At 52.0% G+C, this 102,873-nt stretch overlaps 2 protein-coding genes and 1 long non-coding RNA gene across 12 annotated transcripts; all 3 read left to right on the top strand.

The window, feature by feature from the left end:
* Positions 1–5,070: 5,070 nt before the first annotated feature.
* On the top strand, positions 5,071–6,955 carry LOC132328380 (uncharacterized). Its single transcript, XR_009486764.1, has 2 exons — positions 5,071–5,390; positions 6,293–6,955. It is a non-coding gene; the product is annotated as an uncharacterized LOC132328380 (long non-coding RNA).
* Positions 6,956–16,525: 9,570 nt separating this feature from the next.
* On the top strand, positions 16,526–63,130 carry FRMD6 (FERM domain containing 6). 8 transcript variants are annotated; one of them, XM_059850667.1, is made up of 16 exons: positions 16,526–16,753; positions 16,979–17,051; positions 40,179–40,297; positions 47,602–47,786; positions 48,740–48,830; positions 48,955–49,088; positions 49,665–49,741; positions 51,583–51,769; positions 53,722–53,877; positions 54,424–54,489; positions 54,578–54,646; positions 55,349–55,523; positions 57,082–57,417; positions 58,484–58,609; positions 59,954–60,045; positions 60,476–63,130. In XM_059850667.1, exons 4-16 carry the CDS (start codon positions 47,688–47,690, stop codon positions 60,758–60,760), a joined length of 1,893 nt encoding a protein of 630 aa, XP_059706650.1. In that variant the 5' UTR covers positions 16,526–16,753; positions 16,979–17,051; positions 40,179–40,297; positions 47,602–47,687; the 3' UTR covers positions 60,761–63,130. The 8 variants fall into 8 exon arrangements, with proteins under 8 accessions (XP_059706650.1, XP_059706652.1, XP_059706654.1 ...); XM_059850669.1 differs by lacking the exon at positions 40,179–40,297; XM_059850671.1 differs by lacking the exon at positions 16,526–16,753 and having other exon boundaries at positions 16,819–17,051; positions 48,955–49,034.
* A 7,847-nt stretch (positions 63,131–70,977) lies between these two features.
* On the top strand, positions 70,978–99,658 carry GNG2 (G protein subunit gamma 2). Of its 3 annotated transcripts, none has more exons than XM_059850660.1 (4): positions 70,978–71,236; positions 93,944–94,011; positions 95,210–95,325; positions 96,306–99,658. In XM_059850660.1, exons 3-4 carry the CDS (start codon positions 95,239–95,241, stop codon positions 96,432–96,434), a joined length of 216 nt encoding a protein of 71 aa, XP_059706643.1. In that variant the 5' UTR covers positions 70,978–71,236; positions 93,944–94,011; positions 95,210–95,238; the 3' UTR covers positions 96,435–99,658. The 3 variants fall into 3 exon arrangements, with proteins under 3 accessions (XP_059706643.1, XP_059706644.1, XP_059706645.1); XM_059850661.1 differs by lacking the exon at positions 70,978–71,236 and adding an exon at positions 86,672–86,829; XM_059850662.1 differs by lacking the exon at positions 70,978–71,236 and adding an exon at positions 93,525–93,545.
* The last annotated feature ends 3,215 nt before the right edge of the window (positions 99,659–102,873 follow it).

Below are 102,873 nucleotides of genomic sequence, written 5' to 3'. Positions count from 1 at the left end.
TGCCATGCTGTGATTTGGGAAAAGCTCACTGGGAGCTGCTCCATCATTCCATGGCACACCAGGAATGTGTCCCAGGGAGCTGGGCTCAAAGCCACGGCCGTGCCAAACTCTCCTGAGCAGATGTGGGGTTTGATAAAGGAGCTGGGTGATGATTGCTCCACCCCCACGGCGTGTGTGCAGATCATTAGGTGGTTATTAATTCCTCATTAAATGCCAGGCCTGAGAAAGTGTGAGGGAGAACTCACTCCACGTGGCTCAGCCCCACCTTGATGGGCAAGAGGGTTTGGATGGCTCTGCCCACCCACAAGGGATGGTCCTGCTCCAGGGCATCCATCACTTCTTGGCAAGACTGTCCTTGAGGAGATTCCTGCCCTGTCACTGTGCCAAACAGGATGTGATGAATCCCAGATTATCCCCACATCCTCAGCCATTGTCCCATTATTCCCAGCTGACTTTGGAAGCTGTGAGAAGGCACAGTGACAGTGGGGACAGCTGGAGGGTGACACCAAAGCATGGCCACCACAGCCTCAGCAAAGCCCAAACCCCGTGGTGTCAGTGGTAAGCCTGTTTGGGCTTTTTTTTTTCCCTCCAAAAAGGGCTTGACTATGGTAAATAGTATAGTAAATAATAATAATATAATATAATATAATATAATATAATATAATATAATATAATATAATATAATATTTAGAAATAATAATAAATAATTAATAATAATACTATACTATAGTACAGTAAATAGTAAATAGTAAAGTCAATAAATAATAAAGTCAATAAATAATATCCCCAAGGAATGTTGGGCAGACACATGCTCCAGTTTTTCTCTCCAGCTCTCCTTGAGCAGGTGAGGGGTCCATAAGCAGAGAATTAATTGCACAAGTCACAAAACATTTTGGTTCCTCAGAGCAAACCAGGGCTCAGCAAGGAAAACTCGCCAGAGATTCCTTTCCCAGAACACTTCTGGGAAAATGAAGTTCCAGGGCTGGAGCTGGGCTGCGAGATGAGCATGGGGGGTATTATCTAAAGCATATTTTGGGGGATGCCCTCATGAAGGATTGCTTTGAGGTCACACCTCTTGGAGGGTTTATTCCAGCATGGACAGGGGGTCTGGTGGCCCTTTGGATGAGCCCCTGGTGAGGTGTTTTCCATGGGCTCATGATGAGCAAATCAGGGCTCAGCAAAGAAAACCTGTCAGAGATTCCTTTCCCAGAACACTTCTGCAGGGCTGGAGCTGGGCTGCGAGATGAGCACTGGGGTACCTAAAGCATATTTTGGGGGATTCCCTCATTTAGGATTGCTTTGAGGTCACACCCGTTGATGGGCTTATTCCCTCATTTAGGATTGCTTGGAGGTCACACCTCTTGGAGGGTTTATTCCAGCATGGACAGGGGGTCTGGTGGCCCTTTGGATGAGCCCCTGATGAGGTGTTTTCCATGGGCTCATGATGAGCAAATCAGGGCTCAGCAAGGAAAACTTGCCAGAGATTCCTTTCCCAGAACACTTCTGCAGGGCTGGAGCTGGGCTGCGAGATGAGCACGGGGGTACCTAAAGCATATTTTGGGGGATTCCCTCATTTAGGATTGCTTTGAGGTCACACCCATTGATGGACTTATTCCCTCATTTAGGATTGCTTTGAGGTCACCCTTCTTGGAGGGTTTATTCCAGCATGGACAGGGGGTCTGGTGGCCCTTTGGATGAGCCCCTGGGGAGGTGTTTTCCATGGGCTCATGATAAGCAAACCAGGGCTCAGCAAGGAAAACTCGCCAGAGATTCCTTTCCCAGAACACTTCTGGGAAAATGAAGTTCCAGGGCTGGAGCTGGGCTGCGAGATGAGCACGGGGGTACCTAAAGCATATTTTGGGGGATGCCCTCATTTAGGATTGCTTTGAGGTCACACCTCTTGGAGGGTTTATTCCGGCATGGACAGGGGGTCTGGTGGCCCTTTGGATGAGCCCCTGATGAGGTGTTTTCCATGGGCTCATGATGAGCAAATCAGGGCTCAGCAAGGAAAACCTGTCAGAGATTCCTTTCCCAGAACACTTCTGCAGGGCTGGAGCTGGGCTGCGAGATGAGCACTGGGGTACCTAAACCATATTTTGGGGGATGCCCTCATTTAGGATTGCTTTGAGGTCACACCTCTTGGAGGGTTTATTCCGGCATGGACAGGGGGTCTGGTGGCCCTCTGGAGCCCCCGGGGAGGTGTTTTCCATGGAGGAGAGCCCGGTCCGGCTGTGCGGGAGCAGAGGAGGCTGCGGGGAGCGGCGCTCGGGGCGGAGCGGCCGCCGGGACAGGCAGAGCCGGCGGAGCCGCTTCCCACGCCCGGCCCGGAGACTCCCTCCCGGAGACAGCGCTCAGGGGCCGCCCTGGCTCCTCTCTGCTTTGGGTTTGGGGTGCACCTTGGCCAGGATGAGCTCTGTGCGCCCCATTCCGTACCTGAGTCCGGACAAGCCCCTCCTGCCCCATCCCGGGCAGCGCTGGGATCTTTGGGATCATTCCCTGCCCGGGTTTGTGTGCCGTGTCTGCCTTTGCAGCTCCCCTCCAGCTCTTGTGCCACCCCTCTCTCCTTCCCTCTCCTTCCCCCTCGCTCTCCTGCCCAATTTAAAGGCAAAAGAGAATCCCCGAGCAGCCCAGTCCCTCCTTCCCAAACGCTCAGGGTCCTTCCCTCTTTGGCAGCACCTGGTGCGTGGTGCCTGCTCCAAAGGAGGAGAAAGGGACAAAGAGAGGTGGCACTGCCACTTCAGGATGCTGGTGGCAGTATCATCAGAGCCCCGGGACTGACCCAGAGGCAGTGGATGGTGTCTCTCCAGCTCTGGCTGGTGTCAGGGAGTTGTGGCTAACACGGCTCTCCCCAGTGTCCCAGCCTCTCTCCCTCCACGTGGACAAAATCAGTTCGTTTTCTTCCAAAAAGGAAAAAAAAAAAAAAAAAAAAAGGCAAAGCAAACACCTCAGCCTTTGTTCAGGGAGACAAGGGCTGCAGCCTGCTCAGATGGAATTTATTTTGTGCTCAGTAATTCAATCCATTCGGGCTCAGGATGTGGCCAGGAGAGTTGAGCCAAAAAATGCAAGTTTGAAGCAACTAAATTTTATGCTGTGTATACAGCGAGGTTTGGGCTTGGCTGACAAGCAGTTTCCATGGGGGTTTTTGCAATTCCTGTTGTAGCAACGAGCTCCTTGTGCAATGGAAGGGCTGGGGGTTGTGGCTGGAGAGGGGCAGCAGGGGAACTGGGACAGCTGGGATGGGGGACAGGGCTTATCACAGGATGATTGATACTGGCCCAGCTGAGTGACCCTCACTGGGGACAGCGTGCTTGGCATGGCTGAGAACATCCCTGTGGTTGGATGCTTTCCTCCAAATCCATTCCCCCAGCATCCAAATGCCTCCAGTGCCATGCAAAGCTTCTCCCAGTGCTGGAATGCGGCTGCTGAGCTGTGCTTTCCCTCCCCGAGGTGTCCCTCTCCCTGCTATTAACATTTTTCAGCTGGAAAAGCTGTGCAATGCTGAGCTGTGGCCCAACAGCTGGGCTGCAGATGTGGGGAAAGCCAGCCTGCAGCATCTGTGTGTGTGTCCCTGTCCCCTCCAGCCCTGTCTGCCCTCGGTGCACATCCCTGAGCACCTCCATGAAGCTGCACTCTGCCACTGAAAATCCTGAAATCAAATCCACACAACACCCCAAGGCTCTCAGGAATAACTCCTTGTTTTCCCCTTGACCATGGGATTATTATTTCAGCTGGCCAGCCCTGCTCATCCCTCAGCTGTGATTTTGACAGGAAAAATTTGGTGTGGGAGCTCTTGGTGGGAACTCAGCACTCCAAGCCTGGAAGAGCATCAGGACTTGGGCAAAGTCTCAAGCTGCACCAAGGGAAATACAGGTTGGATATCAGGAAAAGTGTTTTACAGAAAAGATGAAGAAGTTCTGGAATGTTCTGCCCAGGGAGGTGGTGCAGTCCCCATCCCTGGGTGTGTTTAACAAAGCCTGCATGTGGCACTGGGTGCCAGGGTTCAGTTGAGCTGTTGGGGCTGGACTGGACTCCATGATCCTGAAGGTCTCTCCCAACCCAGGGATTCTGTGAATTCTGTGAATTCTGTGATTCTGTGAAAGCAAACCTCTGCAGGGAAGTTTTCCTGTTAGATGGCATCAAGTGACATTTTTTTGCTCGGGGATCATTCCCACAAAAGTGCTGTTCTTTCAGGAAGCTCATCCCAGGGGCCAGTAGAGGCCAAGGAAGTTCTGGGATTTATCCCTAATCCAGTGGTGGGCTGGAGGGGATTCTTCTCCAGATTTGCTTGTTGCTGCAATCAGGGCCAGTTTATAAAATATTGTCAGTTTATCAGGCTAGTCCTGAAATGTGCCCACAGCCACCCACAGGGCTGGGAGCTGCTCTCCAAATCCTTCCTTCCTTCTTTCTCTCAGGCTTTGCACTTCTGCCTGCAGACCATGCACTGCCCTGCTGAAGTTGGTTATAGATTAAATGAATCCTGGAATTGTTTAGGTTGGAAAAGACCTTTAATTCTCCCAGCCCACCCTGTCCCATGAGAGTCACTCAGAGATGGATATTTCATTTCACTTGTCCAGCTCAGAGGCTTCCTGATGGGGCTTTTGAGAGTTCAGGAACCTGGTGGATTTTTATCCCATGAACTTCTCCAATGCTCTCACAAACCATTGGCACTCCTGGTGTTCTGTGAGCTCAGCAAGTTAAATAGGGGCAATTTGGGGGTTCCCCTTCTTTTGGGGGCTCTCACCTGCATCATTTGATGCCTGTTTGATTCTGCATCAGCTCTAACTGGACACAGCTCCTAATTCCCAAGGCCACCAAGATTCCACAGCCTCCTGTTGCCTTATCCTGGAATTCCAAGTCACCTTGGGCAAACAGAGGGCTCCTTCCCTGTGAGGGTGGGCAGAGCCTGGCACAGGGTGCCCAGAGCAGCTAGGGCTGCTCCTGGATCCCTGGAAGTGTCCAAGGCCAGGCTGGAGCAGCCTGGGACAGTGGGAGATGTCTCTGCCATGGCAGGAGAGGAATGGGATGAACTTTAAGGTCCCTTCCAACTCAAAGCATTCTGTGATTCCATGATTCTATCATGCCCCATCCCTTCTCTGGTCTTGCACCACTGCTGGGCCCCACAGCTTGTCCCCAAAAACTCTTTGCATCCCCACAGGTTGGAATTGGAGTGGGTTTTGTCCTGGAACTCCCATCTCCATGCCTGCCTCTTGCTCTTCCTCTTCCTCCACTGTCTCTTCCAGCAGAGACTTGAGAAGATCTCCTGAAGAGCTTGGAATATCCTGGAGCTGCAGGAGATCTGTGCATTCCTGGAAGACTTTCATCCATCCAGCACCACCTGGAGGGTGTCCATGCCTCACCAGTGCCAGGACACCACGGAGGTGACACATGAGGTGAGTAGGGGCCTTCTGGTGACCACCACCACTTTTGGGACAGCACCTCCACGCCCATGACAGGGCTGCACACCCCAGGGGGACTTGTGGACCCCCCAGAGCTGCTGAGGAGCAGATCTCCACAGGCTGGCCCATAAACTGTTAACACATTAATTAAAAGAAGAAAAAGGAGTTGGTCCCATTAAGCTCCCCATCTGTTTTAATTATCCACTGGAGCTCACAGAAAGCTTTGTACACACTGTAATTGCATAATTAAAACGAACTGTTGGGAGATAGATGGCACTGAGATGACTGGGGAGAGAAAAGCAGCCCTTGCTCCTGCTCTGCTGTTGCTGAAGAGCATTGTAATTAGAAAGAAACATTTAAAAAAAACCCTTTTTGGGCTGAGCTTAGCATTGCACAGCCCCAGCTGACTTTTGAGAGCTTCCCAGGGGTGTTTGTGTCATCTCCACCCCGAGCAGAAGCAGCAGCAGCATCCAACCCCACTTTGCTGATAGCTGGGATGAAAATTCGTGCTGCTCCCCAAATTCCAAATTTCCAGCTCAAATCAGCACCTGGCTGCAGACACAACCCAACCTCTCCTGCCTTGTGCCCGTGGGTGAGGATCTCAGCAGAGTTTGTTTGGCAGCTCCCAAAACCAGGCTAGTCCAAAGGGATCCCATCCAAAACCCAGCTGGTTGCTCTCAGGCATGGAGCAGGTGGCCTTGTGCTCATGACAGAAGTTTTAAAAATCAAAATATTAGTCTTCAGAAGGGAAAACAACAAGCGTAACAAACTTCCTGTGAAGCAGTGGGAATTCTTCACATTTTTTTGAGGGGGAGGTTGTCTGTGGGTTGGGGTTTTTTTTTAATTCTTGTGGTATTGAACTGATGCTCTCATGTCTTCTGGCTTGTTTTTCCCAGCTTGCTGCTTTTCCACGTTCCCTGCAAGCTTAATCTTTGGATTAATACTTTTTATTTTTCTTGACATTCAACTTCTGATCCGCGCCGAGAAAACACGATGAGGTCACGCGAGTCCTGAAAACTGGAAAAAGTCCTTCTGGTTCAAAGCCCTCCTGGGACAAGCCTCTGACAAGGAGGAGATCCAAAACACAACTGTTCCCGTAGAAAATATGACTTTGGATCAGGCCAGGAACAAGCTCATGACAAGGAAAACACTGGAATGGAATTAGATCAGAGCTCTGTAGCCAGCCAGAACCTCCCAACCTTTAAATGTCAGCTCAGAGACACATGGATAACTTGCAAGGGTCTTCTGGAGCCAAGGTAAACTTGGGATAATCTCCCAGCACGCCCTTGGAGCAGCCCCGGTACCACCTCCTCCTTGGCATGGTCCTGATGGATGGGATCTGTCACATCCTATCTCCCAGGGGCTGGGATTTTGTTACAAAGTGATTTTTTCTGGCAGAGAAAATGATTCCATCAAAACCGAGGTGTTCTGTGGGAATATGGCTGACCCTCCTCACCAGGGCATGTTTTGATTTCTCCTTTAGGGACAAACTTCCCATGACAAGACAGGTTATCTTTTTTTTTAATCAGAGCTGGAATAAAAGGCCAGGATTCACCCCAGTTTCTCTTTGGAGTTTTGTTTCCTGGCAGATTCCAAGGTGTTTTTGACACGAGTTTGCAAACATGGAGCACGCTCCCAGCAATCCTGGCAGGGTGCAGCTCCAGACATCCAACAGCAATCCAAGGCATGGAGAAAAACCCTCCACCTGCAACAGTTCATTTGTGGGCTCCTCTCATAGACATGGGCCCAAGCAAACCCTTTTTTTGCAAGTGATGCTTTTCCCTGTTTTTTCCTCTCCCAGAGTTTTTTTCCTGGGATGAAAACTGGTTGCTCAGATCTGCAAAAATAAAATGTGGAGAAGGGAATGGTTACAGATCCCTGTGGATGTGGCACTTGGGGTGGGCTTGGCAGTGCTGGTTAAAGGCTGGGTCTGATGACTTTAGAGGGCTTTTCCACCCTTAACTCCTTCAAGTTTCATCGTGGATCCCCAGCAGGAGATGCCAGGATTTCTATCCATACAAACATCACAAATTAAAGCAATGAAATGGGGTCATGGCAGCAACTGGAGCAACACACTCCAGGATGGGGTCCTGAAGCACCCAGAGGATGGAAAAGCACTTGGTTGGCATTTTCTTGGAAAAGCACTTCTGAATCCCAGTGGCATTCCCAGGCTGGGATTCCTTACCCACGTGTCCTCTGGAAAACTCCCTGGCCTGGGATTGGGAAGCAAATCTCATGGATGGCTTAGCTGAGATGTGTTTTGCCACAGGCCTAATGCTCTGGAAAATTAGAGTGCAGGTTTCATCTTCTCTCCTTTCTTCTCTCAAGTGTACTCTGGAATTAATTGAGCTCAGTGTTGGAGTGAAATAATTGCAGAACAAGCAGAAAAAGGGCTTTTTAGTCCAAAACTCTTTTTGAAGCATTTTGAGTGCACAATTTGCCAAACCATGGCTCGGTTTTGTTGGCTGTTGTAATGGGAACTCTGTCTTGGGTGTCTCCTAGCACGGATGTGATCCATGGTGCCTTTCTCTGGAGAGCAAAATTCACCCCAAATCTTGACTGCTCAGGGGTCAAAATAGTGAAGCATCTTTTGGGAAATCTCTTCCATCTGGAGAAGGTGTTATTGGGAAGGGCCATCACCAAAACTGCTCCCCTGAATACATGAATAGATGAATATATGAATATAAATTGCCCCAGTTCCCACTGAAGTAAAGGAGTCAATAATGCAGAAAGAGGAATAAAATCAGACTAATGAGGGTGGATCAACATCAGAGAATCCCAGAATGGTTTGAGTCAGAAGAGACCTTAAATCCCATCCTGTTCCACTCCCTGCCATGGGCAGGACACCTTCCACCATCCCAGAGTGCGCCTAATCCCATCCAGCCTGGCCTTGGACACTGCCAGGGATCCAGGGGCAGCCCCAGCTGCTCTGGGCACCTGTGCCAGGGCCTCCCCACCCTCCCAGGGAAGGATTTTAATGAGGCCCTCAGGATTCTTGCAGGGTTTATTAATTGGGGTGTTGTTTTTTCAATTAACACGAGGGAGCAAAAGGAGCCTGGAGAGATGAAGAAATGGGAAAGATTTGGATGCTTTTGCTGTGGTGGCCAAGCCAAGAAGCTGAGATGGTTCTGGTGTAGAGGGTCCAAACCAACTGTGCTCTACAGTTCCTCCCCACCCCCCCAAAAAAAAAAAAAGAAAAAGAAAGAAAAAAAAAAAAAGAAACAAATAAAAGAGCCAGGTTTTGGAGGGATTTTTATTCCACTATTTTTACAAAATCTCTGAAAAACTCTTTGTCTGGACCCACCCAGAGCTGCATGTGGGACCAGCGCCGAGGTTCTGCTCCTGGCGTCAGCTCCCCGTCCCTTTTGTGCAGCAATTTTTCTTCCCACTGAGGTCACTGCTGAACAGAAAGCCCTGGTTGTTTGGAAGCAGAAAGTTTCCTGTAGAAAAACATCCAAATGAAACATTTCAGCGCTGGGAAACCTTCCCTCCCACCCGCTCTGGCTTTGCTTGGTTCTCCCCACGGAAAATCCCTCGTGTCGCAAACCCAGGGCTCGTCCCTGTCCCCCTGCTCTGTCTGGGATGCACACAGCACAAAGGCACTTCCCACTGCTTGTCCCTCCTGCCAAGCACGGACACAGAGTATGTTCAGTCACTGGTCAGCTTCCTGGGAAGCCCAGGGAAGTGGTTTTTGCTGGAAGTGGAGGTGACACCTTGATTTTCCTTGACCGGCTGAAAGCAGGTGCCTGCCACGCTCAGCAGGTGTTACAGAGGGAGTCAGAGACACCAGGCTGGAATTAGCTCAGGTAGCACTGCACTGAAATTGCCCATCCTCATGGAATTTTGCAGGGGAGGCAATTCCCAGCCCATCTGTTTGCTGGGTGATGAGGAGCAGAAACAGTGATGTCGTGACATGGCTCTACTCGGGCTCCAGAGGTGCTGGGGACATTCCAACATTAAATTCCTGCAAGACACGCAGAGCTGTGTGCTCCTCACCCTCAGGACACTTTTTCCTGAGCCTCTCTCTGGACACCTCCTCACTCTGGAGCCCGTTGCAGGAGCATGAGGAGTTGATTTCCCACCTCCATGGTGCTTTGGAGCCATTCTCCCTGGGCTGCCCTCCCAAGTCACTGCCCAGTCTGGTGCAATCCTGAACTGGTCTGGCTCCTTTCCCTGCTGGGACAGTCCCAGTTGGTGGCAGGATTTCTCCTGGGTGTAGGTGTTAGGTTGCCAACATGGACCTCCTGGTTTCCCTCTCTCCAAACGCCTGAGCTGCGGGCAGGACAAACCTCCAGTGCTCCAGATCAACCCCTGGTGTTCCCAAACCTGAGGAGGCTTTCCTGCCCCACACTTGGGCACTGCTGCTCCACACCTCATTCTCCTGACTTGCCTCCTTCTCCTTTTCCATATCATCCACAAAAAAGCAAAGGGAGAGACACAATCACAAAACCATGGAATGTGTTGGGTTGGAAGGGACCTTAAATCCCATCTTATCCCACCCCTGCCGTGAGCCTGGACACCTTCCACCATCCCAGGCTGCTCGAAACCCCATCCAACCTGGCCTTGGACACTTCCAGGGATCCAGAGGCAGCCCCATCTTCTCTGGGCACCCTATGCCAGGGCCTCACCAATGTCTCCTAGATTGAAAACAACCAGGATGATCAGTGCACATGTGGGATCCCACCTGGGCAATCCCAAACAGTGCAGGTTGTTCCTGGTGAGCTCCTGGCAGCGTTGGGGCTCTCAGGCTTGGAAGCAGCTCTAGGACAGCGAGGGAAAACACAGCACTGATGATGCTTTCCATGAAAATGGCAACTTCAATCCCAAAGGGCAGCTCCAGCCCCCAGTGTGGCCCTGCCCAGCCACAGGATGGGGTTTAGTGTTGGATTTAGTTCTAGGTTTACACTGGACTCAATGATCTTACAGGTTTTTTCTTAATGATTCCATGATTCTATGAAACAAAACTGGGGATCTCATCCCTCCTGAAAATGTTCATCTGTGTCCCCTGGCATGTGTCACTTCTGTCAAATACATGCCAGGATGTCACAGGGAAACCTTGAAATCAGACAGAAAATGTAGGGAAAAAATACCTTGGAATGATCTCTATGATTGCATTTCCATCAGCCTCCCATACCAGCTGCAACACAAAGGACAGGAAAAGTAATAAACTGTTTAAAAAGTCATATTTCAAGTTAACTACCCTTTTCTGATGCTCCAGAACAGCCTGTGCTGGGCTGAGCCAGAATCTTGGAAGAAAAATGAAGGGTTGTTCTTGCTTGGTCTGAACTGGTTCGTTGAGTCATGCTCTTAGTTAATCCCTGGCATCGGCACAGCACAAAATTCTGCTGGAGGGGAAAAACTCACTCAGGGAAAGTTCAGGCCGTTCGTGCTGCTCCGAGCGGGGCGAGCAGACAAAGCCCTCTTGTTTCACAGGCGGGGGAGAGGAGAGAGGAAGAGGGAGGCGAGGAAGGGCGAGGGGTGGTGGGATGGAGCTGGAGAAGAGGCGGATTTGGGATGCCTGCCCACGGCGTGCTGCTCGCCCAGCCCCAGCCAGCCGGGACGCATTTTTCCAATGCTTGAGTTGTGTAAGGAAGAGGCATTCCCTGTGCCAGAGGGGTGCGTGCCTCAGAGGGGCAGGACGAGGCAAAGCACAGGCTTGGTGGAGTGGGAAGAGCAGGATTTGGGGAGGAATTTGGGGAGGAATGTCAGGTCACTGGAGTAGAGCCGGCTGATGGTGCTGGGAAAAGGTGGGATGGGAAGAACAGGGTTTGGGGAGGAATATCAAGTCCTTGGAGAAGAGCCCATTGGTGGTGCAGGGAAGAGGTGGGATGGGAAGAGAAGGGTTTGTAAAGGAACATCAGGGCCCTGGAGAAGATATCATTGGTGGCATGGGGAAAAGGTGGGATGGGAAGAGCAGGGTTTGTGGAGGAATGTCAGGTCCTTGGAGAAGATACTGTTGTGGCATGGGGAGAAGGTGGGATGGGAAGAGCAGGGTTTGGGGAGGAATGTCAGATCCTTGGAGAAGAACCTGTTTGTTGGTGGTGCAGGAAAAAGGTGGGATGGGAAGAACAGGATTTGGGAAGGAACATCAGGGCCCTGGAGAAGATACTGTTGGTGGCATGAGGAGAGGCGCCTGAGGCACCAGAGTGGTGGGCAAGCTTTTCCAGGCAGAGAAAGCTTTCCCAAGCAGGTCCCTCCATTTGTACAGCAGCTCTGATGCAGGCAGAGTTTGGAATGTCCCTCCAGAGCTGACACAAAGCAATCCCCTTGGCAAACAGTGTGGTGACACTTTGTGCAAAGCTCTGCTCACCTTGAGAGTCCCTTCCACCCCACCCCATGCCAGGAGAGGCAGTGGGAGAGGAATGAAGGACCTTTTTCCACCACACACCTCCAGGCTGAGCCAAGCTCTGAGCCCACAGGAGGTCTCAGCAGGTTGGGGCTGTGACAGGACACATGGCACAGCTTCAGGCACGCCACCACCTCCTCCTCACCTCCACTGCTGTCATCAAAGGGTGGCAGCCAGGTGAACGCCTCTTGCTCTTGCTGGCTGACTTCCAGAGCTCAATTAGAAATGCAAAACTGGTTAATTAGGGATGCCTCAGAGCTGGCCACCAAGCCAGACGCTGGTGGGTCTCCAGGGGAGATCTCTGAGCTCGTGCTCTGGAGGATCACAGCAGCCATCAGCCAAATGTGATCTAATAAGCAAATAAATAATCTGCAAATCAACTGCAGCTCTGACAAGTTCCTGCATTTGCAGTGCCCTGGAACTGCTCAGGGCAGTCAGGTTGGGTAATTCCTCCTGCCTCAAAGTCAAGCTGGTGTTTTGCTCCTCTATGAGGAGCAGACCTGCAAAAGCTGTGGGAGGAAGGGCAGTGGCTCTGGGGGCACAGCATCGGGCCAGAGGTTCTCCTGCTCACCCCGTGGAGTGAAATAATTGAATAATGAGTGAATAATTGCTGTCCCTCAGCCCCTCGTGCTCCTGGATAAGGGATGTTAATGCCCAGCTCTTGTTTTCTGTCCAGCATCCCATGGGATGAATGCATGGGTGAACTCTTGCCTGGGCAGGGGATATATTATTATTCCATGTATTATTATATTCTGTAGAATATTATCTAGCCCATAAAATCATGTCACTGCATCTTTTATTCTCTTTGCATCTGTGTTGTCCCTCTCATCTCAATGTCACCCACCATCTACATCTGCAGCGACTTCCAGATCAGACTGGAGACAGAATGAATCATAACAGTCACTTTGCATTGGCTCACTCCTAGAATATTCCTAACCTTAAATCCTTATCCAGCTTAAAGCAAGGTTTCCACATTTCAAAGGGGTGTTCTTTTTTAATCCCACCACACTTCCCAGGTAAGTCTCTGTTGGGAAATGAGGCTGTTGTGCAGCTGCAGGAGCCCAAATTGTGTTCACACTTGAGTTTGGATTAAACAGAGGATAGAGAAAGGAAAAAACAGAGGGGAAGCTCTTCTCTTGGAAAATGGAAAATCAATTCCAAGATGAGGGAAGATGACCATAAGTCCATCAGGGCTGCACAAGGACAGCTTTGATTCTTCCTGTGAGGATGGTGAGACCCTGGCACAGAGTGCCCAGAGCAGCTGTGGCTGCCCCTGGATCCCTGGAAGTGTCCAAGGCCAGGTTGGACAGGGCTTGGAGCAGCCTGGGATAGTGGAAGGTGTCCCTGCCCATGGAAAGGGGGTGGGATGAGATGATTTTTAAGGTCCCTTCCAACCCAAACCATTCTGGGATTCTGTGACATGTCACTTAAGGCTCAGATTGTTGAAGTCCTGTATGGGGGAGAACATCACCAAATAATCCCCTTTTGGAGGGTAATCCATCTGCAGAGCCAGCTGGGCAGCTTTTAAAAAAATTCACCTTTAATAAATTTATTTTCTTTAAGTTTGTAGTTTAGACTACAGCAGCAGTGCTCTGCCTCATGGAGTGGGTTTTTTTTTTTTTTGGAGGACAGCTGCCTCGTGGGATCTTCCTGCCAGTCTTTAATCCTTTAATGTGAGCTTTATGGATATTCTATGGAGCTTAGGTTTTAACAGCAAGTTGAGTAGCCCCTCCCTGCCTTTATTAAGGCAACATTACACCTGGCCCTGCTGGTGCTGCAGGTAGAATCCATGGTGGGATCCTTTTTCCCTGCCCACCAGAGCTTAAATTCTTGTTTGTGCCCACCAGAGCTTAAATTCTTGTTCGTGCCAATTTTCTCTCTTTTTTTTTCCATCAGCTGCTGGCTGTGTCCAACAGTCCAGCTGCACAAATCCACACTAAAAGGGGGAAACACCATCCAGCACCTCCCACCTGCAAGGCATTGGGTTTCTTGGGGCTTTTTTGCACAGGTAAAAACGAGATTCTGATGTTCTTCACAGCAAGGAGTGACACAGAGCTGGTTCCTCTGGTTATGTGTCTGCTTTCCTGGGCTTTCCCTGAACTGAAAATTCCATCCTGCTGCATTTCAATGCTCACCTATGGAGCAAGTTGCTGGCAGGCTGTGCTGGTGTTTGCAAGGATTTCCAGGCTTCAGCTTCCTCCTGCTCTTCCCAGAGTCTGCCCAGGCTGTTCCTTGGCTTTTGGGGCTATTTGTCAGGAAAAAGGGTTTAAGGAGCTCCTGACACCTGTCCTTCCACAGGGCCCCTCTCCTTGCCAAGGAGCTGGAGCAGAGCAAGGATGGCTTGTAAAATATTTTGGGTTCTGACCTTTAGAGCAGGGTCAGCATGAAACAGCCACGATTCCCATGAACTGTGGGACAGGAGACCCTGCTAGGGCCACCAAATCCCCCTGGGAGGGTCACAAAGGCCACCACCCCGACCAACAGAGCTATGCAGGGAGATCAGCCAGCCCTGAGAGAAACTCTTGCCGTGGGGTGGCTTAATTACATCCTCACTGGAGCAGCTGAGGGCCCTTTGATGTGGGGACGTGGCGCAGGTATCTCGAGAGGAGATGTCTCCACATCAGCCGCCGTCTAGACTCCTGTGCACAGCTGGGAGGGGGTGACTCAGCCCATCTGCATCCCCCCCTTCCCAGGTGACTCCGAGTGACAACGGAATGGCAGCCCTGGACGGAGGCCACCACGCTCCCAGGAACCCGTCAGTGCTCTGGGCACGGCGTGAGCTGCTCCACACAGGCAGGGCTGGCAGTTTGTTCTGCCTCCTACGGCTGCTCCATGAATGCTTCCACAGACTCCCAAATCCGCTGCATGGGATTTTTTTCCTATTTTTCAAGTTATCTGTTTGCATCATAAGAGTTCAAGGCCATGTTAAGTGCTCCAGATCAGGTTGGAAAGGGCTTGGAGCAGCCTGGGGTAGTGGAAGGTGTCCTGCCCTTGGCAGGAGGAAGGAAGGGATGGTTTTGAGGTCCCTTCCAACCCAAACCATCCTGGGATTCCATGATCTTATGCAATGACCAGCAATACCACCCCAGTACTGGCCATTTGCTCCCCAGTTCCCCAGGCTGGACATGGTCCCACCAGCCAGGGACAAGTCCTGTCCAAGTCCTGCACAATTTGGGGTGAAACCATGACTTAACTGGAGCATGTGTGTCACTAAAATAGCTCCTAGCAGGGAGTTAAGCTAATTAAAGTCCATTTAGGGGAAGGAGCTGCCTTTCCTGTGGCAGGAGACAGCAGCTTCATGGGCTCTAATAAAGCCAGGGAGGAAAGCAGGGATGTGGTCATGGATACGGGGATGCTGCTCGTTGAGAACCTTCAGGGAAGGAACCACTTTGTTCAATTACCTGGAAATGTAGGAACATTCCCAGACTCACAGCAGGGAGGTGTGAGCTGATGGCACCTCTACACCATCAGCTGAAGGGTCAGCACAGCTCTTCCAGATGTGAGCAGGGATGAATCCCACCAGCACTGGTGAGTTCCAACACAGGGACATGAAGGAAAATACAAAATAAATACATATGTTTCATTCTTTATTCTCCCTGTTAGGCCTTAAATGGTTTTGTGTCTTCCATGACCTGGGAGAATGGTCCTGCATCCTTGGGCACCTCTGTTTTGGCTGTCCCAGCTCCCTAAACCACCCTCACAGAGAAGAATTTCTTCCCAGTATCCAATCTGTTAGTGGGAAGTGCTTCCTCCTTATTGTGTCCCTCCATCCCTTGTCCCCAGTCCCTCTCCAGCTCTCCTGGAGCCCTTTAGGCCCTGGAAGGGATCTCTGGAGCCTTCTCCCCTCCAGGTGAACACCCCCTGGTCTCTCAGCCTTTCCTTTTGGAGAGAGAACACACTTCCCAAATCCAGAAGAGAGGCAGATTGGAGTCCCTCTAAGGCCAGCTCCTGTGCCAGCAGCACCTTCCCTACTTGGTGTTTTTCCCACTTTTGATCTCAAGAGACGAATGGAAACATCTGACAAGCAAATGACACCGTTCCCTCCCAGCCCTACCCCACCATGGAACCGCTCCCTTGCAGGTCCTGCGCCCATGACCTCTGGGACAGGGCCATGTCCAGGGGCTGAGCAGAGATTTCATCCCCCACTCTTGGTGGGTTACAGGTCTGGTGTCCCTCAAGCCACGTGTTTTCTGCAATCCAACCTTGCAGAAATTCTGGCTTTCCATGATGGGGAAAGGGCTCCCCTTTCCCCCATCCTGCCCTTGGAAGGTTGGCTTAACCCAGCTCTGGATTTGTGTCTCCCACCATTCACCGCTCGCCCGATAAAGATCCATGTGAAATTTATCTTGCCATCTTTCATTAAAATAAATCAATTAAGCAACGCTGAGGAGCCTCTGATCCAGGCCAGCTCGGTCAGTTGGTGAATCCCTGTTTCCAAAGCATCTTCCCTCTCTGCTTACCCTCACATCAAAGCAAGCCAGGGACCAGCCCTGTCCTTGGAGCAAAGCCTGTCAAGAGATTGGGGAAACAGCTGATTTAATGCCAAGGAAATTAGTAACCAAATCAGTTCTTAGCCAAACGGCTCCTCTTCTTGATCTTGGGAAAACTGGTGTTTAAATTCTCGATCTCATGGTTTTAGACTCAGGAAATGTGATTACACATCTGTCATTATTTTACTCTTCTGTGTTGATGGCTCATATTAAACAAACCACATTCCTGCATTGCTTAGTAATCTCTGCTGTTCCCTCTCCTTGCCGAGGAGACAAGTCCCAGCTTGACATCCCCATCCCTGTTGATCACAGCTCTGCTGTGAACCAACCGGCAGAGCCCTCCTGGCTCCAGCCGCAGGAGCGTTTGCACCTCCGACCTCTTTTCTCCAAATTCCCACAACTTCACAGCCCCCTTTTCTCCTAAGCAACATCTGGGTGAGGAGCAGGACATCCACACCCTGCTGAGATCCATGTGTTTCTCGGAAAGGTGGTCCAGCCTTCCCCTGTCTTCCACCGAGCAGGTAAGAACATGCGCTTTGGGCTTGGACACCAGTCAAAAAGGGTTGGTCCTTCCAAGCAGAGCACAATTCCCAGGGATCCCGGTGCCTCACCAGCCCAGGAGGACGTGGAGAGCCCCACGGCTCCCGCGGGATGGGCTCCCAGCGGCCACGCAGGAGGAACCTTCCCTGAGAAACGCCACCTCTGCAGGGACACTGAGCTTTTCTCTTGGTGGCCTTATCTTCCAGCTGTGCTGAGACAACGCCGAGCTCGCCATGGAGCTGCTGGAGGAACCTGACTCATAGATGTTCCCAGCACCAGGTAGGAAAGCGAGGGCCTGTTTCAGTGGTGTTGGGGATGGAAGGGAGTGGTGGGGCAGGCGGTGACCTGGTACTGGTGGGGACACTGGAGGTGTGGGGCTGTGGTGTTGACTGAGAGGTGCCTATCCAGGTGTTTCCCATGGCTTGTGAAATCCTTCCCACCTGCTGGAAACTCAGCAGAGGATCTCAGTGTCAGAAAGTTTTGCCTTCTCCTGCTGAGGACACTGTTGGCCAAGCATTGGCAGCCATGCTCCTTGTGGCCATGTTTTGCCTTTATCATGGCATTTTCTGGCACAAGAGCTGTGCCAGGAATGGTGAAGATGCCTGGGAATTCTTGCGGAGGATGGTATGGTCTCGGGAAAACCCCGAGCTCCCAGTGCAATGCTGTTTGCTTGGATCTTGGATTTTCCCTTGGTTTTGTTGGTGTGATTTCCATCTTTTTCCTGCACCAAGCCCCAGATTTGTCCCATCCTGGGAGCTGCCAGAGGTGGAAGGGTTGGAGCGGATGGGATGTGCTCCTTGTCAGCAAACCCACCGTGTTTGTGCCTGACTGATTCCCGTGGGAGAAGCGAGGCTGGTGTGGCATCGCCCTGTTCCTGTCACAGACAAATCCACTGGGTTAAAAACAGCTCCTTTTGTTCTCTGCCATGTGACACAGCGAGTTTTCCTCCACCAACCCCTACAGGACGAGAGGGGAAGGTCCCGGTGAAGTGGGATTGAAGTGAAATGGTGGTGGGAGTGGGAGGGCAAGGCTGGGTGTGGGCAGGGCACCACTCCTTGCTGTAGGAGGCTGGATGAGGTCCTGGGGTCACCTCTGCTCCCATCCTGTGCCCCGCAGCTGGAAGGTGCTGGGAGATCCCATTCCCTTGGCACAGGGCACCCAGAGCTCCATTTTCCACAGCACCTGAGGGTCTTGACTTAGGGTCTTGGTGCCTGTTGCTTCCAAGCTTCCATAACCTGAGCAATGAGCTGAGATTGCTGAATTCCAAGCTGCCTGTGGCCTTTGGGGTTTTATATGTGTGTAAGGCAGGTGTTCCTCGGGTGTTTTTGTCAGGGATCTCCTCTGGATTCCATTGGGTCACACACTCTGGGGACAAGGGCTCGGTAGAACTTTATGTTTCGTGGCTGATCTTTCCTTATATGAAATCATCTGCAAGACTGATGTTGGCACAGATACTGTCAAACTCTTGGAGTGAGTCCAGAGGAGGCCATGAAGGTGCTCCAAGGCTCTGGAGCCAGGCTGGGAGAGCTAGGGGTGTCCAGCTGGACAAGAGAAGGCTCCAGGGAGAGCTCAGAGCCCCTTGCAGGGCCTAAAGGGGATCCAGGAGAGCTGGAGAGGGACTGGGGACAAGGGATGGAGGGACAGGACCCAGGGAATGGCTTCCCACTGCCAGAGGGCAGGGATAGATAGATGGGATATTGGAAAGGAATTCCTGGCTTTGAGGGTGGGGAGGACCTGGCACACGGTGCCCAGAGCAGCTGTGGCTGCCCCTGGATCCCTGGAAGTGCCCAAGACCAGGTTGGACAGAGCTTGGAGCAGCCTGGGGTAGTGGAAGTGTCCCTGCCCATGACAGGGGATGGAACAAGGTGGTCTTTAATGCCTCTTCCAAGCCAAACCATTCCATGACTCTGTGAAACTCCTCTGAGCCTGGTGGAACACGGGACCTGGCCCTCTTGGCAAGCAGAGCAGCTTGGGAGGAGTGTTTGTAGAATTGCTCTTTTTAAACAATTAAGAGCTTCTCCAGCTCATTTCCTTCAATGCCCTCACAGAGCAAATCAGCTTAATTAGCAGTCTAAGTGAATAATTAATTTTCTCACAGGTTTTTTTGATAGCTTCTTTAAAGCAAGAGGGTTTGAGCAGCTCCTGGCATGACCACGGCTCAGTCCTTTAGCTGGTGCCTGCAGACCCCAAGGCCCATTAATTCCATCATGGGCAGTGGAAATGGCCAAAAAAATGGCACAAGAAGGGACCAGTGGCATGGAGGAGTTTTCCACATAGTTTTCCACACCCAGCATCCCATGAAGATGGATGCACTTATCCATGTCCTAGCAAAGCACTGAGGTGTGACCCTAAAACCTGCTGCCCAGCCAGCTGATAGAGAGAAGTTTGAGGCTCCAAAGCCATAAAAATCAGGTTTATTTTCAGCTTTGCCTCCTCTTTTAATGACAGGAGGGTCTGCTGTTGTTTAGACCTGAGTGGAGAGACTTTAATTACTACTTTGGTGCCAAGGATGTAAATACGGACTCGGGGAAGCAGAGAGGGTTATTAAAAAGAAAAGACTGTAATTGCTGGGCCCCTCCCTCTCCATCAGATTTTCCTCTCGCTCCGGTTTGGAGAGGACCGGCTGATCCAGTCGTGCTGTCTCTGGCCAGGGGTTGCAGGCTCTCCCTGAGGAAGGGGAACATCCAGCAGCACCCACCCAAGTCAGGATGGAATCACCTTTAACCAGGCAGAAAAGCTCTGTAGAATCCCTGGGTTTTAGCATGGCGACACAGAGATGTTTGCAGTGTGAGGAGCGGGGCAGGCGTTTGGGGTTGGTTTTCCCTAGGGAGATCTTTTTGCCATGGAAGAAACTCCCAGCCCAGCTGTAAACAGCCTCTCTCTCTCTCGAATGCAAGCACTCCCATGGCTTTTTATTTTTTTTTTTAACTCCTATCTTTGATTTCATTTAATAATGGATGAATTATCAGAAATATGTGCTGGCAGGCAGCCCAGGTTTTGTCAGGAGGCAAACGACTTCAGTAACGCGTCGGTTGAAAATATTTTGAAAAAGAAAAAAGGGAGCGAGAACAAATAAAATTAAAAAAAAAAAAGAAAGACAGTCTATGCAAAAGCCTCTGGGGGTGGGAAAAAACCTAAGCTGACTGCAGAATCTTTTTCTCTCCCTTTTCCTTCATGCCTGTGCTGAGGGTAGGATTGTCTCACTGAACTTATCTCTCCAAGAGCACACTGTTACTTCTGTGGGGTAGAGGGGGAAATATCAAGGCTCTGATGGAGGAGCCTCATCTCCTCCAAAAATTTTGGGACAGCCTCTTGGAATTGGGGGTGCAGAGATGTGATGCCCTTGCCCACATCTCAGGCCATGCTCCCACATCCCCCATGCCTTGCCGGATCCACGGCCATGCCTGTCCCCGGGGCGGCTCTGTGGGGAGCAGGCAGTGGGTGCCAAGGGGAACTTTTGCCCCAGGGCTGGAGCGTGTGGGGTGAAGCAATCCCAGGCAGTCATCGGGCAGGAACAGGGCGAAGCCGGGGCGAGCAGGAGCCGGGGGAAGGCAGCACCTCCCCGGCGGCCTGCTCCAACACGCCGGGCCCGCATGGCCTCCCCGCCGGGCCCGGCTCCTTCCGTCCCCTCAGAGCCATCCCTGCACGGCCTCCCCGCCGGGCCCGGCTCCTTCCGTCCCCTCAGAGCCATCCCTGCACGGCCTCCCCGCAGGGCCCGGCTCCTTCCATCCCCTCAGAGCCATCCCTGCACGGCCTCCCCGCGAGGCCCAGCTCCCTCCATCCCCTCAGAGCCATCCCTGCACGGCCTCCCCGCTGGGCCCGGCACCTTCCATCCCCTCAGAGCCATCCCTGCACAGCCTCCTCGTGGGGCCCGGCTCCTTCCATCCCCTCAGAGCCATCCCTGTACGGCCTCCCCGTGGGGCCCGGCTCCTTCCGTCCCCTCAGAGCCATCCCTGCACGGCCTCCCCGCCGGGCCCGGCTCCTTCTATCCCCTCAGAGCCATCCCTGCACGGCCTCCCCGCCAGGCCTGGCTCCTTCCATCCCCTCAGAGCCATCCCTGCACGGCCTCCCTGCGGGACCCAGCTCCTTCCATCCTCTCAGAGCCATCCCTGCACGGCCTCCCCACCGAGCCCGGCTCCTTCCATCCCCTCAGAGCCATCCCTGCACGGCCTCCTCGTGGGGCCCGGCTCCTTCCATCCCCTCAGAGCCATCCCTGCATGGCCTCCTCGTGGGGCCCGGCTCCTTCCATCCCCTCAGAGCCATCCCTGCACGGCCTCCCCGCCAGGCCTGGCTCCTTCCATCCCCTCAGAGCCATCCCTGCACGGCCTCCCCACAGGGCCCGGCTCCTTCCATCCCCTCAGAGCCATCCCTGCATGGCCTCCCTGCGGGACCCAGCTCCTTCCATCCTCTCAGAGCCATCCCTGCACGGCCTCCCCGGCAGGCCTGGCTCCTTCCATCCTCTCAGAGCCATCCCTGCACGGCCTCCCCGGCAGGCCCAGCTCCTTCCATCCCCTCAGAGCCATCCCTACACGGGCTGGGCAGAGAATGGAGGGAGGGAAACGCTGAGGAGAAGGATTTGGGGGTGTTGGGGGGTGAGGAGTTCAGTGTGAGGCGCCCATGTGGGTTGGGAGCCCAAAATGCAGCTGGGTGCTGGGCTGAGCCCACAGCGGGGGCAGCAGGGAAAGGGGGGATCCTCGTCCTCTGTCTGGTGCACTCAGGTGAGACCCCACCTGCAGAGCTGCCTCTGGTGTCCCCAGCATCAGAAAGATGTGGGACTGCTGGAACACGTCTAGGGAAAGTTATGGGGTTGTTCCAAGGGTTGGAGCCCCTCTGCTCTGGAGCCATCCTGGGAATGTTCACCTGGAGAGGAGAAGGCTCCCAGGAGAGCTCAGAGCCCCTTGCAGGGCCTAAAGGGGCTCCAGGAGAGCTGGAGAGGGACTGGAGACAAGGGATGGAGGGACAGGACCCAGGGAATGACTTCATTGAGATCAGGGTCAGATGGGATATTGGAAAGGAATTCTTCTCTTTGATGATGGGAAGGTCCTGGCACAGAGAAGCTGTGGCTGCCCTGGATCCCTGGAAGTGTCCAAGGCCAGGCTGGACAGGACTTGGAGCAACCTGGGATAGTGGAAGGTGTCCCTGCCCATGGCAGGAGGTGGAATGAGAAGATCTTTCTCATCTTGGAAGGTGCCTTCCAAGCCAAAGCATCCTGGGATTCTATGACTCCATGTTCCCTTTGGTCATCCTGCTGGCTCTGGGCATTTTTGATGGCTTTGGGATTCATGTTTGGGATCCCAAATCTGGTGACACCATCACCTCCTCCCACAGCCACAGCTGCTTTAGCTGTGTGGAGGGGGATTTCCTACCCGTCCTGATTTTGAGGTGGAAATGGAGAGACAGGGAATTGCATCCTAAAGCCTGACTCCATTTCAGCTGCTTGCTCCAGCTGGTGAATTTAGCTTTGTTTCCCTCTAGAGAGTGATTTCTCCAAAGAAAGCAAAGCCCACATCAAGAAGGTCCCCACAGGATGCTCGGCCCTGGCAGGTTTGGGATCAGTCCCTGTGTCCTGGCAGCGTGGCTGAGGCAGGAGATGCTCCTGAGCCAGATTCCATCCCACTCCTCTGCCTGAGTCAGAGTGAGTCAGCCCTCTGGATTGCTCTCCTGCTGCCCCGAGCCAACCCAGCATATTTATTAGTTAATTAGTTTGCATTTCCTCCTCCTCTCTTCCCTTCCCTTCACAGCAAGCCCTCTCCCCCATCTTTCCTGCAAAGCAAACTTTGGGGACCTCCATCCCATAAATATCCCCATCACCCACCCCCAAAAACATCACTCTTTCTGCAGAGAGGCCCAGCTCCTGGTCCCCTGTTGGGTTAAGTTATTTTCTGACCCAGAGATGGGGCAACTGAGAGGCATTTTAAAAACTTTATTTTTAGTTTCATGTGAAGGGTGAGACAATACAGATTTTTATATATATATATATATATATTTCATACTATTACAATCAGAAGCCAACCATTTCTTAATTACAATGCATTATAAACATTTCTTGGCCTATCAGCTTATTTCCCACAGTCCCCTGTCCATGCACTGGGTGACAGGGGGGACCCACACTGCTCCCAGCAGAAGATCCAGGGTCCATCCCAGCTTTTTTCCCTACTAAGATGCAATTTTAGCCCTAAAATGTAAGGATTGAAGTTATTTTTCCAGCCATTGTCCCTGGCAGAGGAGCTGCACCCACAGGAAGGGTGCAGGCTGTTATTGTGACATCCCAGTGAGTTATTAGCAGAGGGGGAAGTGTGCTGAGGATTGCAGGGAACAGGAGGAATTCTTGCTGGTTTGCAAACTGTCCCCAGGGCTGGTTTTGTTCCATATCCGTGCTCTTCACAGACTCCTGGAACCCCAGGGTGGTCTGGGTGGGAAGGGATCCCATGGGCAGGGATGTCACCCACCAGATCAGGATCATCCATCTCTGCTTTTATCCCTTAGGGAAGTGTCTGAGCTGGGTCCCACAGCCTGGCTGAGCCCTACACAGCTTTGTCCTCACCAAGAAAAGCTGGAATTCAGCTGGAAACCTGGGATTTAACTGAAATCCTGATAAAAACCAGGGCTGGCTAAAAAACGTACAACCACTCCAGTTGGGGAGAGGAGGAGAGGGAGGAGAGGGTCTGTCCCCCCACTGGGAAAGGGATGGGAATGGATACAGGAATGAATGAGGAAATGGAGATGGGAAAAGGGATTTGGGATAGGAACAGATGTAGGGATTGGAATAGAGATGGGAAAAGGAATAGGGATGGAAATGGGAATGAGGATAGGGATGGGAATAGGGACAGAGACAAACATAAAGATGGGGATGAACATGGAGAAGGGATGGGAATGGTGACAGAAATGGGGATGGGAACAAGGATAAGGATGGGAACAAGGATAAAGAATGAGCATAGGGATGGGAACAGGATAAAGATGGGGACAGGAATGGGGACAGGAACAAGCGTAGGACTGGGAATCTGATGGGAATGGGGACAAGGATGGGGATGGAGAAAGGGAAGGAACAGAAAGGGAAAGGGAGAAGCCTCATTCCCACCAGCCAGCCCAGGCAATAAGCAGCTCCCCTGCCCTCGGCTGCCCTGCCTGGGTGGGGAGGGTTTTTCCAGCACTGAGGGTTTGCAGGTGAGGCACCAGAAAGCAGACAGGGAGGAGCAGGGAATTTTTATCCCCACAAACTCAGTGCTGCCATTTCACTTGGAAAACCCATGGATTATCCTGCTGTTTCCTAGCAGCCTTTGTTCTTCCTCACCCTGTTTCCCACAAGAGATGGGGAGACCTGGAAGAGCTGGGCAGTGTTGGGTTTGATAGGAATCAGGTCCAGCTCTATCTCATCTCTGCCGGAGAAAAAAAACCTCTCATTTTCTTTGGCTTTGCTGATTAAAGTTTAATTACCTTGAATGCAAATGATTCATCAAAGGAACACAGATTTTTTTTTTGTGAGAAGTTCATGTGTAGCCTGGGAAGGAAAGTGTTTATTGAGGTGTTCTCTGAGCAGGGTCTGCTCAGTGTCTGGAAAAGCTTTTGGGCAGAAACAGGGAAAAAATTACTTTTGCTCTGTTCCCAACTCGTTTTCCCTTCCCTGAAAGATCTCCCTGAGCACTTGACAGCATCACACAGCCCACTGCACAAGTGACTTATATTTTCCTGCTCTCCAGGTCTGCAAATCCATCTCTGGGAATTGCCCAGATAGGGGAAAAATGGGGCCTTTGCTGGTTTTCCATGTTCTTTGTGTGAGTTCATTCTCTGGGAGATCTGATTGCAAAACCAGTCCTGGAGTCAGGGAGACAGAATTCCAGGCAGGTGTTCCCACTGCATTTGGGGAGCCTCTTCTTTTCTTTTGGTGTGTGTAGTTCCTTTATTTTGCTTATCTTTCCTTGAGATGCCTCTGTAAGCCCAGAGCAAGACTTGCTGGGCAGCCAGCAGAGTTAGCAGGGCTGACAGGAGCTATCTGACCCCCCAAAATTAAAGGGAATGACAGTGTGGAAACACAGCTTGGACTGTAAGTAGCTTGTGCTATGAAAAATCACCTCAGCTTTGTATCCTGATGGATTTAAAGCAGGTAAATGGCTCAGGAGGGGTTGCCACCACCATGGTTTTTATTTACAACCCCAAGGGAGCTGATCCTGCTGGGATGGGGCTGTGGAGGGGAAAGGACCTCTCTGCACAATTCCCCCCCATGAAAGCCCCTGGAAATAGAAAACAAAATGATGCTGTGTTTCTTGCCCTTCCCAAAATAACCCCAAATCCTGTGGTACACTGTGGGTGGAGCCTGTGCTGCTTATCCAGCTTCTTCCCAGTCTCCTGCAGATGTCTGCAGGAATGAGGTGCTCAGGGGCAGCCAAATTCCCCAAAAAACCCCAACCTGGGGAATGGGGCCCATGGATGCTGCAACTCAAGGATGCTGGAGAGCCTCGGGGTGAGGGGCAGCCATCCCCCCAGGAATCAGACATTCCCGAGAGCAGATAAAAGGGATTGGGGCTGGCTGCCTGCCCATGGAAAATCCCAGCCCAATCTTCTCACCTGGAGCTGTTTGCAGACTCTTCTCCCCCATTAGCATAAGCAAAGCTCCCTCCGTGCATGCTGCCTTCCATCCCGCTCAGCCGCCGCTCCAGTTGGGATTTGAGGCTGTTTTTAATGTCATTCCCTCCTCCCCTGTGGCACCTGGAGCAGGACCAGCCTGGCATGTTCCGTCCATGGGCAGACAGACACGTCCCAGTGGCCTTTCATCAGCTGGGCAGCAGCACCCCAACCCTGCCCCGCAGCCCTTGCACCCATCCCGTGGGTCAGCCAGGGAAATTCCCCAGCCAGGCATTCCCTGAGCTGCCCACTCCTGCTGGGGGCTTCTTGGAACCCTGGGAATTGCTGGGAATTTTGGGCTTTCTGTGCCGAGGCTCTGACCCCCAACAGAACACTGCATTGACCTGAGGCTGTGGAGGAGCTTCCAGAATGGAATGACAGAACTGGGATTGTGGGTGTGGAGTTTGAATAGAAGTGTGTGACATCACAGGGTGGGAAACTCAGAGTTTGGGGTTTAGAATATAGCAATAGATATAAAACAAGATGGAGGTTTTAGGGTGGAGGCTGCTCCTTCTTCTTTACCTCCTTCTCCATGGGTTTGGGTGGTTTTGTGTAATTGGATAAAAAAGTCCCCATGGCAGCCATGGTTGCTGGTTATTGGGTTAAAAGTGAAAATAATTGAGGGGTCATTTCTTAATTGGACAATTGATCCTTAAAAGGCCTCGCAGAGAGAGAGAGATGGGGCTCCATTTTTAGTTTGTTAGAGTGAAGTGCTGCAGAACTCAGGGTTGGTGAGACTGTGACAGAGATAAGAGCTGATAAACGTCTCAGTCCCAACAAGAAATTCCATCTCGCCATTTAATCCCAACTCTGGCAAAAAAGAAGCAAAGAATCCACAGGTGCTGTGGAATGATCCTTTTGCACCCCTAAACACCCACTTTTCCAGCTCAGAAAAAAAAAAAAAATACATCATCCAAGCCCCCAAACACTGCTGCACTTTGCAAACCTGAAGGCGTCCAAATAATCGATCTGCAATGTTGTTTAGAACCCATTTGCATCATGCAAAGATATTATTAATTGCCAATTAGTAGTCAAGCAGCACTAATGGCACCTGGCACAGGGAGGGAATAATCAGCTGGGCTTCTGCAACTGGAAAAACACCCAGCCCTGTGTAATTAAATGTCTTCTCCAGGCTCACCCCACCCGGCTGGCCTGGGCACTTGTGTGGGGAGCTTCCCACGCCATTGGGATGGGGCAGCTCTGGGATGGGGCAGCTCTGGGATGGGATTCTGCTGGTCCCACAGATGTGTTGTCCTTTCCTGGCATGGCTGGGGAGGAAAGGATCTCTCCATGGTGTGTGGACGGAGCAGCAGAATTCCAGGAGCTGGTAGGAGCAATCCCTGCACGGGGTAATTGGGGTGTCTGAGGGATGAGATGTGGATTAGGTTTAGGTTTAGGCTGGGTGTGAAGGCTAGCTCAAGGGAGGGCAGGCCTGGTGTTCTTCATGTAACAGCTTGAGATCCAGCCCTGTCATAAACACAGCCATGGGAATGTGATAAATCCAAGCTGGCTCTGCAGGTAGGGCTCTTTGCTGAGCTTGGAGAGGGAGGAATGGGAAAGGCTTTTTGTGCCTTGGAACCTGTCCTGATTATACCTAAAACCAGGGGTTTATATTTGGAAAAAAAAAACTGGGAGGGTTATTTATTTACTTTGTTCAGCTGATCAGCTTCTAGGAGCACTGGCTGGGCAGATCCATGTCTGCAGCAGCATTCCATGGTCCTGAGAAACTGGGAAAGCCTCAGGCACTGGGAATATTGCTGGAAAGAGGGGAAAATCCCCACTGTGGGTGAGGAGGGTGAGGAGGTGGTACCAGCCTTCACCCAGGGACAGCTGCCCTGGCAGAGCACAGGAGTCCTGGCTGCTCCAGGGAGGGATGCTGCAGCTCTTTCCTCACATCCACAGCACAAAATTGGAGACTTTGGTTTTTTGGTTTTTTTTTTTTTTTTTTTTTTTTTAGTTTTATTTTGGGGGGGATTTTTGGTTTGGGGGTGATAAGCCAAGGAGTTGGTGTTGGGGTAAGCCCTGGGGAGCTCCAGACTCCAAGGAGTCTGGAGAGAGCCCTGAATTCCTGCTCTGACAGCCCAAACCCTTCTTTTCTTCAGGGCAGCATCTTTCTAATCACTGTTGCCATAAAACAAGTTGCTCCAAGTGTGTGCTGAGGGTTTGTGGAAATCAGGGGTGTGGGATGTGCTGCCACACCCAATGGGAGGATTTGGGAGGTAAATGGAAGGATTTTGGGGTGTAAATGGATTCAAACTGCCAAAGACCAGGGTTAGATGGGATATTGGGAAGGAATTCCTGGCTGTGAGGGTGGGCAGGCCCTGGCACAGGGTGCCCAGAGCAGCTGGAGCTGCCCCTGGATCCCTGGAAGTGCCCAAGGTCAGGCTGGACAGGGCTTGGAGCACCCTGGGACAGTGGGAGGTGTCCCTGCCATGGCAAGGGTGGCACTGGATGAGCTTTAAGGTCCCTTCCAACCCAAACCATTCTGGGATTCCATAAATCAGGGGAGCTGGCTGGGGGGGCTTGATTAGCTGGGATGACTGAGTCTGGGGTCTCCTCTCCAAAGAGGAGACCCTAGACTCAGCAAAGCACCAAAATTAGGGAAACCCTTGAGAACAAGGGGTGCAAGGGCTGAGTTTTCACCAGGAAAGGTGCAAAGGGGGAGCCCTACAATGCAGAAGATCATGGCTGGAGATGGAGGCATCTGTCCCTGGGCTTTGGAGCAGGATGGGATCTGGGCTGAGCCAGGACTGGGTTTATTGGCCGGGATAACACAGCAGGACTCTGATTCTTCTGCAGAAAATGCATTAATTTTAAATACAGCAAGTGCTGCTGGAGCGGCTGGGAGTGCTGCCACAAGCAGGGTGGCAGAGGGGTGGCAGGGAGGTGACAATTTCCCAGGGTTTTCCTGGGATGCCCGCAGCATCCTTCACCCTTTTCCTTCCTTCAGGGAAGGCCTTGGACAAAGAAATGTTGGCACAGGGCAGAATTGTGCAAACATGAGGTGGGCAAGGCTGAAAAAGGAGCACCTGGGATTTCTCCTTCACTGCCCATCCCTGGCTTCCAGGAGCTTTATTTTTAGTATTTTCTTTAAAAATAAGCAAAAAAAAAAACCCCATTGGATTTGGATTGAAATCATTTGGATCATTGAAATCATTTTGGATTGGATTGAAATAATCTCCTGGGATGGATGAGAGTCAGGGCTCTGCATTTCATGCCCCTGCAGTAATGGGTGTCAGGGTTCTCCTTTAAACCTCTCTTTCCCAGGGCTTTATATCTGGATCATAAAAATTCAGAGGAAGGAAAAAAGGAATCACATAAAAGGAGGTCGTAGCCACAGCTGCTTTTGGTTTATTGTGCTCACAGAGCTCATAAACAGCTTGGTTTGGAAGGGGAGAGGGCCAGGTCCAGCTGCTGAGGGATGCTTGGGGTAGGAGCCCAGGGATTTTGAGGGTGCCATGAAAATGTGAGCTCATGGGAGAATGGATTGAGGTTTTGGTGATGAGGCTTGCCCTGATAATCCCAGACACAGGTCCTGTCCTGGAGGGGAGGGCTGCTGTACCTGCTGCTGGAGTGAGGCCCCAAAATGGTCTAGAACCCTAAAATCTCAGAATTATTTGGGTTGGAAGGGACCTTCAAGACCATCCAACCCCCCTGATAGAGGCAGGGACTCATTCCACTATCCCAGGTTTCTCCAAGCTCCATCCAGCCTGGCCTTGGTCATCTCCAGGGATGGGGCAGAGGTTTGGGAGCTTCCAGGGCAGCAAGGGACATTTTGGGGTGGCTCAGATTCGTCCCCAAAGCTGTGATTCCTCCCTCCTGCCTTGCCCTAGCTCCCAGACACAGCCCTGGGGAAGGGTGAGCCAGCTCTTCCCCTCCCAGTCTGCTCTAATGAAACCTGGGCTCCTGGGACAGTCCCAGTTTCCCCAGAGCCTGGGAAGGGAGGGAGGGAGGGGTCTAAACATGGAGAAAATTCCCTCTTGGAAGTGCAGGACCCCAGGTTAGGGTTCCACACCACCCACGGTGGGTGGCTTGGGCACCGTGTTCACCCCAGGAAATCACCTGGGCTGGGGCACATCCCTGAGCCTCACCTGGCCTTGGTGTCCCCTCAGCCCGTTCAGGTGTCCTGCACATCCCAGGGAATGATGGCATTTCAGGGCCACCTTTTCCGGAAATTCAGTTTGGTGATGATCTGGGTTCTTCCAGAGGGCTTTGCTGAATTCCTGAGGGATAAATACTTCTGGAGCAGGGTGACCCTGCTGGGTGAGAGCTGGGGGTGGCATTGTCACCATTCAGACACCTCCTTTCCTCTGTGCCACGGGCTGGGAGCAGCGTGTGGGGCTGGCAGGGGAAACCCCCGGAGATCCACAGCTGCTGCTTCCCAGGGAAATGGTGTCTGGGAAAGGTCCCACTGAAAGCTGCCCTTCCAACCAAACCAAAATGAAATTATGCCTTCTCCTGCTGCAGAGAAGGGAGGGAGGGCAGCAGGAATCATGGAATTCCAGAATGGTTTGGATTGGAAGGGACATTAAAAACCATCTACTTCCAAACCCCTGCCGTGGGCAGGGAAACTTTCCACTAGCCCAGGTTGCTCAGGTTTTATATATAAATGACCAAATGATATATATATAAAAATAATATATATTCTATAGATAATTATCAATATATATCATATATATATATAAATACATATACTTTATATATTTTATATATAGATAGATTTTATCTCTATCTCTATATATATTATATTATATATATATATATAATATATAAAAATGTGTATATATATGTATATATATATATATATATATATATATATATGTAAATAATAAAAAAAATATAAATATATATCCACAGACTTTCCCTGCCAAAGGAGCTCACCCCAAAATCCCACCTGGAAAAATACACTGCAGTAATGCACCATGATTTTTCAAGCCCTCAAATGCATTTGCTCACTCACAGGTTTACAAGAATGTTCCTGAACTCTGATATTAATTTACAGCTAAATAAGCAAATAAACACATAAATGAACTGTTTGCTGTCACACAGGATGGATTCCCAATCCATCACCAAATCTGGGAGCTTTCAAGGCTTTTGGGGGCATGGTGCCAGCTCCAGGCTGTCCCATGGGTGCCAGAGCACTCAGTGACACCTTTCCAGTGAGACTCCCCAGGGAACCAGACTGGGATAAAGCCTGTGGTGGTTTCAGAGCTGGTGTCCAGTGCTGGTTCACTGTGCAGCCCCCAAAATGGGGTTTTTAGACCTGGGAAGTGGGATGGAATGAGGGAGGGGGAAGGAGAGGCTTGGGGAGAAGTGGGGAGAAAAAAGGGAGTGACCAAAGTGAAGGGCTACAGGGATAAGGGACCACAGCAACGTGCCCGGGGGCCCAGGGAGCTTGGAAACCCCAAAATCTGGGGAGCTTGGGGACACAGGGAGCTTGGAGAGCCCAAAATCTAGGGTCTCTTGGAGTTCAGGGACACAGGGAGCTTGGAAACCCCAAAATCTGAAGTCCCTGGGAACTTGGGGACACAGGGAGCTTGGAGAGCCTAGGAGCTCAGGGATCCAGGGAGCTCAGGGACACAGGGAGCTTGGAGAGCCCAAAATCTGAGGTCCCTGGGAGCTCAGGGATCTGGGAAGCTTGGAAACCCCAAAACCTGGGATCTCTGCGAGCTCAGGGACACAGGGAGCTTGGAGATCCCAAAATTGGAGGTCCCTTGGAGCTCAGGGACACAGGGAGATTGGAAACCCCAAAACCTGGGATCTCTGCGAGCTCAGGGACACAGGGAGCTTGGAGAGCCCAAAACTGGAGGTCCCTGGGAGCTCAGGGACACAGGAAGATTGGAAACCCCAAAATCTGGGATCTCTGGGAGCTCAGGGACACAGGGAGCTTGGAGAGCCCAAAATTGGAGGTCCCTTGGAGCTCAGGGACACGGGGAGATTGGAAACCCCAAAACCTGGGATCTCTGGGAGCTCAGGGACACAGGGAGATTGGCTGCAGCTGTCTGGCTCCTGTGTGCCATTAATAAACACAAAGGGATTAATGAGCTATTTGTGGGAGCCCATTAGGCAAATATTAGCCCAGCTATGGATCCTCCTGGAGGCTGCCTCAGTCCATTTCATGAAAATCAATTCTCTTTTGGGCAGGCATGGGGGGAGGGCACGGCGGTGGCTTCAAAAAGCAGAGGAATTGCACCAATCCTGCCTGGCAGCACTGGCACCTTTGGAACCCTTGGTGTCAGGTGCCTGGCTTGATCCAGCCCCAGCATCCTGGTCTTGGTGCTCCCAGGACTGGTTTTAGCCCATGTTGGTGCTCCCAGGACTGGTTTTAGGCCATGTTGGTGCTCCCAGGAGTGGTTTTAGCCCATGTTGGTGCTCCCAGGAGTGGTTTTAGGCTGTGTTGGTGCTCCCAGGAGTGGTTTTAGGCCATGTTGGTGCTCCCAGGAGTGGTTTTAGGCCATGTTGGTGCTCCCAGGAGTGGTTTTAGGCTGTGTTGGTACTCCCAGGAGTGGTTTTAGGCCGTCTTGGTGCTCCCAGGAGTGGTTTTAGGCTGTGTAGGTGACCCCTGTGGGAAGTGATTCCCGCTGTCCCCAAAGGGGTTTTCAGCCCTGCTGTGAGTCAAACCCCAGGCAGGGGCTGTTGGCAGCAGCCCTGGCACCCCTGGGGTTCCAGAGGGGGGTGAGGTAGGTGTGGAAGTGGTGAATGGAGTGAGATGGGCTTTAAGATCCAACCCAAATTGTGGAAACGTGGGATGATTTGTCCCCAGCTGCTGTGGGCTCCTCTGGTGGGAGCAGCAATGCTCAGGATGAGCCCCTGGAGCTGCTGGGCTCCAAGGGGGCTCTGGGGTCAGGAGCTGCTGGGCTCCAAGGGGGCTCTGGGGTCAGGGGAAGCTGGGGTCCAAGGGGGCTCTGGGGTCAGGAGCTGCTGGGGTCCAAGGGGGCTCTGGGGTCAGGTGAAGCTGGGTCCAAGGGGGCTCTGGGATCAGGGGAAGCTGGGTCCAAGGGGCTCTGGGGTCAGGAGCTGCTGGGCTCCAAGGGGGCTCTGGGGTCAGGTGAAGCTGGGTCCAAGGGGGCTCTGGGGTCAGGAGCTGCTGGGCTCCAAGGGGGCTGTGGGGTCAGGAGCTGCTGGGGTCCAAGGGGGATCTGGGGTCAGGTGAAGCTGGGTCCAAGGGGGCTGTGGGGTCAGGAGCTGCTGGGGTCCAAGGGGGCTCTGTTTCTCCCTGCCTTGGACTCCCATCCCCTGTCCCCTTTGGCATCCATCCCTTCCCTGCCAAATGGAGCGCTGACCTTGGCCGGGGCCGCCGGGGCTGCCCGGAGCACAAACAGCTCTTCAGAGCAGCAGTAAATCATTGATGGGTGCCTGATGGACACATGGGGCCACGGCCAAGCTCCCTGGGCTCCCTGGGCATGGAGGGGGGGACTGGGCTGGCTTTTCCCTGCTGCAATATCCTGTTTACACAGCGCCAGGCTGGTGTCCTGTTTCCACGGGCAAAAGGTGCCTGCCTGCTTTCCCTGGGGATGGAAATGGCACCAGCAGAGCAGCTGGGTTAGGGTTAGGATTAGGGTTATTCAAAGAGCACCCCAGAAAGTTGTGCTAGCACCAGGGCTGTTACCAACCATGCCAAGGAAAGCACATCCCAGCAGGGCAGTGCCACCCCAGGGCACGGTGGTGTGGGTGAAGGGAACAGGGTGGTATGGGAGCCTCTGTGTCCTTCTGTGATGGAGCTGGGGTTTAAATTAAAATATGGGGAATTATTAAATTTATTTAATTAATTAATTTTAAAAAATTATTTTAATTAATTAATTTATTAAATCATGGGGAAATCCTAATTTAACTGTCACTATACGACATGAAATAACATGACAGATGAACACTGCTGTTCTCAAGGTGAAAAAAGGGAAGTTTATTTTCTAACTCTAACATTTCTAGATTTTCAAAAGTGACAGTGGATTGGAAGGTGACAGTGCCACCTCTCCAATGACGCTGGACAAACCAACAGTCCAGAAAATTTCTCCTCCTCCATAAAAGAATGCAAAACAATAAGTTATTTACAGAAAGTGTGTAAGAAAGTTCATTACAAGGATGTAAACATCAGAAGGCTTAGAAAATCTTTAAAAATCAGGGCGACAATGAGTGGCTCAGGCTGTGAGGGTTCTGCTAGGTTCTCTTCAGGAAGTGCATTGGAAGATCTCCAGTTCCCAGTGGGAATGTGGTGCTGGTCCATGACCCCTCGTGCCCAATCCATTCCTGATTCTGCTGCACTTTGCACAGAGCAAACCCAGCCCTGCCCCTCTGACCCCCTTTCCCAGCTTTATCCCAGATCCACCCTGGATCAGGTCTGGAGCCAAACCTTCAGCTTCATGACCCCATTCCAGATTTCACTGTGGCTCCTCCAAACTTGTAACCCAGCCCTGCTGCCATGGAAAATCCATGGGCACAGGTGAGCCAGGAGCTGGATCACCAGGGTGCCAGGGAAGAATGTGCCCCCCACACCTCCTCCTTTGGAGCACTGATGGATGCCCTGGCTCTTTGAAGTCTTTCACCACCCAAACTCCACTCTTTTTTTTCTTTTTTTTTTTTTTTTTTCAGCAGAGAAATTCCCAGTTTTCCTCCCACCCCACCCCACTGAGGGGGGGAATTCTCTGATGTTTTGTAGGTCGGGGCTGTTGGTGACCCCCCTGAGGGGCCCCTGCTGGGGTTTCTCTCCCGTTTCAGCAGCCCTGAGGCGTCTGCCCCTCTGTCAGATGGGATTGGAATCATGGAGTGGTGGTGAAGCCGGAGAACAGACGGGCTAAAAATATTCCCCAGCTCACTTCTGTGATCTTTCCTCCCCGTCTGCCCCTCCCCACCGCCCTTTCCTGCTTTACACCACAATTCCATGGGATTGCAGCAGCTCTGCCAGGCTGGGAGCAACCTCTAGGAATAATCTCCAGGCCATGAAAAAGCCCTTTGGGACCCCTCAAAACAGAAAGGATGGGAGGGAGGAATTGGAGTTTTTAAAGAGGGAAATGAGAGTGGATTTGGAAATGGGGCTGTGGGAAAACCAGACTTACTCCACAGAAAATCCCTGCCTGAAAATCCCTGAATTTATCAATAATTTGCTGATAAACCCCACCATGGTGGCCCGGGTTGGGTGAGGGTGTGATCCCGCCTTTCCCTCCGGCCATGCCGAGGAATGTCCCGGGCTCCAGTGGCATCCCTGCTGCTGCTGAGGAGGATGCTGGGCTGGAGGAGCTGGGAATACTCGGGCTCCATCAGCTGAACACACCGATCAGCACTGCCGAGCCAGGGGATGCTTCCCTGCCGGGTGCACGCTTGGATTTTCTTGATGGCTCCAACACTCGGGGATTCAGGCTGGATTTTGTCATTTTCCAGCCTTGTTGGGTTTAAATCTCATGCAGCTCCTTTTTATTTTCGTCCTTGCTGACGTCCCAGGCAAAGGCTGGGCATGGTGAATACAGAGGGGGATTTTTGGGGGCCAGTTAAATGTAGCAGCATCCTCCCTCGGCTAAACTCAGATGGGAAGAGCCCCTCTGGGAGCATCCCTGAATTCCTGGGGAGCCAGGGGTGGTTTGGCACTGCCCAGATTCCAGAATGCTCAAGGAGCCATCCCGCTCTCCACCTGCCTCCTGAGCTGGGGTGTCCCCAGGCCTCTCCCAGGGAATGTTCCCCCTTTCCCAGCATCATCCAGGGCTGGCTCCTGCATGCTGGGATCAGTTTTCCCAAAATTCAGCTGGGATGGATGGAGTTGAAGCTGTCCCCAGGGGCAGCACTGGGGCAAAACCCCTGAGGAGGGGTCCCAGTGGGTGCTCAAGCTTTTAATTATTTATTATTATTATTTATTTATTTTATTATTTATTAATAAGCTCAGGCTTATTAATTCTATTACATTCAAACCAAATTGAAGCAGAGGCTGGACGAGACCTCCATGAATTGGGTATTTATGGCCAAAAATCAGATGGAATTCTCCTAAACAGCCCAGGAAAAGCTGGAGAGGGTCCCTCCAGCCTGGCTGCTTCTGTGCTGGGGGGACAGGGACTCACCCACCCCAGCCTGGACAGGGAGGGAGGAAGAGCTTCCTTGGAAATCCCCGTGAAATGCAGGAATGGGAGCGAGCTCCAGCTCCTCTCCGGGGTTTATAGCAACGCTCCGGCTGTTGTGGCTCCACACCAGGGATTCTTTATTTAATTTCTTCCCCTTATGGGCTGAGAAACCTTCCCAGCCCCAGCACAGCCCTCTCACGGTAGCTGGGATTTGTTTTCCCCTCTTGTCCAGGGAGGAATTTCTAAATCCCAGCTGCAGCCAGAGCTGGAGCTGTGGAATATGCTGAGTTGGAAGGGGCCCATCAGGATCGTGGAGTGCTGTGCCAGGTGTCATCGAGCAGAGGTGACACCCCTGTCCCCAAATGCCCCCCACAAGGCTTGTGGCCAGCACTGAGGTCCCTGTGCTGCTGCTCCAGGGTCAGTTTTCCCAGCAGGACATCCTGAAAATCCCTAGAAATGGATGCTGGGCACCAACAGCAGCAAGCCTGATCCATCAGCCTTTGGGAAGGGATGGGATGCAGAGAGGGATGTGTTTGGTTGTTATTTTGTTGCTTTTTGAATAATATTTTTTATGCCATTAACAAAATCCGAGGGACACAATGAGATAAGAGAGCTCCCACGTCCCCGTGTCCCTCCCTGCCAGTGACAATGCCAGCATTGAAATTCTGGGATGGGAGACACTTGCCTGGTGATAATGCAGGATCACAGTGAGCTGCTGCTATTTCCTGTCCTTTCCGTATAAATATATCCAGTGAGAGAAAAATCCGTGTTTTTTATGGGAATGGTATTTTAACTCATAACCACACCACTTTTTTCTTTTTTTTTTTTTTTAATTATTATTTTGAGATAGGCTTAGCAATGCAAAAAATAACCAAACCAACCCCAAAAGAATTCAATTCTTTTTTCCATTTTCCATCTGCATTTCCGCTCCTTGGGACTTGAGGGAGATTAATTCCAGAATTGTGAGGGAAATGTCACCGGAGTCTTTGGGCTTTTCCTCTTGCAGAGAGCAGAGGCAGAGCAGACCCTGGCTGAGGTCCATCTTTCCAAGCTCTCCCCACACTGTAGCCTGGGATGGCTTTTCCTGGAGTGTCTCCTCCAGCCCTGGGAGCATCTCCCTTTGGAAGGAGCCGAGATTTTCCCCCCGGCTCTGGAGCAGCCGCGCCATCCACGTTGGTGTTTATACATCGCCTCGCTGGCATCCCAGAGCTCTTCCTGCTGCTTTATTTAGCCTCTGCAGCAAGGCAGGAGCTGGGCTCCTGTATCCCTGTGTTCCACAGGGCCTGGGATGGGGCTGGGATGGGCTCAGCAGGGCCACTCGTCCTCCTCAGCACCGCAGCAATGGGGCCGTGTCCCGCTTGTGCCGCCCCACAGCCCTAAAATGATTTGTGGGCTCAGAGAAATGAGCCAAAGGGAGGCTTTGCTTGTGTTAACTGCAGGAGGGGTGTTTCCAGAGGGAGTTTTTTGGGAAAAAAAGACATTTCTGGCTGGAAAGACAGGCCCTGCTTGGAATGACAGGCCCTGCTGGGACAGGATGCTCTCCATGCCCTTGGCAGTGGCACCAGTGGCTTTGTTAGGACTCAAGCAGGAGGCGTGGGGTAGAAGCCCTCTCCCAATTCCACCTGGCATGGACAGGAGGATCAGAGTGAGCCCAAACCCAAGGGAAATCCAGCTCCAGCCCTGCAGAAAGCCAGGCTGTTTTTCTCCACGAGGAGAGCGGCGTGTTGGATTCCCAGCGCCGGTACCGTGCACTCCCATAATGGAATTACCCAGCACGAGCTGTTGAGCTGCAAACAGATTTCAGCAAGGAGTGTCAGGGTGTTCACAGCAGAGCTGCTCTTTATTTAGGGCTGGGAACAAGCGGCTCCTCTCTCCCAGAGCCTCAGAAAGACTGCGGGGGCCGAGGCAGCCTCTCAGGTCAGCCTGAGAAACGCCTTTAGACGGTTAAAAGTGAGGAATAAATAACTCCTCCAAAAACAATCTCGCCAGATGGCACTTCTGAAGGAGGAGCGGCTCGGAGATGCTTTGCTGCTAATTTATGGTGCTGCTGCTGTTGCTATTCCAGGCCTGGGTCACCTATGGAGAGGGATCAGTGTGTGCATCAGCTCCAAAGGGTGGCCAGGCCTCACATGAGTGAGCCCCACTCACCTTCCTCCAGCTGCTAGTGGGGGATTTAATGGGAATGGGGTTTAATTCTGCTCCTGCCTCAACCTGAATCCTAAGAACTGGGATTCTGTGATCTCCCAGGGCTGGGGATACTGGCATGGGTGTGGGGGGTTCCCTACACAAGGGTGTTGGGACCTCTGCAGAGGACATGTGAGTCCCTTTCCATAGGAGATCATAGAAACCCAAGGTTGTTTGGATTAGAAGAGATCTTTAAAAAATTCTTGTTCCAACCCCTGCCATGGCAGGGACACCTCCCACCATCCCAGAGTGCTCCAAGCTCTGTCCAGCCTGGCCTTGGACACTGCCAGGGATCCAGGGGCGGCCACAGCTTCTCTGGGCACCCTGTGCCAGGGCCTCCCACCCTCACAGGGAAGGATTCCTTCCCAATATCCCATCCATCCCTCCCTTCTGGCAATGGGAAGCCATTCTTCCTTATCCAAACTCCCTCTCCAGTTCTCTTGGAGCCCCACTGCAAGGAGCTCTAAGGTCAATCCAAGCTGGACACCCCCAGCTCTCCCAGCCCTCCAGAGCAGAGGTTCCCCAGCCCTCGGAGCCTTCTCCGGCCGCGCTCCCGGCGCTCCCCGCTGAAGGATGCTCAGCTCCGCTCCCGGGCACCTTCGGCCGCTCCATCCGGCAGGGACGGTGCCCGTGTGCCCTCTCAGGGGATGCGATGCTCGGGCTCTTCCCAGAGCCTTCCGAGGGCATCGTGGCGGCGGCTGCCCGGCTCCCCACGCCTCCTCCGGGGCCACCACTCGTCTCTCAAGCCCGGGGCCACGCCGCTCCCGACCCCTCTCCCCGCTGTCCCGGGCACGGCGCCGGGGCGGGAGGCGGTGCCGGTGCCGCTCGGGGCGGTGCGGGGCGGCCCGGGAAGGGGCGGGGGCGGCGGGATGGGCTGGGCTGGGCTGGGCTCGGCACGGCTCGGCTCAGCACGGCGGGGTTCGGCTCGGCACGGCACGGCTCGGCTCGGTTCGGCACGGCCGGCACGCAGCGCGCTCCCGCAGCCGCAGGTAGGTGCGTGCCCGGCGCCCCGCACCGCGCTCCCGCTCGGCTCAGCCTGGCTCGGCTCAGCCCGGTTCCGCTCCCTTCGGCTCGTTTCGGCTCGCTTTGGCTCAGCCCGGTCCGGCTCGGCTCGCCCCCGCGGGGCCGTGCCGCGGGTGGGCCCGGCGCGGCCGCTTGTTGCGCTCGGGGGCGAGTTGGAGCCGGAGCGGTGCGAGCGGCCCCGGCTGCAGGAATGCGAGTCATTTCCTCCGCCCGCCCGCGGGAGCTGCGGCTCCGCCGGAACCCCCCCACGGCCCCCGACGGCCGCGACACAGTCGCGACACAGTCGCGACACCGCCACGGCCACCCCGGAGCCGCTCCGGCGCCGGGCGCGCTCCAGGGGCGCGCTCGCCCAGGGGACCCCTCGCCCCTGGGTCGCACTCGCCCACGGGTCCCCACATCTGCGGGACCCCTGGCCCCTGGGTCTCAGCCGCCCGCAGATCTCCTTGCCCCTGGGTCGCGCTCGCCCACGGGTCTCCCTCACCCGTGGGCCACCTTGTCCCTTCACCCACAAGTCTCACTCACCCTTGGGACTCTTTTCCGTGGGTGGCACGCACCCACAGGTCCCCTTACCCATGGGACCTCTTGCTTTCACCCACAGGTCCTCTCACTTGTGGGTCACTGTCCCCTCATTCCTGGTTCACAGTCACCTACAGGTCCCCTTGTCCCTGGATCACAGGTACCCATGGGTCCCTTTGTCCCTGGGTCACAGGTGCCCATGGGTCCCTTTGTCCCTGGGTCACAGGTGCCCATGGGTCCCTTTGTCCCTGGGTCACAGGTGCCCATGGGTCCCCTCTCACCCCTGGGTCTCACCCACAGGCCCCCTTGTCCCTGGGCCACACTCACCCAACTGTCCCCTCACCCCTGGGTCACACATCCCCAGTGGGTCCCCTCACCCGTGGGTGCTCTGTGCCTGTGCCAGCTCTTTTCCGTGGCTCGTGGTGACCCACAGGTCCCCTCAGCTGTGGTCCCCACCATCTCCTGGTTCCCATACCTGTGATCCTCTCATCCATGGATCCTCCTGTCCCTGGGTCACAGCCACCTGTGGGACCCCATTGTCCCCGGGCTCCCCTCACCCTCGGGTGCCCCCCACCCCATGGAGGTGCTCAGGGTGCCAGCTGCTCCCTGCTGGTGTCCCTGATGGCCCTCTCTGCGTTTCCCACCGGGAATGCCATCCCTGACACGTTCTGGATAAATCCATGCAGCTCCTGAGCCAGGCTTTATCTGACCTGGTGCCCTGATGGCAGCGGGGAAATTGGGCTGAGCTTTCCCAGGGCCATCCTTGGTGTTCCTGTGTCCTTTGACTGGCCCGTGGGAGTGAGGCACATCCCGACCCTGCCATGCCCCTGGCCCCCTGCCACCTCTCTGCCATCTCCCATTCCTGAATCCTCTTCCTGCTCGTGGCCAGTGCCTTTCTGGCCATCAGGATGTTTTTCCCTCTGAGCCAAACTCTGCTTTTCCAGAGCTGCTTCCCGCATGGCACTGATGGAGCTTTGCTGCTCTGCCTAATTCTGGGCTGGTTTGTGTTGGTGTTTTTCCACAGGGCTCGCTCTCCCTCTCCGAATCTTGGATAGAGCTGGGATTAATTCGAGCTCTCTTGCCTGAAAGAGATGTTCCGTTTAAAATTCCCAATCCCGAAGGCATATTGGAGTTTGGTTCTAGGTACTGGATTTTTACTATTGGTTTTTAAAGGGGTTTCTTTTATTTTTTTTTTTTGAAACTGGGTTTATTCAGGCTCTTTAAACCCTGAGTCTGTAAGCAATTATTCCATTACATGAAAGTCAGGACGCTGAGAAAGATTAATTCAGACCAGATGTAAAAATAAATGGGAATTTGAAATTAAGATGATGTCAGTTCCCTCCTGCTAAAAAAAAAACCCGGCAGCCTTTGGACTCCAGATGGAGTATACAAACCATGGCGCTGGTTAAAATATCTGCCTGCTCCTTAATTGAGTTTTATACTGCTTTTTTTTTTCCCCCTTGACTGAAAAGTGGGCTTTGGATATTTTTCCCAAAAAGCTTTCCCCGATTGTGGCCGGGGCAGGGAAGTTGATGGAGGCTGTGGCGTGGCTGAGGAGCTTTCCCAGCTGGAAAACTGGAGAGCGGCGCTGCTGAGGGAAGACAAATCTCCCTCTGCCTGCCCTAGGATTAAAAAAATCAGGAACTTGGTTTGGCTTTGTTTTGATGGATTTGGAGCTGGAGGCGAGGACGCCACAGAGGGCAGCAGGAGCTCTGGATAGTCCAGGCATAGATTTGAATTTTTTGGCATAAAATGGAGCTGGTTTTTGGGTTCTGGTGTGTCTGCAGAGCACTTTGCATCCCATTTTTTCCCCCTCCGTGTGCAGCAAGCGCTGCACATTCCCGAGAGTGGGAATGGGTTTGGGCACCGATCCCATGTAGAGGAGCCTGTGAGTGGGATATTGGGACTGGGGCTCCCCAAAAGTGCCTCCTACTGGGAAGGAAGGGTTTGCCCAGGGTCAGAGCATCTTGGGGGTGTGTTGTTATAGAAAATAACATAAACATTCATCATTGCATATTATTAATATTAATATTTACGTGGCATGATTAATTATTTAATATTATATTGTTAATTAAGTTTAAAATATTACTTTAATTTCTAAATAGGGATCTCCGTGGTTTGGAGACTCAGGGCTGTGCTTTCTGTGGTGCAGGGATTTGGGATGGTGACTCTGGCCCTTGGGGCTGCTTTGTGGTCCAGGGATCCCGCAGCCAAATCCCAAGGGATTTATGGCAGCTGCTGCTGGTGTGGGCTGCAGCCTGCCCACGGAGAGGAGAGCAAAGGCAGTGCTCCACATCCATGTGCAGCCTTGGGAGTGATGCCTGTCATCCTGGGAGTGGGATCAGAGCTCTGGGAGCTTTGGGCTAGCTGGTGCTGGGGGATCATTCCTAAAATGCCTGGGAATGCCATGGGACAGGCTCTGGAGCTGGATGGGAGAGCTGGGCTGCCCTGAGCACAACGCTCTTCAACCCAGTCCTGATATTATTCTAATCCCAAAGGCTCAGGCAAAGTTTCCTGGAAGGAAATCTGATGGAAGGGGCTGGTTCTGGAGCAGAGGAGGGAAGAGGAAGAGAAGGCGTTGTCCCTCCCCTCCCTGGAGCCCTTGCCAGGAGAAATCCATCTCTGTGTCCATCCCTGGTGGAGGCAGGGACGCTTTATTTATATTTTAGTGCTCCAAAGTCAGGGAATGAAGAGGCCTGGGGTGGCTCTGCTGTGGGCTGGATGGAAAATCAGCACTTCCAGGCTGGATTCTGCTCCGTGCATGACAAGATAGGCAGGGCAGCAGCTTCCTGAGCTGCCATGGCTCAGCCTGTGTTTCCCCATGGAATGTCATGTCCCATGGGGCTCATCCCCAGCAGGAGGGGACATCATCCCATTTTTAGGATCATCCACATGGCCCAGCCATTCCTGCCCATTGCTGTTGTCTCACTGCAATAGCCAAGGGGGAGGAGGATGAGGAAGAGGAAGAATGTTGAAGAAGTGGAGACAGGCGAGCTCCTGGAGGAATTTTCCTTGGAGAGGCTTTTTGGATACCCCCAGCACTCGGGGGCATCTGCTGAGGCTGGTGGGGGCTGGTCCCCAGCTGCCCAGGCTGAGTTGCCAGCATCCAAATAGCTTTTGTGGTGGATGAAGTAATGGAATATTTATAACTGAGTCCTTTTTCCCAGTGAAGGTCTCTTTCATCTGCCTCTCTTCATTAGGAGGAAACTGTTGAGTTCATGAAGAATTGGAGACGATTTTAATTACGGGGCAACCGCAAGCAGGAATTAATCTGGGTTTTGGGTTCGGAGAAGCTGCATTAAGGGACGGCCCTAAAACTTGTAATAACAGCTCTGTGCATACCTGTGCCTGTGATGTGGGGTGAGACCCACTCCAGACTCTTCAAAACAAGAAATTCCTGCCCCGTGAATTCATCTTCCCATCTCGCCCCGCGCTCTGGGCAGCCTCTGGCTGTGGATGGCCCCTGCCTACGTGTGGGTCCTGGGCTGGATCCCTTCCCTCGCCCCTGGGGTGCCTCGGGAGGGCTGGAACAAAAGCCTGGAGGTGGGTTAGAATCAGGGAACCGTGGAGTTTTTTAGGTTGGAAAAGACCTCTAGGATTGTAATCAGCTGTTCCCCCAGCACTAACCCATGTCCTCAAGTGCCACAGCCGCACAGTTGTTAAATTCCTTCAGGGATGGCAGTGTCTGATAGAGCTGCAGTTTTTGGAAAAGTGGATATTTTGGCAAGGAGGGATGGATTTGTTTGATGGAGGAATGGACAGGATCTGCCTGGAGGCTGGGTTGAACAGGAGCCACTGGGATGTCTGGTGGGTACCACAGAGGGACAAACCTGACCCAAACCCACGAGGATGGAGACTCATCCGCTTCTTTTAAATCTATTTAAATCCACGAAGAGGGAAAAGTGCTGCCCGTCCACCCAGCCTCGTTCACACACATGGAATCTGGAAGAAAACCCCACCTCAGCCAGCAAGTTCAAACCATGTTCAATCCCCACCCTGGAATTACATCCAAATTTCTATTTCTGATGAGATCCTGCTCCAGCACCTCCATCTGAGCCAATCCCAGGCTCTGCCTGCCCTCGGATGTGTTTGCAGGACCCCGCGATGAACAAATCCCTCGCCGAGTCAGCAGCGCCAGCCCCGGCTGCTTTTCCTGGGTTTTTTGTGGGATGTTTTCTTTGCAGCCGAGCTTTGTGACGGGATTTATCCCATGGCATCAGCACCAGAGAGGGAGACAATATTCCAGCAGCCTGGGCCTGGAAAACACGATGGATCAAGGAATTTTCTCAGCTCTGGAGTCACAAGCAGTTTGCAGTGCCTTCCTATGGAGTTTTAATGCTCTTTTCCCCATAGAAGGGAAAACATGGCTGGAAGACCTCCTCACTCTGCTGATCCATGCCCAAGTCCTCATTCCCAGTGTTTTTTCCAGCTGACTTTGGATGGAAAACCCTTTGGAAGACAGCCTGGGGTGGAGGTTACTGCTTGGAGTGTGGGGTGATCTGTGTCACCCCTTCTGCTGTGGGACAATCCAGGGGGGCTCTCCCTCCAATCCAGGATCTTTCCAGCTTGGAGCCAGGAAGGCTGGGCCAGATCTTTAAAGGTCCTTTCCGACCCAAACCATTCCATGCTTCCATGTTTGTGCCTCCTATCAGCACTTCCTCTGGAGCAGCAGTGACCCGGCGAGGGCAGCGGCGCGGGGTCCCAGGGAATCAAAGCCCACATTGTGGGAATGAGCAGCAGATGCTTGGAAAGAATTTCCCGGCGTCTGGCCGGGGCTGCTGCAGGCACAGCACCCTGGAAAGGGCTTTGTGTGTCCCCTCATTGAATCCCTGCAGCTCCCAGGGCTGCCAGAGCCCCCGGGAAGCACCTGGAACTGAGGGAATCTCCATAGGGACCGTCCCTGTGTGGTGGGCTGATGGAATGTTCCCACTCAGCAGCAGGAGCTGGGATGTTTTCTATACAAATACCAAAATATAGGGTTTGGGCTTGGGTGGTTTTTTTCCTCTCCCATGTCCGTGCTCTGCTGACGCCAGCTCGTGTGGTTTAATCCCTGGTGCTCTGGGATCAATCCAGGCTGCAGGAGGAGGAGGAAATGCAGTGACTGGTGTGGGGATGAACAGCCCCAGAATGCCAGAGAGTGACAGGACAGGAGGGAATGGTTTAAAACTGGCAGAGGGCAGGGTTAGATGGGATATTGGGAAGGAATTCTTGGCTGTGAGGGAGGAGAGGCCCTGGCACAGGCTGCCCAGAGAAGCTGAGGCTGCCCCATCTTTGGAAGTTTTCCATGTTGGACAGGGTTTGGAGCAACCTGGGACGGTTCCTGCCCAGGTGGGGGAGAGAATCCCAGGGATGGATTCTCCAGTAGCTCAGCAGTGGGTGCTGCCCATGGCTGGAATTTCGTGCCGGCTTGGGAAGAAGCTCTCGTGCAGCCCTGGGGCTTGAGGAGCCCGTGGGTGGGAGCAGGACACGGAGGGTGCTGCAGGAGCCACGGACACGGCTGCTTTGCCCGGAACGCGGCCCCTTCCCAGCCCAGCCCGCACATCCCGCCGGTGCCCGGGAGCTGCCGGCGCCGGCCGGGCCAGGACGTGCCAAATTCCTTCAGCCCTGCTCTGTGAGCACCGGGATCTTCTTGGGATCTTCAGTGAGCCCTGAAACCGACCCGGCTCCCGTCGGGATCGCCACGGCTGGCACGGCCTCAGAGTGTGGATACCATGGAGAGGGGCCGGGCACGGCCACGGTGCAGAGCTGTGGGGCTGGGATGCACTGCATGCATGCCGTGGTGCTCCAGCTTAATGCATGGGTACCACAATGCATGGGTGGAATGCAGGGATGCACTGCATGCATGTGGTGGTGCTCCAGCTTGATACATAGGTGCCACAATGCATAGGTGCAATGCATGGATGCAATGCATGGATGCCATGAGGTACCAGCTAAATGCATGGGTGCCACAATGCATGGGTGCGATGCGTGGGTGCTCTGCATAGTTGCACATCTGCTGCACGGATGCAACACATTGGTGCCAAGAGCTTCCAGCTCAATGCAGGGATGCCACAATGCAATGCTGCAATGCACAGGTGCGATGCATGGCCACGGATGCACTGCATAGATGCCATGAGGTTCAAACTCAATGTGTGGATGCCACACTGCAGTGCTGCAATGTGTAGGTACAATGCATGGCCAGGTTGCATATCTGTGCTGCACGGATGCAATGCATGGATGCCATGAGGTTCCAGCTCAATGCATGCATGCCACACTGCAGTGCTGCAATGTACAGCTGCCACAATGCACTGCTGCAATGCACAATGCACTTCATGTATGCCATGTTCCAGCTCAATGCATGGATGCCACAATGCATGGATGCAATGTGTAGGTGCCATGCGTGGCCAGGTTGCACGCCTGTGCTGCATGGATGCAATGCATGGATGCAATGACATTCCAACACAATTTATGGATGCCACAATGCGGTACTGCAATGCACAGGTTCAATGCATTGGTGCTATGACGTTCCAGCTCAATGCATGGGTGCAACGTGTAGGTGCAATGCATGGCCAGTTTCCATGCCTGTGCTGCACAGATGCAATGAATGGATGCCGTGAGGTCCCAACACAATTTATGGATGCCACAATGCACTGCATGGATGCCTTAGTGATCCAGCTCAATGCATGGATGCCACAATGCATGGATGCAGTGGAGGGCCATGATGCACGCAGATGCAACACAGAGAATCCATGATGTACCACCACGATGCATGGGTGCAACTTGCAGGTGCAATGCATGGCCAGGATGCAGGCATGCAATGCACGGGTGCAATGCATGCCCACAATGCACCATCCCAAGGCACGAATGCAATGCATGGATGCAATGCACATTTGCAGCCCAGAATCCACCATGTAGGGACACAGCCTCTGTGCTGCAGTCCCAGAGTGCCCTAGCCATGGGAAAGCATCGCCTCCAGATTTCCCAACTTCTGCAAAACCCCAGGAACCATCAAAAAAAGTCACCTCTGGGCACTTTTCCCCCTCTGCTGCTGCAGGAATTCCAGGCTTTCGGAAGCCAAAGGCACTTCCATTTAGACCAAAGCAAATATTTGGTGACAAGGGAGACACTCTGCTGTCCCAGTGCCAGCGTAAATCTGGGCTAGGAAAAGGCTGAACTAGGTCAGAGTTTAAAGTCCTTCCTCACGGTGTCACGTGGGAATTCGTGTCCTCATGGATGGTGGGGTGAAAAGTGATTTGGGAATGTTCACCCTCGGAAATGAGAGTTTGTCCTGGGTCAGTGTTAGGATGGATTTGTTGGCTCTGAATGTCAATTCCAGTCTGCAAATCCCTGTTGGTGCTTGGATTGTTTTATTTCACCCCAGTAAAGAGTCAGAACTGGGGGGAAGGATGTTGGAAGGGATGTGGGGATCCTCTTAGGAGACATCTTAGCATTTCCTTGCCTTTCCATGACTGGCAGGGAAACCTCCTGCTTCCAGCTCTGCTCCTTGCTGCCCCAACCGGCTTATTCCCAGCGGATAAACTTCTATTTATTTTAATTGTGCCAAAAAAGCATTTCCTGAGGTTTTCCTGAGCCCGACCCAGGAGAATCAAACTGCTGGCTCAGGCTTTTTGGGGCTGGGCCAAAAACCATGAGGCTGGCTGTGGTGGGGTGAGGTGTGCTCAGGTTTTTTGGGATGTCTGGGTTTGGAAAGCCAGGTGCCTGCTAAGGAAGGCAGGAGCCTCCCCTGAAATGGAAAATGCAAACCCCCTCCCTCCCAATTGCTATAAATTTGAAATTAAGGGGCTCTCAGATAAAATATGGGAGCAGGAATAACAGTTCTTCACTAGGGAAGAAAATAAAAGGATAAAATAAACAATACAGTGAACTAAACCAACACTGCCAGGGTCAAAATTCAACCTGACACCCTGTGGGTCAGGGTGCTGGCAGCAGTCCCACTGGAATGGTGGCTCAGCCCTCCTGCAGTGCCAGGGCTGGTTCTGCTGGAGCAGGGATCCTGGAGAAGGGTGCAGTCTGCCTCTGAAGGTCCAGGGGAAGAGGCAGCTGCTGTTCCTCTGGGAAATCCAGTGGAGAAGCCGTGCTGGTGTTCCAGAATCTCCAGATTCTATCCGGGTAGGAATGCTTGGCTCCTCCCCCTGGGCTCCCATCTCCCAATGGGATGCTGCAGTTCTTATCAGCCATGCAGGGACAGTCAATGGCCTCTTATCAGCAGGTGTCTGCCCAGAGGGAGGAGTGGGTGTGGGAGAGATAAGAAAAACTGCCCAGTGAACAGAAGACAGCTACCACTCAGATGGTGATAGAAAACATCTTGCCTGGCAGTCTGGAGCAGGGGGACACCCCAGCCACGAGCCCACACCGTGTGGGGACATGCTGGTGGGTGGGAGGAATGGGGGATGCAGCTGGGGAGCAGAGGGTGCCGTGCCCAGGGCTCATCCCCCCTTTTCCCACAGGGATGGCACCCGCGGAGCCCGAGGCCGCCCCGGCCCGCCGGTGAGGTGCCCCCAGCAGCCCCCCCGAGCCCCCTGGCCAGAGCACGATGAACAAGCTGCCTTTCCACAACAACAGAGTCATGCAGGACCGGCGCAGCGTGTGCATCTTCCTCCCCAACGACGACTCCCTCAACATCATCATCAACGTAAGGAACGCCCCCTCCCCAGCCTGATGCCTCCCTCACCCCTGGGGCTGTGTTTGCACACTCTGGGTTGGCTCCTGGGTTTCCTTTGGAGCCTGCCTGGCCTTGCCCTGCTGGGGAAATGCACATGAGTTATTCCCCTGGGGGGTTGCAGTGGTGTTTTAGGCTCTGCTGAGTCTCCTTGATCGAGGGGATGCTGGGTTTGGGCAGAGTGACCTGCTGCTGGGCATCCCACAGCATGGCAGGAGCCCCATCCCTCTGCCAATCCCTTCTGGATAGCTCTTCAGCCTCCTCTAGCCCAGGGAATAAACAGGAGGGGCTTTGGCTCTGATTGGGATGGAGCACTGAATGTGAAATTCCCCCACTTTTTGTTTTTGTGGTTTTTTTTTTTTGTTAATTCACCCCCACCCAATGTTGCTTTTGAGTCAGGAAAATGTTAAATTCCTTTCAGGACTTAAAGGGAGCTTATTAAAAAAGATGGAGAGAGATTTGGAAAGAGGTAGATAATGATAGGATAAGGGGAATGGTTTTAAACTTAAAGAGGAAAGATTTAGATTAGATAATAGAAATTAATCCTTACCTAGGAGGGTGAGGAGGCCCTGGCACAGGGTGCCCAGAGAAGCTGTGGCTGCCCCTGGATCCCTGGAAGTGTCCAAAGCCAGGCTGGACAGAGCTTGGAGCAACCTGGGATAGTGGGAGGTGTCTGTGGGGTGGAATGAGACTGTGAATATTCTGATTTCTGCCCCCAAAACATCTCCCCAGGGCTGGGTTCCTCCACCACCCCCTGCCCCGTGGTCCTCTGAGCATCCCACCCCTGGCAGAGCTCTGGTCCAGGCTTTGGGGCCACAGCTGAGCCCCACAGCCCATCCTGTCACCCCCATCCTGCTCAGGGTCCTGCTGAGGAGTTTGGTGGGCACAGATGCATCCAGGGCTCATTTTAGGGTTTTTTTTAACAGGTGAAGATTTTGTGCCAAGAGTTACTGGTGCAGGTGTGTGACCTCCTGAGGCTGAAGGATTGTCACCTCTTCGGGCTCAGCGTCATCCAGAGTAAGTCAGGGGCCTAAGTGTGGAAATTACCACTTTTGGTGACAAGGAGGTCACAATTCCCCATCCCCCCTCCCTAATGGGGACACCCCTGTGGGGATGCTGATGCCACCTCTGTCCCTCGCAGACAATGAGCATGTGTACATGGACCTGGCCCAGAAACTCTACAAGTACTGCCCCAAGGAGTGGAAGAAGGAGGCCAGCAAGGTCAGCGGTGAGGTCTTGCATGGAGAGCTGAGGCCACCTCTGTCCCCATCACAGGTCACTCCCAGGACCCGGGAATGCTGCCAAGGGGTGGGGGGGCACTTGGTCAGTGTGGGGCTGGGGGTGGATGTGCAAAACCACAACCCTGGGGTTGTCACTCTGAGTGCCACCATGTGCCCAGCTGGGGGTGTGTCCTCCTCGCTCCGTCCCTGGAGCTCTGGGGGTTTTTTCCCTGGGATTTTTCTTTTCCTGTTTTTGAGGTCCTTTCTTCCAAATTCTGAAATCAATTTGGGTTTTTTCTCCCCAAAGCACCTTTTCATTCTTTCAGTGCTGAGGGGGTGGTGTCCAGGCTTGAGTGCTGGTGGATGATGGTCTGGGACAGGAAGAGCCGTGAGGTGTTGCAGAACTCCTGGGCTTGTCACACCCAGCCTTTTTAAATCCAAATCCCCTTCATTTCCAGCATTTTATGTGGAAAAATGAGTGCCAGACTCTTAACTGAGGAACAGAAACGCCATCAGTGCCGTGGGGGGCAAGGGGTGGCTGTGACAGATGTGACCCCAGAGAGCTGAGGAGAGGGGCTGGGGTGTGATGCTGGGATCCCCAGGGGATTCCTGAAAACCTCCTCCATTCCAGGGCATCGACCAGTTTGGCCCCCCCATGATCATCCACTTCCGAGTGCAGTACTACGTGGAGAACGGGCGGCTCATCAGGTAGGGAGTGCCCCCTGCCCGGGCACCTCTGGGGTGGCTGGTCAGCTCTGGAGTGGCTGGGATCCTCCTGGGATGGCTGTGTCCCTCCTGAGGTGTTTGTGCCCTTCCTGGGGTGTTTGTGCCCCTCCTGGCATGGCTTTGATCCTCCTGGGGTGGCTGTTTCCCTCCTGGGGTGGCTGTTCCCCTCCTGGGGTGTTTGTGCCCCTCCTGGGGTGGCTGTGCCTCTCCTGGGGTGTTTGTGCCTCTCCTGGGGTGGCTGGGATCCTCCTGGAGTGGCTGTGCCCTTCCTGGGGTGCCCGTGCCCTTCCTGGAGTGGCTGTGATCCTCCTGGGGTGGCTGTGATCCTCCTGGGTGTTTGTGCCCTTCCTGGGGTGGCTGTGCCCCTGCTGGGGTGGCTGTGCCCTTCCTGGGGTGGCTGTGTCCCTCCTGGGGTGGCTGTGTCCCTCCTGGGGTGGCTGTGCCCCTCCTGGGGTGTTTGTGCCCTTCCTGGGGTGGCTGTGTCCCTCCTGGGGTGTCTGTGCCCCTCCTGGGGTGCTCTGGGCTGCTGAGCACACCCCAAAAGCTGGGGCTGGTTATGGGTGGGTGCTGAGTGGTTTCTCTCAGGACCAGGTGGGGACATTGCCCCCAGACAAAGCCTTTTGGGGGGGTGGGGATTTTTGTATCTGTGTTGCCCCCAGATGAAGGAAGGAATGATGGATCTGACTCCATGTTCTCAGAAGGCTCATTTATTATTTTAGATACTATATTATATTAAAGAACACTAAAATATCTATACTAAAGAATACAGAAAGGATACTTACACAATGCTAAAAAGATAGTAATGAAAACTCCTGACTCTTTCCAGAGTCTGACACAGCTTGGCCCTGATTGGCCAAAGAGTGAAAACACTCACACCAAAAATCCAATGAAACAATCACCTGTGGGTAAACAATCTCCAAACTCATTGCAAAGCAGCAAAACAGAGGAGAAGCAGATCAGACAATTATTGTTTTCCTTTTTCTCTGAGGCTTCTCAGCTTCCCAGGAGAAAAACCCTGGGTGAAAGGATTTTTCCAGAAAATGTGAATGCCTTAGGGCATGATGTGTTTAGGGGTTTAGCACAGCCTGATTTGAGCTTACCCCTGGCTGGGTGGGAGCTGCAGCTCCTGCTTTGGGGCTAAAATGATGTCCAGGGCGTTGGGCACACAGTGGCACCTGCACAGACTTTTTGAGGGGGTCCCTCCACCTGGCTGGTGAAGCAGCTGTGTTTGCAGAATTTAACAAATAGGGAAAAGGGAACAAAACCCTTTGGTGCCCCCTCCTTGAGGGCTTCCCAGCGGGTGTCCCCTGGCTGCTGACTCTTCCCTGTGTCCCCTGTGCTTTGTGGAGGCAAACAAACTCCACCACTTTGTGACAGCTGTAAGGCTGGGATGTTTATTGCAGCGCTGGATGCATGTGGGGATTCCTCTCCTTCAAAGAGATGGGTACCTCTGGGAACTCCAGATCCTTTTTTATCCCCCTCTCAAGTACCTATCCATGCAATTTCACAATAGGTTTGTACATTTTCATTTTTACTGATTTTGAGTGGCCTTTGCCGCTAATTCTTCTTTATCAGAAAGAATTTCTGGGTCAGGTTGACCTGCTTTTGTTGCAGTCTTTTTGGTTTTTTGTCTGCCCCCCCTTATCTCTGTCCTTTGGCTGAGGCAGTTTCTCTGAGCATAGGTTTTTTACCAGAACGGGCAGTCAGGCCAAACAGCCATGCTTTCAAACTGCAGACTTAACTCAGAGATGTACATTTCCCCTAAATCAAAGTGGATTTCCACCCTGGGAAATTTCCACTCTGTCTCTCCTGTCCCTCCCCAGTGACAGGACAGCTCGGTACTACTACTACTGGCACCTGAGGAAGCAGGTGCTGCACTCCCAGTGTGTGCTGAGGGAAGAGGCATATTTCCTGCTCACTGCCTTCGCCCTGCAAGCCGACCTGGGGGACTTCAAGAGGAACAAGCACTACGGGAAATACTTCGAGCCCGAGGCCTATTTCCCTGCCTGGGTAAGACATCCTGCTCTGCTCCCTGCTCTGGGCTGCTCAGAGCCCTTTGGCTTACTCCTGGGTTAGTCCTGGCTGTAAATAACCTGGGACAGTGTGGTGCTTGGGAGGGTTCCCAGGATGAGGAGAGAGAGGAGACTGCAAGTTCTCAGAAGGCTGATATATTATATTACAATAATATAATATAATATAATATAATATAATATAATATAATATAATATAATATAATATAATATAATATAATATAATATAATATAATATAATATAATAATATGAATTTATATGTTATATGCATTATTATATTATATTATATATAAATATAATATATATAATATATATATAATATATATTATATATTATATATATAATATATATTATATATATTATATAATATATATAATATATATTATATATGATATATATAAAAATATATATTTTATATATAAATATATAAAATTATTATATTATTATAACATATAAATGTATTATATTAACTATATAATATATAAAACTATTATATTATATTATGTATATAACATATAAATGTATTATATTATATATAATATATAAAATTGTTATTTATATTATATTATTATATTATATTATGTATATAACATATACATATTATGTTATTATATTATATTATGTATATAACATATAAATGTATTATGTATAATATATAAAATTGTTATTTATATTATATTATATTATATTATATTATATTATATTATATTATATTATATTATATTATATTATATTATATTATATAACATATAAATGTATTATATATATAATATATAGAATTGTTCTATTCTATTCTATTCATTATATATTACATTATATTCTAAAACTATACTAAAGAAGGAGAAGGGATACATCAGAAGGCTGGAAAAGAATGATCATGAAAGCTCCTGACTGACCCCTCAGAGTCCAACCCAGCTGAGGGTGATTGGTCATTAATTAAAAACAATTGACATGGAACCAATCAAAGATGCACCTGTTGGTAAAGGATCTCCAGACCACGTTCCCAAACAATCAGATAATTATTTTTTTCATTATTTTCTGAGGCCTCTCAGCTTCCCAGGAGGAGAAATGCTGGTGAAGGGATTTTTCAGAGAATACCATGGTGGCAGGACAGCTGTGGGGGTGGGAATAGCTGCAGGTTGGGGCTGATGGGGAATTCCCTGTGAGCTGCAGGGATGCTCCTGAGGGATTCTCTGTGGGCATTGCCCCACCAGCATCAGGTGCAGCCCTTTGGGAACTGATGGCACAGAATCTCTGGATGGTTGGGGTTGGAAGGACATTAAAGCTCATCCAGTGCCACCCCTGCCATGTCAGGGAGACCTTCCACCATCCCAGGCTGCTCCAAACCCCATCCAGCCTGGCCTTGGGCACTTCCAGGGATCCAGGGGCAGCCACAGCTGCTCTGGGCACCCTGTGCCAAGGCCTGCCCACCCTCCCAGCCAGGAATTCCCAGTTCCCAATCTCCCATCCATCCCTGCCCTCTGGCACTGGGAGCCATTCCCTGAGTCCTGTCCCTCCATCCCTTGTCCCCAGTCCCTCTCCAGCTCTCTTGGAGCCCCTTTAGGTGCTCAAAGCTCTCACTGGTGCCTTTTCTTCTCCTTCTCAACCTCTTTGCTTGGTTTTGTCCCAATATCTGCTCGATTCTCCTTTTCTCACACACCTCACTGAGGAGTGGTGTCCCTGGGCTCGTGTCCCCAGCCACACAGGGAGCCCATGTGTGCCCCAGCACAGGTGTCACCATGGAATGGCCACATGGACCACACTTTCCAGCAGGAAATCCTGCTGGCAAGAAGTCACTGGATGCTGTAATGATTTTCTTTTTGCTTGGAAGTCTCTAGAACAAAGCTCCAATTTGCCCTTTTCCCTTGAAACCACCACTGCCAGGAGGCAGCACGGGGCAGCTGGACAAACTCCTCTCCCCCTCCAAACAGGTGGTGGCCAAGAGGGGCAAGGATTACATCCTGAAGCACGTCCCCAACATGCACAAGGACCAGTTTGCCCTGACAGCCTCAGAAGCCCATCTCAAGTACATCAAGGAGGCTGTCAGGCTGGACGACGTGGCCGTGCACTACTACAGGTTGTACAAGGTGAGCCCTGGCCCTGTGGAAGTTGGGATCTGAATTTTGGGAATGTCCTCCCTGAGAAATAAATGCTGGGGTTTTTTTCTCTCCTGGGAGCAAAGCAGTTGGTTTGCTGGGAGAGCATGAGGTGTTTTAATTGAATCCCAGCATGGTTTGGGTTGGGAGGGAGCTTTAAAGCCACCCAGTGCCACCCTGTGCCATGGGCAGGGACACCTCCCACTGTCCCAGGCTGCTCCAGCCTGGCCTTGGGCACTTCCAGGGATCCAGGGGCAGCCACAGCTGCTCTGGGCACCCTGTGCCAGGGCCTCACCACCTTCACAGGGATAATTTCTTCCTCACATCTAATCTAAATCTCTTCTAGTTCAAAAGCATTCCTCCTTTTCCTGTCACTTTCTGCCTGTGTCCAAAGTCACTTTCCATTTTCAGTTTGGCACATTAATCATAGAATGGTGACTGGGGTGATTGTGGGAGGATCCCTGGGCTGAGGTGGGGTGGATTTAACCACTTCATGCTACAAATTGTGTATTTAAAAGCATTTTTTTCCCCCCTTAGGACAAAAGGGAAGTGGAGGCCTCCCTGACTCTGGGGCTGACAACACGGGGCATCCAGATTTTCCAGGTAGGTGATGAAGGTGATGGCTCAGCCCAGCTCAGCTCCATGCCCTTACCAGAATCCTCAGCCATGGCTCCCTGTCCTCTTTTTGCAGAACCTGGATGAGGAAAAGCAGCTGCTCTATGACTTCCCATGGACAAATGTGGGGAAACTGGTGTTTGTGGTGAGTGCCACCATCGCCACCTGGAGCACTGCTTCCAGCTCTGGGGTCCTCAGCACAGGAAGGACATGGAGCTCTTGGAGCAGGTCCACAGAAGGCCACGGAGATGCTCCAAGGGCTGGAGCACCATTTCCTATGGAGCCAGGCTGGGAGAACTGGGAATGCTCATCTGGAGAGGAGAAGGCTCCAGGGAGAGCTCAGAGCCCCTGGCAGGGCTTGAAGGGGCTCCAGGAGAGCTGGAGAGGGACTGGGGACAAGGGATGGAGGGACAGGAGCCAGGGAATGGCTCCCAGTGCCAGAGGGCAGGGATGGATGGGAGATTGGGAACTGGGAATTCCTGGCTGGGAGGGTGGGGAGGCCCTGGGTGTTTAGAGGGTGGGGAGGGTGTTTAGAGAAGCTGTGGCTGTCCCTGGATCCCTGGAAGTGTCCAAGGCCAGGCTGGACAGGGCTTGGAGCACCCTGGGATGGTGGAAGGTGGAAGGGGGTTGGACTAGGTGATCTTTAAGGTCCCTTCCACCCCAAACCCCTCAGTGATTCCACCATCCCCAGGCAGGGCATCTCCTGGGCGTGGGCGTGGGACGCTTTAGCACCGACCCGCAGCAGGTGACAACAACCCGTGTGGGGTTAACGAGGAGCTGCAGCAGGGCTGGGGGAGAACTGGAGCCTTCTCCTCTTCGGGGCTGACACCTCCCTTGTCCCACGCAGGGCAAGAAGTTCGAGATCCTGCCGGACGGGCTGCCCTCGGCCCGGAAGCTCATCTACTACACGGGCTGCCCGCTGCGCTCGCGCCACCTCCTGCAGCTGCTCAGCAGCAGCCACCGGCTCTACATGAACCTGCAGCCCGTGCTGCGCCAGGTCCGCCGGCTGGAGGAGAACGAGGGTAGGTGCTCCAGGCCCCAGCCCCGCCAGGACAGGCTCCCACGGGGAGTTTGCACCTGTAGGAGCTCCTGGTTCTTCTGTGTAGGGACGGGTGCGAGCCCTGCTGCTGTCGTCGGTGTCCCGGTTCTGCTTCAGCACAGCTTTCCCAGTGTCCCTCACCCTTGTGAGAGCATAAGGTCTTCTTCCTCTTCTTTCTGCTCCTCATCTTCTCTTTGTCTTCCTCATCTTTCTCTTTCCCCTCTTCCTCCTTTTCTTATTTGTTCTTCTTGTCATACTCTTCTTCGTCCTCTTGCCTCAACTCCTTCCTCTTTCTCATCTTTTGTCTTTTTCTTCCTTGTCCTCTTCTTCTTCCTTGTTCTCATCTTTATCCTCCTCTTCTTATGTTTTCCTTCTCCTCATCTTCTTCCTCATTATCATCTTCATCCCACTCTTCTCTTGTTTTCTTCCTCCTCTTCCTTCTCTTCCTGTTTCTCTTCCTCCTCCTCTTCCTCTTCTTTCTCTTCCTCTCTCTCCTTCTCCTCTTCTTGCTCCTTACTAGTCTTTCCCCTTCTCATCTTTCTTTCTCTTCTGTATTCTTCTTTTTCCTCTCTTCTTCCTCCTCATCTTCTTCCACCTTGTTTCATCGTCTTCCTCCTTCTCCTCATCATCTTCTTCCATCTCATCCTCATCTTCTTCCTTCTCATCCTCATCTTCTTCCATCTTATCCTCATCTTCTTCCTTCTCATCAACGTCTTCTTCCTCCTCATTTATTTTCTTTTTTTCCTGGTCCTCCTATTTTCTGTCTTCTTCTTTCTCTTCTTCCTCCACATCTCTTCCTCCTCCCCTTCTCCCTCCTCCTCCTCTGTTGGAGGAACAGCCCAGCACAGGAGCTTTGGAGCTCCTGCCCCACCTTCCCTAATGCCACTGGGACAGAGCTGTCTCCAGCTGTGCCAGGGCTCGGGTGACAACTTCTCTGTGTGCCAGGACATCGTGCCCCTCCAGGGGATCCAGTTTTCCCTGGAGGTCATGGGAATCCCTCTGATCCCGCTCCCCCCTGTGGTGATGACTCCACGAAGGGGAAATCAATGCGACTCACTCGAGGTCACCAAATGTGGAATTTTTCTTCACTTGGGGTCACCAAATGTAGGAATGCTTCTCACTCGGGGTTCACCAAATGTGGTGGTGTTCGCAGGGGTCCCAGGACGAGGGAAGGGATGAGAATCTTGACTCCATGTTGCAGAAGGCTGATTTATTATTTTATGATATATATTATATTAAAAGAAAATGATATACTAAAACTATACTAAAAGAATAGAGAAAGGATTTCATCACAAGGCTAGCAAGGAAAGAAGACAAATGGAAAATGATAATAAAGTCTTGTGACTGACCAGAGAGTCTGAGACAGCTGGACTGTGATTGGCCATTAATTAAAAACAACCACATGAGACCAATCAAAGGTGCACCTGTTGCATTCCGCAGCAGCAGATAATTATTGCTTTTCTTTTCCTCTGAGGCTTCTCAGGAGAAAAATCCTAACGAAAGGATTTTTCATAAAATATATCTGTGCCACCCCCCTGCAGAGAAGAAGCAGTACCGGGAATCCTACATCAGCGACACGCTGGACCTGGACATGGAGCAGCTGGAGAAGCGCTCGCGCGCCAGCGGCAGCAGCGCCGGCAGCGCCCGGCACAAGCGGCTGTCCCGGCACTCCACGGCCTCCCACAGCAGCTCCCACACCTCCGGCATCGAGGCCGACCCCAAGGCCAGGGAGGTGGGGCCCGAGGACGCCTTCTCCGGCGCCGGTGCCCACCGCAAGCTGAAGACCTGCAGCTCCATGACCAGCCACGGCAGCTCCCACACCTCGGGCGTGGAGAGCGGCGGGAAGGAGCGGCTGGAGGAGGATTCCCAGGATGATGGTGAGGCGCCACCTTGGGCTCTTGTTGTAAATCAAAGGCGACTCCGACGAAGGGGAGAGAGAATGGTGCATCTGACTCCATCATCAGAAGGCTAAGGAATTACTAATGAATTACTAATGAATTACTTTATTATACTGTACTATGTTCATTTCATCTAAACTGAATCTGCCAGGCACTCACTCTTGCTCACGACTGCACAGCACTGCACTCATCTCTGATTCTCTCGTGACTGTCCCGTGACAATCCCCCACACACACCTGGCCCTGATAGGCCAAGGGAACCAAACATCCTCACTTTGGGCAAACAATCTCCATATTGCATTCTGCTTTAGCACAACACAGGCACAGCAAGCGAGATAAGAATTGAATTGTGTTTTCCTTCTTCTCTGCTTGTCTCACAGCTCCTCTCTGTTCAGAGGGCATGTGAATACCACAGGTTATCCAGGTGCTGGGCTTGGTTGGAGGGTGTGTGGTGGTGTTTGCAGGGATCCCAGGTCCTGATTATTGTAGATTGTCAGACACTAAAGATTTTAATTTTTTTAAGATTTCTTTAGGATGGGTAACAGCTGTACTGTAAATGATAGTTGTTATTTTAACAGCATCTTGCACAATTTATTCCTGCAAATGGCAGATTTGCTTACTGCTAGATGTTATTATTGAGGGAAGAGATGAAAATCTTGACTCCATGTTTTAGAAGGCTGATTTATTATTTTATGATATGTATTATATATAAGGAAATGATATACTAAAACTATACTAAAAAGAATAGAAGAAAAGATTTCATCAGAAGGCTGGCAAGGAATAGAAAAGAATGATAATAAAATCTTGTGACTGCTCACAGCCTCGACACTGGTGGCTCTCATTGGTCATCAAGTAAAAACAATTCACATGCTGGGTAAACAATTCTCCAAATCACATTCCAAAGCAGCAAAACATGGAGAAGCTGAAGCTTCCCGGCTTCTCAGGAGAAAAGATCCTGGCAAAAGGATTTTTCATAAAATATGTCTGTGACAGAGGGTGCTCTGAAGGGGCACGGCTGACTTGTGCTGTCTGCTGGTGTCCTGCAGAGATTGAGATGCTGGTGGATGACCCCCGGGAGCTGGAGCAGGCTGGGGAGATGGAGGTGAGCCCCGACATGTGTGTCTACATCACCGAGGACATGCTGCTGTCCCGCAAGTTCAACGGGCACTCGGGTAAGGTGGTGGCTGCTTCTCTTCCCAATCCCCCAGTGCAAGTCACGCCTTTGGGAGCTGGGATGGGATGGTCTTGAAGGTCTCTTCCAAGCCTGGTCATTCTGTGTGTCCTGGTTTAGGGCAAATTTGGGAGAAAACCTCCCAAGGGGACCCCTCCAGAAAGCAAACCCACATGGCCCCTCCCCCCAATCGGCTGGGGAAGGATTCCTTGGAGAGGTGGAAAAAGAACCTGTTTATTTAACAGGCACAGCACCCCCAGCACACAAAATGAACAATACCAGGTGACAGCACTCTGTCACTGCTCTGAAAAAGATGACAAATGCAGAAAGTCTCTCCTGGGGTGGTCGCTCTGCTATCAGTCCCCCTGGCACTGGGGCAGCTGCTGCAGCCACAAGGTGCAAACTCTCCATGTTCCCAGGTCCCAGTCCGGAGCAGGCTCGAGTGGTTCCAAAAAAGGGAAAGGAAAAACAGACCAGGGAAAAATTCGGACTGCTTAGCTAAACTGACTAATGAACAGGAGCAAAAAGCAAGAGCAAAGCAGGAGCAAGAGCAAAGCAAAAAGCAAAAGCTGCACTATGTACTGCCCCGTCTCCGTGTGTCCCACCAGCCATGGGGGAGCGGATGATAACAAAACCAAAACAAAACTTTCATTCTTCAGAGCCAGTCTAGAAGGCTCAGGACATAATATCCAGCATAAACAGCACACACGAATGGGGATACAAGCATCATGACATCAGCCTAGGACACCCTGGTTCTTTGGTGTTTGGCAGAGCAGAGTTAGCCCCAGGTGTGCGTTTGGGATGCTGGGAAAAACTCTTCACCCAATGGGTTGAAGGAGAGATGGGGTAAAGAAAAGAGGAACCTCTCTCAAGTTGTGCCAGGGGAGGTTTGGGTTGGATATTGGGAAAAATTTCCTCACAGAAAGGTTTGTCCAGCCCTGGCACAGCTGCCCAGGGCAGGGGTGGAGTCCCCATCCCTGGAGGGATTTAAAAGCTGTGTGGATGTGGCACTCGGGGACAGGGCTCAGTGGCCTTGGCAGTGCTGGTGAACAGTTGGACTCCATGATCTTCTCTGGAGCTGTGCCTGCACCCCAAAAGTCACTTGCAGCTCTGAGCTGGGAGCTACTGGGAGGTCTTCAGGGATGCCAGGCTCCTTGGGGACAGCTTTGGATGCCATTTTGGGGCAAATTTGGGATGCTTTGTAGGCAACGCCGTTTGCAAGTGGAGCTGTTGGGCTGAAGGCACCGCATTGCACTGAGGGAGCCTTTGTCCCCATGGACAGCAGGAGTGGATCCCAAGAGAGCTGAGCCACCCCAAAATAACCTTTGCACCCTCCTTTGTGCAGGACTCATCGTGAAGGAGATCAGCTCCTCCACCTCCAGCTCCTCAGAGACGGTGGTGAAGCTGCGGGGGCAGAGCACCGACTCCTTACCCCAGGTACGTGGGGCTGGGGCTTTGGGATTCCCCAACCTTCCTGGAGAAGAGGAGGCTCAGAGGTGCCCTCATTGCTCTCTACACCTTCCTGAGGGGAGGCTGCAGACAGGGGGGGTCGGTCTCTGACAGAACCAGAGGACACAGTCTCCAGCTACGGCAGGGAAGGGACAGGTTGGATATTAGGGAGAAATGTTTTACCGAAAGAATAACAAAGCACTGGAATGCTCTTCCCAGGGAGGTGGTGGAATCACCATCTCTGGATGTGTTTAAAAAAAGCCTGGCCATGGCACTGGGTGCTACAGTCTGGTTGAGGTGTGAGGGCACAGGTTGGACTCGATGATCTCAGAGGTCTCTTCCAGCCACATTGTTCTGTGGTTCTGTGAACCCTGGGGACTCCCTGGCACATCCTGAGCCTCCTCTTGGCTTTTCCCAGACAACGTGCAGGAAACCCAAGACGTCAACAGACAGGCACAGCCTGAGCCTGGATGACATCAGGCTCTACCAGAAGGACTTCCTGCAGCTGGCCAACCTGTGCCAGGACACGGCGCAGAGCTTCACCTTCGGCTGCGCCCACGGCCTGGACGAGGAGGGGCTCTACTGCAACGGCTGCCTGGCCCAGCAGTGCATCAACATCCAGGACACCTTCCCTGTGAAAAGAACCAGCAAATATTTCTCCTTGGATCTGACCCACGACGAGGTGCCCGAGTTCGTGGTGTGAGCGTGGGGAGGCTCCGACGCCGCCTCGCCCCGGCCCTGCCCTGCTCCCCGCAGCCCCTGGGTGCTGGAGGAGGGGCAGGATGGGGATCTCCGGGCACGGAGGGGATTCCAGAGGAGTTTGTGCCAAACACAAGTTGTCTTATTGCGACTGGCAGGAGCGCAGCTCAGCTGGAGCAGGCAGAAGCCCACCTGTGTTTTGTCGTGGCCTCTCTCCCCCCCTCCTTGCCCCCAGGTGACTCTGGGGTGGCTGGAAAGTGCCAGACTGTCGTGTTCAAGCCAAGCCAAAGAAATGTAAATAACCCTAAAGGCCAGTATGGGAAGGGAGAATTAAGCAATAACCAGCCAGGGATCTCCGGGCATGGTGATGTTCCATGGAGGAAGGCATGGCCAGCAGCTCCTGGGGCAGAGCATGATCCCAGTTTTTCCAAAAACACCTGCTGGAGGTCAGGCCACAGCAGTCCCAGCCAGGTGGATGATGGCTGGAAGCTCTCAGAGCCATTTGCAACTTGTTTTTTATATTTTTCTCTTTTTTTCCTTTTTTTTTTCTTTTTGTGAGAGCAAAACCCCAAACCAAAAAAAAAAAAAAAAGAACTCACCCTCCCAAAAAAACAAAAGAAAGCAAAGCAGGATGGAAAAAAATAAATCCCCTATAAGGATAATGCAATAATGCATTCCAAACATTGAATATCTAGAGAATACATATATAAATATATCGAGGTATGTATGTTTATATATGTCTGGATCTTATAGACCCATTTGCATTTTACTCCTGCTCTGAAACACCTTTTCTACAAAAGATCTGCCTCTCTTCTTTCATGAACTGTATCAAAAATCCTATTTTTTTTTTTCCTAAGCACTGCTAAGGTGAGAAAACAGACTTTCCTCTTGAGGAGAATGTGCATCCTTGCCTTGTCCGTGTGGCTCTTCCCACTGCATCTCCCTTCTCTTTTCCCAAGGCTTTTCATGCATCCTTAGGTGTCTTACAGCTGGAATAATTCTGCCAGAGGATGATGGTGACGTGCTAGGAAAATCCAGGGGTGGTTTCTGAGTGTGTCCCAGGGAAGGCAGACAGCCCAGGTGGAAGTTTTGCTGATTGCAGAGTTAATTATCACAGCACAATGCCTTTGTAGTGGATATTTTTAATTAGAGTTTAGCCATTGACAGCCAAAGTTTTGCCATATTTTGATACACCACCGTTTGTTTTTTTTTTTTTTTTTTAACTGGAAGCTTTTCTTAACAGAAGAAACCAAAAAAAAATTATAATTATTTTATAAATAAGCACAATCTTATTTTTATAAGAAATGTTGGGGGAGGGAGCTGAGAAATGGGAGCTGGTACCAAAAGAAATGGAGAGTAGCTATAGGCACAGTGCAAAAAAATAAAAAAAAATCTCTTGGGATGTTGGGATGTGGGGGAGCTGCTGTGGGACTGTGGCACTGTGCCCCCACCCCAGAGCTTGGTCTGGCCCTGCCTGAGGGGTTTTTTGGGCAAAAATGTCAATGTCCCACGTTGGCAGGGCAGGATGGTGGTCCCTAAAGCATCCTTGTCTCCCTAAATCCACACAGGGCAGCTGAGGGGATGCTGCTGGGGCTTAGGGCTCTGTGCCCCACTTTGGTGTGGGTGGCACCCCACCAAATACCCCAAAAAGCTCTCTTTGGGTGCTGGGACAACATTTGTGTGTCACAGCTGGGTTTGCAGTGTGAGTTTCCATGCTGGCACAGGCAGGAAAATTCCCCAAATTCATCCCCAGCCTCTGGGTGCTCTCCTTGGCACCCTCACCCTGCAGCAACACAGAGCTGGAGGGAAAAAAGGGATAAAATGTGTAAAGGAATGCTCAACACTGCTGAGAAGTGGGGAGGGGGCAGCCCCATCCCATTGTCCTGCATCCAGAGCTGGGGTGGAGCAATGGGATTGGGATGGAGCTTGATCCTACAAACAGCAGCAGTGCCAGGGAGCAGGGGGACACAGAGGGGCCACTGGAGCAGGGGGACACAGAGGGGCCACTGGAGCAGGGGGACACAGAGGTGCCACTGGAGCAGGGGGACACAGAGGTGCCATTTATTCCCAGTTTTCCCACAGGTGGCCGTGCCCTCCTGCCCTCAGGGCTGTTCCCCCTGCAGTAAGGAGCTGTCTGTCTGCACAAAATAATCCTTTCTGTGAAAGGATCTTCCCATCTGGGCTGATGGGAGAGCCCAGTGACTGTGTTGCAAAAGGAACAGGAAAAAAAAAAAAGAAAAAAAAAAAAGGAAGAAAACTCCAGGAAAACCGAGTGAAAATCCCCGGAGCAAAATTCTTTTGTACCAATGAAGTTTGTTGTGTGCCTTTTGCAGAACGGCTGCAGGTGACAATAAAGTGACAGTTGTTTGCATCACTTTGACTCTTGCAGATGTCAAATGCTGCCAGGCTTAGGGGGGAGATGCAGCAGGGCTGAATTCAAGGATAACCTTGCATTTATGGTGATCCCAGCTCAGGTTAAGGCAGCTCCTGCCCTGGGCAGGGCAGTGGATGGGCTGAGCCTTTCAGTCCTGAGTTTTGGTGGGTTTTGGTGGTTTTTGGTGATTTTTGGTGGTTTTTGTGAAGTTCCAGCCTGTTCCAATGCTCTGGAGTTGGGAGGAGGCACAGGGGGAGCTCCTGAAATAAGTGTGAGTGCGGAGTGTCCATAGTAAGGATCCTGGTGGGATGCTCAGTGGGGTCCCCAGCCTTCAGGGGCTGTGGGGATGAAGGGGTGAACCCCTCACTGTGGAGCTGGGGGGGCAGAGCCTGTCCCAGCCCCCAGAACCCCAATCCTGCTCCTCAGGGAGGGTGGGATGGGGATTTGGGAGCAGCTCCCAGGTGAGTTTTCCCCAAGGGAGGAGGCTCCAGAGCGTTGGTTCAGGATGTGATTCCAAGCAGGATCCTGAGTGGATGGTTTTGGGTGGTTCTCGTGGATTCTCCAGTGTCTGATGGAAGGTTTGTGCTGCCTTTCCCCTTCACAGCACCCAGGACCACCCTCCCATCTCCCACTGGTGCTAATTAAACTCAGAACATAATTGGCCAGTTCTTTTCCATGTGATTTTGGGCCAGGTTTGCTGATCCTGGCACCTCCTTCCTCCAGCCAAGGAAAACTGTGGAAGGCACCAACACCCACAACCTTTCAGTGTCCCCATTTCCAGTTTCTGGATCTCAGTGGATTTATCCTCTCACAGGGAGGGGGTGTGGAGTGCCAGGGCATGGAATGGCTTCCCACTGCCAGAGGGCAGGGATGGATGGGATATTGGGAATTCCTGGCTGGGAGGATGGGGAGGAGCTGGGCTGGAATTCCCAGAGCAGCTGTGGCTGCCCCTGGATCCCTGGCAGTGCCCAAGGCCAGGCTGGAGCACCCTGGGACAGTGGAAGGTGTCCCTGCCATGGCAGGGATGGAATTTAAGATCCCTCCCAACCCAAACCATTCTGGGATTCCATGAAGATGATGATGATGATGATGATGAAGAGCCTGTTTTCCATGAGGAACCAGCATCAGTGAAGCCTCCAGAGTGTTTTTTCCCAGCACTGCCCTGTGGCCCTGGATCCTGCCTGCCTCTGCCATCCCAACCCTGGCATGGAGATGTGGGGCTGTGCCCTCACTGCCCCTCCCCTGGCTCCTCCAGCATCCCCACTGCCAGGAGCATCCACTGCCTTTTCCACAGGCTCCAGAGATAATTGTATGTTCCCAGCAAATTCCTTTTGTCCTCTAAAAATATCCCTCAGCCCCGGCGCTGACCATCGGCGGGTCCGGGGCCCTAATTGCTGATTTCTGCTAAAATCAGACATTTTTGGGGCAGGAGGGAGGAGCACGAGGGAATGAGCCACTTCTGGGAGGGGGACTGCATTGTCTGCTGCTAAGTATAGCCTGCAGATTTCATGCCTGGCCTATAAAACCCCGGAATTTTCCCCAAACCAGATGGGGAAGGGTTTGTTGCACCGGCCAGCCCCGTCTGGAGGGGCTGAGGAGGGGAGGGAGCTCTGCCCTCCCCGTGGGCTGTGCTCAGAAGAGGCTAAATGGGAATGAATTTAATAAATCCCCCTCCCTTTGATGCCCTGACCTCCATTCCTGCTTCATCTCAGCACGGGGGAGGTCCCCAGGGGAGGGAAAGGTCCTTGAGTTCCCATCCCAGCCCACGCTGGCCTTTTCCCCGGGATGCTCCTGCTGCTCCAGCCCTCCTGCTGCTCTCTGCTGCCATTCCATGGATTTAAACGCTGACAAAAAACAAAAAAACAAAACAAAAAAGCCCTGCCCTGGGGCCATCTCTTCTCCTGTGGCTGCACTTCCAAATGTTGCAGCTCCCGTCACAATCCCGGGCTGGATGGAGGAGTCGGAGATTTGGGATTTGTAGGGTGACCACGGGCAAAACACCAATTTTGGGGAGCAAAATGCACAATATTTGGGGCTGTTTGGGGCTGTTTTGGGTTAGTTTGGGGCTGGTTTGGGATGTTTGGGGCTGGTTTGGGATGTTTGGGGCTGGTTTGGGCTGTTTGGGGCTGTGTTGGGATGTTTTGGGCTGGTTTGGGATGTTTGGGGCTGGTTTGGGATGTTTTGGGCTGGTTTGGGCTGGTTTGGGCTGGTTTGGGGCTGTGTTGGGATGTTTGGGGCTGTGTTGGGATGTTTGGGGCTGTGTTGGGATGTTTGGGGCTGGTTTGGGCTGTTTGGGGCTGGTTTGGGATGTTTGGGGCTGGTTTGGGCTGTTTGGGACTGTGTTGGGATGTTTGGGGCTGTGTTGGGCTGTTTGGGGCTGTGTTGGGATGTTTGGGCTGGTTTGGGGCTGGTTTGGGCTTTTTTGGGCTGGTTTGGGCTTTTTTGGGCTGGTTTGGGATGTTTTGGGCTGGTTTGGGATGTTTTGGGCTGGTTTGGGATGTTTTGGGCTGGTTTGGGCTGTTTGGGGCTGGTTTGGGCTGTTTGGGGCTGGTTTGGGCTGTGTGGGGCTGGTTTGGGCTGTGTGGGGCTGGTTTGGGATGTTTGGGGCTGGTTTGGGCTGTTTGGGGCTGGTTTGGGCTGTGTGGGGCTGTGTTGGGATGTTTGGGGCTGGTTTGGGCTGTGTGGGGCTGTGTTGGGATGTTTGGGGCTGTGTTGGGATGTTTTGGGCTGTTTTGGGCTGTTTGGGGCTGGTTTGGGATGTTTGGGGCTGGTTTGGGATGTTTGGGGCTGTGTTGGGATGTTTTGGGCTGTTTTGGGCAGGTTTGGGGCTGGTTTGGGCTGTTTGGGGCTGGTTTGGGCTGTTTGGGGCTGGTTTGGGATGTTTGGGGCTGGTTTGGGCTGTTTGGGGCTGGTTTGGGATGTTTGGGGCTGGTTTGGGCTGTGTGGGGCTGTGTTGGGATGTTTGGGGCTGTGTTGGGATGTTTTGGGCTGTTTTGGGCTGTTTTGGGCTGGTTTGGGATGTTTGGGGCTGGTTTGGGATGTTTGGGGCTGGTTTGGGATGTTTGGGGCTGGTTTGGGATGTTTGGGGCTGTGTTGAGCTGTTTGGGGCTGGTTTGGGATGTTTGGGGCTGGTTTGGGATGTTTTGGGCTGGTTTGGGATGTTTGGGGCTGTGTTGGGCTGTTTGGGGCTGGTTTGGGATGTTTTGGGATTTTTGGGATGTTTGGGGCTGTGTTGGGATGTTTGGGGCTGTGTTGGGCTGTTTTGGGCTGGTTTGGGATGTTTGGGGCTGGTTTGGGATGTTTGGGGCTGGTTTGGGATGTTTGGGGCTGTGTTGAGCTGTTTGGGGCTGGTTTGGGCTGTTTGGGGCTGGTTTGGGATGTTTTGGGCTGGTTTGGGGCTGGTTTGGGATGTTTGGGGCTGTGTTGGGATGTTTGGGGCTGGTTTGGGATGTTTTGGGCTGTGTTGGGATGTTTGGGGCTGGTTTGGGTTAGTTTGGGGCTGGTTTGGGATGTTTGGGGCTGTGTTGGGATGTTTGGGGCTGGTTTGGGTTAGTTTGGGGCTGGTTTGGGATGTTTGGGGCTGGTTTGGGCTGTTTGGGGCTGGTTTGGGCTGTTTGGGGCTGTGTTGGGCTGTGTTGGGATGTTTTGGGATGTTTGGGGCTGTGTTGGGCTGGTTTGGGGCTGGTTTGGGATGTTTGGGGCTGTGTTGGGCTGGTTTGGGGCTGGTTTGGGATGTTTGGGGCTGTGTTGGGCTGTTTTGGGCTGTTTTGGGCTGTTTGGGGCTGGTTTGGGATGTTTGGGGCTGGTTTGGGCTGTTTGGGGCTGGTTTGGGATGTTTGGGGCTGTGTTGGGATGTTTTGGGCTGGTTTGGGGCTGGTTTGGGATGTTTGGGGCTGTGTTGGAATGTTTGGGGCTGGTTTGGGTTAGTTTGGGGCTGTGTTGGAATGTTTGGGGCTGGTTTGGGATGTTTGGAGCAGGTTTGGGCTGTTTGGGGCTGGTTTGGGCTGTTTGGGGCTGGTTTGGGCTGTTTGGGGCTGTGTTGGGCTGTTTGGGGCTGGTTTGGGATGTTTTGGGATTTTTGGGATGTTTTGGGCTGGTTTGGGCTGGTTTGGGATGTTTTGGGCTGGTTTGGGATGTTTGGGGCTGTGTTGGGATGTTTGGGGCTGTTTTGGGATGTTTTGGGCTGGTTTGGGATGTTTGGGGCTGTGTTGGGCTGTTTGGGGCTGGTTTGGGATGTTTGGGGCTGGTTTGGGCTGTTTGGGGCTGTGTTGGGATGTTTGGGGCTGGTTTGGCTGTTTGGGGCTGGTTTGGGCTGTTTGGGGCTGGTTTGGGCTGTTTGGGGCTGGTTTGGCTGTTTGGGGCTGGTTTGGGCTGTTTGGGCTGGTTTGGGCTGTTTGGGCCTGGTTTGGGATGTTTGGGGCTGGTTTGGGCTGGTTTGGGGCTGGTTTGGGATGTTTGGGGCTGGTTTGGGATGTTTGGGGCTGTGTTGGGATGTTTGGGGCTGGTTTGGGCTGTTTTGGGATTTTTGGGATGTTTGGGGCTGTGTTGGGCTGTTTGGGGCTGGTTTGGGATGTTTGGGGCTGTGTTGGGATGTTTGGGGCTGGTTTGGGATGTTTGGGGCTGTGTTGGGATGTTTGGGGCTGGTTTGGGCTGTTTGGGGCTGGTTTGGGATGTTTGGGGCTGGTTTGGGCTGTTTGGGGACTTGTTTGGGCTGTTTGGGGCTGGTTTGGGATGTTTGGGGCTGGTTTGGGCTGTTTGGGGCTGGTTTGGGATGTTTGGGGCTGGTTTGGGCTGTTTGGGGCTGGTTTGGGATGTTTGGGGCTGGTTTGGGATGTTTGGGGCTGGTTTGGGATGTTTTGGGGGTTGTGCCCCTCCCCACTCCTGCTGTGCCCCCTGCCCAGGGGACACAGGAACTTCCTTTCAGAAAACCATGGAATTCCAGTGGTATCCTTAATTTACTGATTAATTTCCCCCCCTCCTGCTCTCTCCAGCTGTCCAGCAGGGACGGCTGTGCCCCAGTGGGTGCCTGGCACTGCATCCTCTTTTTATCAGCCCTCCCCAAACAAGCAGGGCTGGGTGTGCCCTTCAGCACCACCCCAGTGAGGCACCAGTGACTAACTGGGGACAATGACCAAGAATCCCCCACCTGCCCGTGGCTTTTGAGGGAATTTCTGGCACCCTGAAATCATCACTGGAGGCAGAGTTTTTAATTAATGCAGCCCCAAGGGTCCCCTGGGCTGTGCCAGGGGTCACTGTGGAGGGGTGGGGGGGCTCTGCCAGCTCCAGGGGGGTGCCAGGGCTGCAGGGATGGCTCTGGGTGGGATTTTGGGGTGTGCCAGGGGGGTGCCAGGATGCAGGGACAGCTCTGGGTGGGATTTAGGGGTATAGGGGTGATGTGCCAGGGCTGCAGGGATGGCTCTGGGTGGGATTTTGGGGTGTGCCAGGTGGGTGCCAGGGTTGGGTGGGATTTTGGGATGTGCCAGGTGGATGCCAGGATGCAGGGACAGCTCTGGGTGGGATTTTGGGATGTGCCAGGTGGGTGCCAGGGCTGCAGGGACCACTCTGGGTGGGTTTTTGGGATGTCAGGGTGATGTGCCAGGGCTGCAGAGACAGCTCTGCGTGGGATTTTGGGATGTCCCAGGTGGCTGCCAGGGCGGGGTGGGTTTTTGGGGGGTTCCAGGTGATGTGCCAGGGCTGCAGGATCAGCTCTGGGTAGGTTTTTGGGATGTGCCAGGTGGGTGCCAGGGCTGGGTGGGTTTTTGGGATGTCAGGGTGATGTGCCAGGGCTGCAGGATCAGTTCTGGGTGGGTTTTTAGGATGTGGGGTGATGTGCCAGGGCTGGGTGGGTTTTTTTGGGATGTGCCAGGGCTGCAGGGGTGGCTCTGGGTGGGATTTTGGGATGTGCCAGGTGGGTGCCAGGGCTGCAGGGACAAGTCTGGGTGGGATTTTGGGATGTCAGGGTGATGTGCCAGTGCTTCAGAGACAGCTCTGGGTGGGTTTTGGGATATGGGGTGATGTGCCAGCTCTGGGTGGGATTTTGGGATGTGCCAGGTGGGTGCCAGGGCTGCAGGATCAGCTCTGGGTGGGTTTTTAGGATGTGGGGTGATGTGCCAGGGCTGGGTGGGTTTTTTGGGATGTGCCAGGCCTGCAGGGCCAGCTCTGGGTGGGATTTTGGGATGTCAGGGTGATGTGCCAGGGCTGCAGGGCCAGCTCTGGGGTGTTTTGGCATGTCGGGGTGATGTGCCAGGGCTGAGCTCCCTCGAGCAGGGCAGTGGAGGAAATCAGTCATGGAAGGAAATCAGTCACCGGGGGTTGCTGTGGAAACCGGAGGGGAAGCCCGGGCGGTGGCAGCCGGAGCAGCTCTGCGGAGCCCGGCCGGGGAGGGGACACAGCCCCCGTGTCCCCGGAGGGCTGCCGCTGTCACCCTGCTGGGATGCTCCCGAAAGGAGCCGCGTCCCGCGGTGATGCTGTGCTGTGGGAGCTGGTTTGGGCTGGTTTGGGCTGGTTTGGGCTGTCTTGTGCTGATTTTTGCTGGTTTGGGCTGTTTTAGGATGTTTTGGAGCTGCTTTGGGGATGTTTTGGGGGTTGTGCCCCTCCCCAGTTCTGCTGTGCCCTTTGCCCGGGCAAGGGGCACAGGAGAAAATCATTGTGGGCTTTCAGAAAATCATGGAATTCCAGAGTGGTTTGGGTTGGAAGGGACCTTAAATCCAAAATATCATTGTGCACGTTCAGAAAATCATGGAATTCCAGGATGGTTTGGGACTTTAAATCCCATCCCACCCCCTGCCATGGTAGGGACCCCTCCCACTGTCCCAGGCTGCTCCAAGCCTCAATGTCCAACCCGGCCTGGAACAATTCCAGGGATTTGGGGCAGCCCCAGCTTCTCTGGGCACCCTGTGCCAGGGCCTTACACCTTCCCAGGGAAGGATTTCCATGAGGACACAGCTGGGCTGGGGCAGATGGAGGGAAAAGGGAAAAACCACCTTATAAAAACCCCATCCCTCATGTCTCCAAAATCTTCCACCTGAAATCTCCCAAACTGAGCATGTGGGCTGATATTGACTGAAAATTAAAATAAAATATAAAATAAAAAATTAAAATAAAATAAAAATAAAAATTAAAATAAAAATAAAATAAAATAAAATAAAATAAAATAAAATAAAATAAAATAAAATAAAATAAAATAAAATAAAATAAAATAAAATAAAATAAAATAAAATAAAATAAAATAAAATAAAATAAAATAAAATAAAATAAATACTGAGTGATCCCCTGAGCTGTGCCCTAAATGGGAACCTTGGAGTTGGGAAGGGTTGGAGGGGCAGGAAGGGGTTTGGGTGTGCCACGGGGATGGGAGCTGTTGGGGAGGGAAGGGTTGGGAAGGATCCGGGGTTTTTGGGGGGCTCCAGGGACACGGAAAATCCAGGCAGGGGGTGTTTGGAGCAGTGCAGGGGCTGAGAGAGGGCAGGGCTGGGTTATGGGGGCTGTGGGGCAGGGATGGGTGTGTGGGGTCAGGGGTGGTTATAGGGTGGGTGCAGGGGGGTTTCAGGAGGGGTTCGGGGGGGATGTGGGGCGGGTTTAGGAACTGTGGGTGCACACGGGTGTGGGGTGGGCACGGAGCGCGGGTGGGGTGCAGGGACAAGGGGCCATCTAAGGGACGGGGACAGGGACAGGGGATGGGCAGGGCAGGCAGCGGGAGCTGCGCAGGGCGCGGGCGGGGAGGAGGCAGCGGGGTCTGGGCAAAAGCGATCCGCAAACGCCGGGGGAGCGCAGAGCAGGAGCAGGAGCAGGAGGAGGAGGAGGAGGAGGAGGAGAGGAGGAGAGGAGGAGGAGGAGGAGGAAGTCGGGGCTGAGCCGCTTCCTGTAGGCAGCGGGATGAGCGCAGACAAAGCTGGGTGGGGACTCGCCGCTCGGGGCTGCTGCTGACCACCATCCTCCTCCTCCTCCTGCTGCTGCGGCCGCATCCCTCCGGCCCTTCCTCCTCCATCCCTTCCTCCATCCCAGCGTCCGTCCGTCCGTCCGTCCATCCATCCATCCATCCATCCCTCTGTCCGTCTGTCCGTCCCGCCGCCGCCCGCCCCGCGGGGACCGGGGCACGGCTTCCAGGTACGGAATGGGGGCACTGGGAGCACTGGGAGGGCTGGGGGCACTGGGAGCACTGGGAGGGCTGGCACTGGGAGCACTGGGAGGGCTGGCACTGGGAGCACTGGGGGCACTGGGAGGGCTGGCACTGGGAGCACTGGGAGGGCTGGCACTGGGCTGGCACTGGGAGCACTGGGAGGGCTGGCACTGGGCTGGCAGTGGCCGCACCGCCCGCACTGGCGCAGGTGGGGCTGGGCAGGGCTGTCCCCACCCCCGCCACCCGCTGTCACTGACCCCCGGGGGGACCGAGCCGCTCCTAAATCGGCAGAACCCCCCAAATCCCGCAATCCCCGCAGCCCACGGGGACCCCGCGGTCTCGGGGGTCCCACCCCGCCGGGGCCGGGAGCCGGGAAGGTGCTTTGTGCAGCGAGTTCGGGCTCCCAACAAAGGTTGGATTTAAAGGGTTTGATCCTCCTTAATCAGCTGATTTGCCATCACAGGCGAGGCTTTCTCCGTGGATGAATGAGATGTAGTGTTCTTTCTTTCCTGAATTTTTTTTTTCTTTTTTTGTAATCACGGGAAGAATGAAGGAATGGGGAGACTTTCCCAAGCCCAAATCCCTGCAGCAGCCTCAGCTGGGATCAACCCCAGCCTGGCTTGGAGGGATTTGGGGTGATGTCCATGCAGGTCCATCCCTCCAGCCATGTCCCTCTCCTTTCTAGCCAAATCCGTGTTTTCCCAGCAGCGCTTTGGGTGAAGGATTCCCGGGAAAATCGCCGGGATGAGCTCAAGGAAAGCTGGTCCAGGGCTGGGAGGGGGGAATCCAGCAAAAAACTGACACAGGGAAGCTTTGGAATAGAAATTAGGAGGAAATTCCTGGCTGGGAGGGTGGGCAGGCCCTGGCACAGGGTGCCCAGAGAAGCTGGGGCTGCCCCAAATCCCTGGGATTGTTCCAGGCCGGGTTGGACAGGGCTCGGAGCAGCCTGGGCTGGTGAAGGTATGGATGGCAGGGAGTGGAAGGGGATGGGCTTTAAGGACCCTTCCCATCCATGCAGAGACTCCACGATTCTCACCTCCTCGGTGGAAAACGATTTATATTTAAGGCCAATCCTGACGCACAGCGATACCCCCTCATTAATCAATGGCTAATGAGCTGCTAATGAACTTAGAGCACGGTGCCCAAAGGGCAGTGGCTCGGAGCAGCAGCGATCTGCCTCTGCTGTTCCTGCTGATGCCTCTGGGTTCTTATTTCTTGCCCCATTTTCCCCCAGCTCCTGATCCACCTTTCCCCATCCATCCCCTGCTCCCCTCTCCCGGAGAAGGGGCTGGGGCCGTGTGGATGGGTGGCAGCAGGCTGCAGCCCGGCACTGAGGATTTTTCCTTATAACTGGATTTCCCTGAATGCAACTGGAGCGTGCAGATTTTAATCCTCTTTCCAACCATATGGCCGCTGGCTGGATTGAAATATGACTCAATTAATTATTGCCAGGAAAGCCCTGGGGCCAAGCCTTTCTCCGGGAGGGGGTTTGGAGCTTTGGAGGCTTCTCGTGGGGCTTTTCTCACCCTGTGCTGTGGGATTCAGGGGAGGGGCTCAGCCCCATCCCACCCCAGCTTCTGTGTTGGCTGGGCATGGCCCCAGCTGCTCCTTGGCACCAATTTTGGGGCTTTTTTAGGCATTTCCAGCCTTGAAGGAAGAGGCAGGGATGCTGCTTGATGCAATGTGCTGCTGGCTGCTCACCTGGAGCACAAGCCTGGCGGTGTCAGCACCACCTGGATAAGGACTGGAGGCAGCCTTGCCCCCAAAATGGGATATTCCCACCTTGGGAGGACCTGTAGTCCCTCTACCCGTGCCCATCCTCTCTCCCAGCTTCCCTGGGAGCTGCCAGCTTTGCTCCCAGTGGATAATGCACCAGCCTGAAGGATCTCCTGGGGTTTTCTCCTTGCAGTCATGAGCTGGTGGTGGCTTGGTGGGGCACATTTTGGATCTGGGGGAGATGATAACTGAGGCTGCTTTATGGCATGGGGGTTCTCAAGACCAGGAGCAGGCAATCCTGAAGGGATTCCCGTGGATTGATGGCTGCGAGCTGGTGAAGAAGCTCCAATATTTAAAAATTATTATTATTATTATTAGTCCTGTTATTAATCCCCAATCCCGCCTGCTGCTTTACCACCCCATTCCAAATGAAAAATGCAATAAAAATGCAATTTTCCCGGGGTGGGCAGTGCCATCCCACCTGGCAGCCCCGCAGATGCTCCCGCTGGAATTCCAGGGGCTCCTGAATCCCGGTGAGTCACCGAAGGAGGACAGCCAGGCGCCGGCGCCGGCTGTTTCCATAGTAATTAGGGCTGGAGAGACGGTGCTGGAGCCCCACGGACCCCCCGTGTCCCCAAAAAGCGCTGCCAGGGGCGGCTGTCCCGCTCCATCCCACCGGGACCGCGGGGCTGCTCCCTCCCCCTGGATCGCCCCGTTTGGGGCTGGGATTTCGGGGTTCACCCCGGGAAAACAGCATTTTAGGCTCGAGTGGCATCAATCCTCAGCGTGACTTCTCCAAAGGTCTCCCTGCTGTGCCCGGGGCGGGATGGGAAAAGCGGGATGGGAAAAGCGGGATGGGAAAAGCGGGGTGTGTCCGTGTGTGTTCACAGCCAGCATGGGAGAGGGAGGAATGAGCTGAGGGATTAGGTCAGATTTTCAGGTTTTCTTGCTTTTCAGGCTCTTCTCTCGCTGTTCTCCCTCTCTGGGCTCGGCCTCTTTGTGGGGAGGAGGGATGAAACCCCATTCCATGGAAAAGGATGTGGCTGCATCCCGCTCCTCTGAGCAAGGGATTTTTTGCTTGTCCTCGCACAGTTTTATTCCCTGCTCGCTTCCAGCCCAGCTTTCCATGTGCATTTTTCCTTCTGGGTGCCTCATGTGTGGTGCAAACCCCCCAAATTCTCTCCCTTTAGAGCACAGGAGGGGCCTTGTCCACCCAAAATCCCTGGGGGAATGGACAGGGGTGTCCTGGTCCTGCTGCTGGTGGGGAAGCTCGGGGGGGCTGCAGGGACAGGGGGCTGCTGGAGAGGCAGCTCTGAGCTGGGCAGGATTCAGCTGGAGGGATCTGGCTCCATGGAGAAGCCAGGATTGCTCCAAACCCCATCCAGGGTGGGGTTGGGATGGTGTGGATGTTGGAACAGGCCGGTGATTAATTAATTAATTAATGATGCCTTTGATTAGGGATGTGCAAGGGAATCGAAGGGCTGGGAGGAGGCAGGATGGAGGAGCAGGGAATGACAGGAGCAGAGAATTAGGGAATCATAGATCAGGAAATCACAAGATCAGGGAATGACAGGAGCATGAAATCACAGACAAGAAAATCACAGGATCAGAGAATGAGAGGATCAGGGAATGGCAGGAGCAGGGAATCAGGGAATGACAGGAAATCACAGATTAGGAATTCATAGAATCAGGGAATCAGAGGATCAGGAAATGACAGATCAGGGAATCACAGATCAGGGAATCACAGATCAGGGAATGACAGGAGCAGGGAATCAGGGAATCACAGGTGGCTTAGGTTGGAAGGGATCTAAGAGACCATCTGGGATGGGCTCAGATGCAGCCATGCTGAGGCTGGAGTCTAAAATCCCTCATCTCCTGCATTTCATGTAGGAATGATGGACTCCAAGCACCAGGATCAGTGGGAATAAAAATCCCTTCTGAAATGACATTGGGCCAAGCCTTGAAAAATCAGCACCTTGCAGCTGAGGCAGCCTGCATAATTCCTGGGAAGCAGCTGCACCAGGACCTGCTTACCCTCCCAAACACAATTAGTTTTCACCTTATCTCGTCCTTCCCTGGCTTTTCACTCAGCAGTTTCCTTCCCCTCTTGTCTGTCATCATCATCCTCGTTAGAGCCCGGGTTAATTAGTTTATCCAAGGGAAGCTCTGGTGGTTGGAGCTCTCTGCTGCTCTCCTGCAGGTTCCTGAGCTGCAGGTTGGTTATTCCAGGGGTGCTGCTGGATGAGCTCCTTTGGCTGGCTCAGTTTAACAGGTTTATCTTCCTCTCTGCTCTCCCGAGGGCTTTGGGAAGGAAAGTTGGCTCTGTCCATCCCATAATGCTCCCTAGGAACAGCTTTCCTGCCCGGAAAGGTCCTGGATGGGCACTGCAAGAGGGATCTGTGTGGGAAGGAGCTGCCTTGGAGCTCCTCAGGGATTTGTGCTCCTTCCTGTGTCCCATGAAATCCCCCCAAAGGGGAAAAATCCTTGGCAGAGCACGGGATATTCCCACTGCAAACCCCTCGGTGTTCCTGGGGTCACGGGGCTGCTCAGCACCCTCTGAGGGGCCGGGGGGACAAACCCCAGCTCCAAAGCCTGGCTGCTTCCTGCTCTTCCTGCTGCCTGTGCCCATCCCTGCAGGCAGAGCCAGCAGTGGGGACCGCGGGGACATCGGTGCCCTGGGGACATCGGTGCCCTGGGGACATCGGTGCCCTGGGGACATCGGTGCCCTGTGCCACCACCCCCTAATTCTGGCACAAATCCGTGCTGAGCATCCCCCTCCTCCCTCTCCTCCTGCAGCTGCCTGGGTAGGAAGAGCCCCGGTGTCCCCAGGGCTGGCGCCTCCAGGAGAAGGTGACACTGGGGGGTGGGTTCATGTGCTAATTACGGTCATTAAGGACATTAAGGTCATTAAGGTTCGCGTGCTGTCGTGTCTCTCGTGCCAGGAAATCGTGGAATTGTTCAGGTTGGAAAAGCCCTCTCAGATCTTCAAGTGCAGCCATTCCCACCCATGTCCCCAAGTGCCACCACCCGCAGGGCTTTTCAGTCCCTCCACCCTCTGCCAGTGCCTGAAATTCCTCTGCAATTTTTGCCAATTCCCTTTTAAATAAATTGTTTTTCCTGGTTCCTTTTTCCAAGGAAGAGCCGTGGTGCTGAGCCAGGGAGAGCCAGCACGGCGGTGGCTCCTTGGGGACAGGCAGAGTGTCCCTGCAGGGATGTGGAGGAGCTGTGTTTTCCCATCTGGGCTGTGTCCCAGAGGACAGACCAGGAGCTGGAGGAGGTTCAGGAATCCTGAACCTGTTGCAGATCCCCCTGGGATGGCCCAGGGAGCACTGCCAGGTGTCCAGCAGGCACAGCCCGGGCTGTGATCCCTTTAGGGGAGTGCTGAAGGGATGCTGGGAGGATTCTTCAGGCTTCAGTTGGCTTAAAACCCTCCCTGGAGCTGAGAGCTGCTGTGCAGGAGCTGTGCTTGGGGTGCTTTGGGGTATTTTGGGTGAGAAAGCAGCAGCTGTCAGCTGATGGGAGATGCTCAGCACTGATTGGATTCCTCTTTGGTGGAGGGAAGGAGGATAAGGAAGGTGTGGAGAGTCAGGGGTGCCAGGAAAATGTCTTCACAATGCCACTGTCACCAGGGGACACCAGGACAGTGCCAGTGTCCCTGCCTGTGATGTTTGCCATTGCTGTGTGTGCAGCCCAAGGGCCTCTGCACAGAAACCTTGGCAGAAACAGGCAGGGCTTGGTCTGAGCCTCCTGAGGACAGGAACAATTCTCAGTGCCCAGGAGGCCAGAGGAGCCACAGAGCTGCTCCAAGGGCTGGAGCCAGGCTGGGAGAGCTGGGGGTGCTCACCTGGAGAGGAGGAGGCTCCAGGGAGAGCTCAGAGCCCCTGGCAGGGCCTGAAGGGGCTCCAGGAGAGCTGGAGAGGGACTGGGGACAAGGGATGGAGGGACAGGAGCCAGGGAATGGCTCCCAGTGCCGGAGGGATGGGAGATTGGGAAGGAATCTCTGCTTTCACATCACTCAGGGCAGGTCAGAGCTGTCCCTGTGGCTGTGGTGTGAGTCCATGAGGGTCCAGGTGTCCCCAGGATGTCCTGCAGGAACATGGCTGGGTTTTCTCCATGCTCCAGGTCTTCTCCAGGTTCCTTCTCAGGGATTTCCTGCCCCTTCTCTGCTTCTGCAGCACTTTGAGCTCCTTGGCTGGGGACCATCACAACCTGTCTGAACCTCTTCCAATTTCCAATTAACCTCCAGGCCTGTGGCTGCTGCTGGAGCTGCTCTGATGCTGCTGGAGAGGGCCCAGGCAGAGCTTCCCCACCTTGGGAATTGCTGGACATTGACCAGGCCTGGAGGACTCCATGGCTCTGTGCAGAACCTTGGGAAGGGGCAAGGACCTGGTGGGGACAGAGCTCCAGTGGGACCCTGGGGCACCTGTAGGTGTTGGGAAAGGCTTTGGGGTCAGTTCTTGCTGCATCCCTTGGATTTTTAATATCCTGGAGACGTGGTGGTGTTCGTGTGGTGCTGGCAGGGCTGGCCCCATCAAAATCCCTTGCATTATTTATCAGCTGATTTAATAGAATTGCTCAGCCTCACATCCTTGCTCAGGGATTTGTATCCACCTCTGGTGCTTCCCTCACTCCCCACTTAATGCCAGTGCTGGGGGAAACTCTCCCTCCTCCTTCCTCCCTCCACACTGTGAATAAAAACGGGGAATAAAGGGAATAAAAAGATTATTTTAATGCAGCAAGCCAGGCTTAAGGAGAGGTATAAGCAGCAAATAAGGGGGGCAATGATTATTATTCTTTAAAGCTAAAAATCTAAGCCCTGTGTAAGTGTTTCTATTAAATGATGTAAAAGTTAGGCTGGTTTTGGAATCCACTCTGCTCTGCCTGGAACTGAGATCCCCCAAAAAGCAGCTGCTTCCAGTGGCTTCACAGCTCAGGAAAAATACAGAAAGCCACAAACCAGAGATTTCCCAGCAGCAGGGAGGCAGGGAAAGGTGTTTAACCCTGGGGGATGAGAAATAAAAGTGAGTGAATGTAGACAAAGGGGAGTAGATGTGATGTAGATTGTGGAATGTATGATATGTATATTGTGGGTAATGCAGATTGTGTGTTTTAGCTTCACTCTGTCTCCTTGGAGGGAGGTCTATTGTATTGAAAAGTAGTGGGGAAAAAAGGGGTTTTATTTGTGTGTGTGTGTGCAGTTGAAAGAAAAGTGGTATTTGGGTTGTGAGAGAAAAGTGAAAAACAGAGGCAGGGGATGAATGGATCTGGAAAAATGGGACAGAAAACCAGAAAGTTGGGTACAGGAAAAAAAAGGGGGGAATAAAGGCATGCTAGCAGAGACACCCCAAAGAAGGCCTTTGGGAGTTATGGTGGCTAACAGAGATACAGCTCCTTGCAAAAGGAGAAAGCACAGGGCAATGGGGAAAACATGCAAACTCTGGAAAAAGAGAAATTACCAAACTCAAACCTGTGAATTATATACTTTTAAAAAGAGCACATATAGAATATTTAACCCAAAAACCGTGGTGCCAAGGCAGTGCTTCCAGAAGGATCAAAGCTCTGGGAAAAATGAAACACCTGAGGGATCCCTGCATGGGGAGGGAGAGCATCCAGCTCTCCTGGGCTGCTTCATCCAGGCTTTGCAGTGTTCCTTGGGCTGGAAATTTTTCACCCTTTATTTTTTATTTTTTTTTGCCCAGTGAATGTAAAAGCAGCAGCCCTGGACTCAGCAGGAAGGGCTCTCTGCCAGAGTTTTGGGGTGAAATGGGCTGGCTCAGGGATTTGGGGCTCTGTGGGGAAGGTGAGGTGCTCTCTGTGGAGGTCAGTAAGAGATGAGGGGGGTGAGGATGGAGACAGGCCAGGGAATGGGGTGGGGAAGGCTCTGAGGGAGCAGCTGGGGGGGGAAAGCCAATTTTGCTGTTCTGCAGGAGCAGAGTGGTCAGGGAAAAAGTAGGTGGGTCAGGCCTGGAGCAAAGGGAAACTGCTGAACACACTCCCTCTTTTTTTTCCCCTCTTTTTTTTTTTTTCCTGTCTTTTTCCTCTTTTTATTTCTCTTTTTTCCCCTTCCATTTATACCCTTTTTTTCTTCTATTTTTCCTCTTTTTATTTCTCTTTCCCCCCTTCCATTTATACCCTTTTTTCCTCTCTTTTCCTCTTTTTATTTCTCTTTTCCCCCCCTTTATTTCTCTTCCCCCCTGCCATTTATACCCTTTTTTTCTCTATTTTTCCTCTTTTTATTTCTCTTTTCCCCCCTTCCATTTATACCACTTTTCCTCTCTTTTTCCTCTTTTTATTTCTTTTCCTCCCCTTCCATTTATACCCTTTTTTCTCTCTTTTTCCTCTTTTTATTTCTTATTTTCCTCCTTCCATTTATACCCCCCTTTTCTCTCTTTTTCTTTCTCTTTTCCCCCTTCCATTTATACCCTTTTTCTCTCTTTTTCCTCTTTTTATTTCTTCTTTTCCACTTCCATTTATACCCTTTATTCCTCTCTTTTTCCTCTTTTTATTTCTCTTTTTCCCCCTTCCATTTACACCCATTTTTTCTCTCTTTTTCCTCTTTTTATTTCTCTTTTTCCCCCTTCCATTTATACCCCTTTTTTCTCTCTTTTTCTTCTTTTTATTTCTCTTTCCCCCCCTTTATTTCTCTTCCCCCCTTCCATTTATACCCTTTATTCCTCTCTTTTTCCTCTTTTTATTTCTCTTTTTCCCCCTTCCATTTACACCCATTTTTTCTCTCTTTTTCCTCTTTTTATTTCTCTTTCCCCCTTCCATTTATACTCTCTTTTCCTCTTTTTCCCCCTCAGAAAGCTGCTAAACCCTGCCCTGTTCAGTGGCCCCTCCCCTGCACATTGGGCTGTGGCCCTCAGCAGAAGCTTTACTCACTTCACAGCTCTCTCAGGGATGTCAAACCCTCCCAGCCCCTCCAATTTTGGGGGATTTGGTGTGTTTTACCCCACAGCCCACACCTAAAACACACCAAACCCCCCAAAACTATCCCAGAGCTCCCATCTCCATGTGGTGCAGCCACTGTTGGAGCAGCTCTGAAGGCACCAGCTGTGGATGCTGTGAAAAGCCTGGATCAGGAATGCTGCTGCTGCTGCTGCCTCAGGGTTCCTGCCCCAGTTCTGCCATGCTGGCCATGCCCTCCTCTCCTCATTCCTGGGCAGGACCCAGGTGTACACCCTGCCTCCAAAAACAGGGCCAGCTTTAGCCTGGAATGCAGCAGGGCACAGGGGAGAGAGAGGCAGGCAGCAGCGGGGCAGGGAGTGAAATTGAATTGGGATAATGTGGGTCAGAGCAGCAGCACCAACAACCTACTTCTGCCAGCCCGCCCAAATAACCTGGTTTGAGCTCTGCCAGGGCTCCAGCCCTGCCCAGATCCCCCCACACACCCCTGTGGGCATCAGTTTGGGTGTGGAAAGCCAGGTGTGTGCTGAGGAAGGCAGGAGCCTCCCTTGAAATGGAAAATGTAAACCCCCTCCCTCTGAATTATTATAATTTTGAAATTAAGGGGCTCTCAGGCAAAGATATGGGAGTAGGAATAACAGTTCTTTATTGGGAAAATTAAAAATGTAAATGCAATAGTACAAACAAATAAGAAAACAAACTCCTGCCAGAGTCAGAGCATGCCCTGTCCCCTGTGTGTCAGGGTGGTGGCACAGTCCCATCCCAGGGGGGCTCAGGGTGGTGGCACAGTCCCATCCCAGGGGGGCTCAGGGTGGTGGCACAGTCCCATCCCAGGGGGGCTCAGGCTGGTGGCACAGCCCCATCCCAGGGGGGCTCAGGGTGGTGGCACAGTCCCATCCCAGGGGGGCTCAGGGTGGTGGCACAGTCCCATCCCAGGGTGGCTCAGGGTGGTGGCACAGTCCCATCCCAGGGGGGCTCAGGGTGGTGGCACAGTCCCATCCCAGGGGGGCTCAGGGTGGTGGCACAGTCCCATCCCAGGGGGCTCAGGGTGGTGGCACAGTCCCATCCCAGGGGGGCTCAGCCCTCCTGCAGTGCCAGCTGTGGTTCTGCTGGAGCAGGGATCCTGCACAAGGGGGGAGTTTTCCTCTGCAGCTCCAGGGCTGCTGGAGATGGGCCTGCTCTCCCTCTGGGAATGCAGGGCAGCAGAAAGCTGCTCCTCTGGGAATGCAGTGGGCAAAGGCTGCTGGGCTGTTCCCAGGGCACATTGGATCCAGGTAGGAATGCTTGGCTCCTCCCCTGGGCGGAGCATCTCCCCATGGGATGGTGGAATTTGATCAGCCCTGCAGGGACACTCAGTGGCCATGGACAGCAGAGATCTCCTGGAGGGAGGGTTGGCTGTGGGAGAGATAAAGAAACCTGCCCCAGGAACAGCAGAGAGCTGCCCAGCTCTGACAGGTGGACATGGAACACACAGCCCCATTTCCAGCCTAAGACAGCATCCCTGCCCACATCCTGCTCTCATCCATGCCCAGATCTTGTCCACATCCCTGCCTGCATCAGTTCCTGCAGCCCTGCCTGCATCCCTGCCCTGATCCACACCTGCATCCCTGCCCATGCCCCTGTATCCCTGTCTACACCTCTTTCTCCATACCTGCCTTCATCCCTGCCCTCATCCCCCTCAGCTTGGAGAACCCCTCTCACAGCCTCAGCTTTGCCAGACTGTGAAATGTCAGAGCCAGCACAAGCCACAATAAATTCCTTTTCAAAATTATGGATTGTGGAAATACAGAATGCACAGGGGAATTTTTTCCCTTTTTTTCCCCTCCTTTTCTGCATTTTTCCCCTCTTTTTTCCCTCTTTTAATTACTCTTTCCCCCCCTCTTTTTATACTCTCTTTTCCTCTCCTTTTCCTCTTTTTTCCCCCTCAGAAAGCTGCTAAACCCTGCCCTGTTCCAGTGGCCCCTCCCCTGCACATTGGGCTGTGGCCCTCAGCAGAAGCTTTACTCACTTCACAGCTCTCTCAGGGATGTCAAACCCTCCCAGCCCCTCCAATTTTGGGGGATTTGGTGTGTTTTACCCCACAGCCCACACCTAAAACACACCAAACCCCCCAAAACTATCCCAGAGCTCCCATCTCCATGTGGTGCAGCCACTGTTGGAGCAGCTCTGAAGGCACCAGCTGTGGATGCTGAGAAAAACCTGGGAAAAAAAATGGTTTGGGTTGGAGGAGGCCTTAAAATCACCCAGTCCCACCCCTGCCATGGGCAGGGACAATTCCCACTAGCCCAGGTTGCTCCAAACCCTTTCCAACACTTCCAAGGATGGAAGAAAAATTAATAAAAAAAAAAAGTAAAAAATATTTTAAAAATTCCCAGCCTTGCTCTTTCCACGACAAGGATGGGAAGAGAAATACCAGGCAGAATTCCCTGGGAATTCTGTCTACACTCTCAGCTGGGCTGTGACCTGTTTGCTGTATTTGAAGCTTGAAATAGAGCCTTATGAGTAATGTGGTTCAGGTGCTTATCACCAATTAATTAATTCTTTTGCACGGTGGATACCTAATTAAAGCAGTCTCAGGTAATTCCTGGGGGGGGCTCAAATTAATGGGGCTGCTTAACGGGGTTGTTTCTTTGCTGATGTCACTTGTTGGGTGATTCCCAGAGGCTGGAAAGGGTCATTGGGCTCCCTGTGAGTGTTACTTAAAATAAAATTCTAATAAAGGTTTGATGGGGGTGAAATCATCAGAGGATGATTTCTCATCACGAGGATTTCTGCAGCCCAAGGCTTTGCCTGCTGCAGGAGGGGTTTTTTTGGGGGGGAAATGATGTGGCTCTAGCAAAAAAAAAAAAAAAAAAAGAGATTTTGGGTTTATTTGAGCTGAAAATTGATTTGCAGAGGGGTGGGCCCGGCAGCCTGGCAAAATCCACATTTTCCTTCCCATTTTCTGTGGTCACACAGAGGGTGCCCCTAAAATAAAATATTTTAACCAAATCAGGGCAAGGTCTTGCCCCAGTTCCTCAGGGTGGCTGTGTCCCCACACCAATGAGCAGGGATGGGGAAATCATGGAATCATTTAGGTTGGAGAAAATCCCTGAGATTGTGGAGTCAAACCATTCCCCAGCCTTGAATTTGGGGTGATCTGCAGGAATGCATGCTCCAGAGAATTCCTTTTCAAAGTTATGGATTGTGGAAATACAGAATGCACAGGGGAATTTTTCCCCTTTTTTTCACCCCTTTTCCCCTCCTTTTTTGCTTTTTTTCCCTCCCTTTTTCTTCTTTTTTTTATTTCTCTTTTTTCTTCCCTCCTTTTATACCCTTTTCCCCCTCTCCTTTTCCTGTTTTTTTTTTCCTTCTCTTTTTTCCTTTTTTTTTTTTTTTTTTTCTCTTTTCCACCCATCCCAGGGTGGGTTTGTCCCTTTCCAAATCCTCTTGGAAACGTAGTGTTGACACAGCCAAATAAATCCTCTTGGAAATGTGATGCTGGGAGAAACAACTCCATTTGCAGCTCTGCCTTCACCTTCCCTTCCCTTTCCATCCTCATTTCCAAAATTCCCATCAAGATCCTTATCTTCACCTTGGCCAACACTGAAGAGCAGGATGTTAAAAACCTGAAACCCATGGCTGGATATGTTAATTAACATGAAATAATAGCTCTTGCTTGCTTCCCTTAATTAAGGGTCAGGAGTTCAGAGCTGGATGAGCTGATGAGGAAGAAATTCCTGGCTGGGAGGGTGGTGAGGCCCTGGCACAGGTTGCCCAGAGAAGCTGTGGATTCCCAGTCTCTGGAAATGTTCAGTGCCAGGCTGGATGAGCAGCCTGGGGTAGGGGAAGAGGGTTGGAATGGGATGAGCTTTAAGGTTTCTTCCAGCCCTGGGATTCTGTGATCTGTGTGCTGCAGATACTCTGATCCATCCATGGATTTTGGGGAATTTCTCAAGCTGTGGGTTCTCCTCTCCTCCCCTCCTGTGCTGCAGCAGCCTCCAGTCTCCTGGTGACCTCTGGGTGTTGTTTAACATTTTATTAAACCCTAAAAACCCAACCCCAAAACCCCATTAAACCTGAAGGCACTTTCATTTTCTCTGAAGTGCAGCCTGACAGGGCTGGGCCCTGCTGGGGAGCACGGGGTTGGGGCTGGAGGTGGTGTCACAGGATGTGTGCCCTTATCTGTCCTGCTGGGGTGTCACAGCATGTGACAGCCTGGCCCCTTCCCTCCTGAGTCACAGCAGGAGGAGATGCCAGCCTTGCTCCCCATAGCTGGGCATCCCTATTCCCTAGGATTTGGACATCTTTATTCTTCAGGATTTGGGCATCCTTATTCCTCAGGAACTGGGAATCCCTATTCCTCAAAATTTGGATATCCTTATTCCCCAGAATTTGGGAATCCTCATTCCTCAGTATTTGGGCATCTTTATTTTCCAGTATCTGGGCATCCTAATTCCCTGGTATTTGGGCATCCATATTCCCTGGTATTTGGGCATTCTTATTCCTCAGGATCTGGACATCCTTATTCCCCAAAATTTGGACATCCTTATTCCTCAGGATCTGGAGATCCTTATTCCTCAGGATTTGGGCATACTTATTACCCCAAAATTTGGACATCCTAATTCCTAAGTATTTGGGCATCTTTATTTTCCAGGATCTGGGCATCCATATTCCCTGGTATCTGGGCATCCTTATTCCTCAGGATCTGGACATCCTTATTCCCCAAAATTTGGTCATCCTTATTCCTCAGGATCTGGAGATCCTTATTCCTCAGGATTTGGGCATACTTATTACCCCAAAATTTGGACATCCTAATTCCTAAGTATTTGGACATCTTTCTTTTGCAGTATCTGGGCATCCTTCTTCCCTGGTATTTAGGCATCTTTATTCCCTGATATTTGGACATCCTTATTCCCTGGTATTTGGTCAACTTTTCTCTCCAGTATTTGGGCATTCTTATTTCCCAGTATCTGGGCATCTTTATCCTTCTGTATTTGAACATTCTTATTCCTCAAAATTTGGATATCCTTGTTCCCAAGTATTTGGGCATTTGTATTTCCCAAATATCTGGGAATTTGTATTTCCCTCTGTATGGGTTTTCTTATCCCTCAATATCTGGACATCCTTATTCCCAGATATTCGGGCAGCCCTGAATTTTCCAGTATCTGGCCATTCTCATTCCCTAGTATTTGATCAACCTTGCTCTCCAGTATTTGGGCATTCTTATTTCCCACTATTTGGGAAATCCTTATTCCCCAGTATTTGGGCATTTTCGTTCCCCAAGTACCTGGGAATAATTTTTTCCTTTATATGGGCATCCTTATTCCTCAGGATTTGGGTATCCCTGAATTCCCCAGGATTTGGACATCCTTATTCCTCAATATTTCAGCATTTTTATTCCCAAGCAGGTGGGAATTCTTTATTCCCTCTTTATGGGCATCCTTATTCCTCAGTCTTTGGGCATCATTATTCCCCAGGCATCTGGGAATTCCTTATTTCCCCTTTATGTGGGCATTTGTATTCCTTGGTATTTGGGCATCCTTGAATTCCCCAGTAGCTGGGCATTGCTCAATATTTGGGCATCCTTGTTCCCTGGTATTTGGGCATGTTATTCCACCTTATCCCTCAGAATTTGGGCATCCTTATTCCCTGGTATTTGGGCATGTTATTCCACCTTATCCCTCAGAATTTGGGCATCCTTGTTCCCTGGTATTTGGGCATGTTATTCCACCTTATCCCTCAGAATTTGGGGGTCCTTGTCCCCTGGTATATGGGCATGTTATTCCACCTTATCCCTCAGACTTTGGGTGTCCTTGTTCCCAGATATTTGGGCATGTTATTCCACCTTATCCCTCAGAATTTGGGTGTCCTTGTTCCCTGGTATTTGGGCATGTTATTCCACCTTATCCCTCAGAATTTGGGCGTCCTTGTTCCCTGGTATTTGGGCATGTTATTCCACCTTATCCCTCAGAATTTGGGTGTCCTTGTTCCCTGGTATTTGGGCATGTTATCCCACCTTATCCCTCAGAATTTGGGCATCCTTGTTCCCTGGTATTTGGGCATGTTATCCCACCTGATCCCTCAGAATTTGGGCATCCTTGTTCCCTGGTATTTGGGCATGTTATTCCACCTTATCCCTCAGAATTTGGGCATCCTTGTTCCCTGGTATTTGGGCATGTTATTCCACCTTATCCCTCAGAATTTGGGTGTCCTTGTTCCCTGGTATTTGGGCATGTTATTCCACCTTATCCCTCAGAATTTGGGTGTCCTTGTTCCCAGATATTTGGGCATGTTATTCCACCTTATCCCTCAGACTTTGGGCGTCCTTGTTCCCTGGTATTTGGGCATGTTATTCCACCTTATCCCTCAGAATTTGGGTGTCCTTGTTCCCTGGTATTTGGGCATGTTATTCCACCTTATCCCTCAGAATTTGGGTGTCCTTGTTCCCCACTATTTGGCCAAGGTGAAGGAACACCCAGAGCCTGATCTGCTCCCACCACTGGGATTATCCCTTGTGCACCATCACTTTTTCCCAGGATTTTCCCCCCAAATAACAACCTTAGAGCAGACTGGGGGTTTGCTCAACTACCAGTGCATTCCCTAGTGGCTTTGCCATGGCTCTGGACCCTTTTTCCAACCCTGGAGCAGGTCTGTGCTCCCTCCCTGTGGCACTGGGGTGGAGAGAGCCAAAACCTTGTAGGAACGGTGGCAGGAGGGACCAGAGCTGCTGATCTTTCACCTGAACAATATATTTTTTTCTTTTAAACCACAAAACCCCTAAAAAACAAAAAAAGGAAGTCGAGGTTGGTTCCTGTTTGCTTCAGTTTGAGCCTTCAGTTAGGGGCCTGAGAGAAAACAAAAGCAGCTGAGGTTCCCCTGCACGTGCTGCCCAAGGGGCAGGGGCTGCTCCAGGGAGAGGGGACACAGCAGGAATGTGAGGCTGGAGCCTCCTGACTCCATCTGAGCCTCACACAAGGTGAGTGAAGGGCACATCTCATCTCAGACAGAGCCAATCCCAATGCTGAGCTCTTCCTTTAAAGCAAAAGTAGGGAAGAGCAAAATGTGCTTTTGCCTTGCCTTGATGATTCCCATCCTTGGAAATGGCCAAGGCTGGGCTGGAGGTGCTCACCTGGAGAAGGGAAGGCTCCAGGGAAACCTCAGAGCCCCTTCCAGGGCCTGAAGGAACCTTCTAAAGAAGGACAGATTTTTACAGGGCCTGGAGGAACAGCAAAAAGGGTTTTTATCCTAAAGAGGATTGGTTCAGGCTCAGAAATAAGGAGGAATTTTCTAATGGGAGGGTGGGCAGGCCCTGCATCCCTGGAAGTGTCCAAGGCCAGGTTGGACAGGGCTTGGAGCAGCCTGGGGTGGTGGAAGGGATCCCTGTGAATGGCAGGGGGTGGAACTGGATGAGCTCTAAGGTCCTTTCCATCCCAGACAATTCTGGGATCAGTAACTGGGGCTGAACCAGGTGCCCATCCCACCCCTCCTGTTTGGGTTTGGCAGGAGGGATGGGATGCTGCCAAAGGGATGAGGAAGCTGTTGCCATGGAAACAGGCTCGGTTTTCCCACTCCCTTCTCTTTTAATTTATTTATTTATTTATCTGCCAGCACATCTCTGACCTGCAAGCTGCTTCCCAGGGATTTAAACACTGCATTGGACATCTGGGATAAAAAATGGCTGGGGAAAGGGAATAAAATCCCTGTGGAGAGGGGCTGGGACCAGCACTCAGGATTAAGGTTTTCTTTGCTCCATGGAACAATTCAAGCTCAGATCATTTTTTTTCCTTAAGGAAAGAGTGAAACATTTTGGAATTTGGGTGTGTTAAGTCTCCTTTCCCAGCCAGATCTGTAACTCCTGTTGGGATCAGTGGGACTATCCCATCTCCCACCCCCTGGAAAACGTGGCTCTGCTATTTTCTATTTTGCCTGTTGTATTTTTATACTTTTCTGGATATATTTAGCAATTTTTTTTTTCCAGCTATTTTTAGCCATGGCTTTTAGCAAAAGCCACAAGATGCCTGGCAAAGGCATCCAGCCCCTCACGAGGGTTTCCCACGCTCCAGCCAGACAGTGACCCTATTCCCAGTGATCCCTTCTGGATGTGCATCCTGGCTGGTTTTGGGGAGAAAAAACCAGTTTTTGGGAGATCCTGCTTGTCTCAGTGAGGATGCAGCAAGCTGGGCTGGGCTCAGCTCTTGGGAAGCACAGGGACAGGGAGAAATCCCAGAGTGAATGAGATTTGGGACAAATTTCTCCATTATAATACCAGCATGGAACCATTTTTGGACCAAAGTCAATTTTTCTGTCCAAAAACCCCCATTTTTTGTCCAAAAAAAACCCTTTTCCGCCCCAAAATCCCCCTTTTCTAGATCAAACCCCCTCCCTGGGTGATGCCTGCCTGGTAGGAACAACCCTGATCCCTGCTCTCCCCAAAATCCTGCCTGTCCCAGTGGGGTTCACCCACTTTGCTATAACTGAGTGGAAAATGCTGCTGCATCAGGGATGGAAAATAGGACTTTTTTTGCAAGAAAGGAGCAGGGAGGTTGTTGCTTTCACCCCAAAAAGGAGCTGTTTTCAGGGTGGGTGATGCTGCTTTCAGTCCTTGCAGGGAGGGAAGGGAGAGGTTTCAGCCTGGCCAATGTCAGCACTTTCTGTTTCATTCCTGCTTTTCCTTTTGGTTCAGAGGGGAGAGATGGGTTTAAGCAGAGAAAAACCTTGCTGGGAGGTGAAAAAAAGCTGGAAAATTGAACCATGGAATCATCCAGGCTGGAAAAGCCCTCTAAGGTCATTCCACCATAAATTATGGAATGGTTTGGCTTGGAAGGGATCTTAAAGCTCATTCTTTTCCAGCCCCTGCCATGGGCAGGGACACCTTCCACTATCCCAGGTTGCTCCAAGCTCCATCCAACGTGCCCTTGGACACTTCCAGGGATGGGAAAATGTCATTTTTTTAAACATTTAGGAGAATTCCAATCTCCACCCACACAGACCTTGAGCTAAAACCCAACTAAAAGAGGAGAAAAAACTTCTGGAGGTGGTTCAGCTCTGATTCCATGGGTTTGGAGCTGGAGCTGGGGATGGATCCAGCACCAGGCACCCAAATTCCAGGATCCTCTCTGCTCCACAGCCTCTCAGCTCTGTGCAAAGCAGGCAGCAGCTGCTGCTGACGAGGAGCTGGCAAATGAAGCTTAATTACTCCTGCAAGCAGAGCTGGCAGCTCTGGGGTGCCAGAGCCCCACAGGAGCCCAGGCTGGGAGGGAGGAATGGGATGGCAGCTTGGCAGGAGGGCTCAGCATCAAGAAATGCTCCTTTTGCAGTGGCTGCTTTGGGTTGGATGTGCCATTTGGTGAGGAAATTCATCCAGGAATCCAGGGGGTTGGCACTGGCTGGGATGGAGGAGGGCTGGCTGGCCCAGAGCAGTGGTGGCTTTTAGCTCAGAGCTCTTTCAACCCCAATCTCAGCCCATCAAGCTGCTCCACATCCACATTTGTTGCTCCACATCACAGATAAGAGGTGAAGATTGCTCAGGATTTGGACATCCTTATTCCCTGGCATTTGGACATCCTCATTCCCCAGAATCTGGGTATCCTTATTCCCCAGTATTTGGGCATTTTTGTTCCCCAAGTACCTGGGAATAATTTTTTCCTTGATATGGGCATTTGTATTCCTCAGTCTTTGGGTATCCCTGAATTCCCCAGGATTTGGGAGTCCATGTTCCCCAGTATTTGGACATCCTAATTCCTCAGTATTTGGGCATTTTTATTTTCCAGTACCTGGGCATCCTTATTTCCTGGTCTTTGGACATCCTTATCCTTCAGGATCTAATTCCTCAAAATTTGGACATCCCAATTCCTCAGTATTTGAGCATCTTTATTTTCCAGTATCTGGGCATCCTTATTCCCTGATCTTTGGACATCCTTATCCTTCAGTAATTGAACATTCTTATTCCTCAAAATTTGGATATCTTTGTTCCCAAGTATTTGGGCATTTTTATTTCCCAAATATCTTGGAATCTGTATTTCTCTCTGTATTGGCTTTCTTGTCCCTCAGTATCTGGGCATCCTTATTCCCTGATTTTTGGGCAGCCCTGAATTCTCCAATATTTGGGCATCCTTTGGGAAATTTTTGGGAGAAGTGGAATGAGCAGACCAAGAGCTGGCACAGCTGCATCAGGGATCAGGGATGTGCCTCACTGTTTGCTCACCTAAATTCCAATTTTTGGTGCCTGTTCAGGCTGGGTGCTGCTGGTGACAGAAAAGAATGTCATTCAAATGTACCCAAGGCTCTTCATACAGCAGAGAGCAACAAATGAGGTGGGTTTGGAGTTTTTTAAATAGCAAAGATCAGCAGCAAAATTTTTGTGTCCAGACTTTTATTGCCAGCAGTTTTCATGGAATTCCAGAATGGTTTGGGTTGGAAGGGACCTTAAAGCCCATCCCACTCCAACTCCCAACTCCTCTTTACTCATTGCAGTCAAGCAAGCAACACCCTGGAAAGTATCCAAAAAGGCCAAAATATTTGAGCTTGGCATTTAGAGGGAAGTTTATTTTCCAGGCATTGCATTTCCTGGCAGTGACCTTCCAGAGGCAGGGCTGAGATGTGGTGGGTGCAGAGAGAATGCCTGACCCCATTTGGGGAATCTGGGAATTCCCAGTGTGGTGGAGTGAGGGCAGCACTTGGATACAGCTCACTCAGGAGCTGTGCCAGCATTAGCCCAATTCATCTCCAGGTCCCCTCCATCAGGGCTCAGCTCCTGGCCTCAGGCAGCAAAATCCTTTTGGATTTCTAATTTTTATTTATATTTTTTATTTTATATTTTTATATAAAATAGATTATATCTATATATCTATATATCTATATATCTACAAAATAGATTATATGTTATGATTATTTTATTTGTATAGTACTCTATATATTATAGATAAATAAATAAAATATATTTAATTTTTATATTTTCATTTTATATTTATATATTGTATTTTATAATTACCTTTATTATAGTTATATGTTTCAGTTTAGGGTAATTTAATTTTAATTTGATTTATTGATTTATTTTAATTTTTATTTCCTAGTCTTCCCATGATCACAGGGCTGCTCTCACACCCTCTGCTGTTGTGCTGAGCTTATTTTTATTTTTATTTTTTAAATTTTTATTTTTATTTATTTGTATTTCATTCCCTGGTCTTCCCATGATCACAGGGCTGCTCTCACACCCTCTGCTGTTGTGCTGAGCTTATTTTTATTTTTATTTTTTAAATTTTTATTTTTATTTATTTGCATTTCATTCCCTGGTCTTCCCATGATCACAGGGCTGCTCTCACACCCTCTGCTGTTGTGCTGAGCTTTGCATGCAACGAGAGGAGTTTTATGGCACTCCCAAGGGAATTCAGGCAGTGCCATAATGGGATTGCTGCCTTGGAGCCCACAGGTTAATGAGTCCTTCCTCATTATTTTCATGCTAACGATGTTTTACAGGGCCAGGACATGGATAGTGTCTCTTTTGGGCTCTGCACTGTAATTACAGCTCAGGATCTTGCCAGTTGTTTTGATGTTTGCCTGTTGTGCAGAGGGGCCTTGGGTTATTTACTGTGCAAAGGGCTGGGTTTTTTCAAAGGGCTGCAAAAAAGCTGGAGAGGGACTTGGGACAAGGGACAGGACACAGGGAATGGCAGGGTTGGATGGGATTTTGGGAAGGAATATGAGGGTGGGGAGGCCCTGGCAAAGGTTTCCCAGAGCAGCTGGGGCTGCCCCTGGATCCCTGGCAGTGTCCCAGGCCAGGCTGGACAGAGCTTGGAGCAGCCTGGGACAGTGGGAGGTGTCCCTGCCATGGCAGAGGTAGGATGAGATGGGATTTAAGGTCCTTTCCAACCCAAACCATTCCATCTCTCTATGATAAATCCAATCCAAACAAAAAACCCATGGAATTTTGGGGTTCCACACCTTCCCAGGGGCACACTGGGGTCTCCTCTCTCTGGGATTTAAGAGCTGCTTTGTGCTGGAGCAGCTCCAACAGGGCTGTTGTCCAGGGTGGGACATTCACCAGCTCACTTTGAAGTGTCACCTGCTGCTTTTTTTGTCATTTGTGGTGGAGGAAACGCCCCAGGTTTCCCCAGGGGTGGAAATGCTCTAAAACCATCACTGGCCCCAAAATGCTTCTCATTTCCACTGGAAGCACCTGCAGAGTGGCTGAGCATGGCCCAGGGTGTGGTGGCTCCTGGGAGGCTCCTCTGAGTTGCCCCAAAGTCACAACATTGTCCCAACAGGCCTGTGCTCCTCTCAGGAAGGCCCCACCCTTCCTTCACCTTATTTTTGGGGCTGTTTTCCCCCTTTTGGTGTCCCTGGGGCTGGCTGTAGTAAGATCAAGGGAGGGTTTTCTGGCAGGAGGGTGGCAGCAGGGTTGGATATATGGAATTATTTCAAGGATCAGGGCTGTAACTGCAATCCAGATGCTCTCAGCTGTCCTCCCTGCTCCCATGGATCCCAAACATGGAAGTCCATGAAGTGATTCCTTGCCACTGGAGCAGGTCCTTTCACAGAATTCCCAGAATCCCTGGGTTGGAAGAGACCTTCAAGATCATGGAGCCCAACCCAGCCCCAACAGCTCAACTCAACCCTGGCCCCCAGTGCCACATCCAGGCTTTGTTAAACACACCCAGGGATGGGGACTCCACCACCTCCCTGGGCAGAACATTCCAGAACTTCATCACCCTTTCTGTAAAAAAACCTTTTTAATATCCAGCCTATATTGAGACCTTGAGACTTTGTATGAAAGGGCACAACATGGAATTGTTTAGGCTGGGAAAGCCCTCTAAGATGGAGCCACTAACCTGTGTCCCCAAGTGCCACATCCACACACTTTTGGAACCCTCCCAGGGGTGACATTTGCTGCCTTAGGAAAGTCTCTGTGGCACCCAAGCCAACCTTGGTTGAACCTGCTGCTGTGCCAGAACCATGGCACATTCCATGGTGTGGGAAATAGTGAAGGTAAGAAGATTTTTAGAAAGTTGGGAAAGTAGATCTTAGAAACAGAAAGAGTAGAGAAATTAGTTGTAGTTGTAAAGTTTGAAGGTAGGAAAAAGTTACAGTAGTAAATAGTAAGTAAAGTAAATAGTAAATAAGGACATGAAACAATAGCTTGAGTTTTAGGTTTGGTTAAGATAGACTTTAAGACTCTAGAAAAATATGTTTAGTAAGACAGTAGAAGGTTTTAATCTTAATAATGGTGTATTGTGCATTGTTAATAGAAGGCATATAAGTAAGTATTGTGTGAAATGTGTACCTTTAGTGATTGGTTAGAACCATTGTTTGCAACTTTAGCAATATGCTATTGGCTAGAAGGTTTTTAAAATGTTCTGTAACAAAGAAATCCTTGGCAGCTGCTGGCAGGATGTGAGCTTCTGCTATCTTTCTATTGTCTCAACCGTGTAAAGTTGAGACAATGAGGCTGATGTTGTAATAAAATTCCAAGGAATGTCTCTCGCTAGTCTTGTTCTTTTTGTGAAAGAGAAGAAACTTCCCCAACACAAATGGTGCCCTGTGAAGCAAAAGATTCATTTCAGAATCCTTTGCAGACCATTCAGCCATCAGTGTTAAGAGCCCCAGATTAAGGAAATTGAAAGAAGAGGGAAATCGAAAGAGGGCTGTGCTCTGCTGCTCAAACCCTTCCCCAGCCACCAGAAAAAGAGGGGAGAGGTGAGATAAGCAGTGCACGGGCTGAGCTGAACCTCCAGCCATGGCCCTGGGGGAGCAGATCCAGCCGGGAGCTCGGGCTGCCCCTGGGAGCTGGGCTGGAGCATTTTGGCAGCACTCCCCAGGAGATGCTCCTTCCACCCCAGCCCGAGCTCTGTGCCCCAGACCTTCAACCCATGCACCCTCCAGCCTGCTCGGGGCTCATGGCTGAAACCTCTTCCTGTGCTGAAAACCTCACTGAATGCAAACAAAATATGTCCCTGGGGCTGGGCTTGCACGGCACGGGGCGGGGGGACACACGGAGGGAACCTGGGGATGTGGCACCCGGCGTCTGCGGGGTCCCTGGTGCCAGAAATGATGGTCCCATGGAGCTGAGTTTCACTTTCTGTTCTCTATTTAAGGGCAGTGAAGGGCCGAGAGGAGCAGAGCTTCCCTTAGAGGCACAGATCACCGGAGAGATCAGCTTCTGGTAAAAACAACCCCTCCTTGTGCTCCCCTCCTCATCCTCAAACCCGTCTGGCCCTGGCATGGCTTGTTCACCAAGCACAGGCACCAGTGCCAGGTTGATTCCTTCTAGAAATCCCATAGATTTATGTGGGATCCCATGTAAATCCCATAAAAACCCATTATCTATATAAATAGAAGATATTCTATATTCTATACATACATTACATAATATATAATATTACATAATATGTATTATAATTATCATCTAATTGATAACATACTATATATTATATATATTATTAAATAATCTATATTATCAAATATAATATATATTCTCTAATATCTAATATATAATATCTATTATCTAATACATATTATATTTCTCTATAATATATAATATATATTTATATATAATCTAATATATAATATATAATATATTATATACATTATATATAATATGATATATATATAATATCTAATTAATTATAATATAATATATAATATGATACAGATCTTTTTAATATATTTTTTTTAGTCCCATGAAAAACCCATTTTGAAGCTGGCAGGCAGCCCCAGTCAGGCAGGAGCACTGCTGGAAAACCCTTGCTGCTGCAGGAGCTGGATGCTGGGATTCTGCTGCCTCTGCCAGAGCTCACTGCTGGTAGAAGGTGCTGGAAAAACATCCGGGATCCAGCCTGGAGTGGCCTTAATGAGCATCCCCCGCCTGCCTGGGGTGGAAATCTCCAGAAACAGGAAACTCCAGCATCCTGTTTAGCATCTCAATGTGCAAATTGGCAGCAGGGACAAAGGCAGGGAGGCCAAGGGACACTGGACACACACTGGGCACCGGCAGGGGCTGGAGGATGGGCAGGGAATGAGCCTGGCACAGAAATCCTGTTCCCTGGTTTTTGTTGCTGTCGGAGGCTGGCATGGAACAGCAAACACCAAAGCACAGCTCAGCTGGGCTCCTGCTGCTGCAGGCTGGGCTCTGGACAGTCCCAGTGCCACCTAAGTGCCACCCCAGCTCTGGGGACAACACTGGCAGCGTGTCCCTGCCCTGGGCTGGCATCTGCCATCCTCACCCCCTCATTTTGATGGCTCTAACACTCCTCACTTGCAACCCCAATTAAACCCTGGCACCTTTGGGTTAATTAATCCTCTGGGGGCTGGCAGGGCTGGGAGCAGCCCAGCAGCTGATCCCGGTGTGTTCCTGCCCGCAGCCCATCCCGGGAGCCCTCCTGGCCTGCCCATGGCTAGCAACAACACTGCTAGCATAGCACAGGCCCGCAAGCTGGTGGAGCAGCTGAAGATGGAGGCCAACATCGACAGGATAAAGGTAGGGATTCTTGGGAGATGCCTCTGGGAATGCTGGGAGGTGGTGGCTGCTGCCCAAAGCTCGTGGAGGGAGATGGGATGTGGAGCCAGGTGGTGTTTGTGGGGGATGCTCTTGTTTTAAGTAGACCATTCAGTGATCAGTATTCAGAGCCCCAGATTAAGGAAATTGAAAGAAGAGGGAAATGGAAAGAGGGCTTCGCTCTGCTGCTCAAACCCTTCTCCAGCCACCAATAAAAGAGGGGAGTGGTGAGAATAGCAATGCATGGGCTGAGCTGAACCTCCAGCCATGGCCCTGGGGGAGCAGATCCAGCCAGGAGGCCGTGGGAGATGGGATTGTAGAATCTGGGAATGGTTTGGGCTGGGGGAGACCTTAAAGCCCTTTTTGTTCCAACCCCCTGCCAGGGACACCTTCCTCCATCCCAGATTGCTCCAAGCCCCATCCAGCCTGGCCGTGGGCACTCCCAGGGGTGAGAGGCAGCTGGAAGCATCACCTGGAGCCCTCTGGGGTGGTGGGAAGGAGTGGCTATCCCCAAGGCATCCCAGCTCCTTGCTAAAAGCTAAAATCCAGGGAGAGAAGTGCTCCAGGGCTGGGATGAGCTCTGGTGGCTCAGGAGCTGCTGCCATGTCTGGAATAAAGAGCGAGGCTGGTGGGTGAGGGCAGGAAACGCTGCTGTGGATGTTCCTGCCAAGGGATGCGTGGGAGAGCCAGCAGGGATGCTGAAGTCAGTCCTTGTCAGGTGAAGGATGGGACTGGGGGAAGGCTGGGAATGGGAATACAGGCTGACAGAGCAGCTCAGAGCTCAGAGGTGAAGAACCAGCCCAGAACCAGCCCCAGCAGGGACGTGCTGTTGCACTGTCAGTCCAGTCCTCATCTCAGATCTGATGCTCCCTGCCCAGGGATGCTGCCAGCCTGGTGGCACCTCTCCAGGTGGGATGTCCCCAGCCCAGCCTGTCCCTAACCCAGGGCTCCTCCTTTTGCAGGTGTCCAAAGCAGCAGCAGACCTGATGGCGTACTGTGAAGCCCACGCCAAGGAGGACCCTCTATTGACCCCCGTCCCGGCCTCAGAAAACCCCTTTAGAGAGAAGAAGTTCTTCTGTGTGATCCTGTAAACCCAGGAGGAGCCTGACGGGCACTCAGGCCACCCTGAACACTGATGTAGAGTTTTTAGGAATGGGGACGACCTGCTGGTCCGCAGAATTTAAACAAAAATAAGTAAAAAACACGGCCTGGAAGCTACAGAGATGTGCATGTTTAAAGAACTTGGCCACCTTTGGGGGAATCAGATGATCTGCATTGCGAGGCAAAAGATCTGAAGTCTGTAGAGTTGCCTAGAAAGAGAAAAACAAAACAAAAAAAAAAAAGAAAAAAAAAAGAAAAAACCCATGTAAAGAATAAATCTGTGTCACTTTTCTGCTCAGAAAATTGTTCGATTGTTCCATATTTAAAGCACCAGAGCTGTGCTGAGCAAAGTTAACTGCTAAGGATGTGTATAACCTTCTTGGAATGATATTGTTGGTTTCTTTCCAAGCTAATATTTTTGATTTAAGTTGTCAGATATATAGCAGACAGGTTAGGTGGCTGTGCTGTTACTCAATGTTTGGTCTTGTGCTTTTTCATTTCTGGCCGTAGCGTAGCAGGAGGGGGTCGAGGGGACACCAGCAGCTCTGTGTCCCCAGCAAACCTCACTTTTTACCATTCTCTCTATGGTTAGCTTTGGTTCTGCAAGTAAAAGTGGTTCCTGTGTCGTGCTTGGTGCTTCCTAGCCCTGTGATGACATTCAGTGGTAGTGCATGAGAGTTTAATTCCGTTCATCCGCTCCAGACTTTTCTTTTCCAGCGTTTGGCACCACGTGCTGGTGGAAGAAGCCGTAGGGAGGGAACAGAGGTGATTCTGAAAGCAAAGAGAGCTCCTGAGATGCCTTAGACGTGCCTGAAATGCCTCCTGCCACAGGGCAGGTGCCAGCCCGGGTGCAGGCCGAGCCAGAAATCCGAAAATCAAAGTCGACCGCTTCTTTCCGGGTCTCTCCTTTCTCCTACACCTCTGTGCCTCTGCTCTCCTCGCTTGGTCCTGCTCTTTTCCCAGTTCCTGGTAGCACTTCCTTCCCTTGGGGCTGGTCTGGAATGTTGCTGGGATGCTGCTCAGTGGTGGGATTCTGCTCAGTGGTGGGATGCTGCTCCTCCATGGAATGCTGATCCATGGTGGCATTCTGCTCCATGGTGGAATGCTACTCCAAAATGGGATGGTGCTCCTCCATGGAGCACCATGGGATATAGCCCCATAGTGGAATGCTGCTCCAAAATGGGATTCTGCTCCATGGTGGGATGCTGCTCCACCATGCAATGTTGCTCCTCCATGGAATGCTGCTCCATGGCGGGATACAGCCTCATGGTGGGTTGCTGCTCCTCCATGGAATGCTGCTCCGTGATGGGATACACCCCTGTGGTGGAATGCTACTCCATGGTGGGATTCTGCTCCATGGTGGGATGGTGCTCCTCCATGGGATGCTTCTCCTTCATGGTGGATTGCTGCTCCATGGAATGCTGTCCCACCATGGGATGCTGCTCTCCCGTGGGATGCTTCTCCCCCATGGGATGCTTCTTCTCCATGGAATGCTTCTCCTCCATGGTGGATTTCTGCTCCATGGAATGCTGCTCCCCCATGGGATGCTGCTCCATGATGGGATGCTGCTCCATGATGGGATCCTTCTCCATGATGGGATGCTGCTCCCCCATGGGATGCTGCTCCCCCATGGAATGCTGCTCCCCCATGGGATGCTGCTTCATGGTGGGATGCTGCCCCTCCACGGGATGCTGTCCCACCATGGGATGCTGCTCTACGTTGGGATGTTCCTGCCCCTTCCTGCCCCCACCTTCCCTCCCGTTCCCGCTGCCCCCCTCCCCTCATTGGGAAGGGCCAGGGGAGCAGCCCCGGGAGCCGTGGGGCCGCCCCTTCCCGGAGGTGCCTGATTCCCTGTTTACACATGGCCTGGGCTCCGTGCCAGGCTGGGCAGTTATTCCCAGGTCTGCTTCATCTGCTCCCAGCTCTCGGGGGACACACGCCACCTTTCTGGGCTCCTCCTCGGGTCCATGCTTGTGTGGATGTGGCTTGTCTCTCCTTTCTGCTGCTAAAGACCTCCTGGCTTTCCCCTGCTCATCTGTCCTGCTGGGAATCTTTGGGAATCATCCCTTTGGGAATCATAATGTGGGGATTAATGTACAAAATGACCTGGGGGTCACAAAGGGGTTTAGGGGCCTGTGGTGACCCTGCTGAACCAGTTCTGAATCAGGTGTGAGCTTTTAAAAATTCCTGTGGATCTGGGAGGGGAAAAGTCTTTCGGTACCTTTTGGTAACTCTTTCTAGCCCGTAAAAAATGTGCTTTTTGGTTTTTCTACCTTTTCATACTCTTTTTCTAGTTCTTCTACGGAGAAGGCCAGTTCTTCTCACACTGGACTCCAAACTTTTGGCACCTGGGAATGTTTGTAAGCCACAAGTAGCCTAGATGGTCCCAGCCCCCCCTAATTCCCCCAGTTTTGATCTTTTTACTACAGCTCCCATAGCTTTAGGATGAAGGGTGGGTGAAGTGGTTTGCTCTGCAGCTGGTTTCATTCTTGGTGTTACCAGGCAGAGATGTAAAAACCCCATCCCGAGTTTTGTCTTTTCTTCTTAATCTGATTTATTGTCACAGAGAGTAAAGTGCAGCCGGTCTGACCCTGGGCTCCCACCCCACCCTTTCTCAACACTGTCACAAAAGTGGTTTGTAATAATTTTTTTAACGACTTGCCTATTTTACAACTCGAATTCTTAATACCTTAGACAACAAAATAAACCTGCATGAATATGGGGGAGCGGGGAGGGGGGGATTTTGAATTAACCCAAACTATTCATTGAAGGTGTTTATGTTGCTGGGCTTGATTTTCTGTTGGTTGTGGTATTGCCATTGGTGTGCTGCCAGGTATTTCACCCCAGTATTTCTATTTACACAGATCTGCCTTTGTTAGCCAAGCAGAGATCTCCTGCCAAGGTTGTTTCCCCTCCTTGCTACAAAAATCCCACCCATCCCTCCATCCCCATGCTGGATTTCCAGCCTGGCCTCAAACAACATTCCACTACCCCCAGGCTTTTAAAGAAAAAAAATATCTGGAGTACTGGAAAAAGGACTTTTATTGTCTGCAAATGTTGCTGGTGGCAATTCTGTCCATGGGTTGCCACCCTGCCAGCAGCAGGATTTTGGGGAGGGGGTGGCTGTAGGGAAAAGCCAGTCGTGGTGTAGCGCATCCCCATCCCACATGGTCTGTGTACTCGTTGGAAAAATAAACTTTTGGATTTGTTTCAAGCCTTTGGAGATGCTGCTCTGTGCCTGTGGAGCCCTGGGGAGGTGGGATCCCATCCTGGTTGTGGTTGGATGCAGTTCCCAAGGGGTTCTCCCAGTCAGGGAGGGCTCAGCAGGAGGTTTGGGCCTGGGGTTTCAGCAGCTTTTGTTCTCACAGGATGGGGCAGGTCAGGGGAGAACGTTCAGGGTGGGACATTGCTCCTTGCTCAGAAATTGAGAGACACTTTAAATTCCCAATTTCATTGTCCATCCTTCTCCCCTCTCTTTCCTCCTTCTCCCAGCCCGGGCACTCAGCACAGGAACAAATCCAGAGAGGCCATGGAGCTGCTCCAGGGGCTGGAGAATGCTCTGGGAGAACTGGGGGTGCTCACCTGGAGAAGGGAAGGCTCCAGGGAGACCTCAGACCCCCTTGCAGGGCCAAAAGGAGCCTTCTAAAGAAGGACAGATTTTTATAGGGCCTGGAGGGACAGCAAAAATTATTTTAATTCTAAAGAGGGTTGGTTCAGACTCAGGTATAAGGAAGAATTTTTTAATGGGAGGGTGGGGAGGCCCTGGCACAGGGTGCCCAGAGGTGCTGTGGCTGCCCCTGGATCCCTGGAAGTGTCCAAGGCCAGGCTGGACAGGGCTGGGAGCAACCTGGGACAGTGGAAGGTGTCCCTGTGAATGACAGGGGGTGGGACCTCAGGGGTGAGTGTTTTCCCACACATTTTGAGGCTGCTCAGCCTCACCTCATTCCTGGGTTCTGCTTTGGAGCTGCTGTGATGGACACAGAAAAGGATGGAGGGGCTTGGAAAGTTGATCTTGGTGCTTGGAAAAACTGGAATATCAGCACAGATCTGTGCTGGGCTGGGTGCTGGTGGTTTTATTTCAGAACCTACAGTGACACCTTGTTCCTGACCACAGGAATGAGCTGAGGCAAAGCAGCCTTAAAATGTGTCCAGCAGTCCCAGGCTGCTCCAAGCAAGGTCTCACCACAGGTTCTGAAATAAAACCACCAGCACGGATCTGTGCTGATATTCCAGTTTTTCCAAGCACCAAGATCAACTCCCAGCCCCTCCATCCTTTTCTGTGTCCATCAGAGCAGCTTCAAAGCAGAACCCAGGAATGAGGTGAGGCTGAGCAGCCTCAAAATGTGTGGGAAAACACTCATCCCTGAGGGTCCTGTGAAACTGGAGGGAAAATTTAGGATATGGGGAATTTGGCAGGAGCAGAGTATGTGATCAGGAGGTGTTTTGGTAGTCCAGAGTAAGAATCATGGAATCACAGAATCCTGGAATGGTTTGAGTTGAAAGTGACCCTAAAAATCATCCAGTTCCACCCTCTGTCATTCACAGGGACACCTTCCACTATCCCAGCCTGCTCCCAGCGAGGTGTCACTGTAGGTTCTGAATTAAAACCACCAGCACCCAGCCCAGCACAGATCTGTGCAGAAATTCCATTTTTTCCAAGCACCAAGATCAACTCCCAGCCCCTCCATCCTTTTCTGTGTCCATCACAGCAGCTCCGAAGCAAAATGGTGCCGCTGGGGAGGAAGGAGCCAAGTCTGTCCTGGCCTGCCAGGCAGCTCAGCTGTTCCACGGCTCCCTGGCTCCCCTCCAGCTCCAACACTCTCTCCCTTCCATCCTCACATCCAAGATTTGGCTCTGGAGCAGCATCTGCTGAGCAGGAGGAGGTGAGGAGCTTCCATGGAGCGTGTGGGCGAGGCGCTGCTCCGCGCGCAGGCCGGAGCCAGGCCCGGCTCCCTAATGAGAATAAACCCATCTGCACTAATTGCGTTCATTAGCTGCGAGCCCGGCAGCGGGGAGAGGAGAAGCACAACTCATCTCCTGGGGATGGATTTGTGTTCCTGCAGGAAGGCTTGGAGCCACCAGGGAACGGGGGAAGGGCTGCTCTGAGGGTGAGGAAGGCAGGAGGGGTGGAGAGCGGAGGTGTCACTGCCTCCATGATTGTCACTCTTGGTGGCACGGACAGTGTGTGACACTCGTGTAGGTGAGGGCACCGTGGGCATGGGCCCGAGCTCCTTTTCTCCAAAAAGTTGGAGTTGTGCCTGTCCTGCTGGAATCAATGTCACTGCTTGTCACTCTTGGTGGCATGGACAGTGTGTGACACTCGTGTGGCTGAGGGTACTGTGGGGACAGGCCCGAGCTCCTTTTCTCCATGCTGGGGTTGTTGTGCCTGTCCTGCCTGTTTCAATGTCACCGCTTGTCACTCTTGGTGGCATGGACAGCGTGTGACACTCGTGTGCTGAGGGTACTGTGGGGACAGGCCCGAGCTCCTTTTCTCCATGCAGGGGTTGTTGTCCCTGTCCTGCTGGCTTCAATGTCACTGCTGGCTCCAGCTGTGGGGTGGGAGAGGGACACTGCCTCAGGAACTGCAGCCATAGGACAAGGGATAAGGGAGAGAGTGGAAGTTTAGGTTGGATATGTGGAATTCTTGGCAGGGAGGGTGGTGGCACAGCGTGTCCAAAGAAGATCCAGGCTGCTCCTGGATCCCAAGGCCAGGTTGGACGGGCTTGGAGCACCCTGGGACAGTGGAAGGTGTCCCTGCCATGACAGGAGTGGAACTGGATAGGTTTTAATGTCCCTTCTGACCCAAGCCATTCTGGAATTCTGGAATTCCACGAAACCTGAAGGAGGCTGAGGTGCCAGGGAGCCCCTGCCCTGCTGACACCACTCCAGGAAGGAGCTGGAGGAGATCCAGTGATGGGAGGGGAATGCCCTGAAGGGAAAGAGAGGCAGAGCCCCCCTGGATCCCGCTGAGGCCATGGCGGGGGCTGCCTCTTCCCGCTGCCATCCCACAGCCGGTGCCAGCTGGGAAGGGCTGGCACGGAGGAAATGTCAGGATGAATATTGCAGTGGCTCGTCACGCTGTCACCGCCTGGCTGCCTGCAAAGTGCCACCCCAGCCACGCAGAGGGGGGGACAGACGGGAGGACGGGGGCGGCCTCGCTCCCAGCCAGAGCTCATCCTTTCCCCAGGGAAAAAAACATTCAACTGGAACCTTCCCAGTGCTGCCCAGTGCAGATCACTGCTCCCCAGTACAGATCACTGCTCCCCAGTACAGATCACTGCTCCCCAGTGCTCCCCAGTACAGATCACTCCTCCCCAGGGCTCCCCAGTGCTGCCCAGTACAGATGTCAGGGTTCCCAGTACAGTACAATGCTCCCAGTACTCCCCAGTACAGCTCAATTCTCCCAGCACAGCTCCCCAGTACAGCTCC

This window comes from Haemorhous mexicanus, chromosome 6 (genome assembly GCF_027477595.1).
Source record: "Haemorhous mexicanus isolate bHaeMex1 chromosome 6, bHaeMex1.pri, whole genome shotgun sequence".
Taxonomy (NCBI): Eukaryota; Metazoa; Chordata; class Aves; order Passeriformes; family Fringillidae; genus Haemorhous; species Haemorhous mexicanus.
The sequence above is the reverse complement of the archived record's forward strand: the minus strand, read 5'-3'. Positions and strand labels throughout refer to the sequence as shown.

Coding starts and splice junctions, on each gene's coding strand:
- FRMD6 (XM_059850669.1), top strand. CDS start 47,688: ATGAACAAGCTGCCTTTCCACAACAACAGAGTCATGCAGGACCGGCGC. Junction 47,787..48,739: donor CCCTCAACATCATCATCAAC/GTAAGGAACGCC, acceptor TTTTTTTAACAG/GTGAAGATTTTGTGCCAAGA. Junction 58,610..59,953: donor CAAGTTCAACGGGCACTCGG/GTAAGGTGGTGG, acceptor TCCTTTGTGCAG/GACTCATCGTGAAGGAGATC.
- GNG2 (XM_059850660.1), top strand. CDS start 95,239: ATGGCTAGCAACAACACTGCTAGCATAGCACAGGCCCGCAAGCTGGTG. Junction 95,326..96,305: donor CCAACATCGACAGGATAAAG/GTAGGGATTCTT, acceptor CTCCTTTTGCAG/GTGTCCAAAGCAGCAGCAGA.